The following is a 143,046-nucleotide window of genomic DNA, read 5'->3' as shown; positions in this document are numbered from 1 at the left end:
TCTGCATCCATCCTCACAACAGTCTCTGGTTTGTTGTCATAAGAGCTCAGTCAGGGTATGTATGTCAGAGTTGAAGGGGTAAGTAAGGCTGACAGGGTAACAGATAAAGCCTGGAATTAATCTGTAGGTCAGTTATGTTTCTGTATTTCACTGAAAACTGAATGAATGAAAAGAACCTGGAATTTTGCTGGAAAAGGTAAAGATATAGTCTGGTAAACTTGACATATCAGATAAAAAAAGAAAAAAGCAAATTTGGTAACTTTTGGGCTTGATACCTGTATGAAACCTACCTGTCATCTTCCAATTCCTTTTGAAAGAAAAAGCAGTAGAGCATCTGATGCTTAAGAGCTGGTGTTTTTGTAAGTGCTCATCACCATGTTTTTACACATCTATGGAAGGGATAGATGATATTAGTGGGTCATTAGTGGGTCAGATGTTACAGAAACCTGTAAGTGCAACTTCAAAAGTCTTCGTCATTAATATTACAGTGTGAAGAGCCTCTGAACTGAGCCAGGGCCTTGTGTAAATACAATAGACTTTCGTTATCCTTGCTTTAAAAAAAGGAAGAAGTTGTCTTTATCATCTTGAAGACACAGCTAGTATTTATTTGATACGCTGGATGAAGTGTTTTTTCACCTGTAGCTATATGGACCTGGATAATGCTATGGACATTAATAATATCTATTAATAGATAATATCTATAATATCTATTGATATTAATGGACTTATATAGTCTTGGACATGATTTGTTGTCCTGCTTACTGGAGGTGTGACTGGTTAAAATAAGAGTCTGCTGGCAGGAAATGGTCCATTTGGCAGGGGATTCAACAGATAGAACTTGAAGCAAACCCATTGTAATCACAAAAAACTGTGTTGCTCCAATATTTGCATCTTGTCTATTAGAGTAGCAAGCAGAGTTGTTCTAGTTAGCAGTCTCAAATCAAGACTAAAGGTCCTAAAAAAGTTTTAGGGGAAAACTTCTCAAATGGTCTTAGTTACCTTTGCTTGTGTTTCATTCATTTCTTGGGCTGCTTGATTGGCAAAATTGGCAAAAAAACCTGGCAAAAAAATAAAAGCATTTGTCTGAAAACAGAGACCTTTTAAGACCAATGTCTACAACTTAATGCATTTGGATGCTTCTCTTCCCATGTCTTCTCATCAGATATGGATTTACAGTTTTCTCAGGCTTTAGGGACATTGGTATGTTATGGTAGCCTTACACTGGAAAAATTGCCAGTAAGTGTGCTTATTATCCAGTGGTGTGCCTAGCCAAGGGAAAGAGTTACGGCTGTCAGCAGAGTGAGCAAGAACCTTTGCTGGTAGTGTTACAGCCACTGTGGTGTGAACAGCTTGTACTGTAAGTTCCATGTACAGAAAGTAGATGACTTTCCATTATCTTGCAAAGATAACCCTTTCAAGAAAGACTTTTGACAGAGTTGAAGATTCAGGAAGCAAATTCTTGTCCATTGCACACTGTATATAACTCAGTATTGAAATCAAGTAGGAATTGGTCTACATGTCTGTACTCTGGTGATTCGTACTTCTAGGTCCTTTAGAACACTAACGTAATATCTGATCCATTGAAGCTGGGGGAATGGTTTATTTCTTCAGGTGCCCTGAAATAGGTTTGTTCAATCTCTTTCTAATGATAAGTTAAATGACTGTGTTAGTGTCTCATAAGTGCACTTGAAAGAAGTTTGATGCTGAATCTCATACAGTTCATTGTTAAGATACATTTCAAGGAAGATAAGCAGTCTCCATTTAATCTAAAGTCGAACATAATTGTAACAAAGATTAATGCTCCAGACTTCCAAATGACTTTTAGCTCATTTATGCTACTAAGTAGTAATAAAGTGTTAGCATGCTTTTAATTGATGAAGAGCAGTTGGATTTCACTTGAAACTAGAGAAATTAATAGCACAACAGTACTTTCATAAATAAAATAGCTAAAGAATTATGGTTGCCATAGCTTTCAAGTTTGGAAAGACTTCTTATGCCTCACATTTTTTTCACATACTTAGCTAAGGGAGGGTGTACTAGAGAAATAATGCATTTTAAGTAACACTGAATTCAAACTGTTTTGCTCTTAAATATGTCCTTATCAATTTTTTTTTCCAGATTAAGATGGCTTGTTTTCCTAAAAACTTTGTTGTCCTAAGGATAATTCTTTGCTTTTATCTCCTCAGAACGTTTTCTGACTAGGTGGGTGGGGGTGTCCAGTCATTTGCTAAGTTATTTCATAATGACAGTTAGAAAAACCACAGTTTAATGAAAAATGGGTAAATATTATTAACACCAGAGTACTCTTGGTCTGCATATATACAGAAATCATAATAGTGACACGCCTATGATACTTTCCTAGCAGGTATTTTGATCCCTTCTATGGTTAGATTTCTTTTTCTCCTAAAGTCTAGCTGGAAAATACAAAATAGCTGTGTTGAAAGTATTGTTAAGGAGCTTGGCAAAACTTGGCTTAGGTGTGCAGGAGAGTCTTTTTGGAGTTCATTTTGACATTGTGCATCCAACCGCTTGTGACTGGCTTGGCTCACAGCTTCCTGACTGTTTTCCTTAAGGGAATCAATTAAGCTCATTCCACAGCAACAATACACAAAACGGTCTTGCAGTATTAAATTTCCATGTGTTCTTGTAAAGGGTTGCTGTTACTTGTTTGAATGTGGTAATTTTTGGACAGAAGGAATTGTCCAGAAGGAGTTGTTCCATCAGCATCCCAAACAGCAAAGATCAAAAAACAAAACATTGCATGTGAAGTCACCTTCCCATGTGAAACTATTTTGTAAAACCAAGTGCCTATGGTAGCTGGGAATGGCAGTGTCTCGTAAGTCATGAAGTGGGTGTGCATGTGTGAGGGCTGTATTTGCATGTCTCACTTTTAAAAATGCTGATGAACCCAGGCGTCTTCAGAAGTATAGGGAGGGACTTAGATACTTTTTTTTAAAATAAAAAAAAATTTTAAAAATTTAAAAGTTTCTGAATCAAGGGTTTTCTACTCTCACATTGGTCTTGTGTCTTGATTTCAGTAATGGGACATTGCTCCAACTTTTCTTGTCTTGACTTTTAAACCTATAATTCAGAGTTCTTTAAGTGTAGTATTAAAATTCTAGGAGGCTTACATTTTAGTGCCTACCTCAGTTTTAATTAAGTTACACCAATAAACAAATTGTAGCAGATGCCTACCAAGTAGACGTACAGCAAACAGGGCTTTTTAAGGCCCGTCCACCCTTGACATGCACTGGTTTTTCAGGTGGGTCTGTTAAACGTAAAGTGTGATCCCACGTTTTGGGTATAAATCCAATTTCACAGAATTAAATAGCAGAAGTATTTTTTCCTTACATGAAGTGGCAGAGCTCTACCAGCAAAATCCCAGGGCTATTGCTCTAAAACACATTGTGTTAGTAATTTTGGTGGTAGATCTTATCACTGTATGTGCATTATAATTCACTGCTACAAGGAATTAAATCACTCTTCAAGTAACATATTATGGCATTCTTAAAGCAGAAAGTTTACTTTATGGGTTGCAGTAGATGGTTTTCTATTCCTGTCTGGAAGATCTGGTTGATGTTGCTTTTTCAAGGAACTTGGTTTAGGATATTAGAATACACTAACGGATGTTCATTTAAAAAATGTCATTAATATCTGAATCCTGTTCAAAGCTGAAATATTACTATTTCCATGAATTAAATAAAAATGGACTGAATGAAGATGCAATAGTGTCAAGTGTATGAAATTTTTCAAAAGTAATTTAAGGATTACTATTGCTTTGAAAAACTCATTCTTGAGCTCTATTATCTTTGATACAGAATGAAGAAAAATAATTATTTAAGAGAGGGGTTTTTTTGAAAGAAAATCTTAGTTTAATAAATCAAATTGTACTGCTGCACCAGTCAGCCAGCATATAGAACAGAAGTGTAAAACTCTTTAGGAAAGGTTAAGATTTACTTTTTTTTTTTTTTTTTTTTTTTTTTTTTTTTTTTGGTAAGACAGTCTGCAAGGAAAATTTAAAATAATAGCAGTGAAAATACTTGGAGGGCAAAAAACTTTTTTTTAATCCATGAGGCTTTTGAAAGTACAAGGACTGTAGCAGCAAAGTTAGTGTAGGCAAAATGAAAATTTGAGTATATTTAAGTGTTCTTTTTCTGGGGGAACATGGTTGAAATGCACCTTTCTTGTAGAACTCTCATTTGCTGTTATATTCATGTTGAATGTGCCTGGCTGTCTTCAGGATAGCCTAGGCAATACAATTCATTGGAAAAAAAGCAAGCAAAGGTAGAGTAGATGGGTATGCATCAGTAAAGATTAATGCTTGTGCAAAGTCATTTTTGCATGTCAGTTTGGTGTAACTGGAGAGGATGCTGTCCTCAAGGGTTTCACCACCTTTTCCTGAGGGATGATTATAGAATTTCATGCAGAACAAAGGGTGTATGTGCTGATTTCATAGTAGTAGTTCAAAAATCCATATGCAAAGTGGCCCCATTCTAACATTCTTGCGCCCATTCTTGTTTTAAGATGGAGCTTCTGTTCAGTTTATTTTACTTTTGATGCTACCGGGTTGTATTGTAAAACAATTTTACTTCTCTAGAGCCATTGCTATACAGAGCTGGTACTGCATGTGGCTTCAGAGTACTTTAAAAACATTCATTCATATCTAGTTATTTTTATATTTTTTGTTATTCTGTTATTTGTTTAAACATATATAAACAAAAGGGGAAGCAAGCTAGAGCTAAAATTCAGTGCTATTTTTAGATGAAAGAAGTTTAGAAACCTGTAATGCATCCCTGTATATCAGAGACTTCATAAACAATTCAATTGCAGACTTTACATTTATTCTTTTGAGTATGTGCAGCATTTTGAGGAGGATGGGAGGTGGGGCTGCTTTGTTCTATATTTACAAAGACTTGCCTTGGCCAGATTTCCATGTAGTTTCATAAGAATGGCAAAAGGCACATCTTCTATGAAAACAATGTCCTCAAACAAATGTGGCATTCATCTGAAAGTAAAGTCAGTAGTGTTTCAAAAGTAGTCCCCAAAATTTCTGTACTATTCATATTCTCTAACCTAAATGACTAAAATCTTTGCTTCTCTCCAAAGCTGCCACACTGCAGAAAACACTTCCAAGGCTGTAAAAGCTTCCAAGTGTCTAATAACTGAAAATATCATGATTGGATTATACCTCCTGCTGATCTTGCCTATACAAAAAAAAAGTGCTAGTAGGGCCAAATGGGTGCTATAATTTAGTCTTTGAACTAACAATATTCCTACTGTTCCACAGTGCTGCTGGAGGTGAAATCTTTGACCAGTGTGTGGCTGAAAGAGAGGAGGCCTTCAAAGAAAAAGATGTTAAACGACTTATGAAGCAGATATTAGAAGGAGTTTCATTCTTGCACAGAAACAATGTTGTTCATCTTGACTTAAAGGTAAGATTGGTGCTGTATTTTTCTTAGTGATTTCTGATCTGTTGACTTTCTTGCTGGTAATATGTCACAATAATGCCAATTTGTAATTAACACAATTTTACCGAATTACACCTTGAATGATAAAATTAAACTTTTGGGATAGAGTAACCACCAGGTCTACAAGCCTTTTGGGGGGTTTCGACGATTATGTTAAATAGAAACTTCACTTGATTAAGTGAAATGTAATGAATTCAAAAGTTAATTTGCCTCGCACCTTAAATTGGAAATGAGTGCTTTGGGTAAGACCTGACTCATTTCTACATTTCAGTAAAAATGTCTGGGTATTATATGGCCATTGAAAAGCAGGTTTGTTTTTTGTATTGACTTGAGTTTTAATGAAGAAGAAGGGTGGTAGTGACACTGGTGGAATAAAGTGTAATGTTCCAGAATGAAATGTTCAAACAGGACTGGTAAATTAATGTGTTAAGTACATTTATAGCATTTTCTTCCTTTTTTTTTTTCCCAGTTACTGTAAAACCTAATTTAAATCTGTCATTTGCTGCCAAACAGTTGGCTAACACCCTATTGGTATATAAATTATCATGATTTACTGAAATAAGTATTTTTTCTAATTGAAAAATAGTTTTGACCTAAATCAAGGCAAAAGTACAGTTGCCATCACATGAAATCTTATGGCTAAAAAGGAAGTTGTAACAGGGATCCAGAAAACTATCTTCTCCTATTGGCAGCAAGCTCCAGTTAATTTTCTTTAGCTTCCACCCATGCACTCACATGGAAGATGCAACTGTATCTCATGATGAGGTTGAACTAGTTTACTACTAATAAGGTGGTATGAAAAGTAACTTGCATTACATTTTTTAAAATTCTTTTTACACGTCCTATTCTCATATTTACTAAGTATGTTGTAAGCTGCTGCATGTTTGTTCTGTTGCTGAGATCCTTACTTACACTTATTACTTACTTAGTATTTTGGCACTATTACAAACCTACCAGTAGATTCCGGTATCAGGCTGTATGTACTTAATATATAACTTAGCACGTCATTAACCATTCATCAGCTAAAGCAGATGAGCCATATTTGCACACAAATATGTCACCTAACTGGTTTTCCAAACATTTATTCAAATTATATGTGGAATTCTTTGATTGAGTCATACACACAGAATATTAATAATTGTACTAAAATAATTAATGAAAAATTTTGGCAAGTGATGTGAGAATAAGTGTTCAGAAAGACTAAAAATGAGCAGTTAGAATTCCTCAAAGTTCCAGGATGCTTAAACAAGATACTCAGTGTCTCTACAATGGTTGGCCATTGAATTTCCTTGAAGCAAAGCGTGTAAAATTAAAATGTCCTTTGTGGACAGTATATATTTGTACATGTTTGTAGTTAAAGTTGTGGTGTTCCTTAGCACCATCAGCTGGATATCCATAACTGGCAATGTGCTGTGTTTTATATGACTTCAGTATTTATTTGCAAAAGTAGACTTGGGATGTTGATTACAGCTTTTGTCCAGAAAAGAAATTCATAAAAAGCTTACCTAAAAAAATTTCCAACTGGTCAGAAAACTTACGCTATAACATGGAGCACGTGCAGTTCTCACTGAAAAATTCAGCATTGTTTTGCTGCCTTACGAAAGTTCATTAGCAGAGCAAATTGTCTAGTAATTAGGTTAATTAACATGTTTATACATTACTGCAGTGTGCAATGTGTGTTTAAAAGTGGATCTTAATTGGAGTCCTACTTGCAGTGTGATGACTTTCATGATATATATAACTATCAGTCTTTTGCAAAATAAGGTTTATGGAAGTCTTCAGAGTATCGGCAAATAAAATTATGGAAATGGTAGAATTAAAAACCATGACTTGCAAAGATTAATTGATCCACATGCCTTGCAAGACTTTAAAAAAAGGCCCATTTTTAACAGAACTCAAAAAGTTGGATGCTCACTTTGGCCACATATTTATTAACCCGCTGTCCTCATCTTCTGTTGTATCGTGTCTCTTGCTGCTTTACCTTGTGGCCTAAAGCAGTGGGGAATTTACTAAGTACTTTGTGATGACATCTGGAAGACTTCTGTATGTTTACTGTATGTTATGCAAGGTGTTTGCCAATAGCAAAGTTTTCAAATTCTTGCTAAAATGTGGGGGTTTTGTGCTATTAGTTGCACCTTTGTGTCTCTGAAGATTTCCATTTCATTTGTCTGTTACAAATTCCTTCGGAAAGGTCTATCCAATTTTCCATATGTTGCACCTTCAAAAAAGTTAAATTCTACACGCAGAAGAATTTAAACCCAAGTGGTTGCCAGTGTGTAGTTATCAGTCTAATATTTATATTATAAATTTTACGAACCAGTTTTGTGACACTGACAGGTACCTTGCTCTAGCTTCTCTTTGCCCTCTTAATAGATATGAGATTTTTCCTGAGACTAAACACTGCAGAAGGAAATGGGGTATTTTGATGTGGCTTAGCAAGGTTGTCACCTGATCATTTCTTTCCAAAAGCATGGTTCTACTGAAAGATGGTTGAAATATGTCGTGTTTTTAATAGCAAAATACAATTATATAGTCCAGTTTTGACTTGGATAAAGAGCAAATATAATGCTACCTAGTGCAAATTAATTATCACTTGACAGTATTGTGTTGATGCTATTTAATTTGTAGGGTGTGCATAGATTGTAGTCAGGAGTCTTTCATCTCTTCTTAATGGTGCTTAAAAGCTGCAGAGTAAGGGAAGTTTCCTTTCTCTGTGTTCTCATTTGCTGATTGACTTAATCTTGAAATGGTGTTTGGTAAAAACTTAAAGTAGTTGGGAATGGGAAAGAATTTAAGAAGTCATGGGGGCTGAGGAAGAAGATATGGGGGTCCTTTACTTTTTTAGAATCAGCCTAGTCTAGTATCTTTACACATAATACAGCTGGGGTATCTCAGCTAGTCTGTTTTTCCTGTTTCTGACCATTATTTCTTGGATAATTCCTGTCTTTTCTTCTAGGGATCTGAGGGGTTTTGAGTATTATATAATTAGATATCTGCAACATTAATGAAGTTAGGTAAGGTGAGGCATCGATTAGTTTAAAAATGCGACCTTTATTATGTGTCCTTAGTTCTTAACGTATCTTCTTGAAACCAAGTAAAGATACAAGAAATAAGAGGATTTAAACAGAACCTTTAAGCCTTGCTGCAGTAGAGGGGGAGGTTTTCAAACGTTGCCATTTGATGGTTTCCATCAACGATTTCAATAGTGCTTGAGGGTAAAAGCGAAAGGCCGTTTGTAGAATAGCCACCAGGAGAGCCTCCGGCCAGCGTCTCTCCTGTCTTTGTGGGCTGACAGGCATTAGGCAAACCTAGATATATTCCAGCAGCGTGAAACCAAAAGAGAAACAGTATTACAGATGTGAGGAAATTACCTTACTTTTCTGAAAGTCTGAGAGTAATGGTGTCAAGCTGAAAACTATGGTGAGTTTGAAGCTATGGCTTCTTTTAAGTTTCATACTGTTTTTTAGGCTGGCACTTCACATCAATCCCATAATGATTCCTTAAAATAAGAAAATTACTCAATTCATGTTAAGACTCAATTCATACTGTAGACAGGGATTTTTCTGCATAGGTGTGTTTGCCTAATAAGATTTTTTAAAAAAAAAAAGACAAAACTACTTGTGGCAACTGTTTTATCTACAAAAATATTAAAATACAGGGCTGAAGGGTTTCACAAAATTTTTCCATTAAAAACTTTTCCTCATTTAAATATAGAGAACAAATACTTTTCTCATGCTTTTAATTTGATTCTTCACAACATAACTAAATTTCTCACTGGGAAGAACATCTGAGAGGCTAATGAATGAGGCACAGTCAGCTTTTTTGGATGTTTGCTTTTCTAATACAAATAGAGAATAACAAATCTGAACTATAAAGAATGTGGTAATGTGCAGCTCCAAAAGCCTTTGTACAGCCACCAGATCCCAGTTTGTAAAGAAAATTTAGAAAGAGCTATTCTTAATATGTAGGTTTACAAACAGAAAATAGATTGACAACATCATGGAGTTATTTTCAAATAGCACAGTTTAATTCTGCAGGAATCAAAAAACTTTACTATATTCAGCTCTTGCAGTGAAGAGAACTGGCCCAAGTTTTTTTAAATGTTCTTGCCCAGGTTTATTTCTGTGTTCAAAAGCAAGGCTGTTCATGTGAGAGCATGTCTTCATGAGTGACTCTGGGGATGGAGGACATAGCAGCTCTGGGACTAGACAAGTATAAATGTTGGCATTACTCCAGCTGGATTATCAGTCAGTGGTTGCTTTGCTGTTCTTAGTCTTTTGTCCTCCTCCCTTTTCAACCACCCTGAAAAGTGTGGTTGATGATCCAGGTTCCCAATAAAGACTTCTGCACTTTCATGGAACTTGGGCTCACTAGAAGCATGAATGCAGTGTCAATTGTCAGCACTACCGTTTGGAGAAGTTAATGACAATGATAAAACCCAGTGTGATTACTGGCCTGGGGGTAGGGACGGTCAAACCTTTTTTTTCTTTTTTTTTGGGAACTTTATGCTTCAGTTGCAAAAAATCTAAGACCTGTTGTCTAAAGTTAGTTTTTAGATTTTTATTTTTAAATTGAACTAGCATTTAAAATAGTAAGGAACTTCTTAATGACCACAAAGGTGCTTTGAAAGAAGACAGCCATGATCTAGTGACATCAGCGCAAACAAGTTTATCCGAAGGTGATGCTCTTAAAAACCTGTTTTTCAGGCTGCTATATTTTTTTTCAACTGTTCTTCAGTTAGTGTTCTGTAATACAGTTGTTTGTACTTTGAACAGGATTCAGGTTGGTTGCAACAGACCTTTAAACAGGTGCAGTCAAAATAGTTTTGTGTGTTCAGGGTTTTTTAAACGATTGGGTGTTTTTGGAAACCCTTCAATGGGAGGTACTTTACACCATCTATTGGAAGAATCAAGGAGGGGAGAGGTGTTAAAGAGGTGATAAAAAGGATTTAGAGGTACAAGTGTGGAGGTACTCACATGCTATTGTTAAATGACAGATATTGGCATGTATTTCCAATGTGTTCTAAGCTAACTAACAAAGGTTTGATTCTCAGTTCTAAATTGAAAATCCTGCCACACCTTTTAGCCTACGTGTCTTTTCAAAATCACCTTGGGGGAAATACATAAATGATCCAGGATATCATACTTGTTATGGGAGGCACTGTTGCTGCTTGTGGTCTAAAATAATTATGCAATATGATGTCATATACGCTAGTTTTGGGTGATCCCAAAAGTCTCCTCCTCTTGTTTTTCAGCCCCAAAATATTCTGCTAACCAGTAAGTCTCCTCTGGGAGACATTAAGATAGTAGATTTTGGCCTTTCCAGAATAATGAAGAGCAGTGAGGAACTAAGAGAAATCATGGGAACTCCAGAATACGTAGGTAAGTTGTTACTGTAGGAATGATGAATAGTCCAGGCTTCTGGGGAGCAAAAAGAGAACTTGGAGCATGCCAACCTGGCTGTGTAGTCACTGTGTTGCAGGATCAAGTTATTACTTGGACGTGGCACTGCAGTCAAAGGTGGAACTGGCAAGTCTTGCCAGTCTAATGAAATATGATTGTGTGCTTTTGTTGAAAGTGAAGACGCACTTTAGATGATTCTTACCAGCAGTGATAACATGTATTGCTCTGATTAAAAGTTTAAATTCACATATTCAGTCTCTGAATACAATATTTTAGCCAGCGTAGGTTTTCCGTTTTTTTTTTTTTAAAAAGCCCAAACCACTCCAGGCCTTGAAAATATCTTCAAGTTGTGTGGTGTATCTTCATAGTTATGGGTTACATGCTGGAATATGCAATGTTTGATATTTCTGTTTTGTCTGCAAGAAACTTGCTTACAGATTCCTTAACTGGGAAGGAGACTGGCCTGGCTTCTGAAGATGACAATAAAAGGAAAATAGTTTTTTATACTTAAAAACAGCGAATGATAGAAACCACTTAAATAACCTGAATAGAAATATCTTGATTTCAAAAGACTGTCATGCTTCAAATGGCTTATCTTAAATTTTACCACGTGACCATTATTGCATTTTTTAACTATAATGTAATGTCTGCATATGACAAAACCCATTTTTTTCCCCCCTGAATAGCTCCTGAAATTCTGAGTTATGACCCAATCAGTACAGCAACTGACATGTGGTAAGTTGAACAAATTAATGGTCATCATAACTGTACTGAAAAGGGTTGTTCTTTGGGGTTTTTTTTGTTTGTTTGCTTTTAAGAAAAAAAGGCAACCAAAAAAACTGCTTTTCTGGTTTTTACTTTTTAATTTAGGAGCATTGGAGTACTGGCATATGTTATGCTAACAGGGATATCGCCTTTCTTGGGGGATGATAAACAAGAAACATTCTTAAATATATCTCAGATGAACGTAAGTTACTCTGGAGAGGACTTTGACCTTGTATCAGAGTCTGCTGTGGATTTCATCAAAACTCTGCTGGTTAAGAAACCTGAGTAAGTAAAATGCACAATTGTATATGCTAATATGTCAGCCTGACTTAATTTTAAATGTAGCAAGTGCTAGTGTTTTCATTTTTAAAGTATGAGGGGACTTTGATTGCACTGTGCTTTTGCTTTTTATGTATATGAAAACAGAATTCCTCCATTTCCATCCAAGCATGTATAGTCCAAATGATGTCCAGATGTTAGTAATTAAAACTCAAATTACTTTCAGAAAACTGTGTATGAACTGTAGCTTATAGCAGTGAACAGTACACTCATTCTTCTTGCAGGTACTTTGCTGAAGTCTTTTAAAAGAACTCAGCTTTGAGTCCTTAATTTTGGATGGGTTGGTAGAGAACCTTGCCTTTTTTGGTTCATTGGTACACTTTTCTCAATGGGCAGCGAAATGGAAATTCCAGGTTCCCAAATAGAACAGGTGTTTTCTGTGGAACTTCATGGGACATGTCAGCTATTGAAATGGCTTACTGCTTGTCTGTGGGAATACTTGAAGAATGTAAAGGTTGGATAATTTTTCTATATATAAGAAGAAAATCTGTATAAACTTCGAAAGTTGGTTGGCAGCATGATAATATAAACTCATATTTGGGGATCTATTAATTTCCCTTATTTTAAATGCTAGGCATTCATCTACTTGAACTGCTGTGGTCTTTTTTGGTAAAAGATAGCTGTCAGTGGGGGTTTTTTTTGTTTCCAATTCTGTCTTTAATACAGTCATATCCTTGAAGTATTTTGTGGGGATCTCTTCTGCAAGGTACTGGATTTTGTATTCATTTGGACATTTATTTTAATGCTTTCCTTCCTCTGCAGGGACCGGGCAACTGCTGAAGAATGTCTTCAACATCCATGGTTAGAACAAAGTGATAATCCCACTTGCAGGGCCTGGAATAAGAATACAGAAGGGGAGACCAGTGATGCCATCCAGAAAGATGTGGATTCTGCCTCTGAAAAATCAGTAGATGCTGAGAAAACTGGAGAGGAAGAATCAATAGTGACAGAAGAACTAATTGTAGTGGCTTCATATACACTGGGACAATGTAGGCAGTCAGAAAAAGAAAAAGTAACTGAGCAGAAAGCCATTTCCAAACGATTTAAATTTGAGGAACCATTACTGCAGGAAATACCAGGAGAATTCATTTACTGAACTGTGTGGAGCTTCATAGCTATAACTGGAAGGCAGTTTTTTCTACTAAACAAAAGTATTCTAGCCAAGTGAATTTCTGATACGCAATATATGTTCTAGATAAAAGAAAGTGTTTATAAACCGTGCCAAGCTTATTTTCATGGAACAGATAAACAAGATTTCAAGTGGCTGACAGGAATTTAACAAAGATGATAAACTTATTTTTGTTTTTAATTTTTATTTCTGGGGTTTTTTTGTTGTTGTTGTTATTGATTGGTAACAGAGTTTTTGTTAATTATTCCGGTGTTCTTGAGAAGTCAACACTGGAAGTGTTTCAGTGACAGATGTCAATAGGAGTATTTTAGGATATGTTTTGGCATTTAATGCAAATATATAATGCTGGGTTTTCCTCAAACGCCTCCTGACTTCAGTGGAACTATCTGCTGATCTAAAACTTGTATGAGAGGAGAATTTGATCACCTGGTTTGACATACAGATTACAAAATCATCCTCTGTGTGTTTCTTTGTTTACATCAGGTCAAAGACCCAGACTCCTCTGGGTGTAGCTGAACAGTGAGATGAGCTTCTCTAGACAGAGATGCGTGTGTCTCACTGGTAAAGAAATCCGTATTGGAGATACGTCTTACTTGGGAGCACAGTAAAATCCTGCTCCTGAGGGTGATGTATTTGCTTATTTCAGTCACTTGCGAGCCAGCAGAGAAGTTCCCTTCCCCTCCTATGTTGGGTGAGATGTGCCAATAGAATCCAGCTCAGTGTGGCTGCACAGCACTGATGAGAGGAAAAATGACAGTCTGATGTAGCTCCTCTGAAGTTATTGAAGTTCTCTCCACTGACTCTACCATGTTAGGTTAGACAGTTTGTCCAGCTAATCAGCCTTTGATTCCACCTCCCCCAGAACCAGCTGGAGTTTTACTGGGATCACGAGGTCATTTCTGCCTTCTTTCTGTTCCTCTAACTGCTGCTTTAAGGAAGAAAGGAGCATCCTTAGGCTAAATTGCATTACCTTGTTCAATATAGCTGTTAGATGAGGAAGAAGACACTGCTTCTTCTGAAACAATAAAGCACAGCTCATGCCTCCTGCTTCCTGATCACTCTCCCTTAGACACTTGGAAAAACAGGATGTTATGTGGCCGGGCAGAGTGGGATTAGGGAGCAGTATGGATGGGTCATAGTTCTCAATGGACGCAGTCCCTCAGAGGACAAAGCTGGCACCAACTGGGCATCAAAACTGAGTGGTTTTTGCAATGTACATATCTGAGGATCTTGGACTGAGTCCTAGTTTTCCAAGAAGTCTTTCATATTGATGCTGTCCCAAAGTTTAATTTTTGTGTAATTGAAGTTTAGTACTATTATATTGCATACTGTTAACTATTCAACTATTTATTTGGTTTCCTTATGCTGTTCCTTTATAATAAACTCTGACAAAAGTTTTCTTGCTATAAAACATTGACTAGAAATTCTTAAGCTAGTTTTTCCCTTTTTTTCCATGTTGGTACACACTTTCCCAGTTTCAAATGTATCAAATGTTCTTACTCCATTTAGTGAGCAGGAGTTCAGGGCTCTGTGCTCATGTTACAGTTCCTCCTTCACATGAAAGTTAAATGGCTTATTAATAAGACCAGCAGTACTGGGGTGATCTGATCAGCATGGCTGGAAAGGCGAGGGAAAAGCGCTAGTACAGAAGAAAGCTGAACCAAAAGCAGTGGGCCAATGAGTGTTTTTCAATAAGGCTGTTACACATAAGTAACATTGGCTTCATTGCCAGAGGTTGGGTTGCCTTTATTCCAGCCACATCAAGGAAATTGCAGCTAAATTAAACTGTTCTATCAGGCTTCTTCCCCTATGGAATTACATATTGAGTATTCATGTAGGTAGGGCAGCTTCTTGTTCCTCGAAGATGTTCATACAAGAAAACAGCCAGTAGTGTTAAGAATTGAGTTTGGATGTGTTTTATATTGTAATGCAGAGATGCCTTTCATGCTCTGGAGAAAGGAGTCGCTTGCTGAGCAGCTCTGGCTGCCTCTCAGCAGGAGAATCTTTGAGCCAACAGCGTGTCCGTGTTATCTGGGTGTTTCTGGACACAGACAGGAGCTGACCCTACCTACAATGCGGATCTGTTTCAGCCTTGTTAGGCAGGACAGTACCTTCATGGGCATCTTTCTTTTACTCTCCAGTCATTTGCCCAAGACAATTTGCTTGGGTGAGGGGACATTGATTCATTACATTCTTCTGTGCGAGATTACAATTTCTCCCATCTTCCATCACTGCCATTTTGACTTTTTTCCCCTACATCCATACTTTCTTAAGTTGAGCAGAGCAGTGAGGTTGAAGCGTGTTCACATCCTACCCTTACAAAACAATGTTGCCAGTGTTGCACACATAAATGTTTAACAACTCCTGGTTGCCCACAGCTAACTATTTGAGGGATGTATACCCATTTCACTTCCTCTTTGTAACCACAGATCATGTCTCAGATTGAGACTGGTACTAATGGAAAAGAGTAGGTGCTGAGCAGTATACATTTTGTCCTATATGTATTAATGTAGGTCAGTGAAGCTTAACATATATACATGAAATACATACTTATTACAAGGCCAGCTTCTCTTGAATTGGCTGCTTTGAGATTTCCAGTGGGCTGCATTTGTTTAACTCTTTGTGCCTTAAGGTGATTTTATACAGTGTTTTTAACGTCATTAAGAATTTGTATAAAGTTGTGAAAGTTTAATAGTGTAAGTTGTAAACAAGGCATCTTAGATTCACACTATAACGGAAAATTTTCCATAACATTTAACTGCACGACTATCAGCCGGACCCACATGCTTGAGGCTGTTTCTCTTCCACTGTGAGTGTGGGTAAAGCTGCAAATGAGGTGTTTTCACCCTGAGCTGTAGGAAGGGGCTGTTGCAGTTCTTGAGGAGCTCAGTTACAAGTGAAGTGACATATCAGTAAGGCTAGGAACGAACCACGAGCTGTGAGGAACAGCTGGTTTTCTGCAGCTCCATGAGTACCGGGGACCATGTGTACGTATGTACACAGGTCATCTGGAGCAAGCTGCTATGTTGGTGGGGAAGGGGCTGCTTGTGGAGAAAGGATCAGCTCCTTGGACCTTGTGGGCAATGCTCTCCCAGTCCCCACTCTCCAGACTGAGCACGTGCTGGCTGCCTTTGTAGCACAGGGAACGTGGCTGCTGTTTGCTCAGATGCAGGATGCTGAAGGAATGGAAGGGTAGATGTTCCTAGAGAGTTGTTATCTATGGTTTTGATGGAAGAGCCATGAACTGTATGAATAGGAGGAGTAGGTCCAGGCCTAGGCCTCCTTTCAGTTGTTGGAATAAATAGCAAAGGCCTAATGAAAAGCACAGCCTTGTCTCCTCTTGTTGCTATACTCACCTCTTTAAGGGAGAGCCTTATAGATTTTATAGTTGCTAAATTAAATATTCTACATAATAATATTTTTCTTTTTGTCCAAAGTGGAATTTGCATTGTGATTTGTCTAATTTGTCACATTTTCATGTGCAGATCCCTAAATACAAAAGAATTCTAGTTTGTGATGTACCCCATGAATCTTGAGAGCTGTTAGGTCACAAATGCAAATAAAAGCTCACTGCCCATACTCCACTGGTGGCACTCTCAAGGGATGGGGAGGGAGGTGGGCCTTGCACCACATTACTCCATTGCTTAAGATCTCTCTTGAATATTTCAGGTGTTGTTCCTGGAAGACAGTTCAATGTTTTAAAGAAATAGTGCCAGTTCATTGTATTTCTGATAAGGTGTTTACTGTTTCAGGAACTTTACAATAAATGAAATTTTGTTTTGTGAACAGCTGATGGGCCTTTTGTTCTTTGTGCTTTGTGAAACACCCCTTAGCAGGATTACTGATATTTTAGTTTTCTGAATGACACATTTGTTCAACTTACACAGCAAATATAAAATGCATCAATAGTCTTTTCCACAGTAAAGCAATATGCTTCCACTGTAGAGTTCTTTATGGTACAGATGTTGAATTAAGCTGTCATTTGGATTAATAAATACAGTCAGGAAAAAAATAAGTACAGATGGGTGTGATAAAAATCTCTCCTAATTAAGAAAAGGTTAGGATTCGTCAAAGTGAAGCAGAGCATTAGGACAAGAGTTGTTACTGCAAAATTAGGAGAGGAAAGGGAACTACCTGAAGGGATTATCTTTTTTTCCTGTAAACACAGAGAACTTAATTGCACTGAATCTTTGCTTGCTTGTACAAGTAGAATCACAGCTGAGCTGGTGATGCATTGAAATCAGTGTATCCCATCTCTTCAATTAATTTGCAATGCCAGCATACAGACTGAATTACACAGGTGTTTTTTAACTAATCCTCACAGGGAAATCTCCTGAGCTGCCAGGGTATCACTTACCATCTGCCACTTTCCAGTAGCACCTTGTGAGATCCAGCTGGTCTGGCTGCTGGATGGAAGGTATTGTGGGCCTTACCAAGCAAAGAGAGGCAAAGATTGTCTCTCAGAAGTTATTGAATGAAGGTCCTTTTCTCCTAAATCTTCTAGGAAAGCAAATTAATAGAAACTGCCTTAGATTGGTCAAGAAATTACATTATTCTAGTGTTTTTGTACAACTAACACTACTTCAAATGAACCAAAGGCAATGGCCAGGTGTGATGTCTTCCAAAGCAACAACAAGGGCAGGCAGGTCTCCATTGTTCCTGGTGTTACAGGACTGCCCGGGCCCTGCTGCAGGAAACTTTGTAGTAAATTTTGCAGAAAACTCAGGTAAATTATATGCCTTTGACAAACAGGAAAGATGCAGGCATGTGGCAGGAAAGAACTGGATGTATCCTCATTTCTAAATGAGAAATCAATCCAAGACATCTGCCCAATAGGAAGTGAACTGCGTGGCCCATAACTTGGACAAAATCTGTCACTCTTGGAGAAACATACTCAAAAGGGAATGTGTCAGCCCACTTAGCCTTTCTGAAGGCAGTAGTTTCAAAACATCTGCTTTTACACAGCCCCTCTGTGCTCATCAGCTCTAACTCAAATAGTTGCAAGTGTTGTAACAGTGCTGAGCAGTATCTGCTGTTCCTCAGCTGTAAATGAAGTCCTTGCCCTGAACAGTCTGCCACCTTGGTAGTTTCCTTGAGGGTGATGACTGCCTGGCAGAAACTATTAAAATCAAACTAGAGAATAAGAAACAAACATGCAATCCAGCAAAGGTCATGAAGATGATGTTTGTGTTAACCACACCAACAACTGGAAAAAGAACACAAATTTTCAAGCCAGTTAAAAAGAAATTATTTAACATACTGAACATGATTAAGATGATTAAAGGATTGCAGCACCTGCTAATGAAGCTGAGAGACCTGGAACTGGAGAAGGCTCAGGGAGGGATCAGTGTGGGGGCAGAGTAAAGAGCATGGAGACAGGTTCTTCTTGACAGTGTCTGGTGTCAGGACAAGAGGCAGTGAGCAGACCCTCAAACACACAAAAGTCTGTTTAAACATAAGAAAAAGCTTTTTTTTACTGTGAGAATGGTTGAACACTTGTACAGCTTGTCCAGAGGTTGTGGAGTCTCCATCCTTGGTGATCTTTAAAACCTGACTGGACATGCTTTCAGGCAATCTGTTCAAGCTGACTCCAGTGGAAATGAAGCATTTGGAGTAGATGATCTCCCAAGGTTCCTCCCAACCTTAACTGTTTTGTGGGATCCAGGGTCTTTCATCAAAAGATGAATATTTTCTCAAAAAAAAAAAAAATAGTGTTACAGTGACATGATGAAGTTAAAGAGACCCTAATCTTGCTCCCGTGTTCCTTACAGGAAAAGACTGGAAGAGGGGTGCCCAGGTGCATTTTTGAAGTTATTTGGGCTTTCAGTAGCTGCTGGTGGTTCTGAAACCTTTGCTCTCCCTGTTTTCCTGGCATGTTCCAGCTCCCTTGGCTGCTCCTGCTGCACCCGTGTCCTCTGTGAAAGCAGCCGCCTTGGGCTGTGATATATTTAATGGGAGCCATATGGCCAAAGCTGCTTGGCACTGAACACACCAGCCTGATGCTTTTTTCTCCTTTTGAATATGTGCATCCTAAAAGAGCTCAAACACAGAGAGGAAGTGACTTCTGAGGTTCTTCAAGGTCACAAGGTAAGAAATTCTGTGTTTGCTGACTATTAGGTAGTAAAACAAAGGCAGGGAATTGTGATTTTACTCTTATCCCCCTCCACTGATTTGCTGGCTTCCAGCTCCACCCATTTCTTTCTTCCTTCTCTGGGTTTTAAGATTTGATTAAGAGAACCGTTGGTATGATATGATGATACTGCCCATTCTCACAGCTCTGGACAGCCAATGGGTTGGCTGAGGTGACTGGGAGCCCTTAAAGTTAAAGGGGTGCTCAGGGGAGAAAATGAGAGATGGAACCTCTTTTCAAGCTCTGCTTCCCCCAAGCAAGGCAATAATTATCTCCAGTGTTACTGGTAAGGTTTGTGTGGGGATAACTCCTCCAGGCCTGGAAAAGCCAGGGTTAGAGCCAGGCCAGGCAGTGGTGTTGTGGTGCAGCAGCTTGTGAAGCCAGCATGGGGACATTGTGTGTGCCAGCTCAAGGGACAGGGAGGTGGCGAGCAAGCAATGTGCTGCAGGCTGGGGTGGCTGTGGCCAGCTTTCCTGGACACTTGTCCACCCTGCAGGCCACTGCAGGTCCCAGGCTTACTGAGAACACAGAGGTGACAAAAGGCAGATGAATGGCAGTGTGTGCCAGATGCTCCCAGTGCAGACACAGGGAGGGACTTAACAGGCTGGGGTTCCTCTCCACAGCCACAGTATCCTTGCAGATTAGCAACAAATCAAAGCTGCAGCCAGGGAAGTGGTAATTGATGGATGGGAAGTGGTTGATTTGGCTTTTTCCTGTCAGCTGTTTGATTTCCCAGCAAACATCTTCAGTGACCAAAAGCTAGAGTTGATCAAGCTCTGAGGCACCAGGTGGCCAGCAGATCTCCAGATCCCTGAGGTGTTGTTCTTGCTAGTCATAGTGCAAGGCTAATGTTTCATATCACACAGTTTGCATTTTGTTTTGTGAAACCAGTAAACAGCAATTTCAATCAAAGCTGGGCAATGCTGTCTTCTTTTGATTAATTCTAATCCTCTCCCTGGTGTGCTGGGCTTTCATGAGGGTTGGATCAGGTCTTAAAAGTGCTGTTCATCCTGACAGCTCTTTGTGAAGTTCAAACTAATGCACACATGTATTGTTTCATTCTAAAATTGTTTATCCAAGACGCCTTTGCTGTGGCCCTTTAGCATCTCCTTTCTACTTTAGGCATTTGCTTTTCAGGTTTGTTCAAAAAGCACCTTGCCCAGTTTGCTGGGTCATTGTTGAACAAGAAAATGCTCACTGTTCTCTAAAAATTCTTTGCTCTAGCTCTCCCTTCTCTATATAATGCTTATGGCTCTTGAAAACTTTGCAGTGCCTGTGTCCTTGGTGGATTTCCTGGACCCAAATTTGGAAGAAAAGATGGAGGGGTGAGGGACAGGGAATGGAGTGGCATAAGCTCTGGGCTTTCCCTAGCTGCAGCCTGATTAAGCATCTCTATTACAGTGAATTCAAAACACTCTTTAGTCTGGATGTTCTTAAAGGCTCCCATGTTACCTCCTGGTACAGGCAGGACAGTTACTTGTATTTTTTCAGTGCCTCAGACTGTGCTTCAAGCTTTGCAATTGTTCACATGGGCAGTTTGGGGTGGGGGTGGAAATAGTGCAGGTTTGGGGGGTTTTTTTGTTAGTTTGGGTTGTTTTGCTTATTCCTCAACTTGCTTGGTGATGGGCAATTCTCTAACTGATGGCACAATCAAAATATCTTGTGGTAGTCAGAGCAAACCATGGCAGTGCTTCACCTGTTCTGCACCCTCCTGAGAGTTTTTCTCCCCGTATGTCCTCTCCAGAACTCATCAGGCAGTGCTGGTGGGAAGCAGTGAGTTCTTCTGAGTAACCTTCAGTGTGAGCAGCGAGTCTCTTCCTGGAATTCCAAGTTGTGATGAGTGGCCTCAGCTATCTCATGAGCTTTGTAATGATAACTGTGAGGGTGCAAATCTACCTGGTAAGTGGAGTCGAGGGTGCTGCTGCTGAGCTTCACCTTTGCTGCTTCATCCTTCCTGATTTAGACAAGACATTGTTGAGAAATGGGGGGAAACTGAGGCAGCAAGGGAATAGCTTTGAGAAGCTGACTTGTCCTGACTTAGGTCTGCAAAGCTCAGTTTCCTGGAAGTTTGTTTATTTATTTCAGATTCGTAATACCAGCACACACAGGGCAAAACACATGACTTCTCTGCAACAGCAACTCTTTTGCAAGATATTTATTTTAGGCTTCTGTTAAACACATGAATAAACCAGCAAAAGAAAGAAATTACAATTACAGCAATGATGAGGTCAATCTTAGAGAGAAAATTATCTTGAGAACACCCGCTTAAGTGAAACTGTCACTTGTGACAACTGTGTACATTCACAGACACAGCAGGATGCAATCGATTAATGGCTCCTTTGGCTCAATGGGAGGCAGAGATGCAGCTGTCTCTGATTTTTTTAGCCTTCTTGCATGCCAGTGCTTTCCACCAGAGAGTGGTAAATGGGAATATTCTGACCATCCTGCAGTTTCAAGGTGACATCCTGAAGGCACCAGCTGACACAAACCAAAGGAGATTTTTAACTTGTAGCAATCACTTTTAACATGGTAAAGTCAGTGTAGAAACAGCTGGCACAGAGAAACAAATAATTCCACACATTCTTTGCTTTTAAAAATTCTCTCAAGTGTTTTAAAACTTGGTTTGTGAGCACCAGCTTCTGAAAGCTGTTCTCCCTAATATCATAGCACAGCCCAGATTTAAAGGTCTGGTATGCATGTTTCTATTTGTTGCAATTCAAACAAAAACCTGCCAGCTCTTCTTAAGACATTCCTCCCCCGACCCGCTGCCTTTTTTTCCTCTCCATCCTGCGGGTGCATTCCTTGCTCCACTCCTCTCCAGCCTTGGAGCCAGACGGTGTTGCTAAGGAATTATTCTGGCTTGAAAGAGTTTGAACACTGTGTGATCGCTCAATGTGACTGCTGAAACCCTGACAGGGTATGACAGTGGTTACTCAAAGAAGGAAAATTGCATTTGTTGGAGACTGAGGGGGAGTCTTTTCCTTCCTCTAAGCTCTGCTCCAAACCCACTTCTGAGAAACTGCTCATGCTGCTTTTCCAGCTGGAAAGGACTATTATTTTGGGGTACTAAAATAGGATTTTTTCAAAAGCTCCTGGCACTGGCTCAGCTCTGCTTTTGCTGGAGTCAGTGCTGAGTACATACAATTAGGTAATTAGGCTGCCGCACCTCTGTGCAATGTGTCTGCAGTAGGGCTCTGCTCCCACCTCCAGCCCAGGCCGAGCAAACGGGCTTGGACATAGAACTGCTCGTTCCCCACGGTGTGACCTGGGGGCTCAGCCCTTCCCTCGGTCACTTCGGGGCAAGCAAGAGTAATTTTGCAGCGCCTTGGCTGCCCTTGCCTCTGAGCACCCTCCCCATCCCTGTAGTGCCTGCCTCTGAGTGAATGCCACTTCCTCCTGGACCAAACGAGGTCATAGACTCCAAATTTTCTTTTTTACAGTTGTCTTCTCTTTTATAAATAAACTACTACAGACAGACTGCACACTCAGATGCATTTCAGTGGCTTTGGTGCCTCAACTACTCTTGCACAGAGCACTCAACTCCTGGTGTCATTTAACTGTCTGTATCTGTGTGAGTGCCACCCTGGTCTCCCCCAGAAAGGCAAATACACACCCTGCAGAATCCCACCAGGATGGCCTGCTCATCTGCTTCTTACTGCCAGCCATTTTACTGTTAGTTCCTCAGTGGGGTGCAAGGACACCAAGTCCTGCCTCAGCCCCATGTGAAGCTGTGCACAGGACCCTGCACATAGGTGGATTTGGTGGAGTCTGACAGATTCATCTGCCACACATCCCTTTACAGGAAGATGCCTTTTTTTCTTTTCCTTAAAAAAGTTTGCAGAGATGTACAGAGAGCTCACTTTAAAAGAAAACTCCAAGAGATGTTTATGCACTACTGTAGTTTGACATTTTGCAATCTTCAGTTAGTTAGCTTCACAGTAACTGTGAACAAGGAATAACACGGAACTGTCTGTGAGGAGGGGCTAAGGAGGAGTGAGGAGATCAGAGCTCAGGCACTAGGGAAGTGAGGTGTGCAAGAAATGTGACTGGGGGCCTCTGCGGTTATCCCTGGTCATTAGAGAGGAGGCCAGGCCTGGTACTGAGTTTCTCAAGTGCCGGCCTAGTGGCTTTTCTCACATCCTTTTACACCTTCCTTCCCATACTTACTCAGAAGAGAAATCCAGTAAGACATGCTCATCTAATTATGAATAGAAAACGTCGCCATGTGGCTGGTGGAAGCTGAGTAAAAGTTGTAGGTTTTGGTTTCTAAATAGAAAGTACCTAACAGGAGGTTTGCATCTAGTAAAACTTTTGAGTTCATGTAGTAATTCTTTGCTCAGTTCCAGAAACCAGTTTACTGTTGACAAAGGAGGTTTTCAGGCTTCAGTACTACAAAAATGTAAAGTCCCTTCTATATGATGTGGTATCAGAGCATCCTTCTACTATAATGTATCTGTTCTAGCACTTTTTTTTTAACCATAAGGACCACACTTCTTGGATAGCTTAAAACAACAAATCCTGTGCTTTTAGCTCGTCTCGCATGGCTCTGATATAATGTGTGATTCCCTTACTGCAATCCATACTATCAGACTAGAGTTAGGACTGGTGTTCAACAGCCTCTGCACCTCTGTGAGGAGGTGGGGTGGGAGGGGACAATACTTTACCTTGGCTCACAGTATTTGTGTATGTACTGAGCTACAGTTTGCAGAACACAACACAAGGGAATGGCTCATGTTGCTGCTTCTATTCACATTCAGAGAGATGAATTCAATGTATTTCTCAACTAACTTACATTTTTGTCCTAATGAAAATAATAACCTTTCACAAGACCTTCAGACAGGAGTTTCTGCTTGATTTGTGTGTATGACCTCAGCAACACAGATGACTAAAGCAAATATCCTGCTCTACTCTTTTCTCCTACCACTTCTTTCCCATTTCCCCTGGCACCTCCCCCAGTACACACCACTGACGGGACTGGTCCATCTCCGAGCTGATGTAGAGGTATCCCGCCGATTTTGTTCCAGAGACTGGTAACTTTATCTGCAAATGTAAAAGCACATTAAAAATTCAGCAAAGCATAGTGTGAAACAGACATTCGCTCCTTCTAGTAAAAGACATAGCACCTTTTTAACTTTTACACTATAGTTATTTTTTTACTGTATTTCAGAGTTGGACTAAGCTATTGTAACAGCTAACACGTGTGTGGCTACACAAGTATGTCTGCTCTGCCATGCATTAATCTCTCTGCCGAAGGAATGTACTGTGTTACAGCTGCAACCCCCAGGGGAAACCACTCGCTCTCTGAAATATTTATGAGCAAACACCTTTCCTTACCAGAATGCATAGTCATCCAGAGGTGACCTGCACTGTCAGAGCTTCCCAAAACCATAACAAGCCTGTAGGTTGAGATCCTCTGTATATCAGTCCCTTAACACACACTGAAGTGATGAGATGTTCAATGATTTTTTTTTTCAGTGTCACAAATTCTATCACTCATCTGTTTAACAAAGCTGGAGCTGCAGCTCTGACCACGGCAAATTGCACTGGGTCTAATGCTGGAATAAAAGAAATGTTTCAGGTGTAGCATTTGCTGGTGGTGATGCAATCACACAGAGAAAATGCCAGGTGTTCGCCAAAAGACCCAGGAAGTGGGAATGTTGTGGAGTCAGTAAATCAACCTGTGGCATAAAGATGATTAACCAGTTTATTTCATGAGAACATGAATACTTAGGAGCATGAAAAAGTAGAGAAGAAAGTTGGTGATTTGTGTCTTGAGTGAGGTCAGTAGAAGGCAGGGTTTGACTTCACCCTGAGTCACCCAAGTGACCAGCATTCTTAAACAGTGACATAGGAAAACACCCGTGGGAAAGGTTATCTTCTTTTCAGTCAGTATATGAGATTGTGGGGGGGTTTGCACAATTTTTTTCCTTAGATATGTTTCCTGCTGCAATCTATAAAACATGGGAAAAGTTTTGGTCCAGGGTATCATGTAAGTGCAAGCCTGGCTGAAGTGAAATGGAAAGTAATTTTATGTGAGTTGGTTAAAGGTTGGGGTTTTCTTTATCTTACCCTGATAGCCACTCTCCTTTATTGTACCATCTGATCCATTCCTTAATGCCCTTGCTTGGTCCCTGGCACTCGTAACTACTCACCAGTAAAAACAAAATTATTCGAATGTGATGAGTTACCATAGTGAAGGTCCTGGAGAGGTTGCTAGGGACACTTTGTGTCACTAGCAAAACAAGGGAAGGACTGCCAGTCCTGGATTAAGGGGTAAAAACACTGATGGAAAGTACTCTTGAGGCATCAATGCCGAGCAGAAGTGGACTTGTGTTTGCAAGGTTTGCCTGGGCCCAGCCCTCGGCTGATACAAGGCAGCCTTGTGCAATACTTCAGCACCCAGCACAGCATTCTCCAGTCACTGCGTAACCTTCATTCTCAGTCTCAGGCTGGGCAGCTGTTCTCCATGACACAAACTTACAGGTGCTCTTAAAAACCACACCATTTATGCTGTACCATAGCATAGCCTGTAAGAGGCTGTAAAACTGCTCTGAACAAAGCTCTAAAAACTAGCACAGGACGTATCTGGGCAGTAACGGAAGGTAGGTGCTATTTTAAAGCTGGATCTGATACGTCTCTGAAAATGATTTTGTGGCTTACAGTGTGAGGAGGGGGCTGACTGGCTTGAGAGGTCCCTTGGCATTCTGGGATGAGCCCATAGAGCACAACACGAAGATGCTGCTCTTGCTGTTTCTAGGCTAGTAGATTTATGCTCTGGAAATCCATTCCTCTTCCAGATCAACTGGTATCCCATCCTACTTCCTTCCAGTGCCCCCAGGTGACTCATGACCTGCTGAAAATCCCCTGGCTGATCTCTCATCACCTGACATCTCAGGAAGCCACCCTGTGACACCAGTTGCCCAGCGTTACCCGTGCTCTTTCTGTGTCCACGCGATTGCTCCCATCTGTCAGGCGGATGTTGTGAACCTTAAGAGGGGGGGCACCCAGGGCTTCCAGGGCATCAGGATTGCTGTTCAGTTGCTCCAAAGCTTGCTGGTAATACTGGGTCCTGGCAAAACTTTCTAAGTGAGAGAAACAGGGTAATGAGGAGACTGTTTGCTTAAAATCAAACCGTAAGTTTAAAAAAAAAAAAGAAAAATACATTTTCTCCAGACTACCACACCCTCCCTGAAATACAGTCCAAAACTATTAATTAGGAGAAATTTGGCTGAAGGAGGAAATACACCCTTACATCAGAGAAGCAAATGTTATTCAGCTCATTTAAGTGAAGAAGGCTCTGAACATAGCCTGTTCCATTCTGATACACAATTCAGCTTATGGCTGTGTCTCCCCACTTTTCATGCATTTGTAGGTTATCTAAAAGGAAGAAAAAATAGGAAAAAAAGGCACAAGGATGAATATCTGAAATGTTCTGATAGTAATTCAATTTTTACTTTTTTTCTCTTGGAGGTACATAAAATACTTTAATAATGGAGAATATCTTGCACACATTGAGGTAGGAACAGCTGCTGCTGTGGAACTCTTGCTGTGGCCTTGGTACAGCTTTCCAAGAGGCAGGCATGAAGCTACAACTCTCCTGACAGACACCTTAGAAGGGAGGCACAAAGCAGCATCACTCACGTTACTGGTCAAGCAGCCACAACAGCACCATAGATGGATGCTGCGGTGTTGGCACATGGAGGACACTTGTGGCAAACTGCTCTTTATCAATGTCTGGTTGCTTGGTATGGCTGTGAAACACTGTACTGTGATTGCCAATGGACAGGGCAGAGCTGAGGAGCTGGAGACTTCCTGACCCTCCGAATGGAGACAGAGATTTGCTTATGAACAGTTTTGAGGCTGTCTTGCTGGGGTTTCTAGATCAGTGTAACTTCACTCTTTTGACATCAAGAAGGGCAGAGTTAAGATGAGTGTGCAGTTGTGTAAATCCTACTCTGGGAACTTTGCCCTCACCTTTCAAAAGGTTTAAAACAAGGTGTAATGTTTTTTTCTTGGTCTCTTGCCTGTCAGTATAATCTTGGAGCAAGAGGTAAAAGGATGCTGCCCCTTCTCCCTAATTAGAGGCATCCCCTGTGAGCAGACAGCATCCAGTTGGCATAGAAACACCTTTGCTAGGCTGTGACCTATACTGGTCCTCCTGTGTCCCCCTAGCACATCCTAAGGACCTCCAGCCAAAGGGGTTGCAGCATGCCAGCCCTTTAGTACCTATAACTCATGGCTAACAGCCACTCAGACCAGGTTAAAAGTACGTTGTGTTTATCCTGCAGGTTGGAGGAGAAATGGATTCTAATTTCCTGGTCTTCCTTCTCAGCTGTTCCTTGTTAGCATCTCATGCATTAAACATTACATGCCCAACTAATCCATTTGTCCACACATCTTTTTGTAGGAGATCTGAAAGCCTGCTGGAGTTGGCTGAGCAGACTGCTTCCATGAGAAGGGTGTGGAGGTGATGAGAGTAAGTAGAAATAGGATTACCTGAGTATTTGTACAAGCTTGCACAGAGACCACGTGCATGCAAACTTCACTTCAGCCTGAAGGAAGGGGAGGGAAGCAATCCTCTCCCACTGTTCCCACCACTATGGAAGCCACTCGCTCCTCGCAAGTCCAAGTATGGGCCAGTTCTGTGCACTGGGCAGTAGGAACTGTGATAGCCCCAGGCATGAGCCAAGGGAGGAAAGTTCTCAGCGTGGCTCCTTTGTCTGTTTAGAGGATAGCGAAGGACACACTTGGCTGCAGAAAGTGTTCTTTTAGCAGCCTAGCTGCCTTGCCACCAAGTTGCTCAGTGGCCACTGAAATTGCAAGAGAGCCAGAAGGAGCCATTGCAATGTGCCACTTGACTGCACAGCCAAGGGATGCAGGGAACCAGCCCTCAGGCTTGCTGTGTAGCACAGGGGATGCCTACCTCATGTGATTTCTGGATCACAGTGCTGAAGTTGAAAATTAAAAAATGCTGATGTTCTTGTTAAAGCCCGATTCAATATTTTAAAGCGTAAGGATCATATTTCTGTCATGTACTCCAGAGCCTGGGGGCATGAGCTGCCTAAAATTAAAGTCTGCTTTCCAGCCTTGTCTGATTTGTTATTAATATGTGTAAAATGAAGGGGAGGTTTCAGAGCTTATCTGAGGGCTTGAGAAACAGGCTTGGCTACACTTTTTTCTGGCAGCATCCTCTGGTACCAGGATAGGTGAAAAGCAATAGCATTTGATAGCACCAACAAGAGAAAGGCACAGGGCCAAGATGCCTGTGGCACCCCCTGAGAGAGAGGCAAAGCCTATTTCTGCTCTGATGCTAAATATCTAAAAGCAGTTTTAGAAAAAATAAACATCTATAATTTGGACTAATAATGTGGATTCTTGGCCAAAGACACATAGCAACTAGAGACAACATCACCTGTCTAGCTTTTCTCTTTGTCCTGGTCTTCTGACTGCTGACTGCTCTTATCTGTACTTCATTCAGGAGAAACTCATGATTTCTTAGCACTTCACAGGTGTGCTGTTTAAGGGCCAGCACCACACAGAGATTTACAGATAAAACTGCTAGACTTTAACACCTTCTCACAGATGGTCCTATTTTACTGCCCAGTTACAAAATCTCAGTTAAGAAATGAAACCTGCATTACTGCAGGTGAAGCTTTCACTTCACCATCACCCTCAGGAAACCTCCAAAAACCAGACTTTCTTCTGACCACAACAGACTGCTCCCTATGCAATATCTGCCTCTGGAAATGCATGCAGCAGCACTTGGGAGAGCAAAAGCCCTGGGGATGAAAAAAGTAGAGCCCACAGATGCAGAACCCAGAGGCTCAGCCACACTCCCCTTAACTTCATCTGCTTTTCACAACTCACATGCTGCTATTTTCCCCCACTACACAAAAGCCAGTGAAAGGGGCAGAGGAGAAATAAGGTTGCTAACAACACCAAGACTTACTTTGCATAAGATTATACATCACGATGCATCCCCCGCCACTGAACAGCCCCATGAAAACAGCCATTTGCTGCAATTTTCTTAGAGAAGCTGGCATTTTTCCTCCCTGAAAAGAAAAAGAGAGAAGACATTTGTTGTAAAAGAGGGTTACAAAGGGTTACTTCCCCCTTTCCAACCAGGCCTGAATGAAAGCCCAGTGCACAGGCATCGAGCTCTTGCTTGCTGGGGCCCCACCGTGCGCCCAGAAGGAAGAGTGGTGAGAACAGAGCAAACTGGGAACCCAGCTGGGTTGAATGTGTTTATTCAACTTCTTTTAGTGATGCCACCACTTCGCTAATTGCCGAGAAGAAAATGACCTCCCCGTTCTGGCCGGGGGCCAGTGCTGTGGCATTGTGGTGGGGGTCCCGGTGCCCGTGTGTTTGCTCGCACACTGCAAGCATTCAGCTCTGGGAGCTGCATTTCTCTCTCGAGTAAACTCCTCTAAAGTAAACACACTCGTGGCAGGGATGGATCTGGCCTCGAGTGGTAAGGGACAGAGCCAAGCCAGCACTGTGCCAGCAAAGATAATGGAGCCAGGGTGTGTGTATTCTGTTGTGTCAATTTTTTTCCCAGGCTGTAGATAAACAGGAAGTCTCTTGCAAGCTGTTTTTCTTCCTTCCTGTACCCCCCCTCCCCCACCCCCAGGCCAAACTTCCCCTTTTAATAAGTCACAATTTTGACATTTGAATGCATGACCCAGCAGAATAAGAAACAGTTCTATAATTTGGGTAAGAGGGGGACTGAAGAGCCTGAGCTAACGATCCTGCCCACAGCAGGTTAGTAGGAGTCAAGCTGAGTTGTCAGTGGGGGCGTAGCACTTTGCTTCAGGCTGTGGCAGGATGGGACTTGAACGAGCATCTGAGTATTGGCTTATGCTCTTGATTCTCTTGGAGCTGGGATGGGAGGGGGGAATGGTCTTGACAGCAATTTTTTAAAACTAGCAAAAAGCTGTTCTTTTTCAATGGGCACATAGGCATATGAATAACTGGGGGAGCTGTATGGGATTATAATCCCAAAGGCTTCACACGCCAGTACTTGTCATATTGACACCATGATGATTTTTTGCCTTTTCTTTTATACCCCCGTTACACCTTTTTACAACTTCTGTATTCTTAGTGCTTTTTGCCTACATTCTTAACCTTGTTTGTTCAGCTAAGAAACTAAACATTTTAGAAGCTTCGTAGGTAGGAGTTAGTGTGCCCCAGACCCCAAGGTCCTCTCCAGAACACATTTTGTAAACTAAGATAGAACCATCCAGGGGATGGAGGGGCTCATTCAAGCCTCTAATTGGGGAATTTTTGATAGATATGCTAATTAGTAAAACCTAATTAGTAAGACTATAGACTGTTATACCAGATCTTTTGGGGGTGTGCATTGTCGTGTGCCTTTCGGTGCGTTCGACCTGGACGTAGTGCACCTAAAAATCCTTAAAATAAATACCAAGGTAAAATCCCTTTTTCCCTTCTAACCATGTTTGACTCTTGATTTTAAGACCAGGAAAAGGCATCAATATGTTGGTGTGGCATAAGTGGTATACTCAATGAGAGCTGATTAATAAACCAAGGCCCAAACCAGTTACAGAAATGTGACCTGGGCAAGGCTGTTTGAGTCCTGCTGTGGAAACCACCTCTAGCATCCCTCAGGTATGTGTTAGTCAGGTATTGTTCAGCTGACAACCACAGTTCAGTGAGGGTGGAGAGACAAGTGTCAGGACTTCTTCACATCATGGCCAAGTCAGCGTGACATGGGCAGCCTCCCTCTGCTCACCACTCTGCTGACATGCCCTTACACTGATACTTGCATGCTCTAAACTGAAGGGAACTCAGACTCCCCAGGAAAGTGGTCACAGCACCACGCCTGTCTGAGTTCAAGAAGAGTCTGGACAATGCTCTTGGGCATCTGGAGTAATTCTTGGGGTGTTCTGTGCAGGGATAGGAATTGGACTCTGTGCTCCTTGTGGGTCCCTTTCAACTCAGCATATTTTATGATTCTACAAAACTGTGAATGCAATTTGGGTACAAATTTCATCTCCTGCCCTGTTGGCACTAGCACTCAGTTGTAATGTGTGCTATTCCTAGGTTGAATGCTTTTCCTGCTAACTAGTTTCCTTGATTTTTAAGAACCTTTAGTATTTATATTTAAATTACTTCAGATTTGTGGATTGCTAGTAGTGATAGCCACCCAGAGAGGCATATGGATGTTATGCCTATTTTATGCCCCAAAATGCCTAAACTGTGCCATTAGTATAGTCAGCTATCAACTCTCTCTCTCCTGATCTGTTTCTCTCATGAGTTTTTTCTTCTTCACTTACCCTGGAGAACTTGAATGGCATGAAAAGTTACAGCAGAGGAAATGTGCAAGTGTGGTTTTACAGAGAAACAGTGGTAGTCATTTCACAAGGACAGTGAGAACTTTCTGCTCGCCTGTTTGTGTTTGCAACTTTCCTTAAATCCCCACAAAATCTGATTAATAACCAAGTTTATTATAAGATTCATCTGGCCAGGAGGAGGCTTTGACACCAACACCCCATAATAGGGATGGGGAAAAAAAATCCATGGTAAATCTGGAGAGAGGATCAGGTATAACAGTTTGTGACCTGTGGCATTTGTTTTTGCCCCTTTCAAAGTTGTGGCCAGGCAAAATTTGCTTTCTGTGATTAAATGCAAATGGCTGGGGGTGGGGGGTGCTGCTGGAATTTTGCTGAGTAAAGGTGGGAAGACAAGGAGCTCTTGCACCAGTGAGAAGGTTTTGACTGAGGCTCAGGGACTTGCCTAAACAGCGGAAATTAGAGGCTCTGCAACTTGCTGTCAGTGGGTTTGAGGTTTGTTAGGTCTCACAGTCTGCTCACACCCAAACCAGGGAGATAAATGGAAAGTAAGAAAATCTGATTGCTGATCAGTCACATGCTCACAAACACTCTCATCACCACCTCCGCTCCAGTGCTGCAGTGTAGAGACGGTGCCATCTGGCAAGGGAGCTTGGCAGCTGAGCAGTGGTGATCCCATTAAGCACTGCTGCCCCGCGCAGCACGCCTGGCTGCTCGTGCTGTGCTGCCCCTGCCCACAGCTCTCTTCTGTTGCTGCTCCTGCTGAGGCAGAGATGTGGAGAGCTGAGGTGCACCCAAGTTGTGCACCAAGGCCCTCGTTACGGTAACAGGTAGAATGTCTCCATTGCTCATTTTCAGGCACAGTTGGAAGCCCATGGGCTGGACCACCCCATCCCTGTCTAGCCCTTGATGCTCTGGTCCCACTTGTTTCTCAGCTGTTTTCCCAAGCCAGACCTATGACAGCACACTGCAGGAAAAGGTTCAGAACTACACATTTTAACAAGCCTTTCATGACTGCAAACTTTCTCATCGTTCCCACAATTCCCTGCCAGCCTCCAAAACCAAGGACAGAAGTGTCCTTGGAGCCCAGAGCATTCCTCACAGGGGGGCTGCTGCTTCCCTTCCCTGCCATCCTGGTCCCTTGTGAAACGGATGCCTGAATATTGCAGCCTTGAGCATCTTCTGGCACATGGCTGCTGCTGACTTCTGAATGGTGACAGCTTGTGGAAGACCAAAATGTAGTAAGGATCTGTCGTCTGCAAGGACTTGTCAGTAGGATTTCTGTCCTATGGCCAACTGTGTTTGCTGCTCCATCGGCTGCTCTGCTGAAGTGCTGTGGGAGTGGCTCACTAAGGAAGGGAAGCAGAGGTGTGTCTCCTGTCCTGAGCCTCTCTGAACATGACTTACAAGTTGCAAACTGTAGAGGCTCTCACAGGGAAGGACCAAACCCCCTCCACTTCATTTGCCACAAGCGAGGAGCTGTAAGTATTAGAATTTTATAGATACAACAGGCAATCGCCTCCTAAGGAGGAAGTACATGCTGCTATCAGTGGTGATCTCCCCTGAGAACCTGTTATATCACTAAAAGAGTATGCAAGTCAATTGGTGGAAAAACAGACTTTTTCACAGCCGGTAATTTAAAAAGCACAGTTTCCAAGCTACGCTGTTCTGCAAAGATACCTTTTCCTCCATGTTATTTGTAGTGGTAAGAAAGACTAAGTGGAGACTAGCATGCACAAAACTACTGAACCTACAGTTACCAAAAGAAGAGACCTTAAATTGTTATAAGCAGTGTTCTCAAAAAATAACTATTAAAGGGCAGAACACTAACAGTAATAATAATAGTGACATTCTCTTTGTGCCTTGAAAATAGCAAAATATGGAGGAGAAGGCTTGACTTTGAAGCTAAGTGGGACTCAGGCTGTTAATGAGATTTAACAAACTCCCAGGGTCACATGTGAAATGGTGGGTTACTGCAACAGTAAAGGCTGTTTTTAATTAGACTTTGTTTTCTCCACAGAGGATCTTCTAAAAATAGGCTGGCTTAAGAGAGTCTCCCTTATTTTGGCAAATTTGGGTTATCTGTTTGGTCTCCGAAATTTGTGTGGCAGAGGTTGGTCTCGGGCACTTCCAATAAAGGCAGGTAGTGGAGAAGAAGGGAATTTTCACCAAGCACAAACATTAATTTTATTTTCTCTGGAATTGAGCAATGGAGCTGTGGCTGCAGGTTCTATGGGGAAGGCATTTCCTCCTCCTTCTCCTTGTCCTTCTCCTCCCCCTGGTGCTACCAAATTCCTCCAGCATCTCCAGCCTCTGGGTGCTACCACAGACCAAACAGCAAACAATAATATTGCTCTGAAACAAGAGAGAAGCAACTTGATCCATGCAAACTCAGTGATCACTGCTGCCTATCTCGATCTGGGCCACTGCCTACCCACGTGGCCAGGACAATATAGTGCCAGGCCACCAATGCGAGCAGCTGGGAGCCTTTAAACCACCTTGAACCACTGAAGTCCTGAGCTGTTGGAATGACACACTAAATAGGTGCAGCAAAAGACTACTATTAAATTAAATTAAAATTTATCAGTAGACCTGAACACAGACCTGAGCACCTAACTTCAAGGCTGGAATTGTTGCTGACCCTTCTGCAGTGGAACTCTCCCTTGGGCTGGTTGGTTTTTAGCTGGCCCTAGGCACAGCTTTTCAGCAAACCACCCAGGAAGTCACAGGAGGTGAGGGGAATGCCAGGCAAACCACACACGAGCACACGCTTGTATTTCACATTCTTGCTTTCTTGCCCATCCATTGATCTTCTAAGATCTATAAGGCAGGCATCTGGCTGTAAGCCAATTTCTATACTAATAACATGCTAAGACAACATTTTAGAGACATCTTTTTGACACTCACTGTCTACAACATACCTTCATCATTAGTACTCTCACCAAAAACCGGACAGTACAGCAGAAGTATTCTGACAGGATTTCAGCATATTATTTTCCCCCCTTTTTAAATTGAAATAGCCTCAACATATTATTTACCTCATATATGAGAGCTAGCAGCACAAATTTTGCCCCCTGCCAGCATGTTCAGAAATATCAAAAACTTTGCATGTATAGAGTGCCTTCGCCAAGACCTCAGAAACTTGTAGTAAAGTTTGCTTAATTCACAGTCAACCCAAAAGTAGGATTAATACATTTTTTTCTTTTTTTTCCCCCTCAGTTGCTCTTCAGATGCACTGAAAACACATATTTTGGCATTTTAGGAGGTAAAACACCTTTTTAGACAGCCTTGAAATAGTCCCTTCCAGGATCTCCTTGTGGATCAGTTCCTAGATATGTGTAGCTGGCCCTGGTGAGAATGCTTTAAGGGGCCCACTCTAATATGAGAAAGACTACTGGCAAGAAAGCCAAGAAACAGTGTTGAGCTTATTTTCTGCCTTTGCTACTAGCTAATTGACATGGAAAGGGAAAGTAGTCAATAAAGTGATTAAGGACTTGTCCTGGTTTGAGACAAAATTTGGAGGAATGTCCGAAATGAATGTCCTTTAATAGAAGGCAGGTTACAGCCACCCCTGCCCCACCAGGTTCGGAAAGAATTTTCCTCGGAGGAAAGTGAGAAAATATACTATTTATTTAACAAGTAAAGTGCATGCAGGCACGGGGAAAAAAAGAATAATGCTAAATAATGAAACTTCTCGCTGTGGAGAGAAGGAGAGATTTCAGAGTCCGTTGTGGGAGGGGCTCTCCTCTCCGGAGCTGGGGTTCGGCATGGGCCCTTCCAGGCCGGTGTGTAGGGTCTCCCGATGATGTTCTGGTGTTGCTGAACAATCCAGAAGAGAAGAAGAAGCCGAAGTCCCAGGGCTCTGTACTTCAGCTAATGAACAAGAAACTAGCTAAAAAAACCAAAAGGAATGTAATTCTCTTCCCTGCTGCAGAAGTGGAGCAGCTGGGCAGGAGAAGTCAGGGAGCTTATCTGTGTTTTGAACACAGCGCCGAAAGAATTCCACCAGCTCTCCCCCCTCTCCCTTAAAGACACAGAAAGGCACAGGATTCATGTCTGGCATAGAGCAGGCGAAAGGGAATACAGCATCATAAAGTCACCCCAAGACAGGACTCTAAACAACCACCTCACTCTTGTATTACTTCTCCTGCGGTACACGCTACAAAGCAGTTGGCCTTCTCAGTTAGCACAAAACTTGCACGGTGCCTTCAGATATCTTAGTTTCATTTCATTTTTCTCCTCTCTTGGGCACTCTTATTTTCATGTTTCTATTCTATTTACAGAACAGAATTTCTGTTCTGCTGTCACAGACAACTTCCCTTTGTGCTCTTAAGCTGCACCGTCTCATCCGGTGGGCTCACCTGCACTGCATTTCGCTTCCTCCTGCACACCCACCTTCACCCCTCTATGTGCCTTCTTCCCACCCACCACTGTGGTGCTGAGCAGATAGAAGCAGTGGGGCCACCATTCCTATTGTCCAAGGACTCCTATTATCTCCTGGTGTCCCTCTGTTTATCCCTCTGTGAAGAGAGCCTGTCTTCCTAACTGCAGGTAACAAAGGCAGGTGCCAAAATCCTTTATTGGAAAGATGCTACAGCTTAGCTTGTTCAGTCTCTTTGAAGGCCGGGCCCATGTGCCAGCAATTCAACAGCCTGCTCCAGATCACCCTCCAACACAACTAGAGCTGCCCGTACTTTGTACTGAAATACAAAGGACGCATCGCAGAAACAAGGCACAGGGTGTACTATTAGAGAACCAGGATAATTATACCTACAGTGTGACCCATTTTTGCTGCTATTGGAGGATGGCATTATAGGTTAATGCCTAATAATCTGTCATTAACATCCCTAATTGTATGTTTCTGTAATTGGACACCATGGAGGGGGGAAGAAGACGTGAATGTTCACCTTTTGCATTTTAGAGGTGAATTGCAAAGATTTAAAAGTAAGAATTCATAAGTAGGGTAAATGAAAAAGTTGCATCCAAGGTACAAGAAGAAAAGATCAGTGGTGTTTATGGGTTTAACAGTGAGTGGTTTACCTGAGAAAGCTGTGGGACAGCTTCTTGGCTTCCTTGCTGCTGGGAGTGAGGTCATGAGTGCTGCAATCCAAGGTTCAAAAGAATTGCTCTATGCTGTCCCTGCGCCTCCCTGCAGCCTGCATCACAGCCCAGCTTCCAAATGGGCACGTTAAAACAAAAGAATCTCATAAAAAAATAGCAAATAGAGTCCTTTGAGTGTCTCGTGCTGTCATGATGAGAGGGAACAGTACTCTGTGCTTAGCAGAAAGGGACTGTCAAGCCAGTGAGGTTTTCATAGTGTGATGTGTGTTTCCTGTATATCATTTCCTAGTATAGGTTCACTGAACCTGCAAAGTAAGGGAGCGGGGAAGAGTACAAATTCACTTCTCGTGGAAAGATCAAAGAGTTTGCAATTCTTTCTATGCAGTGGTAACTACTTATCTTTCTTTGCAGTTTGTGGGCATTTATCTATGTCCAATACACTCATTATGTTGAAGACACTGACAAAATCTCAAAGCCAAAACCAATGACCAATCCAGATTTAAGTCAACTTACTAAATCCTGAGATGTGGGAAAAAAATCAAAAACCAGCAGGAATCTGTGATAACCTTATTGGCTAACAGATTACATTTTACTGTGCAAAAATAAAAGAAAATTGTGTCAGAAGTTCACAGAAGTAATGCAGATGTCATTGGGCTAGGAACTCCATGTGGCTACGTTAAAAGTTAGTACCGACCTGAAAGTTTACAGTCTCTAACTCCAATCCTGATAAGGCTTATGCTTGTCTGTAGTCTTACTAACTTCAACAGGATCATCCACATGTATGCATTAAACAGGCATGCAGTAGACAGTGACCTAAAAGAACTGAATGCCAGGGGGGGCAGTCACAGGGAAAAAATGTTTAAAGCAGGAACATAGTGTAAATCATATGATGCTTGCTCCCTTGTCTGCCCCTGGAAATGAGGGGGTAAAAGATGTGGTCTGCTCTGCTGTGATCAGCACAGAGCCTGATTTACAAAGCTTTTAAAAATATCAGTGGAGCTGGGAAGGTTTGCAGTCCTGTGCCCAAACACCTTGCTGATCTAATGCTTTTTATTATATAGTATTACAGCAGTACATACTTTTGGCACTTTACAACACCCTGCTCTTATCCTTACTTCCTACTGAAAACCAAAACTAAAAAAAATGCTACCCCCCCAGATCCTCAGATGGGGTAAGTTTATTTCAAGTACCCATCTCTAAACCCTCCCAGAAAGGCCCCTCCTTCAGAAAAGAAGGACCCTACCCTTCTGAAAGTCAAGTCCCTTTTAAAATATATCAGATCAACGCTTACAGCTCAAGGCTTTAAAGAAAATTAATTACTTTTGAATATCTTGTACACCTGGATTGGTTCCAGAAGTTGGTCCTTGCCCATATGAGCAGAACTGGTTCAGTATCAGCTAAATCTGTTAACACAAATTAGGATCTGGGGAAAAGCTAACCTCAAAGACTCGTGACTTTTTAATAAGCATTGGGGACCAAAAACAACACAAGACCAACAGGGATTCTGACCTAGAAACATTCTATTATCAGAGAGACTAAAAAGGGAAAAAATAATTATGATGGGAACCATTAAAAATAAAAGAAAGCAAAGAAGTTCCCATAGTACTTGAGGGTTTCTGTTCAGACAGATCCAGCTTGTTAACTTGTGCACAGAGCTGTGCAAGACGGAGAGTGCAAAAGGGCAAAGGAAATGATGGAACCTGCCACACTGCATGTGCAGCATCTGGAGTCAGACCTTTAACTTCATCTGGGGAGTAGCTACCGATTTATTCATCCCCCCTTGGAAAAAGGAAAAGATATACTGGATGCTCACAAGATAGTTGGACATGAATCAGATTGCCTTCCAAAAATTAGTCAGGACAAGAGGAATTTCAGAGAACAGCTGACTGCAATCCCTATTGAACTCCTCAGAATATGTGTGGGAAAGATTTTAAGGAATAAATCTCTCTCTATTTAATAATTTGAATGTGATTTCACTAAATCTTCGGTCCTTCAATAGCTCCTGTTAGGGAAGGCAGGGATTTTTTTTTTAATTTTGAAGAGCTGGGGCAGAAAAACACAGAACTTCACAGGAAGCCAGTGCCAGGTCATGCACTTGATTCCCAGAGACCTGGGCTGTTCCCTGTTCCCTGCCCATTCCCTCTCCTAGGCTAAAACATGCCAGACTAAACAGATTCAGCACAATTCCAGGGCTGTTTCCTACAGCGAACCTACCTTTAGAGATAGGGGGACAAGGTTTCCCTATGAAGCTACAGCACAGGGTTTTGTCCAGCAAGGAGGTGTGACAGTCCAAGAGATGGACAAAAGCACAGACCACACCTTTATGTACTGTTGATGGGTGAGATTTTTCAAAATGTTGTATGCTTTGTGTGTGCTCAACAGGTGATACCTTTACAAGATCACTGTCTTCTAAAAGATCTTTGAAAATTCAGCATTTTCAAGACACATCCTCACTAGTAGCTTTCAGACAGGGCAGCTAACAACATACACTATTTCCTCAGAAAACAGTAATCTTCAAATACTTGTATGTGGGGTTTGTTGATTAAACACTAGATTACCAAGGGCTCAACACAATGAAATTTGACAAATGTGGCATATGTGAGACACATAGGTGGGCTGTGATCCATTTCTGTTTGTTTATGTTTTGTTTTCCCATCACATGCTACTCAGCTCTGTGGTGGTGGGAATTAGAAAGCATGATGGATACCATCACTTTCAAAAAATATTACTCCTAGGGACCTCAGCTTACATAGAAAAAGCTCCTGCTTAGTGTTACATCCAACCTATCCATGAATTTTGCAGTTCAGATGATACCAGCACAAACAAAGCAGAAGAGTGCTTCCAGGTTTCACAAGCAGCTCAGGGACTGACTCACTGTATCACTGTGGCTAAAACTATAAACTTTGGGTGTCTTAATTCACACATGCAAAAATAAGTGACTTAACACTTCCTGGTTCCTACTTTGCTGGAAGATATCAATATTTAATGGCTGCAAAGTGCTCTTACAGCCCAAGATGTAATTTTACTTAGGCATGCAATTGCCCATATGCAGTATGCACATGTTAAGAGCACGACAATGTATTCCAGACAAAAAAAATAAAGTATTTTGCAGTCTGGCACAGGGCATGTTGTAGGACCAGCAGAATAATTACAGGAGCTGCAGCTGGCACTTATTAGAAAATTAAAGAAGCTGTTAACAAGTCATTAATAATCTGTGACTTCCTGCCTTAATGGTATTCTTCAGTCAACAGGCATGAAGGTGAGGGGGTGGAGGAAACAGTCACACCTTCTTCTAAGCCACTGTTGAAGACTGATACCCTCATTTTTCATCACTTTGTAATCTGCTTGTTTACTTCCCTCCTGGTGTCTCTTCCCACTGCTCTTCTCTCGCTGCTGACTCTCACACCAAAGGACTGCAAGGCTCATGGCCAGGGAAGCCACCTGCAACAGCCAGTCCCAGGGGAAAGCCAGTCCTCTCTGCAGTGTCCCACCCTGGTAGCTGTCTCCCTGCTGTTCAGAGCTGCCTGTAAACACCTCTCCGGAGTGTGCACTCCTACTTTTAAATGCTATTTTGTATGTAAGGTATCCCTGTCCATTTACAGCATACTAGGATTTGTTCTCTTGTGTCTTGGTCTTTGCCTCCCTCGTGTAGGCAGATGGCTGGAGGAGGAGGGAAAAGCAACTTGTTTCCCTGCTTCTTCAGACAAACACATGCTCTCCAGAGCAGACAGATGCCTTAAAGTCACATCCAGGGCATCAATTCATCTTTTGGGTTCAGCTGTAGAGTATAAAGCATTTACTGGCTCTGGTCTAATGCTTTTTGACATTGTCAGGCTCCCTTCAGTGAACTACTGCCTTGTAACCAACTTGACAGCAAGTATTGTTCCACGTTTATTAATACTGTATGTGTTATCTTCGAACTGACAGGTTCCAAGGCCAGGCATCAGCTGTGCTCAGCTCTGACTTAAAAAAAAAAAAAATGCAGACAATAGCACAGACCTCCTGCTGCTAGTAAGTAAATAAATAAATAAAAACATGCCTTCACCATGCTGCTGCCACATGGTTTTATCCTTTCAATCTCAATTATGCAGTAATTTTTTCTTTTACTTGAGGTCTTAAAATCTGAAGCACCAGCTTCCCTGCACCCTCCTCTTTTTGGCTTTTTTTAGGAAAGGGCTTTTGGTTTTTTTTCCCCGAATCTTCTTTCAATTATTCCTTGCTCTCTCATTTGGATGCAAATCTATATTGTAGAAACTTGAATCTACATAAAAGTTAATTAACTTCAGGAACTGTTTTTCCTCTCCTCTCCTCTCCTTTCTGTATTTTTTTTTTTACTAAAGCCACTATAATTTTCTATTATTTTTAAAATGTTCAGCTTAACGGGTTATGTTTACCTAGTCAATAAGCTGATGATGCCCATGACACGAGCAGAAGTGTTTGGTTAGCAGCAGGGAGGAAAAAAAATCAATAACTCCAAGCATTTGGCAGCTTTGTGGGCAGGAAATAATTTGTATTCTCTGGTTTAAATCAATGACCTTCTTTTCTTTGCTGTTCCAACAGGAAATTATAAACTCTGTGAACACTAGTTGCATAGTGCCTTCTGCAATACACTTGTATATGCCTGGGAAAAACAGAATGTTAACCCCAGCAGTGCTCCTCTGAGGTCCCCATTAAAGAAACCCAGGCACTTTAGCACAGAGCTTTTCAGCAGGCACTTGTATTTATTAGAAGCAGAAATAGTTTAGAAAAAGATGTGAAAAGAGCTCCTCCTCCACTTTCAACAGCACCACCGCATTTGATAACAGGATTGTCTACTGCAAAGTATGCAAAAATGCCCTCTTTGTAACTTGGCAAGACGTAGTTTCAGACAGAAGCTTGCTACTTCTACATTAAAGCTGCATTTGGACTTCGGTATCTTGCTTGTCAGGGTTACCTTAATGTGCCAGGCATGATTTGAAAGTGCTGCATTTTTGCTTGAACTCAGCATTACAAAGTTTATGTTTTTGAAAGTTTCAGCCTCCTCAGCACTGTCCTTTTGCAATATTCACTTAAGGAAGAAAAAGAAATAGCTACCTTGTCCTGCCATGCTCATGGGAAGCTTTAGCAGGAAGGATGTGAGCCAAGAGAAGGATCCAGTGTTAAACCTGGCACTGAACTTGCCTTTTAACTTCTTCAGCTGCCCTGCACTGCATTAAGTCCAGTTCAGATACTTTTTAAGATGTAGGAGAGCTGGCATTCAAGAAGACAAGCTAGTCACAGGAGATGGAGGAGGTATGTGACCCTTTTTACCATGTTTCTCCCAGTGTGAACACAGTACAGCCTCAAAGTCTGGGATTCTTGTCTAGGGCCAGAGCTAAGTGTTGCAGCACCAGCAACTGGCACTATAAAACTCTGGGACCTAAGCACCCCTTGATGTGCTTAGCTTCATCCTGTGCAGGAGAATGATATGGTAAATCAGTCTGGAAAATATGATTATAGTCCCAGAAAGTACCAAGGTCTCAGTTGTCTGCACTGAAATTAAACATCATAACATTCAGGCATCCAGGTTTTTTGCTTTGCTTTTGTACGTGACAAGTCCTTTCACAGTAGCTCTCAGCATTCCTCCTATGCTCCCAAAGCCACTGGCACAAAGCTGTAGTCATCAGGTGACACTTGATGTATATTTATGAGTTACATCCCAGTTCCCTCTCTGAAACAGTAAGGATGGGAATGTTTCTTGGAGTGATTGAAGTGGAAGTAATACGTAATTCTTGCTCTCTTGCTTTGTTTCTATTAATTTTCCAGATGTAAAGTTGCCTATTCTGACTCTACATTCCACTCCTTCCCACTGCAAACTTTATGTGCTTATTGGGGTCTCTTCCAGAACTCCTGGCTGCTGGAGCACCCTTTGCATTTCTGAAATTTGCTGCTCCTGATTGAAGGGAACCAACTGAGAAAATAAGCTGCCTCCCTTTCTCACGGACAAGAGACCAAAGCAGCATCTCAGTATCACAGAAGGGCTGAGGTCAGAAGAGGTGTCTGGAGGTCACTTTCTCCAGTATCCCCACTCAAACATGGTTGCCTACAGGTGGTTGTCTAGGATGATGTCCAGACAACTTTTGAGTATCTCCAAGGATGGAGACTCCACAACCTCTCTGGGCAACCTGTGCCTGCTGTTTGTCAACCTCACAATGAAAAAAATGTTTCCTGATGTTCAGACTGCATCTCCTGTGTTTCAGCTTGTACCCATCACCTCTGGTCCCATCCCTGGGCACTGCTGGACAGAGCCTGGCTCTGTCTTCTTCACACTCTCCCTTCACATATTTACATACACTGATGAGATCCTGCTTGCACTTCTCTACTCTGAATAGTTCCAGTAAGCAGAGGGATAAAGCAAAGGATGAATTGGGTAAGTATTGCTCAATTCACTTTCTTCTACTGAGATGGTCAAAAGCGAATGTTCCTTTCTTTCCCTGTTGTTTTCCTGCTTTCCCTTCTTCTTCACACATACATCTTCTAAATGTCATGCTGTAACCTTTTTCCATTGAGTACCATGTATCCAGAATCTTTTTACATCACAACAAGAAATGTTTAATCTGGAACAGCATGCAAATAGAATAGCTCATGTGAGAAATATGAACTGGTTTGGTTAGTTTTAGGCTTTGGACTGATTTATGACAGATTTATGCTTCCATGTGAATAAAACATAATAAGAAACTGTGGAGTGATACTGCTGTATACACAAAGAGGAGAGCTGCTCCTGTTACTCATGGGAATGTATAGGCCATAATCTAATTTTTAGAGGTTGTGAAAGGTGTGCTAAGTGACTAATTCATTTCACTAATATCTGACAAGCCACTTTCACAATGGGAAAAATTACCTTCCTAGATAATTCGGTTTTTAACAACTTACAGTTGCTATTCTCCTAAGGCTGCATATTTTCCACTATGCAAAAAACTGGCATGGCATAAAAATGCTGATAGACTAAAAACCTGCATTTAGCTTCAAAACAGAAGTTTGTGGGTTGTTGGCTTTTTAATATGTATAAGCCATGGTCTTTGAGATTTTTGCTCAGAAGATAACCATGTGTTTCATGTGGCCTCTGTTTACAAAAAAGAAAATATATTTTCTGAGGAAAATAAACTAGATTACACTGCAGGAAAAGGAGGTTTGATACTGCAGTGTTCAAGAGTGCTCAGATGGAAATTCAGCTCCAGAACCCTGTACTGAATTTAGGACATGGATTTTCCAATTGTCTCTGTTCTTGCATTGCACTTAAACATACTGCTGTATTCATACTGAATTGAATGTGATTTGCTGTAGAAGTAAAAAGCAAGATTTTCTCTCTTTTTAGTTTAAAACCAGATAATGACTTTGCTGACTTTGGTAGAACAATTCTTGATTTATACCACAATAAGCAGGTGCAAAGTCAGATTAGAGGAATGTATCTCAAAGTGAGTGTTCAGATGCGTATTTAATCTTTGTTAAATGAAGCATTTGCAATAAAATGCACTATTCACTGCTCTTACTGTTCTCTTGGTAAAGGCATTGTGAAACTGCGGTAGTTTATTTTAATCTTTATAAATTTAGTAATGAGGACCCACAGCATCCAAAATGTTACTCTCCTCTTGTGATGCCTCCAGTGTAAATCCAGTCCCAGTTCCAAAACGGCAGAATTGGCTGACAGAGCTAAAATTTACCAGTTTGGTTCCTCTGCTTGAGGCCGGCACAGATGAGGAGCAATACTTCTTTGCTGTCCTGGATATTTGGATCCATTAGACACACCCTCAAGTGTCTTATTTGTTCTTTTGCATTTGTATTGGCCATTCCTTTTTAACAGGCCATTCTCCTCCACCCAAGACAAGCAGCTAGGGAAGTAAATGGTTGAAAGGGCTTGGAAGCTCCTATAAGCATGGGATTTTCCCCTGGGCACGTTTTGTCTGGGATGTTTTATGATGCAGAGTTCTTACTGGAAGAAAGAACTGGCCCTACAATGTCTGGATACTTTGCTGAGAGATGAATACTAGTTAGCATACATAATATCGAGTACTGGTGGGGAAACTAAGAAGAAATCAGCCAGTTATTCTGAGCTTATGCAACAAGCTGAACTCCTCTGACTGTGTTTTTTTTCCAAAATCTGCTTGTTAACTATGATGCAGTATGTGCCATTTGTGCTTTAGGTGACTAAGAGTCTAAGCCACTTTATTGGTGAAAGCAACAACTTTCTCATTAAACGTTAATGGCAATGTTTTGATTAGTCCCAGGGTTCTGGTAGGGAGTTAAGTCCTTCCTTCAATAACCAGCAGTTACAGATGCAGCAAGTGTTAATAACCTCATAGGAAGCAAACTAAGCAGGCATACATTCCATCACCCAGAAAATGGATCTCATGTAGCTTTTTGAGGGATCATTCACACTTTAAAAAAGTGTTTAATTTTTAATACGGAGATTTGGGCTGTTTGCAGCACCCAAAGCTGCAGTCCCATCATGTTGTTTCCCATTTCTCTCAGACCTGATGTTTAATGTGCTCCCCGCTATACCATATAAAAGCTTAAAATGTCATCTGGTTGAGGAGTGCAGAGGTGAAGAAATTAAAACAGGAGCAGCAACCATTCTCACACTTCTAGCAACTGTGCTCAAATATAAAAAAAAATAAACATAAAAAATCATGAAAGATTTTAATAGCTTCATATCTGACATGAGCTTTTCAAGCCACAAATGAATGTCTATAGGGAAACAAGAGTATGCATGTGGGTTATGTGGGAATAGAAAAGGGCTTCATATGCAAGCGTGACATGAGACTTTTATCAAATGTTGGCCTAAAGGCTAACTGGAGCCTGGATTTCATCTCTATGTCAAATGAGAGCAGCCAGCTGCTCTGCTCCTCCTACCACATCACTGTTGCCATCAAGCCTCAGCTGGGGGAAACGTTCTGTTAAATGGAACCCAGCAAATGACAAGGAAAACCCAAATTGAGGCTTTTGAATGGTTTATATTAGAGATACAGTAACCTTAAGAGATACTTTGGGGATACTGTATTCCAGAAGAAGGGACTGCTTTGGGGTTGGTTTTTTTTGAAAGTTACTTTTGAAAGGTCTCTTTAAGTATACAGTAACCTTTCTGGAGACTGTGTCTTTAGGAATAGAGAGTTGTTACTTTGATGGGTAAGAAGTGAGATCCTTGGAATTTTTACCCCAGTAAAAAAAAAAGTAGACTGCCACTTATTTTCTAAAGTAAACAGTCAGCTTAGATGTCTGCTGCACTTTGCATTTTAGGAAGCAAATTAAAGCTGCACAAAGAAATCTTGAACATTTGTCATGGCCAAGTAGCATGTCTGTGTTTTGCAGTGAGCAGGGCTTTTTCTACTGCAGTTTTCCAGCCTCAGCACTGCTATAACTTAGGAAGCTCTTGAAATGCAGCCCAACTTCAGCACAGCACTAGGGTGTACTAACAAGACATAACTTACTGTAGTTTTAGCACAACAGGGAGAGATCTGGCAATATTAGTGTCCTCTACACAGCATTGCACTCTAGTGATTTTTCCCCTGGCTTCATTTCAAACAGTTGTATGATAGCTGATAACTGTATTTTAAACTCAGTCATGCTTGATGCAGCCTTGACTTACCTTATATGGATGGAAGGTCAGTATCTATGGCTTGATTTTCAGGCAGCTGAGGAAGCAGGGAGTGTTACTCGTCCTGTAAAGCGCTCAGCATTAACATCAGGCTTTTTGGTGCCACTCCTCTAAAACTGTGGTTCAAGATTGCTATCACTCAGCCTCAAACTGGATAAAATGCCCTCCTGACAGCTCTTATCCAGACTCCACCTAAAACAAAAGAGAAAATGTACGAGTGGGTATGTATCAGAGACAGGGGAAGAATATTCAAACATTCCTAAGGCTCCAACATGGTCACTCAATCTCCCATTCAAAGACATCTAGCACTGTCAGTCCTACCACCTTAGTTTTCCTTATAACCAATTTATAGTAAAAAGAGAAGTTGGGACATGTTGACATGAAAGCAGTGCCATCAAAAACCTTAAGGATCTCCTGCAGCCTTCTCCAGCCTTATTCATAGAAACCTTATGAAAATAACCACACACTCTTTTGCATTAAACTATGCCTGCTGGCTGCCTGAACAGTGCTAACAGTATTTGTAAAACGGAGGTAACAGACCATGTATGTCAGCCCCATAACTAAATAGAATTTTTGTAACAGATATTCCACCTATACAGTTCTTCCTCTGTAATGATGAAAAAATCCACAATAGTCCATGAGCTGGGACTTCTTGTTTGGCAGTTTATCCAACTTTTATGAACTAACCTACCTGAAAATGGCACTTCTAATGGCACATTGAGTGTATCAGTCTCTGCACATGCATTATTTTGCTCTATAATTACCAGGAAGAACAAAGTAGAGGAACCAGTTATTTTTAAGATGAAACATTCCAGTCTGCAACCAAGACCTTTAAATTTGTAAGCTGTGTGAGAAATGGAATAAGATCACCTGACATACTCCAGGTCTGGCCCTTTTGGAGTCTCCAAGGCTGTCAGAGAGCATAGTTCCCTGCAGCCTTTCCCCTGAAGAGAAGATCCAGATGTTCTCCAGTATTCAGCCATGTGCTGCCACAAAATTCTAATATTTTCATTATCTCAAAGACCCTGTGTGTCTTTGTCAAGTCAGATAAAACAGAGAGGGAGGTTCCCAAATTTTATATATACAGACGTAGACACGTGCAGAACACACGGGTTGAGAACAGTCATTTATGTAGGAAACCAGGCTGAAATATGAACAAGTCAATCAATAAAAAGTTGGGCAATTCTCAAGACAGCTGTTAAAAAGCTTGATAAACATCGGCAGAAGTCCATGAATGGGACTGAGCACTTGCTACAGAACTGTGTACCATGGCATCCCAACAGCAGCCTCTTGAGTACTGCCAGCCTGCAGGAGTTAATCTTACAGTATCACCAAGAACAGCCTCAACAGAAAGGAGTTTCATTCAGTGGTCACTCAGCCTTAATTAAAAGGACACTTTTCAATTAAACTTCAATGACATCTTCTGAAAAGAAGTTTTACACCTACTATATTTCTTTTGGACAAAACAGTCTGCTCAGCTGTATTCCCAGCTGTACACTTCGCTTCTCCCAGCTTCCTGGCATCCACAGCTATTTAGAAAGAAACTTAGTTATGTCAACTGCTAGGATTTTCTACAGTACATATTACATCACCTTTCCTGAGAAACTTGTCTGAGCAAGTTTTCTTACTTTCTTGTTTCATAATGTCCTTCACATTCCTCTTTCAATATTTGTTGTTCTCTCTGTGGAAGCTCAGTTGCTGGCATTTTAAGGAAAGGTTACATAGCAAAAGGCTCACTAATAGAGTTTTTTTCTCCCTACCCCATACTCCTGGAGAGAAACTCTCTGTATGTGGCACCTTAAGAGAAAGATTTAGAGAAATGTTTTCCTTGAGAAAAACCTACAGTATTCACTGCAAGTTTCAGAACAAGAGCATAAATTACCTTGGCCATTTTAATTCTAAAGGTGAAGAAATATGGAGGAGAAAGAACAAGAAACAAAACAAAATAAGGACACCAAATTATGCTATGGTGCCAAGTAAAAAGCCAGATCCCTAAATTTTATCCTAATCCCCGATATTGGGTGACTGTGCCTCTGACCAATTTGCTCTTGTGCCTCTGCTTACTTCTTGTTGAGTCTTGGTCCTTATGAAACAGCCTTGGAAATCAACAGTCATAGATCTTTCAAAATGCCTTCTACATACATATGTACCAATTGAAGTGTGGTCCGGAGACAGCTGAAGATGTTAGGAACCTGCTCAATTCAGGTCCAAAGCCTTCAAAGTAGGCAAGGTAAGAACAAAGAAGGTCAAGTCTGGGGACAAGATTTGGAATAAGCTGGGAATGAAGCATAGGAAAAAAGAAAAGATAGACATTTCCAACCTGAGGTGTACAAACGTGGGTGGCTTAATGCACATGCTCACTAGTGGGAATACATGCACACACACGTGTGAGCTGGCTGCTTGCTGTTTATCGGTGCAGGCTCTTGCACAGTCCTTCCTTGCAGCACGGGGTGTGTGCAGCAGACACATACAGCCTGTTGTAGTGCTTCAGCTCAAAAACATGGCAAGGATGCTTATTTTGGCTACTGCTAAGTGGCTGAACATGAAGTTGAGTGGTATTTTTTATTCAAATGCAGCTCTTTCTTCTAAAAACAGTGGCTCCCACATGATCTTCTTGAATAATTTGAGTTTTTCTATATAAACAATGGAGAAGGAAATCTAATTTCCAGTCTAGGAAAGGAAACACAGCTAAGTGAACACTGTTAGCAAGGGCACGCATATTATCTCTGCCTGTTTGATAACCCACTGAGTTGAACAAAATCTTTTCATTAGCTGCAGTAGTCTTTATTACACTCCATTTGAATGATCTGTTTAGGATTAAACATTTCTTGAAAGACACACTCTTTTTAGTACCAAAGTATTTTCCATTCCATTTGCTTCATTTTAGCAAAATGCTGAATGATCTGAATGATCTGTATCATGTTTAACATGAAGTGTAACTGAAGCACCCTGCATCCTGCAGAAGTGCTTTCTGGACTTGCGTTTTTTAAGAGATCTCTGAAAAATCAACATTAAAAAAAAAGCAAGCTATTTTGAGCAAGCAGGCATAAATTTAGTACAAATAGGCCCTCATCTTTACTGGAAAACCTTTAAAGAGGTCATAAAAACAAACAAACAAACAAAACAATTCAAAACCACTGTGCTTCAACAGCAAAATCATCTAAAAATTAGCTTAATCCTTTTAGGATCAGGAGTCTGGACAGATCACTAAAGCAATGGATAATAAAATAGCCATGCACTGGTAGCCACTTAATGTATCAGCATGCTGATGGTACATAAACCATGCTAAAAAAACAGGAAAATTATTAAAGCAGAAGACAATACTTCATTTACTGTTCTGGAATTACTGCTTAGGAAGTCACTGATACACATTTATAATGAATACTAGAAGTGAGCACAGGCAGAAACTTGCCTGTTACCCAAATGAGTATGACTAGTGCTGAATGAGTCTCTTACTAATCTTTTTTAGAGCCTGAACTTTACTTCCAGAAAGGCAAGATAATTTGGGAGGTTCCATTTTTCCACTTAAATGCAGAATCAGACACAGTGAGTTCTTCCAAGAGCTCTTTGGGTTTTGGTTTCTTCTGAGCAAAAACAGTATCAAAGAGTAACAAAGCCCAAAGCACCTGCTTCAAACTCGATAAGCCAACCTCGCAGTTGAATGTTGGATTGGGAATTTTATTCTCTTTTCTGGAAGAAAGAAAAGAAGATGGCAAAAAAAAAAAAAAAAAGGAAAACTAGTCCAAAGCAGTATTCTGTTCTTGTTCCAGCTGATCTGTTTAGGATTTTGTCACTGCCTTTGCCAGACCAGGAAAGATTTTTGTGTGCAAAAAACAGCACCCCTCTCATGGTACCGTGGGACCCTCTGCCCCTTTTTACAGAAATCACTCATGAGACTGCAAGTGCTTTCCCACTTTTCCTGTCTCAGGAGTCTCAGGCGAAGAGGCAGCTGCATCATGCCAACCTATTGGGAAACATTAGACATGAGGTGTGTCTTCCAAGAGGTCTGAATCAGGATTGCAATGCCCAAGTCAGATGCCTAAAGTAGGGAGGCAATCTCAATCAAGACTACCCTTTCCCCTTCCTGAAATGCTGAAGTTGCTGATTTTCCCAACTGCCTTTTCAGTTGCTAAGGATTTCTGTTAGAAAGGGGCGATACAGCAACTTAACTTTTAAAGCACTGAAAAATGCTGCAATGAGAGATTCAGCTAATGCTACTGAGGAGCACTTCTGTCACATACAGAAGCCCTGTGTAGGATGGGCTGCTGTCACAGGTAAATCCAGCTGGGTTAGTAACAGACTGGAAGCTGTGGCTTCCACAGAGAAAAGGCAGACTCATGACAAATGAAGGGACGTGACATAGGAAGGGAACTTATTACTACAATTTGCCCTCTCCCATTCCATTTTTACCCCTTCCTCCCTTCATGTTTTATTTCTTGTCCTCCCACTCTTTTGCAAAAATCCAAAATGGTCATGTTATAGCTACAGACCATGTCAAAGATTTGTCTCCTCTCTCCCTCTCTGAGTTAACCATTCCCAGCAAGCTTTCTGTGGTGATGAGTCAGTAGCACAAAAAAATGACGGATTAGAGGTGATACTTATTTTCCTCTGCTTTTTTTTTAAGCATGGCTGTCTCCTCCATCTGAAAGAATGGAGGAAGGGGTAATCAAATGCACTGTAGCTGGGAGCTCTAAGAATAATGTCTCCAAACTCTGCAGCTTCCAGTAAAAAGCCTTGTAGTTTTTGTATCCTTTTTGCCTTATGTTTACTCAGCAACACTGTTTTAGAAGTTGCAACATTCATCTTTAAACATTAATTACCAAGGCATGATTGCTCCAAAAACCCACTGCCTGAGGCCAGGGCCTAGGAAGTGGAAAATGTAATTTTAGAAAGCGATGAGAACAAATGCTGAGCCTTTTAATTGCAGGTTGGTACAAATGACTAACAGTAAAGCAAAGCTCATTTTGAATGAATTTGTTGTTCTGCATGTCAAATTCAAAACTTAGTAGTGAGTTGCCTGGGGTTTGTTCTTTCCCCCTACTCTCTTTGCAAAAATCAGAGAAACTGATGAATTTTGAAGTACTTTTCTAAAAATCCAGTTAAAATTATTTACAAGAGAGAAAGAGGAAGGAAGGAAGGAAGGAAGGAAGGAAGGAAGGAAGGAAGGAAGGAAGGAAGGAAGGAAGGAAGGAAGGAAGGAAGGAAGGAAGGAAGGAAGGAAGGAAGGAAGGAAGGAAGGAAGGAAGGAAGGCAGGCAAAAGAAAAGAAAAAAAAAAGAAAAGAAAAAAGAAAAGAAAACAAAAAAGAAAAAAGAAAAGAAAGACTAAATGATGCATGCAAGGCCAGGCAACAGTTCTATCAGTCATTGGACAATTACTGTGCTCTTTTGGAGCTTCATTTCAGGGTGAAGCGTACAGTGATTCTCAGCATCTATCTCCATCTCCCTCTGTTCTGCTGAAATTTACCTGGAATCACCAACAGTATAACAGTGGATCAGGCCTGCTTCATCACGTGTGGCAACACAAGATTAAACGCTGCTGTGACTCAACATTGCCACATCCGATGTCCCAGCCTGATGCCAACAGAACCACTGCAATAGCAATGGCATCTTCATCTCCACCCTTCTGGCCTTGCTGCTGGCAGAATGGGGACAGCCCTGTGTGAGCACCTTTGCAGGGCATCAGAGGCACTTCTTCTCACACAAAGGTAGAGAACTTGTTCATCCCAGCCCCACATTGCCACACCTGGGAAAACACATCTGATGGGAGATGTGACTCAGGGCCTTATGGGTCTGCGGCTGGTTCCCTGCATGACCATAGGACAGACCATACAAGTAGGATCTGTGATGGCCCTAAAGTTGCATTTATGCACCAAAGTCTGGAGGCCAAAGAGACTACAAATTGTGATACTCATCTTTTCTATTGCTCATGTTCACTGGAAAACTCCAGTTCTGCTTCTGGGAGTTCTTGGAAGCACTTCTGGCCTCATAGCACTGAACAGCTTGTGCCTGCCCCCTTGGGATTGAGAGATGTCATGCCACTTCACTACCACAAGGGCCTTAACCAAGGGCCTTGCCACCAAGGTACACCAAAAATCTGCCTAACCCCTCATGTTTAATCCAGAGGAGCAGAGAGAAAGTGTTCGTGATGATGGTCTGTGTGGCCCACCTCCTCTCCCACTTGCTCATAACAGTTCTGTACTGAAAGCTTTCCCCCTGTGACCTGGGAGATATGGTTTCAACACACTCTGAGTACATTCTCTTGCACCCTTCTGTCAAATGGGGAATAAAAGACATCCTTTACCTCATGGCTATTCTCACCGGGCCTGTACTGCAGACCCTTTCTCACAGGCCAGTTTTTGTAGGATGGCTCATGACCACACTGTTAAGAGTTTGGTTCCTACAGAGTGGGCTGGCTGCAGCCACGCTGCACAGTGCTCAGCTCACATCTCTTTTCATGACCCTGTAGCTAACAGTCAGTATTTTCTGCTCATGGGCTTGGTGGGTTTTTCTAGTTCAAATTATGAAGAGTACTAACAGGTGTATGCTGCAGGCCATCACAGCAGTGCTGTGTCAAAAAACTATAATGCCAGGAAAAAAAATGTTGTGCTCTAGAAATGAGTGAGGGCACAAATTATGCTATTGCCTAACCTTGAATAATGATGAAGCACTGCCCTTGCTGAAGGAAACACATTTGGTATCTTCCATATTTGGTATCTTCCATCCTATCTGTTTGAAGCAAACCTTGGAGTGCTCTACACAGCTGACAACACTCACATTTCCCATTGGGGATACCAATGGATTTGTTCCAGAAGAGTGCTCTGACAATGATGGGTGTCTGGCATACTGACCATGGGTAGTATGAATGACCAGGAAACCCATTGCTGGAGAAGAACAGCAGAGTGCCAAGTTCAGCCACAGCATTTCTAAGCAATAGCTGCTCTACTTTGATGGAGTCCATGAAGTTCAGGAGAGGTCTCTCATTCTACTCAGCCAGAGCACCAAGCAGAACATCAAAACCACGTGAAACACAGTGCTGTACAGCAGCCCTCAATTGGTGTGGAAATTGGTGAGTAAGTAACGATGACACCCATTTTCCACTGCTCTCTCCCACTTTCAGATAATCCAGGCGAGTCCTATATTTGTAGGGTGATGTCCAGAAGCGTGCAGGAGAACACCAGGGTTGCATTATCTCCCATCCTCCCCTCCTTTCCCAGAAATCCAGAAGCCAGTTTCAGCTCTTTTATCACAGGTATGACCAGGAGACTGAGATGAGTCTCCTGTGGCTCTGCCCTTTTGAATGCCACTGCTGCTCTATGGAAACCCAGCTGCCACTATGTTTTCCTGACCACCTCTAAAATGATTGTCAAGGACAGAAAATATTAATTAAATTTTAATTAATAAATTGAATACTCTGGGGTTAATTATAGCTATTTACAGGGAGTGTATGGGATTTGGAGGGCCTACCTTCTGGTGTTTTTGCACAAAGTGTTGCCTCTTCCTCTAAGCTCTAATTAGCTAGCTTTTTTCTTTTTAATAGCCAGCTTTCAAATGACTGCTCACTAGCTCCCATTTTGTTCCTCATCAGCAGTCCTCCAGCACAGCTGCTACAGAAGGAAAGCAGCCCTGCAGTTTGCCTTGAAGGGAGCAGGTGATAAAGAATCTATCAGAAGTGGTGCAAACCAACAACATGAATTTAATAAAAAAAAAGGAAAAAAAAATTTAAAAAAAAAGGATGAAAAAAACAACCGAGAGGCCCAGCACCTAAACTATGTCAAGCAAAGAAACTATATAAGAAACAAAGGACATGGGAAGAAATAAGAAGGAACTGCAACATCTGAAGCTGCTACAAGGTCAAAAATGTTCTCTCTGTATGCAGCCCTCTTGTCCAGCTGCATATTCTGCCTTCCTGCACATGCACAATGCCAAAAGCCATCAACAGCAGATAAGCACCTGGGAAAAAGCAATCTGTTCCAGCACAAAGTCAACTGTGAAACTTGAAATAATTTCTCCTCTGCTCCTTATTTTCAACCTACATATTTCCTCCCTAGTGGTAAAACCTTTTTAAAATTTAAATGAACCTAATTACCTGTACTTCTAGCTACTCAGTTTATACCTATAAAGAAAAAGGGTCCTTTCAGGACACTGTTAAAGTAAAGGCACACAGTAACACACTGTGCCCAGATATGAAGAGTTTACTCCAGACAGCTTTTCAATCTCATGCCACTAGATGAAAACTAATAGTGCCTAAGAACCAGCACAGAAGAGAGCTTTGGAAGTTTGGGAATATTTTGGACATTGTTTTGTTGGGTTTTTTTGCAAAAGTGACCAACATGATCAGTAGGCAGCCCACTGCTTTTCCTCAAGTATCTGCTCCTGCCTGCTAAGTGTTCACGACTGAACGGCTGCCATGGAGGGAGCAGAGGTCAGTGGCTGGAAGATGAGGGCTGGCACAGGCACCGCAACCGGTAGCTGGCCTGGTGCCTGCCTTCTTCCTACCACAGCAGTTGGCTCCAAGTGGTAGGCATAGGAGACTGGTTTGGGCTCCTGCTGAGGTGAGATGCGGTGAAGAAAAGAGGGAAGAAAACATGTTGCGTTTTTTTTCCTTTTATAACCAAGAGCCATAATGCTAGTAAGAAAAAGTGGGAATAGACTGGCCAACATGGAGAGCAGGATATCTCCAAAATTTCACATGGAACCCTGTGGTTTCTGAGGTTGGAAAACCATTGCCTAAATTAAGAAAGCTATCTTCCATCTCAAGAAAGGAAACATAATAGCCAGAATCACTCTTGCAGAAAAGCCTAACTCATCTGACTCCTCAAGCGTGCTCGAAAATTTTGTCTACTCTCCTTTGCAGCAAAACAGTTTCACTGCCCAGGGATGCTGAGCTGAGAGCCCTCCAGCACCAAGGCATCTCCTCACCTCATGCTTTGCCTGAAAGTGTTGGATCACAGTGCAAAACCACTGCTCCAGGTCCACCTTTCACATTCACAAAGATTTCTCCAAAACAAAGAAAATAAAGTACCGTCTCTTCTTCTAGTATTTGGAGTTGTGATACCTGAGAAATGCTTGCCAGCATGTGTAATAACACGTCTGTTGCAAGACATTGTTTTAAAAAAAAGCAACCCTGCACGGTGTCTTCAGACAGGCTTTTCTCCACTTCAACAGCAAAACTAATTCTGTAATGAGGAGCTAAAGATCCTGCAGCTTCAAGCTTCTGCTCCTGCCGGGACTTAGCTGCTTATTCAAAGTCCCAAGATCCCAGTCACACCGATGACTGGTCATCCCCCAAGCCTGTTACCCGTGGGCTCAGAGGCCTGGAGCCAGGCAATGAGAGCACCGGCTTAGTTACAAGTTTAAAAGGCTGAGAGCCTTTAAGGAGGCTGAGAACCCGGATTAGCGAGGGTGTTTCCAAGCGGGGCGGCGGTGCCCGCCTGACTGGGCCGGACAAGCAAGAGCTGCCGGCAGACTCAGGCTGCCGGTGCCACCTTCCGGACACACGCGTTATTCACCTTCCCCTTCGGAGAGAAGAACGCTAAGGAAGGTGGCTTCATTTCACTCCCTAGTCCTGCTTTTTTTGGGTTCCTCCCCGCCTCCCTTTTAATCCATCATCATGTAGCACATAACTGAAGGGGGAGCAGCCCCAGCAGGGTGGCGGCAGCAGAATCCAAGACGGCTGCACAGCGCATCCCGCCTCCTGTGGAAAAGTAGGTACCACAAGCTCACAAAATGTTCCCTGCCTTTAGCATTTCGTCTTCTTCAAGCATTTCCGTGAAACAGCCAAGCCTGGCAGAAGTAGCCACAAGACTCGTTTAAGAAACATCTGTGCATTTTAGGGATGAAAAGCAGGGGTGTGCAAGGGCACCCCGGTTAATGCCGAAGTGCCTTCTCAGGGGCTCACAGAGCAATTTGAGCAAGGACCAGCCAGTGGAGAGGGGTCTGACTCGCCTTGGTGGCCGATTAGTTTTAGTGGCCATGTAAGAGTGCAGATAAAATGAAATCTTGCCATTTATGCCAACAGCAGTTGTGTTCTCACAGAGAATTGTGCTCTTATAACATCCAAAACACAAACTGTTGCATGTGGCTACACCACAGGCATTTCTGAGAGCAAGGCTAAGGTTAGAGAGGCCACCTCATTCTGAAAAAATCCAAAATTATATCTCTCATGTACAGCAGCTGCAGTTCTTTCTATTTCTTACTGCTGCAGAGTGGGATTTGACCACTGTCTTCCAAGTGGCAAATGGGATACATACACCCAACACAGAGCTCAAAACTGGCTTGCAGAGTAAACTTGGGAGCAACTTTTAGTGCACAGAAGATGTCTCCAAGGAATGGTTTAAAGAGCACAATTAGGAGTGGCAGGCCGGAAAAAAGCTGTGAGGTTGGAAAAAAAAGTCTGAACTGGTAGAAAGCAAAGAGGAGCTAAAAGGAAGAGCTATGGGGACAGTCAGGAAGCAGGCAGCAATGAAAACCTGCAGGCTGCAGAGTGCAGTGCTGCAGGGCTCTACACTGAAGACTTGTTCTTTTTCCCCAAACTAAGGTGGAACTTAAGAAATATGGACTTTGAAGCTGTCAAATGCTTGCAGCAGCTGCAAGCATGCAGCATGTAAAACAAAGGGCCTCAATTTAATGGCAGCTCTTTTAGGGATTACCATAACATGAGACAGTGGCAATAGAGGCAATGGGCCTTATGAAATGTTCACATAATAAACTGTGGTCTGCAATGGGAACTTGGATGATCTAAGTATTATACAAATGCTGCTGTACTTCTATACTGCAAATGACACTTGTTTCCATTTCAGAGGACAGGGCTCAGCAGTGATGTGGAGTCAGGCTGAAGGACCCATAAAGCAAACGTGCAGCAACAGTAAGGCAATATATTTATTTCAGGATGTAATATTTTTTAATAGCATTTATTCTTAAATATGCACATAGCTATATGATAAATACCAGCTGTGTGGCAATTAAAGCCACACTGCAGCTTTGATATTGCCATGTTGCTGTTATGCAACCTAGTTTCAGATGCTGACCCATCCCGAGTTGCCAGTTTTTACAGGTGGACTCTACCTGAGTTTAGCTGCTGCACAGCAGCCCCAAATATATGTACTGTTACTGCTTGTTTGTGCAATGGCTTCATTCAATTTCTTTTAATGTAGACTTATTAAATGTAACAATAAGCTTTCTTCCACAACAGTAAAATCAGAGTAACTGATGATAACAGCAGTTTACTCATGTGAAGGCATCTAATTCCTACTGCTCTTAAGTCTTAGTTCCCATAGTCCTCCAGGACATGGAAGGATATGGACAAATCCCACCTGAATTAAGTTTCAGTGTGTTCTGGGAGTCTGAGCCTGGCAGAAAGGGATTTATAGATGCACTTCCCTCTAGGACTGCTATATACTGTTGTATGACTTATAATAAAAGGGGTCACTGAAGTACTTCTACTCTCACTGAGCACCATCTCTATCTACAGATTTTATAATTTCCTGTCTGTATCGATTTTAAAAGCATCTTTAGCATTCCCAAAGCAGGGAATTTGTACTAGTATTCCCACTAGAATGTTCGTCCTTTCGTGTCCATGCATTAGGGCTCTGTTTAAAATCTGTCCGTGTCCCTAATCTCCCTGGGGAGCTTTCCCTGAATATTCAATGCTAGTCCACAGTCTGTAACAAAAGAGGGAGGGGAAAAAAAAAATAGAGACAGAGAACAGTGTTTATGCATAAAGTTCAAGAGCCTTTTCACATAAAAAACATATGCACACACAAAAGCACCTCAACTACAGAGCCTGGCATTTCCACAGCAAAGACCTGACAGTGTGTGCAGTTTTTCAAGTTAACTAATTTACAATAAGGGCATCAGACATCTGAGCTCCAGATGCACTCATTCGGGCAGCCAAGGCCATAAATAAAATAGGAAAGAATACTCTTACCCTAACATAGGGTTTATAGAGATGTGTTGAAAGCTTAGCAGATGGGTTTTGCTGTCTCAGCTTTTACCTGCGTAACAAAGTGCATAAAGCTGCTTACTGGCTTCTTCAATTCCAGACCTTTGCATTTGCTCTCATATGCTCCCATGAAGATACGGCTAATTTAAACAACCAGCAAAATCCTACTCCTCAGGGAAGCTGATGGCAAAACTTCCACTGGCTCCAGCAGGCTCTGGGTGTTGCTCAACATAAATGCAATTGGATGAACTTGGTCAATAGCATAACCAACACTCAACTGAATTTGTATTCTTCAATCTACAGATTTGCCACCCTAATGCCACCCCTGGTTCTGCTCTCGTCCCATGGTTCTATGGAAGAACAAAACCAATGACACAGCTACTGTCACAAAAACTGGGGTTGCTGCAGCCTCAGCCCAGGCTGACAACCAGCTCTCTCCCATGGAGAGGGGAGAAACCCTCTCTTGAATTAGGACAAGATATCAAAACGTTTTGTCATATCACTTTGTTTTGCTCAATCTACATGCTGTTCTAACAGAGCAGAAAAATGGAATCACAAATCTGAAACACTGCATATCAGATAGCAAACATTTCTGAGTTTCAAAAAAGTTTGCCAGTTGAGAAATGAGTGTTTTCCCCCACATAGAGACATCATCATCATCATCATCACTCAGTCTGGCTTTCATAAACATCTGAGCATTCTTTTTGAAGCCAGTGTGCTGTTTGGGCAGACAGCATGGAAATTTTACAGTCCTTTCATCCCTGATACCTGCACTTAATGCTCACTGTTAATAATGGGATAGACACAGAGATGAACATACATGTGTATACAGACATGCTAAGAAAAGAAAACATTTCTGACATGTTCTTATAAGGGTATTAAATTGGTGAAGGCATATTTCTGAGCTCAGCACATGCTAGAAGTGCATCCTCAAAACTGTATATTTGGCTGACTTTAGGAAAAATTATGCACTGTGAGCAACTGTGAACATCTGAGGATGGGACAATGACAGGGAGAGGAATACCCAGTCCGGGACCAAAGCCTGCATCAGGAGGAAGCAACAGGGGCAACTCCAGGGATGGGAGGTAGAACAGGCAGTACAGGGAACAGGCACCAAGGAAGTTGCTGGACTAATGCATGGCTTATCCACGGTTGGATACATCCTTCCAGAACTCTCCTTACAGCACTTTACTCAAGCAGCTCTTGCAAACTGGGCTCTGCTTGTCTCTCCATGCCTTGGCTCAGTCCCTCCCCACAGTCCTCATCCCCACCTGCTCTCAGGACCACTCACACACAGTGCACCCTGATTCCAGTCACAGAACTGCTTTATAATACAGCTCAGGGAAAGATGGAGGAAGAAGAGAACAAATATAACTGATGACCGATGACTCAGACTAACTAGAGAATGTGCTTAAAGCAAGTTTGTTTCACCAATGGCAGTGCTTTGCAGTTTGCTTTACCCCCTCCAGACTAGGTCATCCCAATTCCTTTTCTTCATTTAATGGTGACATAAATAAGTGGCCAGGAAGAAGCTGTCTCACCTATCATAAAAACACAGTACGCAGTAATCATAGGAGGCTACTGTTCAAGACAAAGCCATGAGCTCTGCATTTAAGAATCCGCTGGTCTGTAATTCTGAAGAACACATTTATTAGCAAAATCCTGTTTTTATAAGCTGCAAATCAAGACACAGCTTCCTTTAGCACCAGATTTATGAATCATGAGTCCTGTAGTGCATGAGACTTTGCTTTAGAAATAAAATTGCTTGCTCAACTGCAGAACACTTCAGTTTTCTTTTTCTATAACTACTGCTTAGTCTCAAACCAGAACAAAACAGCTCTGTAATTACACATGCACTTAAAGTCCTCTTAGTATCTACCAGATTCAGTATAAAGGCATAACGATGAGTTTCTAAGTCTGACATCTGCTCGATTAGCAGCATTTTCAATATCTGGCTACTTTGCAACACTTAGCAGCTAAGCTAAGCAGGTCTAGCACACAGTTAGACGTGGATTTTTTGGGGTTTGGGAGGGGGGAGGGGTGGGCGGTGCTAGAGGTTTCCCAGATATCCCTTATTTCAAAGCAGGAAAAAAACAACAATGGCCAGCTCTGTACCAAACCACAGGTCAACAGATTTCAATGGTCAAGGTTAAAATTGGCCTCCAGCTAGCTGCACAGACTTATCCCACAGGTATTAAACAGGAAACTTTTAAACCTTAAAAATAGTTACAGTTATGTGACTTATCCTTTTAAAAATATTTTTATCATGTACATGAAGACTAGAAGCTTTCCTCCTTTGAAATGTTTGTGTTTGACACTTTCTCTAAAGCACAGCAAGTCTGTGTTTTTCTCTGTTGCACAGGCTGTGGGTTTTGTTTTGCTATTCTTTTTTCTTTCACAAATCAAGCTGTCAGCAGCACGGGAAGTAATTCCGTAACTGGGACACGTAAGAGCTCTGTTCTGAGACTGCATCGCTGCCCCCAGTAAAGTCACCCTTGGAAACAAGAGCACTTGAGAATATCTTAGCACACAATGAAATGTTTTTTGCTATGGTTTATTTAGCTGAAAAGGAAAAACATAATTCAAGGGAAAAACACCAGCACTTAGAGATACTAAAAGTATGTGGGCTCTGCTGAGCTTCCTGCTACTGCAGGACACAACCTCTAAAGAACACTGTGTTTGAATATTCACTTCTGTGGGGACAATGCTTTTGGGCCGGGAGATAAACCTAGTTTTCTTGGACCGATATGAAAACTAAACAATAATATATGCTCCTCTCCTACTACACAAACACTCCCAAAACTAAGGGAGTCCAGCCCAATACCAAAGGGTCATGCTGTGCACAGCTGATTGCTACACGAATTGCTTTAGCCTGCTATTAACTTCTTCCTCTGCTCCTTACTCACTGCCTCGTATTATGGCTCCTAGGTGTTCTCTCCACATGTCCAGACTTCATCCCCAGCAGATCCATCCCATTTGTCCCCAGATTCCACATCTAGCCACCACATCCCCTCGATCTCCTGCGGGGCCCTGGAGCCTATCTCCACCATCAGATGCACCGTGCTTAACCAGCCCAGCCATGTAATTAGTAGCGCAGCTGCACAGCCGCCAACCTGCCAGCGCACATGTGGCAGACCACTTCTTGGCAACTATTAATCACATATTGCATAAGAAACAGTCCCTTAATGCAGGCGAGTCTTTCCACTCCCGAATCATGTAAAAGACATAAAAGCTTTTGGCCATGCAGAAAAGTGAACAAAATGAGTGGTAATTAACTCTCATGACTACAAAGGCTAACAACTTCGGCACTTACAAAGGGGATCAGAGGCAGCTGAGCTGAGAAAGAACTGTAGCAGAACAAGTATTTGCCTGGGAGCAAACACTGCCTGAGTGCTTATTTTAGAATGAATAGTCATGTTAGTTAACTAGAGCTAACTACTGAACAAATAGCTCACGTTACAGCATACCGAGGTACACTAGATGCATCCTTTGATGTACTAACTGACAACCTACTGCAGAGTTCTTTTTTTCAGAAATTAAAAAAAAACCCCCACAATTTATCCTTCGGAGCTGATTCTGGGTTTTCGCACAGTCTTTTCACAGATTAATGGAAACGAACCTAAAATGGACTTAATCATTGCGGCATGAGATATTTACATTCAGCAAGAGCATGTGGTTTGCAAAGAAAAAAAAAAAGAGGAACCAAACTAAGTTTTTCTGTAAATCAACACATGTGACTGTTCCTGACTATCTCAGGATGGGCAAGTTTTGGTGCACTACATGTCCTTGGTGTTTCTGACCTTTTAGCACAACTGCAGCCTCTAAGCACCAGGATTTGGTCTGCTGTTCAGCAGCATACTATGCAGCCTGACACACCCTTCATGCCACTTACTTAAAATACCAGTGTGGACAACGAATATGACTCCCATGGTTTTCAAGAAGTAGGGGAAGAGAGCTGGGATTTGGGGAGTAATTTCCAAGGCAGCCAATATTCATCCTGAAAATTTTAAGTAAAATGTGTTCTGATCATTACCATGAAAGTAAACACATCTCATCTGGAAACACGTAAATTCAGGAGTAAAAGTTTCTTTTTTATATGAACTACTTCACACTGGTGATAAACTTAAGGGATTTGACAGGGATTAAAGATTCACTTGTCAGCTGCTATGTCCTTTAATTAGCTTCCTAACATCCATACTGACTGAAGCAGCATGTTCTCAATTTAGCAAATCAGGCGTCTCTGTCCAGGTTTCACTGTAGCTCTGAAGTCCTGAAAGAGTATTAAACACAGTGATTCTTCTGCCCCCTAGTAGACATAATCTACTATATAAAATTTCTTCCATCCCAGCTTTTGTGAAATGGACAACAAAAGTATTAACCTAATTTCCAAAAGTTGCATGAAGTGTGTGTGGCTCTTCATGATCTTTTGAGGAGAAATTCACATACCAAAACCTCATGTTGTGCTCTGCTATGACCTGCTCTTGTATCTCCTATTTCACTTCAGGTCTGCAGCAAACTTCACCACATACAATCACTCACAACTTCACATCCATACCACAGTTAGGTATGGACGGCCTTGTTTGAAAAGCACTTGACAGGACATAGGGGTTCTCTGCCACAGACAATTCAGACCCCAGCTGTTTAATCCAGCCAAAACTTCCTCACCACTGTTTTGCACTCCCACCTGTAATGCAGAGATGATAAAATTCTTCAACCTTTTCAGCTAAATATTCTTCTACTTTTTAAATAGTACACTCCTTAGGACAGAGGGTCAACCACATACTTACCCAGAACCAAGCACAAATCACTCTTTAATTTAACTCTTTGGGATCTCTAGGTAAGAATCAGCCCCTAAGATGTTAACCAGGTTTTGTTTAACAGCATTTTTAAAGCTCAAACCAACTGTAAATCAGATAAGGCAGATTCTCACTTTGGGCCATTAGGTTTACCTCATTTCCATCCTCCTGTCTTTTTATGCTCTTGGTGATTCCAGGCAAGTTTCTTCCTGGTCTCTTACACTTGTTTTGGGCCACCTCACACCGCTGGAGCCATGCAAGAAATTGTAATAACAATATTAACTGCTCAGCTTTGACAGGACATAGCTTATTTTTACTGGATTACTTTTCTGGCACAGCATTTAAAGCACCAAATGATTTGACACCTGTAATTTTATACTTGGAATAACACAAGGTATTCATACTTCTTTTGTAATGTAAGATAAAAGCAAACACTACATATGTTCTCATTCCAGTGCTGCTGTCTGACAGCTATTTGCCCAAGGAGAAAAAAGTACTGTTACATTACAGAATATGTGGAAAAGTAAAAGCTATGGAAAAGAAATCATTAAATAGCTAACTTATTCCCCTGCTAGCATTAGACTGTACCCTGCAGCATGTTTCAGAGTGTTTTGTCCAGTCTGGTTTTACAAGTTTCACATTACTTTCATTTATATATTTAATACAGCACTGAGTCCAATGTGGTTTGGTGCTGCTTATTTTCCTTGTCTTTCAACTAGAAGACTCAGTGATACACCAGCTGTTCATATAGAGTCAGCTCCAAAACTACTGAAAAAATATCTGGACTCTTTCCACTGACTTCAACAGGCTTTTGGACCAGGCTCAGGAAAAGATGACGAATACATTTCATGTAAGACTAAGCAGGTTACAGTCAGCAAAGTATAAAGAGGATTAGCTGTGTAAGATCCAAAGGCACATTACCCTGCATGCTGAAATGCCTGCCTAACACACTTTCACTTTCACGGAGAGAAAGGGCCAGATTAATTTCTGGTGATCTGCCACTAAGTCAATGCTACCATGCAAGGAATGAGCGTGATCTGGAATCCACCTAGTTAACCTCATTACAACTGGGATTTTCCTAAACTAGAGGTGAGATAATTTATTTTCTAAAATTGCAAAACCAATAAGCAAATCATAGAATCATAGAATGGTTTGCGTAGGAAGGGACCTTAAAGCTTGTCTAGTTCCAATCCCCCCCCACCACGGGCTTTTTGCTTTCCAGATAAGTTTAGGTCTTTAGACTAGAGACCCTATGGAATAAGTATCTGGAAAAACACAATGGGTTTTGTCTCTTTCCTCTGTCAGGGAAGGACGAACTCTCTCTTACGTCAGAACCTGAAATGGGTCATATTTGGTTTACGACATACATATCTAGACCTTCGCTTTTTGTCACCAAAACAGATGGGCAACCCCAAACAAATTTGTGCATATTTTATGGAGCACTGATACTACAACATCCCCCCACTGTGTATGCTTTGAGTGCATGACTTCTGAAAGCTAGAATGCCTTTTATCGGGGATTATTCTACCAGTGGGGGATTCATTCTGAACAATACCATCAAATGAAGATGGTGGTGTGCAGTTATTCTCTCCACCCTTTCAAAGTTCACAGTAAAACCTGTCAGTGTTAGGGATGTTCTCAGCTGCTGAGAATGCTTTAATCAACCTGACTATTTTTTCTGTTCCTTCTGTTCCCTAGGGACAGGGAACTTCATAGCACTGCTTTGTTGTACGATGTGTACAGTTATAACCTACGTTAAAAGTATGCCATTAATGAATGAACACTGAGTGTGTGTGTGTCAAGCAGATGAGAATGTTCTTTTGATCTTCTGAGCTCCACCACTGTGGCAGACGGGTGTCTAAACTGCTTTATTAATGCACTGAAGTCTTCCCTCATTTCTCAAATAATACTGAAGAAAAATCAGAATTTCATCACGGTGTGATTTTCTGCTCTTCCAGTTCAAATCTAGCTGGAAGTTAGGGAGTAGGGGAAAAAAAAGATTATTTCTTTATTTATTTCCTAATTTTCCAGGGGGGTGGGAGGAATATTTCATGTGCTTGACACTCTCTGAGGCAGCCAACAGAAGCTTCTCAAATTTCTGTTTAATTTCAAAGCAGTTTCCACACAACATGGGAGGTGTATTTAGCTTTAGGTACAATTTTGAAACTAATTCACTAGAGGAAGACAATGGATTCAAAGGTTTTTTTGAGGATAACATAGAATCAGAATAAGCATGTTTAAAAATCACAGAGGTTTATGAACATGATTACAGCAATGGTTTTAGCCTCCAGCATATGAATAGCAGTGAAAAACAACCCAACTGGTGTGAGGCCACAGAAACATATGGGAGAAAGTTTAAAGGCAAATGCCTGTAGGTAAACAGTGTAAAAAATCCTTGATAATCCTTCCAAATATATGATTCTTATGTGGTGGTGTGATGAAAAACTGTGAATCCACTCAAGTTTTCCCAGACTGAATGACATCTCCAGGAAGAAGAGAAAAAGAGGCAATGTAGGACCTCTGCTCTGTAAAAGAAGCAAATCAAATTACCACTTCACAGGCAGCTAAGTTGATCTAACTAGTCACTTGCAAAAGTGAGAGGTCAGGTCTCTCAGTCTCTTTGCCATCCTCCCAGCTGCACATGCAACAGCTCCATACTCCCCTGATCACAGAATCACAGAAAACGTTTGGGTTGGAAGGGACTTCAAAGATCGTCCAGTTCCAAACCCCCTGCAATGGCCAGGGATGCTACCCACTAGATCAGGATTCTCAAGACCCATCCAATCTGGGCTTGAATATTTTCAGGGATGGGGCATCCCTCTGGACAACCTGTTCCAATGCCTCAACATACAGTAAAGAATTTCTTCCTAATATCTGATGTAAACCTACTCTCAGTTTAAAACTATTCCTCTCTGTCGTATCATCACAGGCTCTTGTAAAAAGTCCCTCTCCAGCTTTTTAAGGTCCCCTTTAGGTACAGGAAGGCTGCTCCAGGGTCTCCCTGGAGTCTTCTCTTCTCTAGGCAGAACACCCCCAGCTCTCTCAGCCTGTCTTCACAGGAGAGGTGCTCCAGCCCTCTGAGCATCTTTGTAGCCCTCCTCTGGATCTGTTCTAACAGGTCCATGTCCTTCTTATGCTGGACAAAGCACTCTACAAACAGTCTCATGAGAGCAGAGCAGAGGGGCAGAATTCCCTCCCTGGCCCTGCTGGCCACACTGCTTTGGATGCAGCCCAGGACACAATTGGATTTCTGGGCTGCAAGCTTGCCAAGTACAATTGTCAAGCTTCTCATCAACCAACACCCCCAGCTCCTCCCCAAGGCTGCTCTCGATCCATTTTCTGCCCAGTCTGCTTGTGCTTGGGATTGCCCCAACCCATCTGCAGCACCTTGCGCTTGGCCTTGTTGGACTTCATGAGTTTCACACAGGCTTACCTCTCAAGCCTGCCAAGTGTCATCACTTCCTTCCACACCTCACAGCTTGGTATCACTGGCAAATCCTCTACGTCACATCTGTCATGTAGTCAGCTATTTACCTCACTATGCCAGAGAAAGCTGCCAATCTTTCTGCTGTTTTTCTTCCAGGCTAATAGGTCAAAGCAGCTAATGAAGAGATCCAACATGTCAGAGCCAGCATGGTAAGCAGCAGAATTACCAAGACCAAGGACTCCTGGGGATGGAAAAAGGACTGGGGACTGCCACCTCTCTTCTGTGCAAACTGAAATTGTCTGAGGGTGTCTCATGGAAGAACCGTCTTAACTGCAAGAACTTATTATTAGAAGGGAAGGGGGAATTGAAAGAAGTGGAACAAGTAAGGGTCCTGTTCTTTGGAGGAGTGTGTATATCAGGGTACAAACTAGAGCAGTAGAAATCCCATAGGTCTGCAGAGGATTTCATGGGTAGAAAAAGCTGTGTACATATGCAGCAGCTGCAACACACAGGAGCAGGGGATGTATAATCTATATGCAAATAACTGTGTAGTTCCCCCATGAAAGCATGGGGCTGACTGCACAGCCTTAGTAGCTGCATGATATGTCTACATCAAGTCTGCTGTTTCTGATGTGTTGCACTTCATATGCATGGCTGGTCAGCACAGCACACACACAGAGCTGCTTCTGTGAGGGGCTTCATGTCCTGTAACTGCTGTGTGTGCTCACAGTGCTGACACCCAGAGTTTCCAGGCATGCAGCAACCAGTTCAGAAGTGTCTGCTCTCTACAGCTATCACATATCTGGAAAGCCCAGACAAATTTATGAAGCCCTCAAAATCTGCCTAATGTGATTTCCAGGTGCAAAGAGTAAATGCGTCTGGGAAAAGGAAGCCTGCAGCATCTAGGAAGTCCTTTGCTACCTGCACAAAAACAAACATAGGACACCAAAAGTTTAGGAACACCTGTTCTGATGAAGTGAAGGCAGGGCTGGAGCTTAAATCTCAAATTCTTCACCTGTCTTCTCTACTGACTTGATTTACCACAATTACATTTGACAATGAATTTGAGAGGATGTGCTTTCACATAATGGAAACACGAGAGGAGTCTTGCAGTTCAGCTTCACAAATGTTCCTGTTACTGAGACCATTACAAAAGCTGCATAAGGAACTTATTTCAGGTCTAGACACCCAGGAAGAAAATAACTGTAAACGAGTAAGAGTCTATGCACTAAGATGAGAATCCACCCTTCTCTCTCCTTTAAATGGCATTGACTTATAAAATTAATTACTTACATACCTCACAGAGACACAATACTTAATATTTGTTAAGTGCTTTGAAATTCTGATGGAAGACATCATACTATTGTGCATCATGATTAATACAGTGTAAAAGTGATGCCATTGGTGTTGCTCAAGCAGAATGCTGAAAGGATATCTGTTGAGTTTCTGATTGAAAAAGGGGAATGGAGATAGAAAAGGTTTAGAAAACCAATTTAGAACTCAGCCTAAAGAAAAAGGGAGAATCGGGGAGGAGAGGAGCTAAGACATTTTTCAGAGGTATTTACTGTGCAGTGTGCATTAATTCCTGCAAAGTTAAAGTGTAAGTGCCTACAACAAAATCCTGGCTCAAATCAAGTACAGAAAATCTTTCACTGACTTCAGTGAGGTGAAGATTGTTAGTTTTTGTCATAATTTCCAGCAGATGCATCCCATACGCAGGTTTGCAACTTTGCACAGCTCCTTGTTTATAGTTTAGGTTCAGGAAATAACCTCATCAAGCTCAGGCATGGTCACCATATAAAGGCAACTGCTCCACTTCTAATATTTCTACTATATCCCACACTTGGAGTAAACCTTTCCATTCTGTTAATGAACTTGGACCTGAGCTACCTATTTAAGTTGATGGCAAAACTCCAATTAAATGGAAGCTGTGTGGAAATCACTGTAGATTTTGTAATAAACATGGGAAGCAAACATCCTGTGTTTAACAGTGTACACCCCTGGAGTTCAACTCATTACTCAGAATTCTGTGGAATTCTGACTAGAGATACAAATCAAAACAAACTAACCAACCAAACCCCCAAACTCCCAAAGTAACAGAAATTCAGGCAACTTATATTTTTAAGCATTAGTCTTTCATACCTAGCAAGATTAAGATTCAGAGAAACATGTTCTTCACCACTTCTGGATAAGGCAGAGTTAATTCAACTGAAAGCTTTGCACCTGTGAGGCTCAAAGAAGAAAGGTTAAAAAAAATAGCAAGGGAGAGACACCAAAATTTGAGAGAAGGTACCTGTGAGCTTCTAGTATTAAGAAGAGTCACTTTAAAGCAGGAGCCTACAGCTACTTTAGGTAGGAAACTAAGTGAAAATGTTCTAGGTTTCAGATTTTGATACATTTTTGTTTTTGATAAGGATTGAAGACTGTTATGTGGTGTGTATGGGGCTCTTGGTAAGCTATTAATTACCCTTTTCCAAGTGGTCTGTGACGGCTTCCATCCTCTTAATGTACTCCTACTCAGCACAGGAAAACTTAGAAGCACTATTTATTCTAAAGCATTTGTTAAGGTGGGCTCTCTAATCATGCTACGTGTAGAAATGTTGTACTACAGCAAACCAGCACTTGTAGAGCAGTTTTGTGTCTATGTAACTGGTAGACCAAATGTAATGATCAAGTTGCACATAGCAGCTCTCCCTTTCACTTGTGCTAGCATGCTGTATGTTTTTAACTGTAGTGCAGGCTCTGAAGCACGTAGGCTCGTAGTTTTCTCTCTCAGTGCTTGTACAGCTGTGCCCACAAATGTATGTGTCCAGTAGAATCCAAGGAAATGTTCCTGGATGCCAGGATTAAGTTCTAATAACTCACATGCAGCTCACATTGTAGTTCTAAGTGTTGACAGTTGCTTTCCAGTCCTACTGGAATAAGCAACATCATTCTTCCATCTAAACTCAGTAGTCAAAATCTGTTGGTGTATGACCTACACCATGTTGCTGCTCTCGGGATCCTAAGGAGAGATGGTATTAAGGTGCCAAGGCAAAAATTCAAGCTTAAAGATTTTATTGACTAGAAGTTAAATGTGTGATACTTAAGTCATACAAAAACAGTGCTGTGTCACTCGTGTAAACAGGTAGGCTGCGTCTCTTTCCTCAGAATGTTCATTAATAAGATACTTACTGGACAACCAGTACCACCAAATATGGCAAATGCTTCTCCAAAGTCTGTCTTTATTATGACTGGAGACAATGGTGAGCAGGCAGTACAGAGGAAAAATCATTCTGTCAGCTTCTTGGCATGGGTACTTACAGGGAAGGCCACTGAAGAGATGCTAACTACGTATTCTGAAGAGGTTTCAATTTCATGGAGGGGCCAGAAGAAAATTATACCAGAGATCAGAGTAAGCAAGGCTATACATAAGACTAAGCATTGTCTGCATTTTGCTGACAAGACATGAAGGATTTTCAAGATAATACTGTTCTTCATTTTTAGACATCAGGAAAATACCCTATCCTGCTAAATAAGGTATTTCATGACTTGTTCGCCTCTCTGTGTGTCCATCTACATGATCCTTGACTTTTTACCTGGCTTTTTCCTACTGGTTTATGCTTTTTTCCCAATCAGGCTGAACAGCAGCCCAGCAGCAATCTCTAAAAAACCTGCACCTGTATGGAAAGTACCTGAATTTCCTCTAAACCTATCAAATGAATCCTAATCACTCATCTCACATGCTTTCCAGAGCAAGTTCTTGCAGTTCTCTAACCTTTTAACTTATGTTTTTGTGCCTGGTTTTAATGTTAAAACTTCTTTTGTGGTTCTCTTATGCCATGAACAGGGCAAATATATTTATTTTTATCTCTGGCAAGACTTGCATTCCTACTTACTTATAACCTGCCAAACTGAACTATCATTTGGCAGTTTAGTCACTCTGTATCCACAAATGCCTGTGTACTCGGAGTACCTTTTCATTTTCTCCTACCTGCCAGGTACCCTACATACATTTCCAAGCCTCAGGTAATGGATCTCTCATGTTACATTAAAATGAATGTTGTTCAGATGACTGTGTCTTTTCAAATAGTCCAGATCTTGGTGGATCATTCTGTGTTTACACCTTCAATTTGTGGTGCTCACCAATACCACATAACCAGTTGTAGGGACTGTTGTAGAGTGCTAAAGGACTGAAAAGGAGTGGTGTGAGGTCTTTGGGACTCCATTAAACTTCTGCTGGATCAAGGTTCCCTATAGATATTCATTCCCATTTCTTATGGGTCTTCCTTCTCGGGGAGTTCAATATGTCAATTTTAACTATTTTAATGCTAGACTGGATTCTTAGAATTACTGCTGGCTATGTCTATATCAGGAATAAGCATGAGTCTGCGAATGAAAATACCTGATGCTGAGGGCTGTGTTCCTACTATGGGTTCTGAGCATGTGGTTTGTTTAGGTTGGCTCTTGCCTGCCCTCACAGACTTTCCCACCTATGAGTTGTGGAGAGTGTTGAGCATTCACTGGTGGTGCAGCCTCTGGTGATCCAGCTGAAAACTTCATGTTCAAGTCAAAGTGCAGTACATGGAGATAATCTGCTTCAAGCCCAGGCTCTTGCCACTCACTTATTTAACATCATCAAAGTGAGAATCTGCACTAGTGCTGGTGCACAGATCACCACCTGTCAGACAGTCTGGGAGATTACTGTTGCCATTAATGAACTTAATCCACATCTGGAGAAGGCACACAGGGATGTGGAAGATTTCTATCTCTTCGTTAGTTAATGGGAGAAGCTTACGAAGTCAATCTTCAAAGCACAGATAGGAAAAAAGAAAACATTCCCTGTTCACTGCCTCCAGTTTGGATCTATAAGAGGTCTAATAACATGATGGCAGAATACATTTTGATGCAATGGATAATTGAGTTTACTATGTTTAGTGTAGTGATCATATTAATAGCAGGATTGACTTTTTATTTGGTGTAGGGAGGGGTAAGAAAGGCAGGGCAAAGTCCCTATTATCTGCTGTGTACTGAAGATATGCAGAGTACTCTGAGACAGCTCAGGAAACAGGGACTATGTATTTTAGGTGGTGGTATGCTATGCAAACACCTAGTGAAAACACTTAAACACCAAGAAAAGCAAATTACTCTGCCCTGGGAAAAGGGGGTGGGGGTGGTTAAATTCAACTGCTATTACTGCTGTGCAGTTGTTAAAAAACCACCACTGCACCACAGCATATGAAAGTATTCCGTCACTTAAGACATTCTTATACCAGAAAGGATGCCTGAAACATGCTAAAAGACAAATGTCAGTATAAAGTACCTGGTGATGCTTTTTCAAGTGGCTCACAACAGGGAAAAGACTAAGAAGTAATGCTGAACTGATAACTCAAAATTTTACTAACATATTCCAGTACTCCTGTGTTTCAGGTAACTTTTCAGAAGTATACTCTCAAGAACTTTTTATTCCTTACAATATACTGAGAAGAAAAAAGTAAAACTGCATCTTCAAGAGGTTAGCTCCCATACTAGCCTGATGGTCACGTAACTGCTCCTTCCAGAAACTGAGACATAATATAGCCTTTTTCTGCAACCTCCTCAGTTATGCAAAATCACAGCTCAAAACTGTACACTGAGTCACTAACAGCAGTACAGAGAAATAGAAAAATCCAGCTAAGTGCCTTTCTTCCCCCTCTCCCCTCCCACTTGCTTGAATATGCAAGCATTTCAAAATAGGTATTCACACACATCACTTGTTGACTTCTGTTTCAGTGGCACTTGTACAGCTGGGACAAGCAGAGAGGTCTACACAAAAAAGTTGTCTAGAGCTGATGCAGCCAGCCTTCAGATCTGTGTCTAGAGCCTCCTCCTAATTCTCAGAACAACCGCAAGCTGGGCTGCCACCAAACCGTCCTCAGAGCTGCTCCAAAGACTGTGCTGCAGCCTGGGTAAGGCAGCACAGGCAAATGGGGGAAGCTGCTGTGTGACAGCAATGCCCACATAGAGGGACTTGTGCTGTTCAACAGATAAGCTGCATTCACCTGTGCTGGCTAAACTGGGCCAGGTATAAAAGAAAGGCCAAGTGCCCTAACAGCCACGTTGCTTAGGGAGGGTGTGCGTGGGCCCATCTCTTTGTGTGAGCTCCAGCTCCTAAGTGCCTTAAGTGTAGCGAAAACAACCCCCAGCATCAACTCTTCTTCCTGCTTGATTTTATGTTGTGGTCACAGCTGCAAAGGTAAGGATGTTATTTTGCTCCTCTGGCACTGAGTCAAACCCCCGAAGTTTGTATTAGAAAAGTGGCCTGGAAAGTACTGTATTAACAGACATGCAAAGCCTCTGACTTCTGGGGAATAACCAGCTTTGAAGTAAAATACACTCAGCAATAATCCAAGCACACTTCATTAATTTCTGAACTGCAAGGGCAAAGTACTACTCAGAAAAAGCTGTACGACAGTAATGAAGGCTTTGGGGTTTATTTCTATTTTTAATCCCAAAAGCTCCTTATCTCCCTTCTTCATGTTTTTTCATTCAATTTACAGTAGTCTAAGTTAAAGCTCATCTAACAAAAAAATGACACATTAAGTTTAGCTAACTTCTTCACCACCCTCTTGATGAGAATCCTTTCTTCCTCGGTGGAATAAATGCAACAACTTTACAATTGGTATGTTGCTTATTTAAGATAACTTTTCTTTGCACTTTGTGTTTAATGGAATTTGGCTGATGTGGGATATTTCAGCACTTAAATAATTAAGTTGAGATAGTGAGGGCAGCAACTTTTGCCAAGTCTTAACTAGCACAAAAGGATCTCTAGGCAGGAAGGCAGTATTTTGTTATCTGTCAACATGCATGCATCTTTTTCTACCACACCCCCAGTCAAGTTTGAGAACCCTTGACACACCATGAAACATCGGTTTACTGTTCAAATTTGAGTCAAAGCTTAGACTCAAAACAAAGAGTAGTTGCAGTTTAACACTGGATTTAAGTGCAGGTCTGAGGAGTTGCTGCTGGAACGGGGGTCCTCATGCCACTTTTCCCATCCTACTGCTGGACTGTGCAGCTGCAGTGCCTGCCATGTCCAGAAAGCCTTGATGCACTGGAAAAACCAACTTTTAAAAAGCCAGCTGATCCCTAAGCCTGATGCAAGAGGTACACAGCACGATGTTCAGCTGGGCGGTGGAACAGGGCCACCTTGCTGCCGCAGCCTGCTATTACTCCAGCCTTTGAGGCTGGATTAGGGGTTTTTAAAATTTGTTTCAACACTTCAATTCGTCAAAAACTGGCTCTAAAAGAAGCAACCCAGGCCACTCTTCATGTTACATGCTCTCTTCTTGCACTTAAAGAGTTCATGTGAATGAGCAGAAAGAAACCAACTAGGCTGGAAAGCAGGAGCACCTAGCCTCACTAATAAGAAGGGGTAGGGGAAATCTTGTTCCCTTCAGTGATCACAGCAGACTTAAACAGGAAAGTTCCAATTTTTATGAAGAAACATAGCAGTGTTTGAACATGAAACCTGCTCAAGATAACCTGGTCGCTTCACAAGCTGTACCTGAATAACAAAGTAAATCTGACTGTAGATTCCTTACCATGTGGATGAGTTACTGCAACCAACTTGCTTTATGTTCGCCCTACCTCTTCACATTTCCTCTGGCTGTGCTCCTGCCACCGAGTTCCCCACAGAACAGAGCACCGTGGGCCTGTGCCTGTTTTAAGCAACAAGAGATGTTTTCTGCCACTTTTCTGATTATTCTCTGTGTATCAGGCTTTCTTTGTAGCTTGCTAGATAAATTTGCCTTGCACCCCTCTTCTGAAGGCGGCCGAGACGTATCTCAAGTGCAATTACCATTAACAGGGCCCGAAGGGAAATGTGTTCAGGCTCTCGGGGTCACTGAGCAAGCCCCTACTCGCCTCACGGCACTGCTGCCCTCGCCGAGATGCCACCGCTCAGTGCCCCTGGTTTGACCCCCGCCGCCTTTGCAGGCGCCCGCCGCTCCCCGAATCACTGCGGCGCTGCCGTGGCCGGAACCCCGACGAGACTCCCCGCGCACGAACCCCCTCCCGCGCCCTTTGCCGCCCCCGCCAGGCCCCGACCGCCCCCTGCCGCCGTTTTGCGCCAGGCCGAGCCCGCCGGGAGGGGCAGCGGGGCTCGCTGGGGTGCGGCGGTGCCGGCGGGAGCGGCGGCGGGGCCCGCCCTGGCCGTGCCCCGGGCTCGCTGCCCGACCCCACTCACGGCGGCGGCGTCGGAGTCACGCGGGCGCCGTGGGGGCCGCCATTGCTGCGGTGCCGGCGGGGCGCGGCAGGGGGCGCTGGCGGCAGGCGCTGGGAACGGCGCGGGGGAGCCGCGGGTGTGACACCGTCTCCTGAGTCGGAAGGGACCCGCAGGGACCATCGGGTGCAGCTCGTGGCCCTGCACAGGACAGCCCCAAAAGCCCACGTGCCTGAGAGCGTTGTCCAGGTGCTTCTTGAACTCTGTCAGGCTTGGTGCTATGACCACTTCCCTGGGGAGCCTGTTCCAGTGCCCAGCCACCCTCTGGGGGAAGAACCTTTTTCTAATACCCAACCTAAACCTCCCCGGATAAAATTCCAGGCCATTCCCTCGGGTCATATCACCAGAGAAAAGAGATTAGTGTCTGTCGCTCCTCATCACGAGGAAATTGTAGACTCTGATGAGGTCTCCCCTCAGTCTCCTCCAGGTTGTACTGACCAAGTGACCCCAGCTGCTTCTCACATGGCTTCCCCCCCATGCCCTTTGCCATCTTGGTTGCCCTTCTTTGGACACTCTTCACTAGCTTAATATTTTCTTATATTGTGGTATCATGTCATGGCAGTGCTGGGGCTGGCTGTGCCTCAAGCAGCATTTTCCAAGGGTCCCTCTTCTCAATGGCAGGGTTGAGGGTTTTCTCGGTCTATGCCCCACTGGAGGTGGCAGGTGTCCCGTAACCATGGCCTCGGCTGCATGGTGAGTTGCAGGAAGCCTGTGAAGAGACAGGTGCAGTCCCCAGCCAGTGCTGCTGAACTGGCTTCCCCACAATCCACATCCTCTCAGCTCCACACTGGTCATCCAGACCACACCTGAGTTTGCTGCCAGGGATCTGCTTTCTTTTGTGGTGTTTTGTTATTATTTTTTCCAGGACAAGCCCTGATCCAAGGAACACCATAAAATCATTCTTGTGCAGTCAAATAAAATTGAAAAAACCAACAGTGTCTGTCCAGCAGTCCCCAAAGAAAATTCTGGATCTAATCTGGCCATCTGATTCCACACAGAGATATTAATATTTAATTTAATCACTGCTGTCTTTAGCTCATCTTCTTCATTCCAGATTTATCCATCTCCATTGTTCCGTGTAAGCTGGTGTCCCTGTTGGAGTTTATTTAAGCAAGCTGTCCAGTACTGTCCCTGAGCTCAGCACTTAGGCTGTGGCATTTGTAAAGTGTGTGTGTGAGCACTGCTGGATTACATGATCCCACGCCTTGGCTCATGGTTTTGATTCATCTGAAATTAAATGATGAGTGTACCTATAACGTCAGAGTGTGTTCTGCTGCTGTTCCTTAGTGCATCCTACCTGCTTTGATATTTATTGTATGTGCTTCCTAGCTGAGGAGTTGAGTCAGGCATTATTCTCAGGGCTGTTGCCAAGCCAGTTTGTTCTGTTATCCAAGTAGCTTCCAGCTGCTTATTTACACCTTTTGCCTTACTGTTGTGATTTAGTGGAATACTATCTACTATTTCATTCTTCCAAATAAAACTGTTTCTTCCCATGGCAAGCTTCCAGTAGTTTCCAGTCAATTTCTACCAGCAGGAGCTGATTACATTATTGCTTTGCTTAGTTGTTCCTGACAAAATATTGACAAGTGAGAGGTTGCTACATTGTAGCTGAAGTTAATTAAAACATCTGCTTTCTAGGACTTGTAACAGCACTGGCATTGTGGAAGGTGAGAGTAGGGAGAAACATGGTATGGAAAGACAATCAGCAGAACAAAAGGACGTGCAGATATGACCAAAAAAAGAGACAACGAGAAATACAGAACAAAAAAGGGAGTGAACGGCCCACTTATTCTTACACTCCTAAGAAGCCCTGTTAAGAGACTGTTTTGTATGCAAAGCTGCAGGTTTTTAAAATTCTTTCTCTCATCCTGCCCTGCCTTTCTACTACTGTCCCTTCTTTGTGAAAATTGGTTGCCTTTACCTTCAGGGTGGTCTGACTCCTACATATCTAATTACTCTCTGAAAAATCTATTTCATACATTTCAGACCTGAAGAAAGATTTTGTGCCAAAAGTCTTGTCTTCAGTTCCCAGCTATGCCTGTGTTACCCTAACTACTCCCGCTGGCCCTTTATCCTGGTAATTTTGCAATGATGAAAGCTGTGTAATACCCTTCCAATTTTGGTGAAGCTTTATTGGTACTGAAAGGTACTTATTATTTATAGATACCCTCTCTGCTATTTCCATATGGAAAGAGAGACAGCTGGTGTAAGAGACTGGTATTACTATGTCCATGCTGGGGGCTATTTGCTGTCACCACCCTGGGGACCCAGCTCATGCTGGCCACTCATCTCACAGCCACAAATGACTCCTTCAGAGCCCATATCTTGTTCCACCACTGGAGGAACCACTCCCAGCCCCCATCTTGTCCAGGTCTGGAGCTCATTTAAATGTTGGGGTTTTTATCTAGCTGCCTGAATAAATAAACAATCCTTTGGCAGACGGAGCTCAAGTATCCCTGTATAGAGGGGTCAAACAGCAGGTAGGTACAGGACTGGTTTAAGCTAACCTAACTACAGGTGTGGTGGAAAGAGGCAGCTGTGCCCTCCTGCTTGGCTGTGTGTTGTGCCACTTCCATCTGGTTTTGGGACCTGATCCCTTTGGAAAGTAGGTGGGTTTTTCTTTTTTTTTTTTTCTTTTTTTTTTCTTTTGACAAGATTAGTGATGAAATTGAACAGGTCCCACATCCTGTAGATCATGTGGCTGTACAAATAGGAGCATGGTTACTGAATCCAAGGGCTCTGAGTTACATCTGCCTCTAATCACTCCCATATGCATTCTTTCATATGTTCTGTTATGCATTACAGTCTCCTATCACGTGCTAATTGATTCATTAATTTATGCTAAGCATACAGTCACATACTAGTCATTAACTGTGCTGTATGTTGAACTCATGATGTATATGTTTAAATATTGTATCTCCTGGTCTGCCAATCCTCCTTTGTGTAATACCACACATTTGCTGAAGACCTTCGGACCTTAATCTTCCTTTTTATTACTTTTGTATATGATTTTTCAGTTACTTTCTGGAGCTCCTCCTTATTTCAGTTGTGTAACAATTGTAATTAAAGCTGCTGAGGTATAATTTGTGCTTTAGCCTATGGTAATACAATGTGTTTGAGAGGGGATGGAATGAGTTTTGAAACACCTTATAACTTATTTGAAACAACCAGCATAGTAATGTCATCACAAACCTTATGTGCAGTTGAAGCTATGTTAGCCCACGGATGTTTTGCAATAGTTGAAACTTTATAACTGGCTCAGGAAATGTGACCCTGACAAACAAAATGTGGCTGGGAGGAGGCCAAGTGAGTTCCTGTAATCTTTCTGATGAGGAAGTTAACAGGTCAGAAGTGAGAAAATATGGAAAGAAGGGCGTGTTAGTCTCAAAATCCCAACCTGCAGAATTTTAGAATAAAGAATTTAAGGAATCCAGAGATGCATTGAATTTTTAATTTCTTTGGGAAGATGGGCTTTTTCTGGTATGACTACTTTACACAGCACACTACAAGATTTACCAGAAACAGGTTGACTTGAGCACACTTGTGTGCAAAACAAAAAAAGGTTCTCCAGAGGTATTTTACTTTATGTTTGAGATGACAGGGTACAGAATTTTATCCTTTGTACCTGTAGTCCCAATGTAACACAGCTTTAGGTTCCACTGTATGGATGCCCACCATCAGCATGGTGTAGAAAGATCTATGGAATTCAGACCATCCTCACTGTTTATTGCAGGAACTACTGGCCTTCAGGGAAGTAGCTATACCCGCACAGGCTTTTATCTTCCAACCCCCTGAAAGTCCTGTTGCATGTAGATAAGAAATGGCAAGTAAAGAGGCTGAGAGTAAGATCTGTGTAATAGGTGTATTTCCTAGGAAAAGCTAGTGCTTAAGCATAGTATGTTGCCTGCCAGGAAGCAATCCCAGTTGAAAGGGAGGCAAATAGTCTTGAGTAAGAGCTTGTCTAACACCTGGCCTGGGCTGTCCTAATAGCTGCTCTCTGCATGCCTCCTGCTTGGGCAAAGCCAGGCACAGAGTGATTTCTTTACCACTTGGTGCTCTTGAAACTCCCAATTTCCTGAGCACAGATTCATCCAGCAACATAAACCCTATGGCTGCAGCTGGGTAGACAAAAGCACTGCTGATGTAGCAGTGTCTGCAAACCATTGCATGAGTGAGCTCTGGGAGTGCCTGGCTGGGGTTGTTGTCCCTCACGTGAGCTCCTTCCCTGGTGTGCAGTGTCAATTCACACACCGAGGAGAGGAATCTCTATTTCTTTATTCTAGTTTGTGCAAAGTAAGGAGCTAGGTGGTAACCCACAAAAGGCTAGCTCCCTATCATCAAAACTTTACATTATTTATATGTTTTAGCAAACAAAAGTATCAGTATTCATTGGCTACAAGTTGCATAGTTCTCTCATTAATTAGTATTATATCTTCTTTAGCTCAGCTTGGTCAGAGCATGGTGCTGATAAGACCAAGGTTGTAGGCTCAATCCCCATATGGGCCTTTCATTTCAGAGTTGGACATCGCGATCCTTGTGGGTCCCTTCCAACTCAGAATATTCTGTGATTCTACTGGTTAAGTGATTCTCTTACTTATGTTAATACTCTGCATGCTCACTTTCTTCCTCCTCGAGTCAGTGGATTTCTAGACTCCGTGGGCTGTGAGTCAGTGTTTTCATTCTCCCCCTGCCAAAACCACCTTTCACCCAGTTGGGACTTTTGACTGATGAGTTGTCCCTGTTTATTCCTCCTTCTGGCCCTATCTTGGGCATTCTGCCAAACATCCTTGTGGTCTGTTAATTCAGCATTCCATTGTGACTGATTTCAACAGATATATAATCCCAAATTCCTTTTTTCTATTCTTTCTCAACAGCTACAGCTACTGAAGCCTATTAAGCAAATAAACGGGGTTTATTGATATGTAGCTTATCAATTCCGAAACCCTACATCAGAGTGACCCCTGCACGAGCTCAACTGAGGGGGAGGTGGGGGTGTCTTTCCCAGGTTCCCGGGGAGCTGCCAGCCCCTTGCTGGCCACGTGCAGCTTTCTGGGTGTTACCGGAGTGAAAGCTCCCAGCCTCAGCGCCTGCTCCAGCTGCCTCTGGCTTCAGCCCGCCCCTGCAGTGCCTTATTGGATTCCTGGCCGAGGGGGTGTTGCCGCCGCGACAGCGATAGGGCGTGCGGGCGCTGATATGCCGGAGCTGCGGAGCGTTGTATAAGAAGAAGCTGCAGGGAGCAGAGGAGAATTAAACGGGACCACGTTTCTCCTCTGTGAGCTGAAGAGGTTAGTGGTTATTACTTAATCCCTGCTAACTGTAATTAGGACTTGGAAGCAGGGCTTTCGTTTTCCGTTCCTCGCCTCTCCAGGATTGCTGGCCACCGGCGTTTCCCCCTCGGTTGTGGAGGATTGGGGGAGTCCTGCAAGTCACGTTGTCCTAGCTGCTCCAAAGAAACCCTCCACACCAGAGGGGCCGGGCCACTACTTGGGGAGGGGGGAACAGAAAGGAAGGAAAAAAAGGGAAAAGCCCTTTGTGTGAAATAATATCCAGGTTGCAGTGAAGCAGAGTACTAGTCTGTAAATGATGTGGAAGTAGCCAAGTAGCATCTTCGAGTGGCCTGGGCACTGTATGGTGAGAGGTCATGTAAAATGTTCCTAAAACTGGACTTCTTTTGAGAAGTGCTGAGCTTCCTTCAAATCCTGTGAAAATCCATGTTTACCGTAGTTACTTGATGCTCCCTTCTGAAACACCAGGCCATTAAGTTACCTCAGTTTACCCATGTGTAAAGTGAGTGAGAATATATTCCTTTTATAAAGGGATGTGGTGGGGCCATATTTCAGACAGCTTTTGGTGGGAGAAAGGTGATTCTTATGTTCTCAGATGTGGTACAGAATCCGTGTATAAAACACATTAACTTTATTAATAATTGCTTTACGTTCTAGTCACAGCTATCACCTCTAGCTAAAAAAAAGAAAAAAGATGCATCAAGGCTCAATCTACACACAGTGAAAAGGCAAGCTCAGCCTTTATCTATCTCCTGGCATCCTTCTGAGCTTTTGTGTTAGAGCTTGTTAAACCCCAAGCAACGAGTGTTAATTAGGACAACAGTTTATTGAACTAATTTTGTGTGAAATAATGTTTGTCCAATTCCTTGCATTGACTTGTCAAATTAATTTTTGTGGAATAAAGGTAGTCTTTCAGCTCTTGTATCTCTGGTTACAGATGTGAACGCAGAATTACATTGTGCCAAAAATCAATAACATAGTGTTTGAACATCTTTCTGTCATTTGTGTCAATAAATGAGAAAATTAAGACAAATCTGTTTCAATAACATAAATCCAACTTGAAGTTTAATCTTAGTAATATAAAGAGCAATGGGTTAATATTTTAATAATTTTCAGCATATATAAAAAAGCCTTAGTTAAAGTCCTACTAAAAACTGTCACAAACAGTGCATGCCACTTAGATAATAATTATTAATAATTAAATATTATTAATATAACAATAATTAATAGTAAAATATTTTAAATTTTCTTGCTACTGGATCAGTAAACTGCCCTTATTCTGGAGTGCTGATGATTCTGGACTCTTCCTCCTGGGTTTGCATCCACATGGTCAAGAAACTTATTTTTTGGTACAAATCTCTGTTTCTTCAGAGAGTGAACTGAGTTACTGTTTGTGAGCAGCTCAAGTTTAAGTCAATGAAGTGTCATTTGTGTTACCCTTAAAAGAATGGCAGTGCTTATTTTGTAGAGCTAAAAGGGAGACTCAACCTTTGTAGTTTTCAACTTCTTATTCTTAGTGTCCTCATTATTTTCCCAGTTGTGCTAACTGGATGTTTCAACACCCACTCCTCACCCCCCAAACCCAATGAGCCAAAAAGACCACCACATTTAGCTCTAAGGGACTTAATTTTAAATGTCAAAGGGCAGACTTGTGTTTTATTTGTCATGAAGAGTATCTGCTGTATCCACAGATTTGAAAACTAAGCTCAGCAGATGAGAACAGGATCACTTTGCTCTCTGCAGTAAAAATTAACTGGTCTTGTCAAAACAAGTGAAGATAAATGAATAAATTAACTGATCAGTTTTCAAATTAAAACAGGAGTCACTTTCCATCTTACACTGTGGTGTCAGGACTTCAGTAAGATGCAGGACTGGAATGCACGTTGGCATTTTTGCTTTTTAGTCATGCCTCTAAAGTCACCTCAGTTTCATCCATCTTAGAGAGAGAATATTGCACTCTGTGTTGTGCAGATTTGTAGGAAGCTTCAGAGTGTTTCCCATTACCACTGCTGTGGTCCACTGAAGCTCTGTCTGCACTGCCATCCTTGGCAAGGTAAGCAGAGTCAGGCAACAGGAGATAAAACGAAACAAAGCTGGGAAGAAATTGAGAAACTAACAGAGCTTGGATGGATGTAGTAATGGGAGAATAATGCCCTGAGGAAGGAGTTCTTGTGTTTTACACAGCAGTACAGCAACACCAACATATGCAGGACTGTGGATAACTTTCACTTCTAATTTCCAGGCAACTGTAGATCTTTTTGAAACTTGCAGGTAGTGCTCAGTGTGGTAAAAGAACTTACATTATGCTCATAGTGCACCTTATTACGTGAGGCATTAAAAAGGTTTCTTCACTGAGTGGGGAAGCAATGGGGCTTAGGAAAGAAAAACAGTCTGAAAGCCAAGGCACTCTTTAGTTTAATCCTGTAGTAAAAAGGAAAAAAAAAAAAAAACCAAACCAAAATCAACAAAAACCCACTCTGGATGTATCCACACTCTGTTGTAACTTAGCAGAACAAAGGTTGCTGAGGAGCTGTCTCATGCCTCTCGAGCTGGCCTTGAACCATGGCAAATGTTCTCATGCCTGTAAAGCCAAAGTGTGGGACTTACATCTTAAACCTTTATTAAATAAGTGCAACTATAATAAAAATATAAATATAAATTTGGCTTGTTTCCTCTCTAAGCAAAAAAAGCTTTGGCTTCTTGTCTAACTGAAGTGTTCCTTAGACTAATGTTTTCAACTCAGAGATCTACTGTGCTAATTAGAAAACACTGCAGAAAACACGCCTGACTGGGAAAGATAACGAAATGCGTTTGCTAATCCTGTTCCTCCAGATGAGTCCAATCCACCACTTTAACAACATGAGTTGAACAATTAGCATAAAGTAAGTTTCTTTTTTTTTTTTTTTTCATCTTCTCAGCATAGCATTATTAACCAATTAAGAGGAGCCTGTTTGGGGCAGCTAGTGTACCTGTCATAGTAACTAACCTAAATGCTAAATTAAAGGCTGCGCAACACTGGCTAATAAAATTAGAAGTTCTCATGGCTCAAGTCATGTTACTGCACTTATTAGCTTTCCTTCTTAGTGACATGTGTAGGTACAAAGGCATCTTTATCATCTAGTCATTACCTCTGTTCTGTGAATGAGAGGAGAGAAAAGCTCCCAGAAAGAACATGGATTATTGAATAATCCCCAAATAACAGAGAGGAGGAAGGAGTACAGGATGTGACGGGTAAGTTGAGACCACAGTCACTTTAGTTAAAACGTCATGGATGTTTCTTTGCTATGCTAGAAGCGGTAAAGCTTTGTGACCCTTTTTGTTGCTAGGGAGAACAGCCCTTAGTCGGTATTTACTGTCTTTTGCAGGCTCTGACACAGATTAGCAACAGAGACTGGTTAGTCTGCTATTTGGTCATGAACACAGAGACCTCGGTGGCTTGCTCGTACTTGTCTTCAGGAATAATTAGCTGATTTTTCTCAGACATAGCTCAGTTGTGTGCAGCTGGAAGTGGGATCAACATGTTGGAAGAGATCTTTCTATGCTTAGTGTTTAGTCTTGGTGACAGAAGATACAAATGCATCAAGGATTGGGGGGGCTTGTGGTTAGGTTGGGGTTTTTTTTATTGTTGTCATTAAATGAGATTCATAAAATTTAGATGGAGATGGCAAATTAATTCTTGGTTTGTGTCTTTCTCTAAAGCTTTGATTCTTTAGTGGCAAAAATCTGCAAAGAACTCAGATACTCAGATAATTGGAATGTGGATAAAGAGGAATTCTGTACTGTTGATAATTCACTTTTAAGTGATGAGGCTATAAACCAGAGCAGTACACTTCTGGCATTGGAGGTGATCATGGGCTTTGTCTGCTTTCATTCTTGTTCAGTGTAAGACAGAGGTAGGCCTTTTTTTGGTAAGTATGACGTGCTTGGACTTGCAGTCCTGGAGTGCAGTTTCTGTTAGAAACAGTCTGGAGTTGTCTGAGATATCTTAGGTTCATCATCCAGAAGTCAGGATAACCAATCCCAGCAGTTGTTGAAAATCTTTGCCCTAGGAAATGTGTTTTTCATTTGGACTTTTGGTTTTTTGAAGTCTATTTTGTGTTTACTTACTTGCATAGTGAAGTGAAATAGCTATCCATACATTTAGCCCAATATTTACAAATTAAGATGTACTGCCTGTTCTTTTATGCCTGGCATCTTTAATGAGACCTTAAGACTGAGGGCTCTTGAATAAATATTTTCAAAATAAATAGGTCATTTGCCTGATTCTATTTACTGTTTAAAAAGAATAGTATTCTGCCATGTGTTTCCAACCCAGTTCTTCTTGGTCCTGATGACAGCCTGACCTAGTAATATTCACAGTATAGATACAATGAAGACACAGCAAAAGAACCATAAAAATAGCTGTATTATATGATAATATAAACAGGGCTTAAAGTGGCTGGTCCTTTGTTTTAGGGTGGATAAGAGCTTTCTTTCTTCTCTTGCCCTCCAAGCAGGGGATGCGGCCATGTAATCCTCTGGCTGCTCTGAGCCCAGTTTTTCTGATAAGACTTCATCAGAAAGGATACTGCTTTCAAGGACACAGCCTTAATTCCCTGCTATCTTTGAAGAAGGCCCAATTTTGCACCCAGGAGATGTATGAGGCACCTTTTTTCCCCTTTTTTTTTTTTTTTTTTTTGGTGTTCATGTGCTCAGGCAGAGAGAGCACCTTTCAGAAACAACTGCTGGTCTGCTGCATGTTACCATCCCTCTTGCTTGGCCAGACCTTCCCACCATCAAATGGCATGTAATATCAGAAACAAAATGTTCCTCTCTTTAAAGTACAGGAGGGAAAGTCCTCATATCCTAGATGCTCTTAAGCTGTCGACTCCCAAGGAAGCATGAAGGTGCGGATAACCCCAGAGTTCAAGTTTCTTTTGGTTAAATGACTGCTAAATGAGACGTTGACTCTTCATCTTTTGCCCATGTGATGTCAGACTGACAGGTGGCCTTTTTCATCAAGAGAATCATTATGAGCAGGAAGAACTGATGCAGTTGCCAAGTCACTCTCCATCATATTTGAAAAGTCATGGCAATCAGGTGAAGGCCCCAGTGGCTGGAAAAAGGGAAACATCACACCCGTAGCAGGGGGTTTCGACTAGATGATCTTAAAAGTTCCTTTCAACCCCAAGCATTCTGTTGTTCTAACAAAAAGAAGTGCAAAGTACATTCCTTTACTGCATGCTCATGATTATTATTTTTAATATCCAGCTCCTACATTATCTTGGTTTTGCTTATATGCCTCTCCGGAATGAACTTTCCTATTCCAGACTGCAGAACTAAAATTCATCAGGAGGAAAAGCCATCCAGCCTTACAACAAGTGTAGTCAAATGGCTTGTGATCTCTAAGTCTGACTCAAGCTGTTGTTTGGCCACAGTTACAGTCTTTGTTTGATCTTAAACAAAACTGGTGGATCTGAGTGGACTCCAAGGATGGATTATTGCAGACAGTTGTCATTTACATTTTCTGAGCTGCTGAGGCTCCACTTCTGCCTTTATGTACACAAGTCTGACCATGCGAGGGAAGAACAGAGCTTTAGCGTCTAATGTCAAAAGTGGGCATCTATAAAACAGTGACAATTTACAGATGCCTACCTGTAGTGTTTGTGATTGTCATAGTGTAAGGTGCCTTGTGTTTTCTATTTCTAATGATAAATAAATTTTGTATTTAGAACTGATTTTGTGGAGGAGCCACCATCATGCCTGAGATGTGGATGGCTTAAATAATAAATATTAAACTTACACAGTCAACTTCTTTCCCAGAACCTCAAAATGCTTTCTTGAGTTTAGTTAGCAGAAGGTAAGGAGAGAAGAAGGGATTTAGACAGACATTTTTAAAAGGAGCAAGGCTGAATAAAGTAATGAACAGGGTTGCTGTTACATTTTAAAATTGCATTTATGTTACTATTGGTGGCACAGGATGGTGGTAGTTCAGTAAAGCCACTCTCTTCTTTTTAGAACTCAGTGACCTCTTTGGCTGTTTAAAGGAATGGTGCAGTTAAGGACATGAACTTGAGGTGGGGACAAAGCTCTTCTCTTACAAGAGTAACTGTTAAATCAGTTCACTGAAATACTGCAGAAAAAATGATGTGGGTAAAACCTAGTAAAACCAGGGAAAGAGAAAGAAATGTTTGCATTATGTTTCAAACAGAAGCATTCGTTCCTGGAAATCATCTACTTCCATGATCCAGTTATTTTTCTGCCTCTTTTACAAGGTATATTGCCCTCTTCCAGTGCCCCGAGTATTGTCTGCTCCTGAAACTTTGCAATAGCTGTTTTAGTTATTTCAAAATTAGGCGCTTGCACCGATCCTGCCTGTGATGGGTTATTATCCATTTGTTCAGCCACAGTTGTTATAAATAAAGGAATAGTCCACACTGATTTGGCAGAGGAAAGAAGAAGAGTGATACTGGGTTCTTTTATCCCAGTTACGTGGCCATGCTGGTTCTGAGTAAGGTGTGCATTTAAAATACACCTCTGAACAGGCAGTCAGCTTCACTAAAACCTTCCAGCTCTGCATCTTTGAAGGCAGACTGTAAGGAATAAAGAAGGCAGGGTGGTGTTTAAGTCTATTACCCAATTACAGTTATTTTTACATAGGTTTCTGGAGGGGGGTCTTTGAAGTTGTCAGCAGCTTCACGGGTCCCAAGCTGACAAGATTTAACAAAGTATGTAGAAGCTATGATGCCATTAATATCCTGGCAAAACCCATCCTGTACGCTTCTCCAGCTAGTGGCACGGTGTGGTCTCAGTCATCAAAGTCAGTTTATAATTTTTGATGAGTTTTGTATTCATTGCACATTCATGTGCAGGAGCTGAAATGTATGTTCATCTTTCTTTAGACAAGTTTTAAATATAAGTAGCTTTGGAGTGGCTTTAGCCAAGTAGAATCTTCTACTTTGCTTGAAGTTGCATCTACCTAATTTGATGGCAGTTTTTTGCGGTCCTTTTGGAGACTTTATGTAACAATAAATCTGGTGATGGTGAATCTGTAGAGGCAGATAGTTGTAAATAGGAACTATTTTGTAGGTTGTTCTTTCACTTGTTTATTAACCCCTGAGCATGAGCCTGAGTATGTCAGGTTCTACCTTGGCATGCTTGAAGGTTCAGGTCTTGGCATGCTCCGAGCTGACTGACTGTACAGTCAAATGAAAACTAGTGGCATTTTAGCCACGTTCTTGGCATATGAAACTACATCTCTTCTTCATCTCAGGTTGTGATGTGGATAAACCTAGGCAATGGGAGGCATGGGGTTTGCTTTTGCATTGTGTTCAGTTATACACAAATAAAGCATTGTTCCTCCTAAAACGCTTCACATGGAACCTAATGTGCAGTTACAGTACAGTGGGAAATACGCTTTTATATGTTTTCTGTAACCTTTTTTTTTCTTTCAACTTTTTAATCGAGTTTTTGGTAAGATACCAAACACCCCCTCTAGTGGCTGATACTTCGGGAAAGGTGTTTGCTTTCTTGGGACAATTTTAACAGATGAATAGCACTTCAGGACTACTTGACTGCTAAAGCACATTTAATTGCAGACTAACTCTTCATGAGAGAGAGGCCGGCCTATGTGATTCTTGAGTGTTGGGTTGCCCATTAACATGAAAAATACTGAGTTAGGTAGGAGGGAGTAACCTCAATTATTAATCTTCATTCAAAACCTTCTGGTTTTCCCTGCTCTCAAGCAATTTATGACATTGATAGATTTGTAAAAGGTAATGGGAATGGAGAGCAACCACTGCATTTTTCAGGCCCTACTGAGTCGTAGACTTGATAAAATGACAGAGGTGATAGGGCATAATTTTTAAGAATACAATGTTATGCAAAACTTTATCTATTTCCTATGTTATCTCAATCTAGTTATTAAGGAAAGAACAATTTTATATCACTGTCAATTTATTTTAGAAGGGTGAAGACTTCTTTTTTCTGGGTTAGGGGATGAGGAAGTCAGCTAAAAAAGTACACTTGTCTGACTAGCTAAATTCTGTATGTATATTGTTTTCTTTGAGGAGAATATGAGGCAGGCCTCCAGTGTTATGAGTTGCCATCATGCTAGCAATGCAGGCAGAGGGTTTCATCAGCCAGGGTAAGCAGTATCTTTATAGTGACTGCAGTGTGTAGTAGGAGTGCTTTTTTTGTTTGGGGAATTCTCAGAATAGGTCAGCCTGTTAGAGATCTGGGAGGCAGTGACCTTAAGTGGACCGGAAGATAGGTATCATCTATTGGGTTGAGTCCATAAGGATATTAAAAGAACATACTTGTAGCTGGATATGTGTTTTGTTACTGTGCATACTAATATTCCAGTCAACAGCAAGAGCTCTTCTTTCTTAATGGGCTTGTAGGAATATTCTCATTGAGATCAATGGGATTACTTGTGATTAAAGCTCAGCAAGCATATAATTCCTTTTAGGATTTGGGTTTCAGATTAATTTAACAACAAGAGAAGGAAAAGAAGCAACTTTTTTTTTTTTGTTATTCATTGTAGGGCATTGTTTTATATAGATATTTCAGTATAAACTTTAGTTAGTCATATTTTCTAGATGTCTGATCTGTGTGGGATTTCCTGTACTGAAGAAGAGAGGTTGTAATTATACCTACTTCTTACACTGCACTTAGTGGCAGTAGGTCTGAGAGTGCTTTACAGAAGAAAGAGGTCCCCACTGTTCTGGAACTCAGACTGATTGGGAAAGGGGGTGTGATTTGCTTGCCTTGGGTCAACCAGTGTACTTTCTGTGAGAAAGTACAAATACAGCCTGGAAATACAGCTTTCCTGCTTCTGCCCAGCCCAGCTCTGCGTTCTTTAGGCCCTCTGAAGAAGGAAGAGTTGGTAGAAAGGACTCAGTAATTGGCAGGAAAATGCAGGTGCAGATGTAGTAATTGAGAAAATATTTCAGAATATTTTTCTGTAATTGTTCATCATCACTTTCAGTTGTGTTATAGCAAAAGGTTGGAAACCTCTTCTGGCATTAGAGTTTACCTGCAAAGCACTTGCCAATCTGTCAAGTGAGGTGGAGAAGCCTCTTCTCTCAGTAGGTGACACAGCAAAAACAGAATGAACAGCATAAGCTAGGGAAGGGAATGGGCTGAGATTCTTGGGCATGTCTCATGGGCTGCCCTGTCATCTACACCTCTTGTGATTAGCTCTGAGTAGTTTTCCCAGAAATGGAGGTATGGATAAGTAGTTCTCCAACTATTTTTTCCTTAACAAAACATGAAAAGCACTCATTTTTAAACAGAGTAAGAGCACAAAACAGCAATTCCTTTGTATGAAATAAGTGTTTAAGCAGAGTCTCAGATAGAGTGTTCAGACTCTTAGCTGTGCAGAGACTACTCTGGGGACTTTACTGCTCTGCAGGGAAGCTAGGGGACAGGGTTCATGGTCCACAGGGACCTCACAGAGTTCAACTTTGTGATAGCTTTAGTGTTTATGCAGATGTTAAGTCAAAAATACAGTGGAGGATGTTTCATGATTTTTTTTTTTTTTCCTTTTTTGAGTTAGTACCATTTTTAGCTTTGTTCAGGGTTATTTTCTCAGGCACAGATTGGTAGTGTAGCAATACTGTTGTTTGGTCACCTGGAAAATTAGGATCTGTGAATTGCTGATAGCTCCAAAACATAGCTTGTTCTCCTGAATGGACTTTGCTCCAAAGTAATTGACTTGTTGGTTTTTAAAATGATCTGCTCTTTTCTTCTCTTCTATCACTGTGTCAAATTCACTTTCAAAAACTGTTATATAACATTAAAGCCTGACAGAAATTTTGGGGACGTTTTGTGGCTCTCTTTGCTTTAGGCATATGCTAATTAGCCACATTCAAGCAGCCTTTTGCTTAAAAAGTAGCTGTGATGAGGCTGCAGTTATATGCAATTGTTTATTTACCCACCAGAAATTTCACAAGACTTTCTGTAATTCAGTCCAGAGCAGTTCCTGGAAACTTATTATAAAGAAGGGTTTAATTTTTTTTAGGAGATATTTCTATAAAATAAAATGTGGAGCCCTTCATGTCTTTCTCTTAATTAATTAATTTTTCAGGTGCCCCTAAGCAGGCTCAGTTCTTTCTTGGATATTTTCAACCTTAGCAGTGTAGGTATATTGAAATGTAATGTGAGTTTCAAATGAAATGTAATGTGAGTTTCAAACAAAATGAGTCTGACTGAAGACAGGTCCCACAGATATGTAGAGAAGCTATTTTAAAAGTGTTCTAGCAACCAAATCTTAATCACAAAGAGTGACTATAGGCGAAAGAAAAGGACAAAATGGTCATTCTTACCCATGCATGTACATTGCAGAACTTCTGTTTCAATCCTCCACATGTGGAATATATCACATATTAAAACCAGATCTTCAGATTTTTTCAGTGCTTTTCATGGTTTTATATTACTTTTGTGAGATGATTTTGCTTCAAGTATGGAACTGCAGGCTCTGGAAAGCAGCCTTGTGATGGGTGTCAAGACCACTGCAGACTCTAGGGTTAGCACATTTAGCTTGCAGAACTGTGTTTAAATAAAAGTTTTCCTCTTGCTCAGGTATTTATACTGGAGACACCATAGCTGTTACAACTGCAGCTCTTTATTATTAACCATCTGCTGAATAGAGTAAAGGTGCTTGTTTGGCAGCTTAACACAGCATCTGACCATGTATCAATGTAACTATATCAACTTCAACTTTGGCAGTCAGCTGGAAGACCATAATTTAATTGATGAACCTGCATATAAGTTTAAAACAATGCAGGCATATCATTTAAGTGGCATTTAAAAGCCAGGGAAAAAAGTCCCTTCTGGCTGTTTCCAAAGTACAGTGGTACCAGTCAGGATCAGAGATTGTTTTCTGCTGGCAAACCTCTGTGAGAGTTGGTGCCTTGAAGTTGTAACTCACTCAACAGAGCCTGTGTGCCTGTCGGGGAGACTGTGGCCTGGGTTGTGATAGCCAGAGAGATGGGTGGGACAGATCAAGAGGTACCGGCAAGGGTAGGTAAGTCCATAACAAACAGCTCTCCAGGAAAATGTGCACTGCTGCTTCTAGGTGGCTGCTGTTTTCCTTTGAAATGTGGAGACTGTAAATGGTCTTGGCAGGTTTTTGAGAAAATTTCTGTTTCTCATTTTGTGTTCAATTAATGTTTTCAAGAGAAGTAACAAAGAGTGTTGGCGGTTACCTTTCTGACTGTCTTGCAAAAGACTTTACTTTTCTCTCTAGGTTGCAGTAAAAATAGAGCAAAAATAATCCATCATGCTAACTGAATTTAAACAATACTTTTTTGGCATTTTTATTCAAGATCTTCAAGTTGGGAGCCTTTGCAGGGTCTCCCTCCAGGAGGTACTTCAGCATATATAGATGTTAAAGTGCACAAGTGGTTTCCTGCAGAATAAAAGGTATTTATGCCTTTGAATAGACTGCTAAATTGGAGTATTTGTGAGTTTTTCCTTTTAAAATAACACTAACAAAATCCACTCTGTTCAGCTTCTCCTTTCTCCGCTCTGGGCAGATCTTTCATGCTAAGAGTAGACAATGACAGCAAGATGTGGTGGTACAGGTTGTGGCATGTACCAGCACCCTGAGTATGGCATCTGCCAGGTCTCTGGGTATTTGAAATCAGAAAGTTAGGGCTGAAAGAAACCTCACGTTTTCAATATGATGATTTTACAGTGACTGCTGCTGTCCATCTGGTATTTCCCTTTTAACTTCTGTTGAGGAAGGTTCTGCAACCCTCATCTCAGGGCTTCCCTGCAGTAACAGAGAAAACATTTTGTATGATGTCTAAACAACAAATCTATTTGAAGGGAGCTCTGGAAAACTTCCTCAGTCTGTTACCAAAAATTGGTAAAAGTAAAAGCTCCTTAACGCCAATGTAGCATTAAGAAGCCGGCATTCTTTATCTGGCCGAATGCACGAGGGGTATCTCCTCCAAAAATTGTGCATGCTGAATACAGAAAAGGTCCTGTTTATATACTATATTTTGCACACATATTTATTTTCCCAGGATAAACATACATATGATAATAATTTCCCAGAAATAATTAACATATTTTCCCTCCTGTTTACATATGCGTTCTTTCGTCCTGGGGTCCCTTTGGTGGTCCCTGGTGGTCAGCGACCCCAAAGTGGTACCTGACTGCCCAGTGAACTGCTAAAATTTGGCACAACTGGGCCGATTGCTTTCCAGCTCTTCTTACAGAATGGATATTGTGCAGTCCTACAGGCCAGTGGTTTTTGAAGAATAAACATTGTGTTAACTCACTGTAGTGGTTTTGGTTCAAAATATTCATTACTTACTTATTTTCCTTCTGTGAGATAAGAATTAGGAGAAAAGCAAAGCAGGCACAAACCTTAAACAGTTGCAGTACAATGGAAGAGTTTTATTACTAATAGAATTAAAAGTAAAGAGAAAATAACAACAAAAAAAAAAAAATTAAAGCAAATGCCCCCCCTTCCCCCCCTTTCCAGCACTTCTCTCCTTTTACCCAGCTCACACAAGGATGACAGAACATGGGATGTTAGTCAGTGTTCCAGTTCTTGAAAAGTCTCTCTCTTATGCTTAAGGAAAAAAGGGTTTTTCCTTCAGTTGCACGTGGTTCCCAAACTGCCACTAACAGCAGATCCGCCCGGAAACAAACAATCTGCTGTGTGTAGAACATCTCTCCCATGAAAAATCTCACAGTTCCTTCACACTGCAAAACATGGGCCATCACATGGGGTTATTCATCTTTTTAAGGATAAGTTCTTTTGGCCTGCACACAAAGGCTTTTCTTCGCCACAAGTCTCTAGCAGCCTCTTACTACTATAAAGTCTGGCATAGGCATTCTTCACGATCTTCACAGGCCACACGAGGATTCTCCATTCCCCCATGTTCTTCAAATGGATTAAAGAGACAAACAGTTTGTGGTATTACAGTTTCTTACCACGGCATGCAAGAAGGTTTCTTTTAAGCTGCGCGCCAGAATCGCGGCACCGCCCTCTTTTCTCCCGTCGCCATTTCCAGCTCCGTCCCACGGGACTCACTTCTCTTTCTCTCTGACTCTGCCGCCGCCATGCTGAAGAGTGTTTTTGTTCGGCCTTTACGGTGGGGAAAGCCTCGCTCCCTCTGTGCTGCTGGCTGCGTGGTGTCTTCTTCAGTTCAGCACGAAGTGTGCTGGCTGCAGACAGGAGGCTCTGCCGGCTCCCGTTGACTCCGCCGGCTCCGCATGGAGAGGAGAGGGACCCGCCTGTCCCCAGAAGCCGCGCTGGATGGGTTTAGCTGTGAGCAGTCCATGGCTGGTTTTAGCTGCCTGTGGCTCTGGGACAGTCCCCCCCCAGCCACCCAGGGTCCGTGCCGCAGCATTGGGAAAGGGGAAAAGGGGCAGTGGCCCCGGCCCGGCAGGGCCTGGAGGCTCGGAGCCCCCCCCCCCCTCACCTTCCAGCAGGCGAGCTCCGACAAAAAAAAAAAAAGGGAAGTCCCGTCTTTCTGTGCGGTTTAAATATGTTAATTGTGAGAAGCGTAATTGGTCTCAAAGACTGTCCATCAACTCAGGGTCAACCCAATACACTCACCAGGTGCAGATGATTTTTTATCCAGCAACAAGTCCAGTCAGGTTTTTTCGTTAGGGGGAAAGATCAGGCTGAATCCAACAGCCTGAAAGAGGCAAGACTTCTATAACCTTGATCAATATTTAGGCTTGAAACATGTTCCGAGCACATGCACACAGGGCACACATGCACACCATGTATATATGTATGTGCATATGTGCATGTCCAGACACACAGATCACAGACAGAGCACTCACAGAAACACAGACAGCACCAGCAGTCTCATCCTGCTTGCGTCTCTGGCTGAGCAGGGTGAAGGTCTCCTAGTGAGGGTGTATATATATGTATGTTCACATGTACAACGTGGGTCCCTCCAGCAGCCAGGCTGAGACACTCGTGGTTCAACTGCTGAGTATGCAAAAGTGAATTAACCTTGACAACGGTATTTTCAGATTAAGTACTTATCTGTGAGGCTTCTGCTACTCTTAGGATACATGTGGCACTTGAAGCAGTACACTTTAAACCACCAGGCTGGGAGTGCTTCAGGAAAGCCTCCTGCATCAGTGTTATGCTATTACCTGTGATATTAGTTACAAAATATTTTGATTTCTGATGTGAGTCATTCATTCATATTTGTGGGAACAAGGGTTTGAAAACTGCAGGAAAAATGCATGAGGCTTACTGAAATTCTTCATATATCACGAGAGAAGGTACTTGTTCTCATTCTGTATCGTCTAGACATGCTATGAAAAATTTTCTTGAAGGGGAGGTAATTCCTAAGTTCTGTCTTTTATCTTGCTTCTGCACTGACTTGTCATGGCATTTGTGATGTTGCACAAAGCAGAGGTAAGCCTCGCTTCCCTTATGCTTACCTCAGTGAGTATTGGCAGTTTTGAGATGTAGGGTCCCACTTGTGATTGCACTGGGTGATGGATTTCTTTGGACTTATGCCATTGTTTGTTTTGCTGCTGAATATTCCTGCTTTGCTGCTAAATTTTTTGGGTATAGAGCACTTTTTTTTTTTTTTTTAATTGCTACAGGGTGGCCTACCTCTAATGTAGGAAATACCCACTAGAAGCGCAGTAAGCTCAAGAGCAGAGGGTGGATGGTACAATGATATATTGGTGTAGAATAAATGATCCTCTTCAGCTATTTGCCTTCCTCAGCTCTTTCTCTGTGTCGTGCAGGGCTCATCTCCCCCGGGAAAAGGAGCCACTTGTGCTGTCAGTGGGGAAGAGCTCCCACAGCAGTCAGTGGCAGCCACCATCCCCCTTGTCCCAGTTCAGAGGGGACCTCTGGTGAGGCTGGCAGGAGTGCCTGCAACCCGGCCAGGGTGGGTGCTGCTGGGATGTGGGAGGCATTCCTCAGTCACAGTGTGTGAGCATGAAAGATATCTCCTAATCTTTTCATCAGCCCCTTTGCTCTCATACAGCCAGTTAGGAAAGAGTGGAGAAAATGCTTTTGGGAACTGGCTGATATACTGTTATATCACTTACAGTATGACTTTTTTTTGGTATGACAGGAGCCAAAGTTCAGCTGCCTTGAAAATGCCTCTGAAAGTTTTTGTCAATGCTTTGACAGAGGTCACTGATTTTAAGAAAAAGGTGTGAAAGGCAGGCACAGCAGTTTAAAATTCGGGTTTCCTACTTCATCATTTTTGTATTTGGAAGATAATTGTAGCTGTTATGCTCTTGTAAAGGTTTGAAAGAAGAAGTAAATTTTTATATATTCATGTGGACTCTCAGATGAGAATTCTCTATTCTGCTCTTACTTGATTTGTAACAGTTCTGAAAAATACCTAATTTACTTTTCTCCCTGAGCAGCTGCAGATTTTGGTGTGTGAGCAAAATAAGGGTAATAAAAAGCCACAGCAGGGATGCAAACGTAGCAATTTTTCTCTTAGCTACGTGCGTAAGCAAAGGCTCCGTAGCATACATTTAGTAGCTGTCTCTTTCGGTGTATTAGCCAGTGAACCCTTGACCTGGACCAAATGGCTGGTTGCTATGGCAATGGGTTGCATAGTAACAGGTTTTGTTCTTAGGTCGAAATCCTCTTGCTTCTCTTAAATGTTACTTTTGAGGAGGTCAGAAGAAATTAATCAGAAGAAACTAGGAAAGTCTTTTTCAAAGGAGAGGCAAAAACATTGATGTTCTGCTACCTGAGCATCTGCAGAGGGATGTTCTTTGTTCCCTGAAGTAGGTAGTCAGCTCCCACACTTTCTCCACTTTATTGAAGCAGAGGTCAGCAGCTCACCAGCAAAAAAAAAAAAAGTAATTCTTGGAAACAAGATGACTGTAGGAGGTTCAGAAGAATTTGTTTGCTCTATGACTCCAACTCCCAATCCTGCTGAAGGCAATAGGCAAATATTAACAGCTTAACACTCCACTAACCTTGAACATTTCTGAATTTAAAGTAAGCTCCTGATCAGCTCTTTTCAAGCTGGACTTGTGAGAGACTGGAAGGATTGATGTCTCGAGACGTTACGGGCTGCACGTGTGTGGAGGAAGGGGCAGGTTGGGCCTTGCTGTGGTGAGGCAGTACCCTGCCCTGTACTGTCCCACCCCTAGAGCCTGTATCCCAGCCCAGCAGTAGCTGCCAATCCCTGGCACACTAGGGGCAATGCTCCACATCCACAGCTGGAGCCCTTAGCCCAGCTTCTGAGTGGGCAAATGACTGGAAGTCCTACCTGGGAGAAGGGCCCAGGAAGGCCAAGGGGTATTTAAGGCCAAACACAAGGCAATCAGATATCTTGACCATACCTCCCCTTGGAATGTCTATCTGAACACTGCTGGAACCCAGGAGCTGGTAGCTATATGTGTCCTTTAATATATATCTTTTCTGTCTTTCTTTCTCTTTCTTCTTCTAATTCCCTCTTCTTGGATTTTTGAGTAACTTAAAATTGAACTGGCTTAGAGTTTGCAAAGTTGAATGGGCCAAGTTAATGCTTTGAGAAGTGTTTTATGTTGATTGAACATTGCACTAAACCTTTTGCCAAATTTCTCTGATTTTCTAAAGTTGCCAGTAAAGTATTTTTTGTTGTTTTGAGCTGTTGAGAATATCTTCTCGGTATTTCTCCTGTGCATCTATCTTAGAGTACATGAACAGCCTTAAGCCCTTTTAAAAGTCTCATTGATCAAGGTTGTTTGGACACTTACAATACTAAAAATGTTCTTGCTGTGACAGTGGTCAAACGCTGTAGCAGGGGCATGGGAGGTTGAAGGATTGCCAACCATGGGGGCAGTCAGAACTCAGCATGGCCCTGGTGCAACTGAGTGGTGTTTGGATTGGGTGACCTTCTGGGGCTCCTTCCATCTGAGGTCATTCTGTAAGTCTGTCTGTTTTTCTCTTTGGCCATAAAGAAAAGCAAATATGATGGAGAGCCCAGACCAGGACTCTGCCTGTGGGTCGTACTCAAAATGAGTTTTGTGGTTACGTTACCCTCCTTTTCCCCTCCTCTCCCTCAGCCCTACACACTTCTGTTCCCTGGTGAGGAGTGTCATCATGCCATACTTCAAATACTTGGTAATAAAATGTCACTGTAATTCCCCTAGAGTACTGTTAGATATATCACTCATTTCTTTTCTTACACTGAACATGTTGCTCTGTGTTTTACCTTTGTACCTTTTTGGCTTATATAAAGTGAGCGGTGTTCAGCACCGTACGCAGGAGCTTATAGGAAAACAAAGTACAGACATGGCATGTGATTGGAGAGGGGATCTTTTTTCCTTTGTGCCAACAGCTGTCAACCTCTTGCGCTGCCATAACAGTCACTTATGGCTTTGCTGCTGCGCTGTGATCGTGTCAGACAAGAGGCACAAGGAGGAATTAAGTGGGGTTGTCCATTTACCCATCTCAATCTCAGAAAGATGTGAAGGGCTGCAGCCAAGTAGTGTAAACAATCTAAAGAGTTTGCTCAGGTGAAGGGATTGGCAGTGGCAGGAAGAAGACTGAAACAGAAGTAGCAGAGATTGAAGGGATGCTTTCATGAGATGGAAGGAACAAAAAGTGAAGAAGATCTGATCTGACCTCATTTATTTTAGGCCATTTTCCTGTAAGTCTTCAATTAATTTACAAAGTGTTGCTAGTCCTCAGGATGCTGGAACAGTGCAGGTTTGAAAGGTTACACCAGTTGCCCAATGCTTCCGCAGATCAATGGCAAATCATAAAACCAACAGAAGAATTTATTGCCAGAGGCCCAGCAGCCCAGCCAGTGAGTGCAATACCTGTCTGACCCTTCCTGTTATGCAGTTGTGTCAGCAGTTGCATTTGGGAGATGTAAATCTTAAAGACATGCCTGCTTGTCATTTAAGAGATGCAGAACTCTGTGTATGGAAATGTCAAGCAAGCATCTTGACCAAATTATCAGATGGTTGGTTACTGCTTGACATTGTAGGACGTGCTGGCAGTTACATGGGGAAAGAAAAGATGCTCTTTGCTTCCTGTCCCAAAGTATTCCAACTATGCCGCTGAGCACTGGGACTGTCTGTGTGGCACCATGCTGCAGACGCTCAGGAAGTCAGCATGGTTTATATAAAGCTCTGCTGGGTTTGCAGAACCTTTTGGCTCCTTTCCAGCTTGGAAGCGGTGATATAAATAGATGAATGTCTCACTTTTGAAGTCTGCTTTCTATTCACGGAAAGGAAGAACTTTGCTGGAGCTGTGATTTAATAGCTGTTAAATACAAATCTCAAGACCAGTCCTATGACAGGCTGAACTGCTTGATCCCATTTCAATGGGATATGAGTGAGCTCAGCAGCCTATAGCATCATATCTCTGTTAGCTGGTTGCTGACACCTGAATAAGGATTGGTGCTGTGAAAGCAGGGTTCAAGAGTAATCTATTCTCCCACCTTCCCTCCCAATTGCACTTGTCCCTGCTATGAGAAAAAAATGTTTTGTTTTGTTTTTCTTTTGGACAGATTAGCAAAATGTTTGGGACAGTGGTGGTTGGAGTTGGAATTGCTGGCTTAGCACGAATCCGAGACTTGATGAATCCAATGCCTTCCAGCCCTTCTGAGCACCTGAAACTCTTTGGATTTGTATCCAGGTTAGAAATTTCATCTTGCCGTGTTTAATATGTATATTGCAATGTTTTTTTTTCTTTTTCAAACTGAAAAGGAGAAGTTCATGTAAATATTCCTGTCATTCTGAATGCCAGCTCAAAAGTGAGCACAGAAAGCTTTGCAAGAGGGAACAAATAGGTTACCTTAGTGAGATATCTTTCAGACATGACTTTCTAGTTTTTACTTTTAAAAATTGAGATATGTTCTTGCTGTAGGATCTGTGTGATAAAAACAAATTGTCTGACTGAAATTTGCTGTAGATTTAAGGTAGTGCAGACAATAAGTACACTAATGATCTAGTGTCTGCATGACTCTTCTAGAAATGTTAAAAAAAAAGTTTTACAGAGTTTTAAAAAGTTCTTTTTCAAAAACATGTTTTAATGCTCCCAATACTCCAACTTCATAATAAAATTCTAGTAGTTTTTTAAAAACAGGTATTGAACCTGTAGATATCTAAAGGAAATCCCATGATTTAGTACATGCAATAATGTTGCTTTTTATTCTTCTTATGCTTCTTAGAGAAACAAGAGTCTTTCTCACTAGTTTGGAACTGTGGAAATTTAGTGTATACCTTCCTCTGAGCATTCCTGCTGGACTGTCTGACCCATTACAGTGGAGCATAAAAGTTTGAAAGAGTTAGGTAGTACATTTATGGATCTCAGATTGTGAATTTATTTTTCCAGCTCTATTTAAATCATGCAGGGCTGTTTGAGACAGAAAGGACTGACTACATCACCTACTTTATCTTCCTGCCAAATACACTTTTGGTTCTCTGATGCCTCTGTCAGTGCTATAGGTAACCTTGAAGAGCACTGAAGATAGGGTTTCCACTACTTTTTTGGAGAAACAATGCTGTTGAAATGCATGATTCACCGTAATCTTCTTTGGATCCCAATCACACACAAACATCACCTGTCTTTGCTTTCAAGTCCTGCTTGTGGCCTGCCTTCCTGCCCTCTGTCACCTATCCTAACACTGTCAAGGTGCCTGCTCCAGTCAGTAGTAATGCAAAAGGCTTCTGGGGGGAGTGTGTGTTTTTCATTTTCAGCTGGAGATGTGCTCAGCTTGCTGAGCCTTCCCCTTAGCACTGACATGCTGTGTGTGTTGCAAGGTGAGCCATCATAGCCAAGCATCTGCTTTGTCTCCCTCCTGCTTGTCTGTACTTGCTGTTGTGTGTGGCCCTGCCAACTTGAGTGCCTTTGTCCACGTTGTCCAGGATGGTGGGGAGAAGTTCTCCCATAGGAGCACTGTTGTCTTTCAAGTCAGTCTTTTACAACATCTCTTTGGTAATAATGCTTATTAAAAACCAAAACACCAAAACCAAAAGGGTAAGTACTTGACAGTTCAATAGCAGGCCAGTTTCCGGACTGATACCACTGCCTACACACTGGTCCATTTTTTTGTTCTCTTCTTCATTCCACTTCTGTCTGTAAGTGCTCATGCTCTTCCTGGATAACAAACTGCCTTTTTTATACCCTGGTTGAACTCAGTGAGACAGTGGTCCATGGGAACTGTTTTTAAGTACTGCTACACGACATGTGGTTGGGAAGAATGGACTGTGACAGTTATGCTCTGGTTGTATTTATGCTAAATATGCAGGAGAAGTTTTGGCAATATTAATGAGGCTAAGCAGATTAGCCTGGAAGATGCTCTGAGAAACAAAGACATCCATGCAGCCTTCATCAGCACAGAGAACAGAAGCCATGAAGAAACCATCAGGTATTTTAAGGGGTTCCCCCCACCTTTTCCCTCTTTCCCCTGTATTTTAGAAGCACAGAGGAGCTGTGTAAAGGTGTTGCAGGAGAAGATATGAACACCGAGGAAACACTGCCAGACTAGAGGCCTGAAGAGAGTGATAGTGAGTTCCCTAGAGCACCAATAAGCCCTGGAAGAGAGTAGGATTTAAGATGCATTAATTTCCCAAGTAATTCTATTTCCGTACCTCTAGGCCTGTGTTTGATGGACAGGCAGCTTAAAACAGGATTTAAAGCCTTTCCTCACAGATTGTATTGTGGAAGGGTAGTCCAGTGTCCCACTCCAGCTACTTACATGTCTGTAAGTCAGAAATTGCAGTGCTCAATGCTGTACCATTTTAGTGATTTGATGTAGGGGAGTGAGGGCATTCTGTGGCAAAAGAAGAATTAAAACCCTCCTTCCCCACTGTTTAAATGTGTGATGCAGCCACCACACCATCCTTACTAGGAAAGTTGCCATTTATTTCTGTTACTCCATGTTGTGCATCTCTCCATATGGAGCTGGCTGTGAGAATGAGAAGCAGCTTGCACTGTGGTGAGAGAGGATTAGGATAATATTCTTTCTAATGGCTGATCTTTTATCCCTTTCAGAATGTTTTTAGAAGCTGGGAAACATGTCCTTGTTGAGTACCCCATGGCTTTGTCTGCTAAGGCAGCCCATGAGCTCTGGGAGATGGCTGAGCAGAAAGGTAACACATTTGTTCTCAAGAGTGTAAACAGTATTACCTGTTGGGTAGCACCAAAGGCACCAAACTCAAAGGCAAGTCTCTAGCCTGCTGTTCATCATCACATGCAAGGGAGTATGACTGTCTCAGAGATGTGCCAAGGTAGGATTTAAGACTTAGGCCAATTGGGAAACAAACACACAAATGTCAATGCTAAAAGTAAGGTATATTTGCCCTCAGAAAAACTCTAGCCTCTATTTGTGACAGAATGCTGTTAAAGAGGAAAACTTCTGTCACAGTGATAGTAAAGCACTTGATGAGTGCAGCTGTTGGGCTTGTGCAATTCTATGTCCTCTCCTTCGAAATGAAACTGCAAACAGCTCTCCTAGCTTCTAGCATTTGTGATGTGCTGGCCACACACAGCTGCTCATGCTATTGTAGGCCAGCAAGGCATCCCTGCCTGAAAGACAGCTTGTCTCTAAGCAAAATCTCTTTACTTCGGGAAAGCGTGTGGTCCCATCCCAGTGCTGCAAAGGGTCAGAAGCAGGCAGTTCATTTGGGGCCAGTGGGGATGAATGGGGTTCCAAGAGAAAGAGCAGTGCTGGGCGGGAGCAGAATGCAAATCATTTGGACAAGCTGCACTTTTTATAGCACTGCTTCTTGAAAATCTCCTTTGTGACTTTTGTCCTGAAACACCGGAGGTGTAGGATTTCTCCTGTGCTGTTTCCCTGTACCAACACCAGTTACTGCCGTGTTGCTCACTAAATGGTTTCCCATTGAGCAGAATTTATGCCTCTTTCCTTGAAGCAGCAGCAGTTACTGTCAGCAGCCTACACTGACTCTCCTGGAAATCTTCCAGAAAAACACATACTGAATGAGAGACACATTCAACTTGTATTGGATAACCTCTATTTCAAAGTAGCCCAATTAATTGCAATGGAGGGAGGTACTCCTTAATATATTGTTCCAATCTGGGTCTGACCATTATGCTATTTTTTCCCCTTCCTTTTTCTTTCTTACTACCCTGGGAGGAAAAATGCAGAACAAGGAAATGTGAGGGGAAAAAGGCCAAGAATTAATCTATCTGTTACTCTGCAGTCTCATGTTTCAGCCTTAGCTGGGTACTGGGTTTCCTTACAGAGTTTCTGTTAAACATAGCAGGTACTGTTCCCGTAGTCTCTGTATTTGTTGTCTCCTGAAAATCCTTAACGCAGATTGATGCTTCAGCTCAGGGCCCATGTTTGATTTCCTTCCTGACACCACTTTGTGAGCCATGCATGAGAATTTTTCTAAATGAATTCCCACTGGTGGCTAGTGAAGCCTTTACTGTTTAGACGTGACTTTGATTCACACAGAAAACTTTTATTTAATCTGTCCTGATTTTTGCCTTTTTTTGTGTGTGTTTTTTTGTTTTGTTTTGTTTTTTAATGGCAGATAAAGTACTCCATGTGGAGCACATTGAACTTCTTACTGAAGAGTACAAGCAGCTGAAAAAAGAGGTGGCTGGGAAAGACCTAGTGAAGGGAACATTGCATTTCACAGGTCAGTAGCTCTGAAGAAATCAAAGTCTATCTGAATTTGTCTGACTGTACCACAGGGATGCCAGTGCTTCCAGGCTTCATTTTGTCCTTTTACACAAGAGTCTGTCTATAAACTGAGTAGAGACACAGGTACTGGTTCTGGATAATTCCCTTGTTGAATCCACATACACCCTCCTGTCCTCAACATGTCCTGAAAGGTCTGGTTTGTTGTATATGTACTTTGTGCAGCCCTCTCTGCCATAGCTCATCAACTGATCCATTTCGACATTCACCATGTTTGTTGACTTTCCTACTCAGTCCATCCACTCATGATCTTTCTACACCCTGATCTTTAAGCCTGCAACACTGCAGTTTCTTCATCCTTTCCTATAATGCAGAAGGCATTATTATTTTTCCTATTCCTCAAGAGTTTCTATTCCACCAGGTAGTGTCCTTGATGAAAACAAATCAGGATTCCCAGCTTTCAGTGGAATTGCCCGTCTGACTTGGCTGATTGACCTCTTTGGAGACCTCACTGTTACCTCTGCCACCAGAGAGAAGCAGAAGGATAAGAATTATTCCAGAATGACTGTTCACTTTCAGACAGCAAACAAGAAGTGAGTAATGTCTGTGGCAACACGTGAGCCAGGCTCCTCACCCTCTGCAGGACTTCTGTGTGCAGGTGTTCTGCATCCTCTTCTCCTCTTGTGGAAACAGAATGGGTGGAGGCTGGCATGAAAGTGTACATGTCTTTTAAAGATGCACTTTATAATATTGAGTTTGATCTCCCTTTTATTATGTGGTGACAATATCCTTCCTATCAAATAGGATGTTTTTAATAGCCTTACTAAAAAGTGGTATAACTATGAAGTATGCCATCAGTATTTCATACTGTCGATTGAGTACTCAACTTGGTCCAAAGAGTGGTGGAAACTCTCAGGTTTGGTCATTCTGGACCATCTGTGCAGAGTTCATGTCCTTTCAAATAGGTTGAAGTTACTTAAAATGTAAGTTTAAAGCAACAAGATACAACTTGAGAATTATCTGACATGAAAAGGTAGAGAGAAATTACCCAATGGTGATGGAACTGTTTGTTCCTTTTCTTTTTTTTTTGTGGTTGCAGATATGCTAGTAGACCTCTTAAAAAGCCCAAACCTAACCCAGCATTTTAGATAAATGTTTAGTTAAAGTAGTAACCTGAAGGACTAGCTGTTTGTGGGGTGAATAATCAGGGCTCATTTGAACTTTTAACTTCACCACAGGTCTGGTTAAGCATTTCATCAGCCACTCCTACAAACCCCATTGCAGTTTATCTTGAGATTATCATCCTGTTTTAGTAATCTTCCTCTCTCTTTAAATAAAACAGCATTTCAAATTCCTTTTGAAATGCAGTTGTGAGAGGACAGAACTCTGTATACAAGCTCTGTTTATCCTCTTAGCAATTTGCTAGTAACATAAGTAGCTGTAAAGATCTAGATAGGGTGAGATTTTGAACTAATTCCAGCAGATGGAACTAGCGGGTGGTTTAAACATTTCCCTGGCTGTCCTGTCTCCTGTGTAGTCCTTAGCTGCTATGTGTGATATTTGCTGGATACGGAACTGTTTCTGGATTACTGGTTTTTTCCTACTCCGCACCACTAACTGATATCTGCTTCTCTTGGCCACTACTATTTGTATGGATCAGTAAGTGTTTTCTCACCATGAGTGTTTTAATAACTTTGTGGACAGTCAGGTTTATGCCTCTGGGATAATTTAGGGTGGGTGGAAAATTACATAGCGTTCCTGTGTTGTGTTCGGTGCTGGGGCCATATTTCCTGCTGACCTTCCCCCACTGACGTCAGCGGAGTTTCTGCAGTAGAGAATTTGGCCCACTCTCTGTCTAGTGAAATTATGGCCCATCAGTAATGGTGGTGGCGTTACGGGTCTAATTTGTCCAACCTTTATTTTGCTGAAGGATGAGAAAGGTCTGTACCTTTCATGAGAGGTATCCCATCCTGTTTTTGAAAGACATGAGTACAGTAACCTTGAGAAATCAGGTTAATTCATCCTATTTTCTGCCTTGGAAAATACAGCAGGTGCAGAATGCAGGAGCCTGTGTTCTGCTTGTTAAGCAGGGATTTGTGCAAAGGGCATAGTCTGTCTCCGCTGTACAGCCCACCCTGGCTGCTCGTCTGGCTCTGGGTGGATTTTGGAGGTGTGTATTAATGCCTGCACCCAGTTATTTGAGAGATGACCTCTGCCTCTGTTGTGTGTCCAGGACAGCTGAGCTGACAGCCTCTCTGTGATACAACATTGAGCAATCCAGGAAAAGTCAAACCTGTACTGACAGCGCGTCTGGTTGGGACTGCAGTTCCTGTCCCAGGATTACAGAGCTTGGATTCAGTAAATGTCAGAAATCAATTTTTAGTGCAAGCTGGAAAGATAATGATTTGGTCAGCATCTCTTTTGATGTTAACTAGGAATAGGGTCCAATTGTCCAATTCCCATCCAAGCTAAGGGAGCCTCTCATTGATTTAATGATAAATTAAAAATATTGGCATTTTCAAAGTGTGAAAATGAAAAGGTTTAAAAGAAATTGAAGATATTTTCTGAACTTATTCTGACAATAAACATTTGAAATTATGTTTTTGTGGAGATTTAAGCTTACAGAGTCTGATCAAATATCTTTAAATTGAACATTCATAGAAAATGATGTAATACATGCTTTCTGCAGAAAGTTGTTGTATAAAATTTTAAGCTGAGTGGACCCAGAATTCTTTCAAGCATGAGACCGGCTTAATTCTTCTGGAGGTACAAAGTGTGTTTGCTTCATATTGGTTTATTGAGCTATCGCAGTCCAGCAAGGGTCACTCCTTATTCGAGGAAAAAGGGAATCAGACAAGCAAAAAGTCTTTTCCAGTCTCTGAGTAAAATGTAGCTAAGAAAATGCTATCAGTTTAAAATCTGGAAAGACAAAATGGCTATAGAAAGTCAGGGTGTTTTCTTCACTGCAGACTGTTTGCTTTGCAAGCAGTCAGTATAAAAGTGGTTTGTTAGTGCTTGATTAAATTTTGTTTTTCTTCTTCTTTAACTACCTATGTAATCCACCTTTATTCAGCTATCAAAAATGTTGGATTTGTTGCTTGTAAGTAATGCTACTAACACTTCTAAACAACTAAATGTATCTGTAGCTAGATAATAATTCAATGAAAATGGGTAAATTGTCTATGAAAAAAGCTACAGCCCTTCACAATTTTCTGACATAAAATACAAATCTGTTTCTTAAGCTACAAAATTGCTTAAATAATGTGTAGACTTGCAACATACTTATCTTTATAGCAAAAGAAGAGGCTTATTTCAGAGTAGAAGTTGTTGTTAATTAAAAATTAGTACGTTTTGCTTACCAATCAAGTAGAATCAACCTCTCTTTGGGAAAATGACTAAAAATCCAATTGCAGAAGAAGATAAATCTGTTAGTAAATCCAGCATTTTCCTGCTCACTGATCTAAATCAGTCATTCTAATCACTTTGATTAAATTCTGCCTGCTCTGCATGTTTGTGCTTCTGGTTCAGTGGCTTCCCAAGCTAGAGCAGAAGGCATACACTTGAGCCTGATCACTGGTGTGCATCTGCTCTAGATCACCCCAGGGAGGTGATCTTGCACTGACAGGGCCTGTTTTGGATCATATCATGAGCTCCTTGCTATTACATGATGGAGATCTTTGCCTGTGCCTGCCCAGTGGTTTCTTGATGCCTGCCTACCTGAGATAAAGCGGCTTTGAGTAACAGAGGCCTGAGCCTCTATCATAGGGATATAAAACCGGCTCTGTCAAGTCGGAGCAAGGCCCAGCTTGCTCTGCAGCCTCCCTCTGACCCAGATCAACAGCCTTAACCTCAGGGAAGGAGGATGGCAACACAGAAAACACTGAGCAATATGGCCCCCATCACCCTTCTGGCTTGCAGTGACATGTAGCCCTGGGACTTCCTAAAACACATGGTGCCTTTGCTTTCAGTAGTCCTCTGAGAATTTTTTTTGTGCATTCTTGGAGGCTGTGATTTGGGTATTTTTTCCTCCTACAGTTGTTTTATTCTGTTCAGCCAGGTTCATCTGGCCATGCTTAATTTGTAGGGGGAGTGGTGGGGATGTGGATGTACAGGTGAGCAAAGAATAATTGATATGATGATGTAAATACAGAAACTGAATCCTAGAGAATAAAAGATGAGAGATGCAGAAACATTAAGCTGAGTGCTCTGCAGAATGTGTTCAGGGCAGATTGACAAGGACTTTCTCTCCAGATCTAATGATACTGAAGATTTAATGGGCAGTACTTGGAGACAAAATTTATTCTTCCGAGCTATTGATGCCTTCATAATTTGTGAGTGGCAGACTAAAGTGGGCTATAAAGGATTGTGGAAGGGCCATCAATAACCAAGTAAGAAAAATAATGTGCATCCTCTAAACACAGGCAGTAGTGAGTGCTGATGAATGAGCTGCAGAAAGGCAATGGTATGGTTCAGGCAGTTGACAAAAGAGCAGGAAAGGAAGATCATGACTGTGGCTGGTGTTGAGGACCATTCCTCAAAGGCATTCCAGCTTTAGGTCAAGGAGTCTGTTAAGACCCCTGAAGTGGCACAGCATGTCCCATGGTTCCTTTCCCGTCAGCCAAGATGGGAAGTTGGGAAGGAAGGTGTGAGCTATGCAAGTCCATAGCCATTACCACCAAACTTGGTATGGAGACTGTGCTATCATGGTGATATAAGACAGGACTCTGCTCTGATTAAGAAAGGCCTGCCTTGAGAGTCTGTGTAGGTATAATTTTTAGGATCAGCTCAGTGCTCCCAGTGATGAGAATGAAACATTTTGAAAGGTCAGAGAGTATGGACACTTGTGTCTCTGTGAGTGAACTTGTTCAGCTCATCCCAAGGGGGTGCGGTTCAGCTCACATAGTAGCACCTGGGTCATCATTATGTGCCTGTGTGACTTAAATTTATTCTTGCTGGAGGAATGACTAGACATTGAGGACCTTTTGAGTTTAGCTGTGACCGAATTATGTACAAAATTTTTGGACATTTAACTGCATTTTTCATCCAAGTCCACAAACAGCCCACAAACTTCCCTTTTCCTTATGACATGGCTTGATGTTGCTTGCTTTGCTTTGTTTGTAGGGAAAACAAAGCTGGAGAGAGCTTAGGTGGTGTGCCGAAAGTCATGGCATGCAACAGTGGCAGAGGTACGACTGTTACCTGCTGTTGAGCTCTGTAACCACAAGGCATGTTGGTCAGGACACATTGCCTAAATATGCAATGACTGATATTCAAAAACGGTGCATTTCTTAGAGCATTTTCTGTAAATGCTGAGAAAAAAATCCAAACAAATTAGAATTGTTGATTCAATTTCTTAATTAATACTTTTTCTCTGCTCCTTCACACTAGACCGTTGACTTGGATTGAAGAAAGGGGGCCAGGGATGAGACGTGAAAAGAAAATCAACTTCTGTTTCACAAGTGGTTGCCTGGAGAACTTCCCTGAAGCCCCAAGGTCTTCCGTGGGCCTTTTCATGCAGGATCAGAACCTCTTTGCCAAGAAACTGCTGGGCCAGGTCTCCAAGGAGGAGCTGGCTGCTGAGAAATGGCGAATTTTGCGGTGTCTTGACCTTGCTGAGGTGATCCAACAGTACTGTGAAGAGCCAGAGAAAATCTATTCCTGAGACTGCTCTTGGGGAAGGAGGAACATGGCAGACGGAAAAGCTGTAGGGCTAGAGCTCAGTGTTGCCATCAAGCAGTTGCTATTTCTGGTTCATGACCTTCTTTTTGAGTATTTGTGATTCCTGGGCTGTCCAGGTGGTCTGGAAAGTCTGGGCTATACCCCGTGCCTTCTGGTTCGCACCAGACCACAGCAATTGCCCTGCTCTGATGCATCTCTGTCCTTTCAGGTAGTTAGGAACCTAGCAAAAACAAGCTTTGCTGTGATTCAGCTGGAAATATCACTGAGAGTAGATCCTGCAGGACTGTAAATACTATATATAATTCTCTCTGCCGGGGTCTGTCCCCCCATTCCACATCTGTCTGGAAATGAATGTGTCTCAGCAGTATTCATGTAATATTTTTTAGAAAGAAGTATTAGCTAGAAAGATGTTCCAGTTCAGTTTTCCACCTCTTTACTTGAAATACAGAACTTGTGCCACCACAGTCCTGACCTTTTCTTCCAGTTGTCCTGAATTGTCTGTGTGTTTGCTCTAATTAGTAGTTTTGCCTGTTAGATGGGGTGCGGGGGGGAGGTTGTGTGATTTCTGGGTTTCAAATAGAAATTCAAATTTCTATTTGAAATTAGAATAAAATAGAATCTGTGTTGGTATCAAACTAGAATAGAAGAAAAGTCTTGTCTCTTGATAGGTGCCATATTTATTTCATTCAGTTTCTCTGGTGCCCTGGGCCAACATAGAAATCTTTTCCCAGCAGAGATTAGGAACATGCATTGAACTAATGCATTGCCTGCCTACTTTCTGCTGAATCTAAGTATTTTTCTTTTTGAACTGGAAGCAGCATATTATTCTCCTTCATTTGTGTTGTAATTCAGCAAGCGAGGGGATCATAGCAAAAAATAATAAATATCTTGCATTTAAGAAAAGAAAATCACTAATGTACTCCTAGAAACAGAGAAATTCATTAGGAATAGTGATAAATTTAGAACAGTATTGTAGAAAATGGAGCAATTTGCAAATATATCCATGGTTATGTCATGGTTGAACCCCACCTGGCAACTGAGTAAATAAGCTGCTTGCTTATTGTACCTCAGTGGGATGGGGGAGAGAATCAGAAAGGTAATAGTGAGGGGAAAAAAGGTGGGTTGAGATAATGACAGTTTAACAGGTAAAGCAAAAGCTGCACATGCAAGCAAAGCAAAACAGGGAGTTCATTCACTGCTTCCCATGGGCAGGCAGGTGTTCAGCCACTCCCAGGAAATCAGGGCTGTATCACACACAATGGTGACTTGGGAAAACAACCACCAGCACTCTGAATGTCCCCCCCCTTCATTCTCCTTCCCCAGCTTTATATGCTATATGGTATGGAATACTGCTTAGTGGTCAGCTGTCCTGGCTGTGTCCCCTCCCAAATTCTGGTGCACCCCCAGCCTTCTCACTGGTGGGATGGGGTGAGAAGCAGGAAAGGCCTTGAGGCTGTGCAAACACCGCTTAGCAATAACTAAAACATCCCTGTGTTATCGACACTGTTTCCAGCAAAATCCAAAACACAGCCCCATATTAGCTGCTCTGAATCAAATTAACTCTACCCCAGCCAAAACCAGCCCAGGGTATAGCATATGACACTTGTGGGAATGGCTCTTTAGCATTTTTACTGCAGTCACGGGATCATGTATGAAAACATTATCACTTCCCTAAAGAAGCATTTTAATTTTAGAAGCCTAAGCACGGCACAACACTATTAACAATTCCTCTGGTTGTCTTTTACTTTCTAATTACAGCATCTGTTGGTGCTGTATTAATATAGCAGCAAACTTCAGTCTGGGCAATTGTTCTTTCAAACCAAAACAATAGTTTTTTTTCTGCTTTATCATTTGGGCAACTTATTAATAAGGGACCATGAATGTTCACATAATTATAGCCAGTCAATATTGACAGTTAAAAGTCTTCCTTTGGGTAAATGTTCATTCAGAAGTTGGATACAATTCAGTTCGTTGGAAACAAAAAAGGGTAGTCTGTGTAGTTTTCTCCGAAATCAGTCAGATCTTAACAGTGACTGGAGCTTGATGTGTGAATGAATTCTGCATGTGACATTTGTTTAAATCTACCCTATCTGTTAAAATCAGTGATAATTCTCCTATTGCCTTCAGTGGATTGAGACCCACGTGGGTTGGCAGCAGATTTGTGCAGGCAGATCCCGTGCTTGTCCACCCAAATGGATGCCTTACTGAGCATTCACAGGGACTTCTGTGCCACTGTGGTGGACATGGCAGGGGCAGATCTCATGCTGTATGAGGGGCAAAAGTGGATTTTTGGCAAAACACAACCAGTCCATTTGGGATTAGAATGAATTAGAATCTTCTGTGTATGTTTGCTCTGTATGACAGCCAGTGAAAAGTCCTGTTCCTTGACAAACTCCTCATCTGTGAATAGGGGGTTGTCGCTGTTGTACCGAGGACAGAGAGAAGAACGACATTAGAGAGATGGGGTCCAGGAGAAAATGGCCGTTTATTAATGAATTAAATCTGTCTTTTTTAACTTGCTTCACCATGGAGGAAGGATATGATTGGTCCATTGGTCAGCCACCTTCCAGAGTGATTGGCTGAATGGTATAACACCCATTTCCAAAATATTTTTTGCAGTGTACCAAAACAATCTCCACCACAGCCTGCACCTGTGAGATAGTTTACAAAATCTCAAACTGTTTCCCAGCCAGTCTGCATGAGAAAGGAGTCTTTTCACAGGCGGCTGTAGAAAGCTAGAAAGTTTCTCTGCTAGCTTTTTAGTATCCACAGGGGGTGAATGCCACTTGTTTATGTGAGAAATGAGACAACTCTTAAAAAGATTAATTTATTGAAAACAGAAAAATTGAAAAATTACAGAAATCAGAAAAATATAAAAATTTGGGATCCTATGGCTCAGTAGATGGTATGCCCCAGGAGCGCAGGGATATGAGATCTTCTGGCTGAGACAGAACTAGACCTCAGGTAGAGAAAAAAAACTTGCAGTGCTGAGTTGACTTTAAAAAATTACTAAAAGCCCCTTAAAAGGGGTAAGGCTTTTAATGCCCAGCACCGACGTCTCCCACAGCTAGTCCGGAGAGAGCAAGAGGGGAAAAGAGAAGAGGGCCCGCCTCTCGGCTTCGTCCTTTTTATAGTTTTTGCTCTGCCCCCAGTCTGCCCACAGCCCGCCCCTTCGGTCCAAAGCGATTGGTGCTTTCCCTTTGATGGATCATCTCTGTCCACCAATGGCTCATCGTTGTCAAGGGGGGGTGGTATCAGTTTGAGATAAGGGAATACAATGCCTTCATTAAAATTCAGGTATTCAGGTTGCCATGGAACTTGCCTGCAGAGTAATGGCTGTGGTTAAAAATAGCTGCTGGCTATTAAGACTGGGTGAGGGGGTTTGGCCTTGGAATCAAAATGCAAGTGAAACACACAAATAGTATTAAAATACATCCAACACACCTCAAAACACTTGTAAAAGTATACAGTAAACACAGGAAAGGTAACTCTTATGGTGTACCAGTGGTTTGTAGCTTGAAAAGGGGCAAGTTTGTGACTTTTTACTGGGAAAAATTTTAACTGGGAAGGGTGCAACTCTATTAATAAACTTTAAACAAATGGAAACACTGATAATGGAACTGGATTTTTGTACCTGGGCTGATGGGTTAATTGTAACATTCAATTTAAAAATAATTTACTCAAAATTAATTACTTAAAGCACTTAATATGCAAAGACCAAGCACAAATAGCGATTTCATGTATGACAGTTTACATTCAAACTCACAATGGGTAGTTGGGGAGGGAGGGAAAAGGGAAAGGAGATTCACACATCTCTAGGCATCAAAATTAGTCAGCACATCTCCCTGGGCATGCTCTGCAATTGCTGGTGAGAGCAGTATTTCCCTAGGAAACAGGGAATAAATTCATGGGAGTTGTGTAGAGCAGCAATATAATACTGTGCAGTGAATTGTCCTCTGGAGAAGCTTGTTTCTACAGAGAGCACCTGGGGAAATTAGCTGGTTAATTTAAGCTAGGGAAGGCAGGTGCCTAGAGCTTGAATATCCCACACTCCTTCATTTCCCTCCCATTCCTTCCAGCTAACCTGCTTACCTACTACTCTGTCCTGCTCCTGGGAGCCTGCATCATTTAAATGGCTTTTCCTTCTGCCCTGTGAATTTGCCAAGTGATGGTTTGTATACGGGAGCTACTGGATGTCCAGTTCCAAATGTCTGTATTGTTTAACCAGATGTCAAACTCACCAATAAAATACTGGAACTTTTAATCATTCTTTTTTGTTTCCTCTATCCTTCATTAGTTGTTCCCATTGCCTGTGCTGAAAGTGGCTCTGTCCCAACTGTTTTTTTTCCCCGCTTTCACTCCTCAAGGCCTGTGAAATCCTGCCAGGGACTACAGGCTGTGATAATATTCTAAAGACCTCAGCTGCCTCATTCTCCTGTTTCAAAGTTCTGAATACAGGTGTGGTAGGATTTGTAACCTTACCTCACCTCATGAGCTCTCCCACAAAATTCCTGCCCTTTCTGTGCCATCTGACACTTACCCAAGAGTACTGGCAAGTCTAAATCTTGCTGTACACTTCCAGTTTCCCATTCACAACAACCTGGTGTCTTTGAGGAACCTTATTGAATGCACTAGGTAGAATCTAAAACAACTATTGAAATGGGTTTTCTCGGGGTTTTAATAAACTGCTTTGTCTTAGCAGAAATGACAAAGAAAGAAGAGTTTTTCAGATAACATTTGGTGTAGCCTGAACCCAGGCAGTTTCAGAGATGCAGAGGTATGAAAAGGCAAGTATAAGGTGTGACATAAGCAGGTTAATATATTGTGTTCTTGAGATGTGGCTGCTTTTCTACTCATTCTGCTGGAAATCACCCCACTCCTGTGGAACACTCTAGGAGGTCCATTGTAGGAATCTTATGAACTGCCTGATTCTATGAGTTTTCCTGGAAAGTGCTATGATACACAGTGCTCCCATGTGAAGGAGGGATGTTCCTTTCCTGACAGAGGCTGGAGATTGGCAGATGAGACATGTGGAGCCACTAATTACAGCAAGCTAGCTGAAACCTGGAAGAAGTGGTTTGATCCAAAGCCCTTCTCAGAGGGCTAGAGATCATGGGAATGGAAAATTTCCCAAAAGCAAAGAAACTAGATATTGGTATGAAGAGCTGGAAAGCTGTGTGAGAAGTTCTGGCTGAGAGGGAGAGATGGGTATCATTTTGGGTTCAACCTGAGAGCTTTTTCTGTGGGTCCTGGGAGCAGGGTCTAATTTACCTGTGTGATTACTTAGGATTATCAGGAACAGAATGGGAACATGGGAGGTGGGAGGAGGGGGAAGGCAAAGAGGACTGGGGGACACCACAGGAGCTGCTTGAGCTGGGCATTATTTATGAGGAGGATGTTGTTGGAGCCTTCCCCTGAGCAGATCAGAGAGGCAAGGAAGGGGGAAGGTGAGGGCTGGCAGCTGTGCAGAGTGGGGCTGCTTTTCAAATAGCCCTACTGCGTCAAAACCAGCTTTTTAAAACAAATAGTATGTATGGTATCTGAGTAAAACTGCAGGGCTGAGTTGGGATTGCAGGTCCTCCAGCAGTTTGTAGAGGGGTCACAGTGGTAAAGACTGAACTGTACATCTATTTTTAGCTGTCACTCAAGATGTTTGATTCCTTCAGGTCGTAGTATGATCCAGCCTCGAACACCCTCACGGTTTGCCAGTGAGTGATGCACCAAAGGGAGACTGGCAGCACTGTGTGCTGATGTAATTCATGCAGGAGCACTCACTGCTCCCCAAGGCGTGTGATGTGTTCTGTGCAACAGTAATAAAGCACAACACCAGGAAGCTAAGGATCTCGGCTAAAATAATAACTCCAGGTTTTTGACAGAGATATATTTGGTTAGCCTTAAATGCTGTAAGCTGGTATTTGTAGAGGCTGAATTAAATAAGGTTACAGAACTCTGTTGAGAAACCTGCTAGAATTTTTGTTTAAAGAAGGGATGTAGCAGAGGTATTATCAGTAGCAGACTTCATCCCTAATCCAGAAGAACCAAGCCCTGAAATGGGAAGACAGAACATGTCCATGCAGTACAATATGGTTCAATATAAAACACTGGAGCCAGCTCTGGCTGAGCTACCTCTGTTACCACAAGGGCTGGCTTGCAATGCAGTTTCATCCGAGCAGATGTGCACAGCTTCTCAGCAGAGCTGGGTGGCCTCTGTGGAGCACTGGGCTAACTCATCAGGCCATGTAAACACACCCACAGCTCAGCCTGAAGCACCCCTTTGGCTCCTGGCCTTCCCAGCATCAACAGTAACTTCCTCCGGTTTACATTTACCTTTTGGGCTGCAGAGGGAACTGAAACACAGCTTCCAACCTGTGCTTTTTGCTTTCTTGCTGACCCATCCTGGTTAAAACAGACAGCTTTTTTCTCACCCTTGAACAAGACATAAGTGACAGGGCTGCTGCTTGGTGATAGCAACAAAGCTGCAGGGATCATCATGGAATTACAAGCTACAAAGCCCCAGGTTTAGTGCTTGTCTTCCACATCTTGGCAATAAACACACCTTACTGGAGCCCAGCTGCATGCAGGTCAACAAGCAGAGAAATTTCAAACTAATAATTTAAGTAAAATTACCATCATCAGAAGCTCTGAATAGTAGCCTGCAGATATGCATGCTAGCACTTACAAAAATAAATGTGTCCTGGTCTAATAAAAATCACTTAGTCTGAGTCACTACTTCAAAAAACTTCTCTAAAACTTCTTACTCAGGGAATCTTAGATCACGTTGTGTGTGAGCTGACTTTCTGATTCTGCTGCTGCTGCTGTTAAAACCTGACTACTAGAGTTCCTATTTACCACACCTGGTGCATTGTGCCACCCTGCCTGACCTCCAGTAAGTCATCCCTTTTCCCTGATAAAAGTCGACTTACAAAGAATCCAGTTCATGTCTCTAAAACAGCTCAATTACCTCTAGGTAGTAAATAACTAATACACAAATTAGGGCTTTTGGGTGTTTTGTGCATGGGTGTTATTGCAGCAATAGGTAAGTAAAAATAATTTGAAAATGCTAGGTTAATTATTAGCAGAAAGTCAAGACAAGCTCGACAGATTAATAATAATAATAATAATAATGTTGTCTGAAATAATGTCCCTTTGTGAATATTCTGTCTTTTGGGAATTTTAAAGCACCCCAGAAACAGATAGGATAAAGCTCTGTATTAGTACAAAGCAGTGAGCAAACCATTAGCTTTTCTTTTTTCTTACATAATGCAAATGTTGTCTGGAGTTCAGATATAGTTCTAATTAAAATAGTCTCTTCCAGTGATTTGGGAAGCAGCACTCTGGCAGCATTTGGGTTTTTTATTTGATGCCAGGATTTATCGCTGGTGTCCCAGTCTAAATAGGCAGCAGTATCGCCCTTCTGTGTGACTCTTCAAGGAGCTGTTTGTATCTGTTGTCTCTCTCTTTCTCTCACCTACATCAAGGGCTCCTCCACCTTTTAGAAATAGTACAGTTCCCTTGTAAGTTGCCATCTCTCCTTTATTCTGGCCCTTATTATGAGCAGTACTTGTAGATAACATGGCTTTGCAAAGACTTGGTGAGTTTTTAAATTAATCAGTATGCCTTTTCTCAGTTTCCTCTGATGTGAGTTGTCATTTTATGAATTCCACCACGGGTGGATTTGTTATTGGGTTCAATCGTTTTAAGCCTTTTCTTTCTAGTACTGAAGCAAAATACACATTTATTATGGAAAAGACCTGGATGCTGACATTATCCTATCATTGACTATACCTGCATTTTAATATTGCATTTTTGCATATGGGGACTGTTTTAATTCCTAATCTTGTTCACATAGACAGTGTTCATGTTTAGACTTTTTCTTTTACTCTGCCGAAAACTGTTTGTCTCCAGACTTTAAATGTTACAGAAATTTCTTTAGGAACTGTTAAGATGGAGAGTTACAATTGCCTTATCACCATCTTTATCTTATTTTGACCTATGGCAAAATCCAAACTATCTGTGTTCCTGTTTCTGCCTGTATGGCTTGATCTTGTCTGCTAGTCCAGCTGCACTGAACTCAAGCAGGATGGGTTTATATGTGGGTCTTTGTGCACACCTTGCCTCTCACCAGGCATGCTTTTTGCTTTGCAATCCACCTCTGCTGCAAACCTCCTGTGTTCTAACGTTTGCTTCTCTTGTAATAGGATGTCCTGCTGTTGTACCCTCACCTCTCTGGGCTCATGAGACTGTTGCTCATATCTGCCTTATTACAGGTACCTGTTTTATTGCATGACCACGTAGGTCATAACTGCACACCAGAGCACTCCTGTGTGCTGTTTATATCTTGTTTTTCTGTGTTAAATTATCAGCCATTAGAGCTTTCTCTACTTTTGCTTTTGAGCTTGATTTTATTAGGAGCTCATCTTTCAGTCTGTCATCCCAGCCTGCCAAGACACAGTCATTGTCAGCTGTAGCCAGGTTACACACTCATGAATCATTTTGGAATGTCCTTGGTTTCACTCATCAGAGAAACTCTATGCATGGAGGTGTTTTTGACTGGAAAATAATGAGGGTTTGTGTAGCTCAAACAGTGGACCCAAGGATTTTTTTTTTCTATTCTATGCCCTATTTTTGTTGCTTCCAAATCCCTTTGCAGGCACAATGCTCTCAGAAATTCAGCTTTGTGCATGGCAGAGTGCAGCTGTGATGTTTTAGGGTGCAATTTGGCACACATTTATTTGGGCAGGACCACCAAGCACCCACTGCTTGTCTCTGTCATGCTGCGTCTGTGCAACAGTGGTGCTTCCATCTTCTACACCTACTGCTTTACCCGTTGAGTTTCCTCCAGATATGCTGTGCTGTTGCCATTGCTGCAGCCCCTTTTTCAGTATTTTAAGGTGTGGCCCTGAGGTGATTAGTAAGAGGATCAACAGAGGGTTGTAAGGAAAGGAACAGGCACAGCAATTCTCCACCCAAAATCTGGCCAACAGTGGGAGGGATGGAGTCTGTTGTGGAGGGAGGAGGGACAAGGCTGAGCAGTCACTCTTAGTCACCACTTCACCAGCACCCCCACAACAAGGGAGAAAGGTGGGCTCAGTGATGCAGCCTCACATCCCAAGCTCTTGATCTCCTCATGTCCCACCCGAAGTGGTTTCAAAGCGGGCAAGTGTCTGCGAAGGTGGTTGACATCAGTCACGAAGGAAACCTGGTAGAGGAAGGCTCCCTTTGTCTCTTACCTCATACACACCTTCCTTAAATATACCTTGCTTTCTTTTGAATTCTAGCCAAGAGCCACATTCCTTTTAGCAGCTACTTCAAGATGCTCCCCCTTGCCAGCCCACAGCACCATCTGGCTTTGGGAAAGGAGGTGAGATGGGAGAGCAGCACAAAGTGAGGTCTAGCACCACTCCCGCCTTTTGGTGCTCTGAGTGGGAGTTGTGCCTCACTGTGAGAGCGAGGAGAGTGATGATGGAAACCCACCCAGGAGCAGGGTTTCACCTGGACACTGTGCTCTCTTTTTCTGCCTGCTAAGTTCCTATTGTGTGGTCTGCAGTAGTAAGGGTTTGTCCCCTGGCTTTGGAAATCCTGGAGTGGACAACTTAAAAATTTCCACTTGGGGTGGAGCTCTGGACACGGTATAGGATTGGGCTGGTCATAGTCAGTTTGGCTTCTTCTTATCACCCTCTGAGCAGCAGGATTTGTACCTTCTCTTTCTCATAGCTCTGCTAAAGTCACCTTTTCAAGGAAGCAGCAATGCCTTGACTGGCTGCATGGGTCTGGACAGCCATGCTGCTGCATCAGGAAAGTCCTGCATTCTAACAGCTCCCTTGGGGAAGCATCTGGTTTTTGCAAGTAAAACTGGAGTTAGAACTTGATCTGTACCATCACAAATACGACAAAGTACTGACTGTAAACCTCACTATTTTCCTACTCCATGGTATGCAGACCTCTCTCCTCTCTTCACGAGTAATTTGTACAGGACAGCCCCAGTACAAAGGTGAAACCAGTGGTTCTGGGCAGTGATGAATGCTACAAGACAGATGTATGTGAAAAGGTTAAAAAAGGGAAAATGTAATAATTCCAATAAAGAAAGGATAGGGGAATTTTTACCTCTAGTCTTAGTTGCATCAGTAAGATACTCTGCAAGGTTGATCTATCCTCTGCACATGCAGCTGAAAGGATTTTTTTCTACATTGATATTCTCTTTGCAGCAGCTTGTAATAAGACGTCACTCTCACTGCTCTGGTCACTGAGTATGTTCAGACTTGTTTATTAGGCAGAAAACTGCAGTAAATCATAGTCAGGTAGCTATTACTGGCAGTGTAATATCTTGCTATTAATGCAGCTCTGATATTTTGGAAATTCAGGACACTAATATATATCAACAACTCAGTCTCAGTCCTGTGAACATACCCAACTGATTCTTAATGCATTAAATAATCACAGTTTAATCTGCCTGTCTGCTTTTGGCTATTCATGTCAGGGAACAGATTTGTTTTAAACGATGTCTTGCAGCTATTTTCTTTTTGACTGTTCAGTTTATTCAGACTAAAGCAAACAGTTTTCACATAGTGAAAGCCTTATACAGTAATCCTTACCTGTGCAAAAAGAATGCTAAGGGTAACAACATCAAAATGTACTACATCTCACCCACTTTCTTCAAAATGCAAAACAACAGAAAGCCTCTTGAGGTGGCACTTGTCTATTCAAGCTGATTTTAAGACCCTCTCAGAGAAGCTGTGCCCTTAACCTGTCACAGGAAAAAAGAAAAGCAAAGCTGAAGGGACATCTGTTGATGGGAGGTGCAATGAAATTGGTCCCAGCAGCATCAAAGAGTGGGATTTATTCATGGGAGGTGTTCAGTGGTAGCATGTGGATGCAGAAATAGAACCATGTCATTTGTCTGGCTGTCACAGAATAAACACACAGCAAATAAAGGCCAACCTGAGCATGTCGGGGGCAGAGCTGGCAAGAAGGTAATTCCATTTCGTGGCGCCAGAACTGATTTTTCCCAGACTGAGAGAAAGCAGAATTTCTGACCAATTTTTGTGGACATGGACAGAGACTTTGAATAGTGATTGAGATCTCTAAATTGCAAAGTAATACTTTGCCTCATTTATAACAGATCTGGGTCTTTTTACTTCTTTTTCTCAGATCACTCTGAGGCAGAACAAATACCTCATAGGACAGGTTTTTGCCTTTCAGTGTAGACTTTATGACTGTCAGAAAATATTCTTATTAAATGAAACAGAAAATAGAAAAACAGCTCCATCTGGAAATTGAAAAGTGCTTTTCCAGGACTGAGCAACTCCATGTGAAATGTCATTTTTTCAAGCCAGCTCATTGTATGAGTTTCGAGGCGATAGACAAAAATGGTTAAATTACTAAAGTCAGATTTTAAATTGAAAAAAAACCCCAAACATAATAAAAACTTCGAATTTAAATCTAGTTAAAATTGCATTTGAAATTAAAATGCAGTGCCTCTTGTTATTATGTAAGTAAAATAAAATAATGTGATAAAATCAGCAAAAAAACAATGCATATTTTCCACCTAAGTTTAAGATAAAGTTGCTGAAACTGGGGAAAGCTCTTGGCAAAATGACTAGGGCCAGAAATTTCTGAATTAGTAAAATATATTTATATAGCCCTAACTTCTCACTGAATGCTTTTTTCATTTTACTGTATTTATTTCAGTATAGTTGTGTCTCGGTTTTGAAAGACAGGTGTCTGCTAAGGAAGGCAGAAGCCCCCCTTGAAGTGGCAGATATAACCCTTTTTCCCTCCAAGTTATTATATTTTGAAATCAAGGGCCTTTAGGCAGAGATGTGGGAAATAGGAATAACAGTTCTTTACTATATATATATATATATATATATGTATATGTATATAACCAGTCAAACAAAACAACAACAACTATGACAGTAACAGCACACACAAACCCAGTGCCAGCCTTCTCGGCTGTCGGGCCCTTTCCCCTCGGGTGCAGTTCCGCTCGCAGCCGGCAGGGGCGCTGGCGGCTCCCGGTGAGCAGGGCAGGTGCGATGGTTCCCCCGCGGCTGCAGGGGGCGCTCCGGAGTGAGCTCGGGAAACACGCGGGCAATGGCGGCCTGGGATCCCGGGAAGGGAAGGAACAAAGGCTTCACAAACCGCTGGGCAGCCAATCCCGGACTCTCAGGAGCAGCAGGCTGGGAACGGCAGGCAGGAGCGGCAGGCTAGAGCGGCAGGCTAGAGCGGCAGGGACGAACGCAAATCCCGGGTGGCAGGCGAGATGTATCCAGATGGGAGAACCCCACGGAGGCCCAGGCAGGCAGGGCGAGCAGGGCTACAGCGTAGCGAAAGCTCGAAGCAGCAGCAGCGGGGCAGGGCAGCCACAGCTCGGCCTCCAGCAGGGCAGGGAAAGCGGCTTTTGGGGTCCCGGCGTTGTTTCCAGCAGGAAGAGAAGAACGGCCAAAAAGAAAGAAACAGCAGCTCCTTTCTCTGCAGCTTCTCTCTCCGGACGCTCAGAGCGAACTGCCCCCACACCCAGGTGTAGACAAGAAAGTAGCCAGGCCCGCCCCACTCCCTTTTTGTCTTTCTTAAGTACAGCTATTTGTCCCCTAGCAACATGCATATGGGAGAAAATTCCTTTAACAGAAAAAAAAAAAAAAACCTAAGACTAAACTAAAACCCCCAACATTATCCACCCCGAATTTTTTCCCATACTAACATGTTACATGAAACTTAACTTTTTTTCTTAACCATATAAATCTATGCATTACCCAAATTATATACAAATATACATGCTGATAGTGATACAAGTACAGAGCCATGGGTAGTTCACCCTAAAACAAGGTCCCCTTGAGGTAAGCATCGGGTCTCTCCATCCTTTTGCATCACCCACCAGGTGCAACCTGGTCCCTGAGCAAAAACGACCCCACGGATGGGTTTGTCTTTGCTCAAGGCAGACTTTACCCAAACAGTTTTTCCAAGCATACCTCTCATGTGCACCACTGGAACCTTATCTCCGTCTGTTGTTTGTAGGGGTTCGGATTGGGCAGGGCCTGCTCGGCTGGTGGAGCCTCGGGTGTTAACTAACCAGGTGGCTCTTGCTAAATGCATCTCCCAGTTTTTGAAAGTCCCCCCACCCAGTGCCTTCAAGGTGGTTTTAAGCAATCCATTACACCGCTCAACCTTCCCAGCTGCTGGTGCATGGTAAGGGATGTGGTACACCCACTCTATGCCATGTTCTCTAGCCCAGGTGTTTATAAGGCTGTTCTTGAAATGAGTCCCATTGTCAGACTCGATTCTCTCAGGGGTGCCATGCCTCCAAAGGACTTGCTTTTCCAGGCCCAGGATGGTGTTCCGGGCAGTAGCGTGAGGCACAGGGTAGGTCTCCAGCCATCCTGTGGTGGCTTCTACCATTGTGAGCACATAGCGCTTGCCTTGGCGGGTTTGAGGCAGTGTGATGTAATCAATCTGCCAGGCCTCCCCATACTTGTATTTGGACCATCGCCCACCGTACCACAGAGGCTTCACCCGCTTGGCCTGCTTGATCGCAGCGCATGTCTCACAATCATGGATAACCTGGGAGATACTGTCCATGGTTAGATCCACCCCTCGGTCTCGTGCCCACTTATAGGTGGCATCTCTGCCCTGATGACCTGAGGCATCATGGGCCCATCGAGCTAGGAACAGTTCTCCTTTATGTTGCCAATCTAAGTCTATCTGGGACACCTCTATTTTCGCAGCCTGATCTACCTGTTTGTTGTTACGATGTTCTTCATTAGCCCGGCTCTTGGGAATGTGAGCATCTACATGACGGACCTTCACGGATAGCTTCTCTACCCGAGTGGCAATGTCTTTCCACTCTTCAGCAGCCCAGATTGGTTTTCCTCTGCGCTGCCAGTTTGCCTTATTCCACCTTTCCAGCCAACCCCACAGAGCATTGGCTACCATCCATGAATCAGTGTAGAGGTAGAGCTTTGGCCACTTCTCTCTTTCAGCTATGTCCAGAGCTAATTGGACAGCTTTGAGCTCAGCAAATTGGCTCGATCCACCTTCTCCTTCAGTAGCCTGTGCAACTTGTCGTGTGGGGCTCCATACAGCGGCTTTCCATTTCCGGCTAGCGCCTACAATTCGGCAGGAACCATCAGTGAAGAGGGCGTATTGTCTTTCACTCTCTGGTAGCTCGTTATATGGTGGGGCTTCTTCAGCACGTGTCACCTGCTCCTCTTCTTCTTCAGAAGATAACCCAAAAGTCTCACCTTCCGGCCAGTTCGTAATTATTTCCAAGATCCCAGGGCGACTTGGGTTTCCAATTCGGGCGCGCTGCGTGATGAGGGCAATCCATTTGCTCCAAGTAGCGTCGGTGGCGTGATGCGTGGAGGGAACCTTTCCTTTGAACATCCACCCCAGCACCGGTAGTCGGGGTGCCAGGAGGAGTTGTGCCTCTGTGCCAATTACTTCTGAGGCAGCCTGGACTCCTTCATAAGCTGCCAGGATTTCCTTCTCTGTGGGAGTGTAGTTGGCTTCAGACCCTCTGTAGCTTCGGCTCCAGAATCCCAGTGGTCGGCCCCGAGTCTCACCAGGCACCTTCTGCCAGAGGCTCCAGGACAGACCATTGTTCCCGGCTGCAGAGTAGAGCACGTTCTTCACCTCTGGTCCTGTCCTGACTGGGCCAAGGGCTACGGCGTGAGCAATTTCCTGTTTGATCTGGGCGAAGGCTTGCTGCTGTTCAGGGCCCCAGTGGAAATCGTTCTTCTTGCGGGTAACCAGGTAGAGAGGACTCACGATCTGGCTGTACTCGGGAATGTGCATCCTCCAGAAACCTATAGCGCCTAGGAAAGCTTGTGTTTCCTTCTTGTTGGTCGGTGGAGACATTGCTGTGATCTTATTGATGACCTCAGTAGGAATCTGACGCCGTCCATCTTGCCACTTTACTCCCAGGAACTGGATCTCTCGGGCAGGTCCCTTGACCTTGCTCTTCTTGATGGCAAAACCAGCTTGCAGGAGAATTTGAATTATTCTCTCTCCTTTCTCAAACACTTCGGTCGCGGTGTTCCCCCACACAATGATGTCATCAATGTACTGCAGATGTTCTGGAGCCCCACCCTTTTCTAGTGCAGTCTGGATCAGTCCATGACAGATGGTGGGACTGTGCTTCCACCCCTGGGGCAGTCGGTTCCAGGTGTACTGCACGCCCCTCCATGTGAAGGCAAACTGAGGCCTGCACTCTGCTGCCAGAGGAATAGAGAAGAATGCATTAGCAATGTCAATAGTGGCGTACCACTTTGCTGCTTTGGACTCCAGCTCGTACTGGAGCTCCAACATGTCCGGCACGGCAGCGCTCAGCGGTGGAGTCACTTCATTCAGGGCACGATAGTCCACAGTCAGTCTCCATTCCCCATCAGACTTGCGCACAGGCCAGATGGGGCTGTTGAAGGGTGAGTGGGTCTTGCTGACCACCCCTTGGCTCTCCAGCTCGCGGATCATCTTGTGGATGGGGATCACAGCATCTCGATTTGTCCGATACTGCCGGCGGTGCACTGTCGAGGTGGCAATTGGCACTCGTTGCTCTTCCACTTTCAGGAGCCCAACTGCAGAAGGATTCTCAGATAGTCCGGACAGGGTGTTCAATTGCCTAATGCCCTCTGCCTCCACAGCAGCAATACCAAATGCCCACCTGAGTCCTTTTGGGTCTTTGTAATAGCCATTCCGGAGGAAGTCTATGCCCAGAATACACGGGGCCTCTGGGCCGGTCACAATCGGATGCTTTTGCCACTCCTTCCCAGTCAGGCTCACCTCAGCTTCCAAAAGGGTCAACTGCTGTGATCCCCCGGTCACCCCAGCGATGGATACAGGTTCTGCCCCCACATGTCCCGATGGCATTAAAGTACACTGTGCCCCAGTATCAACCAATGCATCATATTTTTGTGGCTCTGATGTGCCAGGCCATCGGATCCACACCGTCCAGAAAACTCGGTTCTCCCGTGCCTCTTCCTGGCTAGAGGCAGGGCCCCTCTAGCCCTGGTTATCATTCTTTCCCTGGGTGTACATGCTCGAGGTACCTTCAAGGGGATCCGACATATCATCCTCCCTTCTGAAATACCTGGCAGCTCGATCGCGGGAGGCTGAGGCTACCTTCACCTTAGCGGAACCCCCTCGGTTAGTGCCTCCCTCCTTGAGTTCACGCACCCGCGCTGCCAGGACAGAGGTGGGTTTCCCATCCCACCTCCTCATGTCTTCCCCATGCTCACACAGGAAAAACCACAGCTCAGCTCGTGGGGTGTACCCTCTCTCTCTAGCAGGGGGACGACGGGCTCTGACTTGGGGGCCTGTGACTCGCACTGGTGCCACACTGACCCTCCTCATCTCCTCCCTCATCTCCTCCCTCATTTCCTTCCTCATCTCCTTCATCTCCTCTTTGAGGTCCTGGACCACAGCAGAGACATGAGCTTTCAGCGGGCCATTGATCATGCTGTCATAATGCCTGAGCTTGCTGGCAACAGAGCCCACGGTTTCTCGGGTATTGTCAGCATCAATCATTGCAATGAAGGTGGTGTATTGCGATGGCCCTAGCCTTGCCAGGTTCCACATCATCTGTCCTGTGCACCTGACCTTATCGGGGTCATTATCATGCTGTCCATCCCTCCCAAAGAGTACCTCTAATATTGCCACCTCTCTTAGCTGTTGAATCCCTTGCTCGAGTGTCTTCCACTGCATTCTATGATGGTACTCCTGCATTCTTTCTTTGTGAATGAACCTTTCTCTCACACTCATTAAGAGCCGCTCCCAGAGAGAAAGGGGCCCTGGCTCCCTCACAAATACCTGGTCCACACCTGGGTCCTGGGTCAATGATCCCAGATACCTTGCCTCACCACTATCCAGTTGCACACTTGTGCCCATAAGGTCCCAAACCCGAAGCAGCCAGGTGGTATAAGGCTCACGCCCCCTTCGCGCAATGTCATTTCGCATAGTGCGGAGACTGTCGTACGACAGGGACTCAGTGATGATTTCTGGCTCTGGCTCTCCTGCTGGTTGTGAGGGCCCTGGTTGTCCATCATCATTAACTGGTCGTACTGATTTGGTCTTACACTTCCTCCTTTGCACAGGGGCGACTGCTGCTGGCTGTGGTTGTCCTTGTGGTTCAGCTGAAGCCTGGACGGTTGTAACATCCGTGGGTTCTACTGCTGCACCATCGGACTCACCCTCTTTGGGGCAGGGAGAGGGCTTTTCACTAGCTGAGGAGGTGTATTCCCTTAGCAATTGGCATATCTCCTGGCGCACCTGGCCCATCTCCTGGCACATCTCCTGGCGCACCTGGCCCATCTCCTGGCATATCCCCTGGCGCACCTGACCCATCTCTTGGCACATCTCTTGCATCCCTTTTGCCAGTACCCCCACCCAGTTTGGGTAGTCCATTTCTGAGGTGGACTGTTGGGCGGTATCAGTCTGTGGGGTGGGGTCTCTAGTGTCTGGGGCTACGTCAGTCTCTGGGGTAGGATCTCTAGTGTCTGGGGCCGTGCCAGGTTCTGGGGCAGGATAGGGCTCTGGGGTAGGATCTCTTGTGTCTGGGGCCATGTCAGGTTCTGGGGCAGGATCAGGCTCTGGGGTAGGAACTCTACTCTCTGGGGCCATGTCAGGTTCTGGGGCAGGATCTCTAGTCTCTGGGGCTGGTGTCCGGGTAGATATCCAAGCCAATCTCAACTTATCCTTGAGTGCTAAATAGAGTAGGCCTATCAGCAGCAGATGGTTAATATTCAGAGGGAATTTAAACCCTTCGAAAATTGATGGGGTGGGCCCGAAGAACTGGTTGAGGGGTTGGGGGAAAACTTCCCCTGGTGTCATTTCCTCACAGAAGGTACCATTGTTAACATAACCCCAAAAACATGTGCTCAGTGTGTGATAGCCGTTTATCCATGTGCCCACATTCCGGAGGAAGCTAAAAACCCATGAATTCCTCACCTTCTCAACCCATAACGCAAGCTGGATAACAGCAATGGTAGCCTTAGTCAGAGGACCCATATTCAAGTAAGGAGCTGCAAAGGGGAAGAATATAGCTACGGCCACATGCCACCCGAACCAGGGTAAACTAGACCACATAGTGCAGCCTAACAAGGTTCCTATATCTGGCACACAAAATAAAGTTCCAAGAACTGTTATTCCTTTTTTTTCACCTCTCTCTCTTAATGCCCTCAGGCCCCACGTTGGGCGCCAAGATCTGTCTCGGTTTTGAAAGACAGGTGTCTGCTAAGGAAGGCAGAAGCCCCCCTTGAAGTGGCAGATATAACCCTTTTTCCCTCCAAGTTATTATATTTTGAAATCAAGGGCCTTTAGGCAGAGATGTGGGAAATAGGAATAACAGTTCTTTACTATATATATATATATATATATGTATATGTATATAACCAGTCAAACAAAACAACAACAACTATGACAGTAACAGCACACACAAACCCAGTGCCAGCCTTCTCGGCTGTCAGGCCCTTTCCCCTCGGGTGCAGTTCCGCTCGCAGCCGGCAGGGGCGCTGGCGGCTCCCGGTGAGCAGGGCAGGTGCGATGGTTCCCCCGCGGCTGCAGGGGGCGCTCCGGAGCGAGCTCGGGAAACACGCGGGCAATGGCGGCCTGGGATCCCGGGAAGGGAAGGAACAAAGGCTTCACAAACCGCTGGGCAGCCAATCCCGGACTCTCAGGAGCAGCAGGCTGGGAACGGCAGGCAGGAGCGGCAGGCTAGAGCGGCAGGCTAGAGCGGCAGGGACGAACGCAAATCCCGGGTGGCAGGCGAGATGTATCCAGATGGGAGAACCCCACGGAGGCCCAGGCAGGCAGGGCGAGCAGGGCTACAGCGTAGCGAAAGCTCGAAGCAGCAGCAGCGGGGCAGGGCAGCCACAGCTCGGCCTCCAGCAGGGCAGGGAAAGCGGCTTTTGGGGTCCCGGCGTTGTTTCCAGCAGGAAGAGAAGAACGGCCAAAAAGAAAGAAACAGCAGCTCCTTTCTCTGCAGCTTCTCTCTCCGGACGCTCAGAGCGAACTGCCCCCACACCCAGGTGTAGACAAGAAAGTAGCCAGGCCCGCCCCACTCCCTTTTTGTCTTTCTTAAGTACAGCTATTTGTCCCCTAGCAACATGCATATGGGAGAAAATTCCTTTAACAGAAAAAAAAAAAAAAACCTAAGACTAAACTAAAACCCCCAACAAGTTGCATCCAAAGAATGATAAAGCTACAACAAAAAACAAGGCTGGAATTTTAAAAAGCAGAAATACTTGCTTGATTCTCTGGGCCTGTGCTTACAAACAAAGGACAGAGGGCTATCTAAGCATTTTAAAATCTTCAGGTTCAAACTCCAGATTATACTTCCATTGCTATAAACCATTTTAAAATACAGCACATTTTAAGGGTAAATTCACTATTTTTTTTCTCTGTTCAGGACATTGATCAGAGTTTCAGATAACTGCTCTTACAAATTAGAATAGCCCACATGCCAACCAAAGCAAATCACAACTGAAGTATTAATAGCTCAGTAAATAAGAAATGTCATTTGTTCTAAAATAGTAAAATGCTATCAATTGGAATCTGAGCATATACACTGTAAGTATATGAAAATTCCTTGTATTCCATCTTCCAGAGTAACAGACAATAAGTAAAAGTGAAGTGTAAGTTTTACACAGAAGCTATTTGTGTTCTCGGCAGTGGTTCTTCATTGATGCAGTTCAGTTATGGTTTCAAAAGTGGGTACAAAATACATATTCAACATTTTTAAAACCTGCTATTTACATTGAGGTGATTTGCTGTACTGAATTAAATCCAAATTTTCAGAGTTTTAAATTACTTTGATGTCAATATATGATTAATTTTTAACTTGATCTATATATATATATAGAATAGGCAATCTTTTAAGTTCCCTTACACCTCAAACTATTCTATGATAGTAGCCTATCAGGTGTCTAGTATCTAACTGAAATTTGTTGGTTTCCAGCTGTGCAAAGAGATGGAAAATTCTTCAGAAGAGTCACCTCAGTGATAGCCCAAACTCTGAATTTTGGCCCCATCGTATTTTGCCCTGTGTTCCTGAACCCCAAAGTGAGATACCAGGGTCCTGGTGTATTTAGGATATTTCCACTGCTTCCAGAGAAGTTGTAGAGCTTTTAGAGGTTCTGTGCAAGATGTCCACACAGCCAACAAATGGAAATACTTGTCTGGAGAAAATGAATGTATCCTGCACAGCATGAAAGAAAGGCACCATCACAGATGAAACATAACTTTGGTCTATTCCCTCTTAATCAAAACTGGCAATTACTTCAAGGTTCCTTCAGCCCCATAAGGAAATAATGTTGATGGAACCAGAACCAGAACATGACAATTAATCTGGCCCTGGTGAGGAGTGTGGAGCTGGACAGTGAGGTGTTTACATGGCTGTGTTTGACTACAGTTGTGGTCCAGGTTTATGCAGTGAGAAAAAGTGGAGAGTAAGTGAAGGGTTAAATTTTGTAGACTGGGAAACTGCAGTTATTATTCTTTTATGAAAAGTTGCTGTTCTTGAAGTACGGTGATTTTCTTGTTGCTCACCTGAGGGAGGAGAGGAGGAGCCAAGCAGTGAGCATGGCCAGGATGTGGGGAAGGCATGGGCTCTTAAGAGGCTTCACAGCCTCTTTCTAGCTATGATGGTAATCAAGAGAAATGGTAGCTAGAATTTGGCAGAGGGAAGGGATGTAAAAATGGTTCCTGCCTTTATCACCCAGGCCAAGCAAAAGTGGAAAGCAGGGGGACCATTCATCTTGTTTTGGAAATTGGCAGTATGTATATTTAAATATATGTGTGACCTAAGTATTCATTCATGACTAAAGATGGATCTCCTGTTAACCATACATTTATATTCTGTAAAGTCACTGTGGCATCAAGGATTTCTAACTTTCCTGCCCTGTCTGAGATCAAACTGACTTCTTTCATTCAGACTTCTGCCTCTTTTCACCCCATCCGCCAAGTGCTTCCCTCCTGGACTGTCATTGCTTGACATCACCCCATGGGCCAGCTGTGCCAGAGACCCCTTTTCATCCAAACACCCAGCAGCCAGGAGAGGCCTTGGGAGAGAAAGGAAAGGTTTTCCACCTCTTCAGTCAGTCAGGTCAAGCCCAGGACACGCTTGGGTGCTCTCCTCTGAACACTTGTTTAGTGAAGGAGCATTTCTTGTGCTGAAGCTGCACGGAAGGGAAGGGCAGAAAACCACCCAGTGCAGAAAGCAGGTCCTCTGGGACCTGTGAGAAAAAAATTTCCTCTGTAGACTGGGGCTGGCTGGAGCTATGCAATACCTTGCCAATGGCTTGTAAGGAGATCTGTTAGTTGTAGGAGGGGTGCTGGCTTACCTGTAGTTCCTCATACTTGTGGTTTTGTGTTGGGTTAAGTAAAGAAGCCTTAGCTGTAATTATTATATGTGGAAGGAGTCCCCAGTTTTGAAGCAAAACTCAGTGCAGGGGCTTACATTAGGATCTTTGGGATATTAATTTATGAGCACAGTTTTCCTGAGCAATGGAGGTAGAGGGACAGGAAACCTGAAGAATCACCTAAATGCTATAAACTCCCTATGCAGCTGTGGGACTCAGGTGGGTTTCTGTGAAAAAGTTGTTTTTGAAAATGGAAGTCCAAAAAGATGTTAAAATTTTTCCTAAATATCAAGGTTGTTTTGTTTAAAACAAGCATGTGTAAACTTAAAACAAACACATAGAAGAATTAACATTTATAATATCACTTGAAATACAAATCTGCCATTGGTCTCACTCCCCGAGTGCAGCAGTTCACTGTGTTTTACAAGAAGGCTCAGCCACAACAAGGATTAATTTCATTATCCTTATTTATTAATGCTTATTTTCTTATACAGAAGCGAGGGAGGAGGAAGGGGCAGAACAGATGCTCCTTCTTCGTGTGGGAAAAAGGACATCTGAAAATTAGCTCTGTTTCCAAGCTGGGAGCTGACCCTTCTCCCCAGGGATATATTCCTCCATTTGCATTGCTACTCTGAATCAGCAGAGCTTCAGAGAAACTGGAAGAGCATGTGGCTGGGGAGAGATTAGAAGAGCAAGAAGCAACTTGATGATGCCTTAGGGACGATGCAATCTCCAACAGCAGAGACCACAAGGGAACTAATTTCTCCTTGAAGCATGGTTTTTGTGACTGATATCACCAGCATGCCACTAGAAATCATTCTCAAGAAGAGCACTGTCCAAAGCTAGGTAAACCTGGATGGTGATAAGTTACTTTTCTTGGGAGAAGAGGTGTATCCAGTGTTACTAAATCCTCCTCACCTCCTGAGCTGTACTGCTTTGGCTTTAGGCAATATCAGGATTTAGGTATGGCAGCCCTGTTTCCTGCCCACTGACTTAATTTGAGTTTACTCTATCAGCCTTATTGGGAATGCAGCCCACGGACTGAACTTCCTCAGAGACACAGTCATGGTTCACGTTGACCTTGACTGGCTGTAAAGGTGACATCTTAAAACCTCATGCAAAATAAGAACATCATGGATTGGCAAACTCAATTTGTTGCACTTGTTGCATGAAAAGAAAGTTTTTCTTGCAGTCCAACACACTTCTCCTGCAGTGTGTAAGTCTGAAATTATTGATCCTGTTTCAAGTTATATGCAAATCCAGGAATCATCCTGAGTTTTGTACAGTAATTGCTAGAGTTAAGTGCTGCGGCCCCAGATTCTGCTCCATCACTTCAAACAGGTAATACCTGTATCTTTTACATACACGGAGCACAACTGAATTAAACCTCTTTGTTGAATGGAAACAACCTAGAAATGCTAGTAGAACAGAGTAGTCTGGTTTAATCCACTGAATTAGGTTTATTTTTACCAGATTTTTTTAAAACTTGTGAATCCAGTTTCTTTTGAATATAGACGGCGTGTCCTCCAAACGTCCTTCGTATCTTAAGCTGGAACACTGCTTCCTCTTGCTGGTGTCTTTTCGCTTGTTATCTTTGTCTTACAATAAAATTCAGCGTCTGTTTACTCGTTTTGTGCAAGATCCTTTGTAATTTCTGTAGCAATATGTAAGTTCAAGTTGGACTGACTTTTAGTGTTGTTTGTTGAAGCACAAAGTTTACAGTTTGCTGGAGGGACTTAGAGATGAAACAAAACACATGAAACATTCAGTGCTATTAGAACATAGGGGGTTTCTAAATCAAAAGGAAAAGAGCTGCAAAATGCTGTATTAGCTGATATTACCATCAGAATATCTTCTTCTTCTGTTGGTTGTGCTCTACTGCTCACTGTTGGTGTCAGTAGAGCAAATGCCTTGGTATGGTCACTTGTTTGTTAAATGAGCTGTCCAAGAATGGGCAGGGATAGTGTCAGTGAAACAGTGACTCACTTAGCCTTTGAGAAACTATTGTCAACATCCTTTTGTGATTGATGAAGTGGATGCTTCTCAATATGAGCTGCTGAATGTCCTGGCTTGCCTTGCTGCAGCAAAAGGCTTGAAAAGAGATGAGCATAAGTGAGGAAAGGGCTTAGTGAACTAAATGGAAGATGAGATTTGCAGGTGGATTTAGGGTTTTGACAGAGAGGAAAACGTCTGGGAAAAAAGCTGGTGAAAGAAAGCCTTGGAGGAGATCTCAGAGAAGAAAGGAGAATGGGGCCTGTAGAAAGGAGAATCTAGGGCTGGGTTTGGAAGAGGAGAGGGAGCCTGAGAGAGGGAACTTGTGGGCAAGATGGTTGGGCAGGAGAGTGAAATATTATGTGGAGAGCAGTGATGAGTGTGCTCCTCAGGGGCCTGTATTGGGACTGTTTAACATCTTTGTTAGTGATGTGGGCAGTGGGATTGAGCACACCCTCAGCAAGCTTGCTGATGACACTGAGCGCTGTGGTGCAGTCAACACATTGGAGGAAAGGGATGCCATCCAGAGGGATGGTGGAAGGCATGAGAGGTGGACCTGTGTGAACCTCATGAAGTACAACAAGGCCAAATGCCAGGTCCTACACCTGGCTTGGGCAATCCCAAGCACAAACAGGCTGGGCAGAAAATGGATTGAGAGCAGCCTTGGGGAGGAGTTGGGGGTGTTGGTTGACGAGAAGCTTGACATAACCCAGCAATGTGTACTTGCAGCCCAGAAATCCAATTGTGTCCTGGGCTGCATCCAAAGCAGTGTGGCCAGCAGGGCCAGGGAGGGAATTTTGTTATTCTACTCTTGTGAGACCCCACCTTGAATGCTGCATGGGGCCCCAGCATGAGAAGGACATGGACCTGCTGGAGCACATCAAAAGTAGGGCCACAAAACTCTCAGAGCACTGGAGCATCTCTCCTTTGAAGACAGGCTGAGAGAGCTGAGGTTATTCAGCCTGGAAAAGAGAAGGCTCCAAGGAGACCTTAGAGCACCCTTCCTGTACCTAAAGGGGGCTACAAGAGTGCTGGTGAGAGACTTTTTACAAGGGCCTGTAGTGACAGGACAAGGGGGAATGGGTTTAGATGAGACATAAGGGAGAAATTCTTTACTGTGAGGGTGGTGAGACACTGGAACAGCTTGCAGAGAGAAGCTGTAGATGTCCAATCCCTGGAATTGTTCAAGGCCAGCCTGGATGGGTCTTTGAGTAACCTCATCTAATGGAAGATGTCCCTGCCTGTGTGGGGGATTAGAACTAGGTAATCTTTAAGATCCCTTCCAACCCAAATTACTCTATGATTTTACTCAGGAAATAGAAGAAGACAACAAAAAATTTTATGATGGAAAAATTGGAGCTGGAATGATTTGCATAAAAATAGCAATCAGGTAAAAATGGGAAAGAGTATGTGTTTCAGTGGGGGTTAGGAAAAAAACAAATTTGTCATCTTCAAAAGAAGAAATTTTTACAGAGAAAGGAAGAGAGAGTCTTGTGGGAAGAATAGGAAATGTAATGGGCTCAGAAGTGTTGATGAGAAATGGAGTTTTAGGGAATTAAAACAATACAGGGAAAGGAGGAAGGGGCTTTCATCTCAGAGGCAAAATGGGCTTTCAGAATACAAGGACAGGATATAAATATTGCTGCAGAGACAGGATAATCCAGGGAGCAGAAAGGAGCAAAGACATAAAATGAAGAGCAAAGTAGCAGAGTTCAGAGGAGGATGAGTTTTAGGGGAGAGAACAGGATACACTCCTTCTCAATAGAACTTTTATTCTCTTCCGCCATCCTATTGATACTATTTTCTTGTTATCTCCAGTGTCTGTCCATCTTTCTATTTTTGCCATTTGCTCCATCCATCCATCCATCCATCCATCCATCCATCCATCCATCCATCCATCCTCGCTCATGAGGAAGAAGTTCAGAAGGTACCTTCCCTGTGTAATGTTGCCCTCAGGTAGAATTCAGCAGATATTTCAGGCAAATATTCAGCAGGTATTTTGATTTCTGGTAAGTTGTAGATGAAGAACTCTGCTTTCCTATTGGCCAGAGTGGTTTTTTTTACCTCTTGGGAAATGTCTCTGTTTGCCTCTTCAGTTGAGACAGGTGCTTCTTTTCCAAACAATGCTGGATTCTTGAATTCTTTTTGCCAGTGTCTCTTTGCAACATTCACAAAGAGGCTGGAAGTCCTTCTGTGTTGGGGAAACCTCAGCAGTCACTAGGAAGTTCAATAAAGAGAGATCATTTGTGTACAAGGATCAATAAATCTGAATGCAATTGTAGTGAGAGAAAACTGTGTATCATGAAAGAAGGGGGAAAGGCTGAAGCAAACCACTGAGTGACAATGCCACTTACACTGGAAAACCCTACTACGTCTTTTGCTAGAAAAGCCTTTGCAATGCAAAGTAATCATAACTGACCAAAGTTAATGGAACCTACTGTGACGCTGAAAGGGTTAAAGTTAGACATTATTATTGTTGCTGCAGGAATGGATTTTGCAAGAGTTTATGAAGTTAGCAAGATTCAAGGAGGTCAAGACTCTGATGATCCCAGAGGGACAAATACAGTGCTATTTGCATCCAGTTTTCAGACTGGCTTCTTACTGATCTTGAAAATGGGAACTGGAGTTATTGGGAGCAGTAGGTAAGAGATGTGGGATACTAGGTCTTCTGGGAAGATGCATGGGTAAGTATTTGGTAGCACCAGGCATTGAATCTTTCAGAAAAATTGTTATACAAATGAAACAGAATGATTTGAAAGAGGTTTGGAAATCCCTAAATCTTTTGTGTGCACGTGTGTGAGTGTGGGTTGGTGGTTTGGTTGGTTGTTTCTTTAACAGCAGAACATTGACAAGAAAAGAGCACAGCTTCATTGTTTAGGGTTTGACAGATACCAACTATGACTATAGCAGAGCCAAAAGAGGCCTTGAAAGAGGATGTGAAAAGTTCACCATAAAGAGACAAAGGTGAAAATCAGAAACTCAAACAAAACATAACAGAAATGAAAGCTGATGCATGCTACAGCTTCTGATACCATGACAGGAAAAGCTGAGAAACACTGTGACATATCAAGGAAGGAGGTGGGCACTTTGGGGCTACTGGAGAGTATGTGGAGGGTGGAAAGTTCATAGAAGTTGTTACAAGGTAGAAGTCCTAGAAAGTAAAGGCATTTACCCAGGAGATGGATGTTTTGTCAAGTGGTAACTCCTTCAATAGTGAAGAACCGCCATCACTATTTTCCTGCTCACTTGGTAAAATCAGAGAGGGACAAATGTGACTATATAGAGGAGGCACGGGTGCTGTCACTGGGATGAGGCCATGGAGTTTGTTGTGGAGTGTTTCCACACAGTGCAGAGAAAAAACTGCCTTTCTGACTTCATTAGAGGGGTAGGATTCAGGTCAGACAATCCTGTCTGGGAAATAATCTATCCATAGCCACTCTTGCATTCAGAATCCACTAACACAGGAATGAATTTATCACACATCACAGTGGATACCCTGCAGATACTCCAAAATGACAGCTCCTGAGAAATGATGGAGAAAAATATAATAATGTCTCCTTGATAATGCCAAAGAAGAACCTCAGGATGCTGCTGAGCTTGGTGGAGATTGAATGGTTGTGGGAAGGCAATGTATGTTGTACTGCCTGACCTAAATCTAGAAACAGGTACAAATTTTTCAACATATTTTTTCCTTCCCATAGGATTTTTATCCCAGAATATCCCAATAGGTTCAAATACAAAATATAATGGCAGAAGTTGTTCAGAAAATGCACAGCAAATGTGATTTTTCATCAAAAAAAGGAATAAACCAGAAGTCACTCTACATGTAGAGAAGAAAAAGCAAGTTGATGTATCACTTTATTAAACTATTTATTAAGCAATTTTAAATTTTAATTCTTGAAAATTGATTCATTAACTATTAACTTATTAATATAGGTTTTGTACAAGAAAAAGGTTTCTTGGGAATTAAAAAATGGGGAATTTAAAAACTGGAAATCAGTCAATGCATTATACCTGACTAAACCTTTCATCTTTCCATAGGGAAAAGCCTGAGCAGTCTCAGTCTCAGCTTCTCTTAGAGCAAGAATTTTTTTCAAGATGAAGTAGTTCCAGTAAAGTCTGAAGCTTGTGAAGAAGAAAATCAGGTAACAGATGGAAAAATACTTGCATGTGCTTACACTTGAAGTTAAAATCAGAAAGGAAATAAAATGTTCTCCCGCACCTAAGCCTCATTGCCTAATAAAAAGTAAGCAAAATCCATCTGCTGATAATGGGAGGCTGAGCCAGATTCAGAATAGGTGTTTGTAAGTCAAATGAAATGGGAGATGAAATTAGTGAATGAAAAGTCTCTACAGCAGCACAGATGTGTACGAAATACCTGGCTCTGCCCGGCTTATGTAGCACTTTTGTGTGCTCCAAGGAGGTGAGTGTGGGATTGTCAGTACCTACCTGAGTTTCAGGTTGGTTTTATGGATTATCTGATTTGTGTCTAGATCTATCATCAGCATGCATTTGTTTGACTGTAGTTGGCCAAAATGTATATGTTAACGAGGAGTGCCCTTCAAAAATATTGACAACAGCTATTGTGTGACATTTTTGAGGAATTTTTTAAGATGTGTGTGGAAGTGATTGCGTTCCCTAGTGGCCCATCCTACTGCAGTTCTTAAGTCCATCCACCAGCCGAGGCAGAAAAGTCTTAGAGGCTTTGATCTACTCAAAGTCTGCTGCAGGCATGACAGAAGAGCACCCTCCTTCATCAATGCCCTGAAGCAACAGCAATTTGATGTGGAAGTTTTCTTCCAGATGACAAATGTTGACTGAATAGAGCAGTGGGATTTGGCAATGGAATATTTTTTAAGTAATTGGGAGCATCAGAAGATGTTTAATAATATGCAGTTTTGCAGGTTATGTATAATGTGAAAACCTGACAAATTTCAAGTTGCCATGACAGCTTTGTCACAGAAACTTTACGCTTTCATATGGAAATGGTGACAGAAGTGATGCGTGAGTTTTAAATAATCAGTGGATGAGATGGTATTGGGGGGCAGGGAGACAATTTGGCAACCCAAAAGGGAAAATGTTACAAAGTGGAGGGAAAGAGAGAGATTAGGGATGCTAGAGAGGATGTCAGCCTGGGACCTCTGTGCTGGAGGGACTGGTGGGAGGAGAAGCAGAAAGCAAGGGCCCAGAAGCAGAGGTTATGGGTGGACATTAATAGTTCTCAGTGGGAGGACATAGAAGAAGGCTTAAAAGCTGTTCAGAATGCGATTAGCAAGACATCCAGTCAAGAAGCATTAAACAGCTGCTAGGAGCATTGTGTGCCAGGCCAATTCACATGAACAGGTTGCTGCACATTATGCAGCACATAACTCAGTCCCATGGTTACAAGCAGGATACAGAGAAGCCCAACATGGAGACGGGGAGGGGCATTTGGGTCCATAAACCACAGGATGCTGAGACCAGGTGAAACAATTAACATGAATAGAGGGAGGAAAAATGAGTCCTTGGTGGTCCACCCTATCCAGGAGGAAGGTGGGCCCAAGGACTCATCACCATGCCCGTGCCAGTGCCGGATACTCTGCATGTTTGCAGACGCTGTGGAAGTGCGTCCAGGCTGTGTTGTACAGGTCAAGTCCATCACAGATACGAGCAGAAATGCACCATGGAGTTTGGGAAGCCCTGGATACCTTGTATCCAGAGAGGGGTGGTACCTGGACATGGTACTCTAAGGGGCTGGAGAGTGCCTTGCTGGCAAGTGATTTACCTTGGTGAAGAGGCCCCAGTGGCATCTAGTGGAGGCAGGGTGATTCCTGAGCTGCAGGGGTTGAAGAAGGCAAGAACAAGGTAACCTGCGTGTCCGTGTGGCATAAGCCTGCTGACATGGCTGCTGGGGGTTTTCTTTAGCAATCCAACAAGTAACACAGGTGACAGACAGAGTCCTTGGTCCCAAGGCCCACAGCGTTCAGCTGTTGACCTTTTGCTATGGCTGCTCTGGAAGCTGCAAGTCAGCAGAACTGAGTTCTCACTCATCTCTGGTAGGATGTGACGATGTAATGAGCAGATTGCTAAAGCACTTGATAGCCTAAGCAGTCTACAACTCCACAGAGATGCAGATTTGCTAGGAAATTCTTGGTTAGAGCTACCCTACACATGTTCAGAGTATCTACTGTGTGCAGTCCCTTAGTGAGCTTTTTCTAATAAAATGACATCATAATATTGTTGGTTATTCTCATGCACAAAGCTGAAGGCTCAGAAGAAAACTTGAAAAAAATGTATGGAAAGCTGATATCTTGAATCCCCTGAAAGGATTTGCAAGTTCCAAACCACTGAGTATTATTGTGAGAGCTTGTTGGACAGTTATGAACAAACATGAATGAATATCAGCAAGGTTTCAGAAGACTGATGTACAGAGAGAAAGTGGATCATAGAGGTGGGGATGCAGAAAAGATAGAAAACTCAGGAGGAACACTTGGAAAATTAGCTGAAGACTTATGCAAACTAGCCAGGATTTTTAATTAACAAAAAAGAACAGAAAAAATTAGGAAAATTAGGGATTTAAAGAAAGTAGGTATTGTTACTATAAAGAAGGGCTGAGATGTTAAGGAGGTATCGATTACAGAGGGAATCCCTGGGACTGATCCCAGAGAACTGTGCTCTGGCTCTCAGCTTGTACTTTTGGGTTACTTTACATAATCAATATTATCAATGGGTAACATTAAAATGTTACCCATAACTCATTTACACAGTGAACTTTACTCCAAAGTCTACTTCTGCTCTTGAAATAGCAACCTGCAGTCCTGCCAAAGCATAGTTTCTTTTCTCAGGCCAAGTTCACCCAAGTTACTCCTCCAGTTGCAGCTGGCTGTTTCATCTCCAAAGAAGCTCAGCAGGGCAGTATGTGCTTATTCTGCCTCAGCACCCTCCTGTCCTGTAACTGCAACATCCACACCTTAGTACATCAGGACAGTGCTACAGAAAACACTGCTGGGAGAGCATTTGGAGAGAAATATACATAGAGAAGCTTTATCAGCCTTGGGTCTCCTCCATGCTGTTTGTCTCACATGTTCCAAGGGGAAAGAGTGCCTCAGGATAACTTCTTTGCTCCTCTGGGAGAGGCAGAAACTGTGTTGTGACTCCTTGGTGGTTCACCCTTTAATGGAAAAAACATGACCTGGTCAGTCAAAAATCTGACCAACGCTAAGTTCTGTCTGTACACTAGCGGCCAACAGAGAAGGAACCAAGGCAAATGTAACGGTTCAGGGTATGTTTCTTACCCTGGCAGCATGGACTTATCTGCTTTTCCTGGCTTTATGGCTCTGAGAAATAAATTCCAGGCCACTCTTCATTTCTATTTTATGTTATTTGTGTGAAGACTCTCTCTGGAGTCTTGTAGTAGCTTAACAGATGGAGCCAGGGCAGAGATTCATACTGTGATGCTTATTTATTAATACAGCTTTTCCTGAGACAGGGAAAAAATATGTTTTTGTAGGAAACCTTTTCCCCTTTCCTGGAATGGAAAAAGAATGACATCTGGACCTCTACTGTTCAGCTGTGCTTGGGATACATATTTTCCCCAGATATGTATTTCTGAATCTCGTGACAATCTGGTTGCTCACAAGTATCTCCAGTAGCCAGTTTCTCTCTCCCACAGAAAGCAGTTTGAATAAAACAGCAGTTTTGTTCTATGTCAGTGCCCTGGTTCTTTTTTGATCTCAAGAAACTGCTGCTCTTGTTTATCTATCCATAAAATATAGAAAAACACAGAAGAGTAAAAAATCTATCAGGCGCAGTTTTTGCTCAATGGGTGCAAATTTGACTGTTGTCTGTGAGAAAGGGGTTTGAAGTAGTAGGAGAATGATTTAGATAGGCAAGAAATTAAAATTATGATTTTTATTTCTCAATGTCTGTTTTAATAGAGGCAGAACAAAGGAACATTGCTGCAAGAGCCACTGTGAACTCACCCTTCCACTCATCAGTCCCTGTGAAAAAGATGAAAATGTCTTCTTTGGCTCTTTTTTCCCCAGGCAACCAACCCTTCTCCTTCTGACTGGTATTCTGCATCAGTGAGGTTTAAAATAAGCCAGAGAGGTAAAGGCCCACAGTCAGGGGACACTGAAAGGATGGGGAATAGGGAATGAGGGACAACACAGAGGCTGCACTTATGGGTAAAATCAGATGAAAGGCAAACCTGGAAATTTTTAATATTTTGTCCCCCTTGGGGCCCAATTTACCAGCTTGGTACCACTGTAGAAAGAAAATGATTAATCAGGGCATGGTATCTCACAGATCCCATGGAGCACAAATCCTGGGCTAATGATAGTACCAGCGGCTTGACTTTGCAAAGATCGGCAATGACCATTTTAACAGCCCCCAGAATTTTTGGCCTGTGGAATGGTAGAATTTTGGCATTCAGTGCCAGGTGTACTAGCAGGCTTCAGACACAGAACAGCTCTCACTGCCTTAAGCTTTGCATCCTCAGTTCAGACTATGGGCCAGCATGGCTCTGGATCTCCTCTTAAGCCTGTGGGAATTCAGATCCTGATGCAAAAAATCCCATAACAACCCATAACAAACCAATTTCAGGGCCAGCAGATGACATTTATTGAAATGACATGTAGAAAACAAAGGTGCTGCAGTGTGGGAGCCCAGCTGTCTCCATCTCACTGCAATTTATAGCTGAGATTAATGGAAATCTTTTCATTACTGCTAAAAACTGGTGACCAGTTCTGCTCTGTTAGTTGTTTCAGCCAGACATTGTGCATACACATGGAGCAGACTGCCCCTTGGATTGGTGCTGACTTCAGATGCTACTTAAAGACCCTCTTGCCCCAGTTTGAGTGTTCTTTTCCATTTTTGTTCTGGGGAGAAGGGAAGGGGAATCAGGGGAACTGCACAATGACGGAAAACCAGCAGCTTCTCCTCTTTCCTATGACATGCAACATTTCACAGGCGCATTTTTTCTTCTCTCAGTGTGTTCAACAGCTGAGTCTCCAAAGTAGTCAGAAAACATTTTTGAAAAGCCAACTGTATGCAAAGAAGTGCTGAGGTATTTCCTTGTTTTCATCTATGTAATGCTGTATTTCAAAGTGTGGCAAAGTGTTTTGAAACCATCAGTGGTCTAGAAAATCTGTGAGGCTAATACTGGGCTGAGGAGAGAATCAGAACACCATCCTGAATGCCAGGGAATCATGTAAGTGTCCATAGCTTTCTTTGCACCTCCAAAGATGCCAAGCAGGGTAGTGCTGATCTCAGTGGCGTCTCTCTGTGTTCCTCTGTGAGACAGCCAAAGCACAAGTCTTGATCTCTCAGCTGAGTAAAGTGTCATTTGGAATATCTCAGATCAGTATGTGAAGCCTTCACTAGTCTGTGCAGCTGGAGATTTGCTTCTACCTGTCTCAACCTGTGCCCTTTCCTGGCATTAGTAAAGGTGATCCTGGACCCCTTACAGTGGTGAGATGTATTTCTGCAGGTTTTAAACTAAATACTCTTGACCTTATCAGCATGATAGTGCTTTCTCTCAGTTATTTAGGGCCCTGCAGGAAAACAGCATAACTCAGAGGAGGAAGGGACATGCATAATGCTAATCATAAATGATTCTGACCAAAATAACAGATCTGGTGAGTTAATCTTTGAAGAACGCAAGAAGATCTCTGTTGAGACCATAGGAAGGTTGAAAGAGCAGCAGGCTTACTGAGGCCTGACCGAGCCCTGCATCAGATCTCTCCAGGAAACTGTGCCACAGCTGCAGGCAGGTGGGGAGAACTGGTGGATGTACCATCCCAGAAATACATCGGAGAATCCGGAACAATCTGTGAGGACAAAGGTCATTGGTAAGAGATGTAGTGAGGAAAAGCCAACAGCATACCAATTGTTTTTCCTCCTTTCATGCATGACAGCATCTCATTGTAATTACTTATGCTACAGGAAAATATTCTAATATTGTGGGTGTGCAGCATCGAAAAAGCTGATGGTATTGATGACAAACAGAATCGGTGTAGAAAAAAGTGGCTTTGGGAAGAGGAACAATGTGTATCCTGTGCCTACGCTCAGCAACGTAAATTTTCTCTGAAAGCCTGGAATAATTCCATGCACAGCAGCCTTAAATTATATTACAATAATTTTCTCCTCTTTTCTGAGATAACCCTAACCATAACCCTAACCCTAAACCTAAACCCTAACCCTAACCATACAAGAACCCTAACCCTAACCCCAACCCTAACCCTAACCCAGAAACCTTTCTTGCTTCAGGGCATTGGCACAGGCTCCCTATAGATTGGACACACAAATTCATTGTTAACCATACGTCTGCCAGAGCTCATGCATGGAAGTTGCTCTTGGTTGTGCTTGGCTTTCCACTGTTTCATGTTAGGAGGGTTGACAGAGGAGGAGTGCATGCCCACAGCAAGTTGAGGAACATGCTGCAAAGCAGCCTGGCAATTCATGTGGCAGCACTCTTGTAAGACTTCCACTGACCTCCAAGCATCATCACAAAACATGGTTCCCTAGGTGCTTTTTAATCATATTTTTGGAAAAAAACCTAATGCTTTTATTAGGTTTTAACAAGTATCGGTTTTGTTTTCTATCAACACAAACCTAAGGATGAAATCAACCAAAAGCAACCAAAAGTTTTTTAAGGGCCTCCTTAATTATTTCCATCAACTTTAAAAACAAGCCAGAAAACAAAATAGAGTCAGGGCCTAAAATGAGGAAAGTTGTGAGAAATAGCACTTACTTTATTGCATATTCTGTGAGTATTCTTTACAGGGAAAAAAAAAGAGGAAATAAAGTACCAACTCACCTGATCAATACAAACTGTTAAAACTGCACTATTTTCCTCTTTCAGCCCCTTTGTAAGGCAATTATTTTCTTCACTTTCACAGCTGATTTCCTTACCTAAGCTATCTTTTGGATTCTTCTATATAACAGCAAGACAAAAATATCCCAATACTCAAAATTGTTGTAGAGCATGATTTTGCGTTGAATAACATGTAACTGAACAGCCTCTAAACCTCCCCTGTCTTCATCTAAGACTTTTTGCTGAGCTGAAGGTGTCATTATTGGCTGGAATTGCCCAGTGTCAAATTCAAGTTGTTCTATGAGCAGCAGAGTTAATGAAGGCTGCTTTGCCATAATGTTTGTGTCTTTGGTTCCTTAATTCCCTTTTCTGTATGGAAAGTTCCTTGTAAAACGTTTCCCACAGGATAGACCCAGTGGGCTGTGATCTTTAGTTTCTCTAGCCCACTGCTTTTCTACAAAACTTGTAGGACTCCAGATAGGTATGAAGCGATTTCCTCTCCTTTTCAAATGTGATCGAAATGGGTCAATGACCTCCAAAAGCCTTGGGGTTGCCAGGAAACCCTTGGCAGTGGCTCCTCCCCAGACATCATCCCCAGACTAGCGTGCTCCTTATCAAATTAACACTACTGTTGGTGCAAAGTGCTCTCCTGGCACCACCTGAGATGTATTCTGCTTGGGCAGAGAGCTGGGTATGCCCTGACATTTGCCTGATGACCAATTATTTATGTCCTAAATAACAGTGTGGGTTTTAATTCTTATCAG

General features: G+C 42.5%; 3 protein-coding genes and 1 long non-coding RNA gene across 9 annotated transcripts in view; 2 read left to right on the top strand and 2 right to left on the bottom strand.

The window, feature by feature from the left end:
- The window catches only part of STK17A (serine/threonine kinase 17a), a 22,823-nt gene extending 9,722 nt beyond the window's left edge, over nucleotides 1-13,101 (top strand). Inside the window, exons 3-7 of the mRNA XM_082303356.1 lie at nucleotides 5,288-5,432; nucleotides 10,723-10,849; nucleotides 11,557-11,605; nucleotides 11,741-11,920; nucleotides 12,737-13,101. Coding sequence (XP_082159482.1) covers nucleotides 5,288-5,432; nucleotides 10,723-10,849; nucleotides 11,557-11,605; nucleotides 11,741-11,920; nucleotides 12,737-13,070 — 835 coding nt within the window. The 3' untranslated portion in view covers nucleotides 13,071-13,101. The remainder of the gene's footprint in view (nucleotides 1-5,287; nucleotides 5,433-10,722; nucleotides 10,850-11,556; nucleotides 11,606-11,740; nucleotides 11,921-12,736) is intronic.
- Nucleotides 13,102-21,403: 8,302 nt separating this feature from the next.
- Nucleotides 21,404-74,637, bottom strand: COA1 (cytochrome c oxidase assembly factor 1). 2 transcript variants are annotated; one of them, XM_082287915.1, is made up of 8 exons: nucleotides 74,587-74,637; nucleotides 73,943-74,059; nucleotides 68,523-68,603; nucleotides 46,207-46,407; nucleotides 29,183-29,285; nucleotides 26,164-26,315; nucleotides 24,197-24,273; nucleotides 21,404-21,711 (listed from the first exon to the last, which is right to left on the bottom strand). In XM_082287915.1, exons 5-8 carry the CDS (start codon nucleotides 29,274-29,276, stop codon nucleotides 21,615-21,617), a joined length of 420 nt encoding a protein of 139 aa, XP_082144041.1. In that variant the 5' UTR covers nucleotides 29,277-29,285; nucleotides 46,207-46,407; nucleotides 68,523-68,603; nucleotides 73,943-74,059; nucleotides 74,587-74,637; the 3' UTR covers nucleotides 21,404-21,614. The 2 variants fall into 2 exon arrangements, with proteins under 2 accessions (XP_082144041.1, XP_082144042.1); XM_082287916.1 differs by lacking the exons at nucleotides 68,523-68,603; nucleotides 73,943-74,059 and having other exon boundaries at nucleotides 74,587-74,636.
- Nucleotides 74,638-76,906: 2,269 nt separating this feature from the next.
- On the top strand, nucleotides 76,907-112,399 carry BLVRA (biliverdin reductase A). Of its 5 annotated transcripts, none has more exons than XM_082287866.1 (7): nucleotides 76,907-76,993; nucleotides 98,363-98,490; nucleotides 100,106-100,225; nucleotides 100,852-100,949; nucleotides 102,360-102,467; nucleotides 102,891-103,062; nucleotides 107,858-112,399. In XM_082287866.1, exons 1-7 carry the CDS (start codon nucleotides 76,925-76,927, stop codon nucleotides 108,129-108,131), a joined length of 969 nt encoding a protein of 322 aa, XP_082143992.1. In that variant the 5' UTR covers nucleotides 76,907-76,924; the 3' UTR covers nucleotides 108,132-112,399. The 5 variants fall into 5 exon arrangements, with proteins under 5 accessions (XP_082143992.1, XP_082143995.1, XP_082143993.1 ...); XM_082287869.1 differs by having other exon boundaries at nucleotides 76,965-77,102; XM_082287867.1 differs by lacking the exon at nucleotides 76,907-76,993 and adding an exon at nucleotides 79,772-79,907.
- Nucleotides 112,400-139,470: 27,071 nt separating this feature from the next.
- Nucleotides 139,471-143,046, bottom strand: part of LOC309572614 — a 30,275-nt gene continuing 26,699 nt past the window's right edge. The window contains exon 4 of the long non-coding RNA XR_014226382.1: nucleotides 139,471-141,296. This is a non-coding gene — a long non-coding RNA (uncharacterized lncRNA). The remainder of the gene's footprint in view (nucleotides 141,297-143,046) is intronic.

Source organism: Coloeus monedula, assembly GCF_965178545.1.
Source record: "Coloeus monedula genome assembly, chromosome: 1".
Taxonomy (NCBI): domain Eukaryota; kingdom Metazoa; phylum Chordata; class Aves; order Passeriformes; family Corvidae; genus Coloeus; species Coloeus monedula.
The sequence above is the reverse complement of the archived record's forward strand: the minus strand, read 5'-3'. Positions and strand labels throughout refer to the sequence as shown.

Bases quoted from the DNA above. Each gene is read 5' to 3' on its own strand.
- COA1 (XM_082287915.1), bottom strand. From the start codon at position 29,276: ATGCCAGCTTCTCTAAGAAAATTGCAGCAAATGGCTGTTTTCATGGGG. The intron at 26,316-29,182 runs GTAAGTCTTGGT...TCTCTCACTTAG, and splicing joins GATGTATAATCTTATGCAAA to AAAGTTTTGCCAGGACCCAG. The intron at 24,274-26,163 runs GTAACGCTGGGC...TTACATTTGCAG, and splicing joins TGGACACAGAAAGAGCACGG to ATAAAGTTACCAGTCTCTGG.
- BLVRA (XM_082287866.1), top strand. From the start codon at position 76,925: ATGACTCCTTCAGAGCCCATATCTTGTTCCACCACTGGAGGAACCACT. The intron at 98,491-100,105 runs GTTAGAAATTTC...CTAAATATGCAG, and splicing joins CTCTTTGGATTTGTATCCAG to GAGAAGTTTTGGCAATATTA. The intron at 103,063-107,857 runs GTGAGTAATGTC...CCTTCACACTAG, and splicing joins TTTCAGACAGCAAACAAGAA to ACCGTTGACTTGGATTGAAG.